The following is a 123,842-nucleotide window of genomic DNA, read 5'->3' as shown; positions in this document are numbered from 1 at the left end:
TAGTCAATTCTCTTTTTCAAAGAAAAATAAGTCCCATTTTAGTATTAATGAAAGATTAACTCAGGAAAGACATTTTAATACCAACATTCCAATAACTACTCCATTGAGTAGGGCTTATATGGAATTAAATTTTAAAAGAAATATTTATAAAGCAATAATAAATTACATCATTATTCATTACACAATTTTTTGGTAGATTTGCATTATAGCTCATGCTGATATAAACATGAATCTGCACTAATAAGTGAAAAAAATCTTATCAATTATGTTATTATATGCTGTTCTATATTTTCTTGGCATATGAGAGTGTATGTAATTACGTATTTATTCAACTCTGAGGTCTTGGATTCACCTCTGGACAGTCTTCTCTCTTTAGCTATTTGATTCTGATTCATTTCGCCAATTTGACCAAAATGGTACAGCACAATTTCGTGTACTACCCTGTCACCAGTGTACCCAAACACATTATGTCATGAACACCTCCATTTTCAATTTATTTTAACTGTGTCAATTTCAATATTTTTCAATGATCATCATCTTATCTAACCCACTTTTACCACAAACACTCCTAAGGTATTCAATACCCACTATATGTAGTCAAGTTTAGTGTAGTTATTTTCTGGAACACAATCATTTCTCATCCATGCAATAATAATAAGAATAATTTTAGCACACTACCACTTTTCTCATATTAGGAAAAAAATCATTTTTTATACATTCCTCATTATTCCAACAACCTTACTGCCAGCCTTCTTTTCTATTATCTATTAATCACTTCATCTATCCTATCATCTTTCACAAATATTCTTTCAAGGTATGCAAAACAATCCACTTGATCAATTTTTCTTCTGTTTTTACTCTCTTTGCAATCATTATTTTCTTTCTCCTTAAGAAATACAATTACTTTCATTTTGTTCCCTTTTATGCTTTATTTTCTTCTGTTGCTAAAGTTATCCATATCTCCTAGTCAGCCTACTTAACTCTCAGTCAGCAATGGGTGTACAGGTTGATGGGCATATCTATGCAAATGATCACCTGTTGAATCCATTTATCCATCTCTCTCACATATATTCATAAGCGCAGTTTACAGTATAGTGATGGTCTCTTACCCATGCTATGCTATCTTGATATAGCTTGAAAAAAACATAGTTATCAACCCAATGGTCAGTCTGATAGGCTAGGATAGAGTAAGTAGGTGGCCCACCTATTGCTAAGTAAATGAAGTCCACGCATCAGGATAGGGGGGCTACTTTTACTGTGCAGAGTATGGTTGCCAAGCAAGATCTGGTATCTGGAAAATTGTCCAGCTTGGGTAAAGTTGAGGGTGCTCAGAGAGATACTGGAGACTACTTTGTCCCCCCAAGTATAGCTTTAATAACATTCAATAACAGCTCATTCAGTTCATTTTCTCTAAAAACCATCCACAACCATCTTCTAATTACCCTATTATATGCCCTCTCCAAATCAACAAATCTCAGTGGACTATCTTTTTCACACCCATGTGTTTCCCAAGTATTTGCTGAAGCCTAAACAGATATACATACCTATTCTACCAGACATAAAACCAAAAGGCACTCTTCATATTTTGCTATGTTACCTTACCATTCTTTTTCAACCGACACATAATCAAATGCTTCTCTACCTACTCAGAAGATAATTACTATGTGATTATACAAGATACCAATTATTGCTTTGTCCTATTCATTATGTAAAATTAAGGTTTGCGGATATTAGCTGTGGGGTTTGCACAGAAGAGAAAGAATGACTGGCATCCGGATCTTTGATTGGGCTATATATGCCAATTATAGCAACAGATTTCCCATTCTTCTGGATTTTCACTGCTGTTAAAACCTCATTTTTACTAAATTCAACTTCCTTACATTCATCACCATCAGTGATGGATCACCACCTGATAATTTGGCTCAATTACATTATGCATATCATTTACAAATACTCTGAGGACCATGCTCCAAAAAGTTCCTCCTAAGAGCTTGAGGTCAACTTCCTCCTCTGATATCTTAAGAGGAGAGAAGGTGTTATTCCAACCAATACCTCATGCCCAATACAAGCTCAAAATTACTTCCTCCAATGGTCCATGTAAGCTTTCAGTTCAAGAGTTTGTTGTGTCAATGGCATAATCACATGCTGATTGGTATTTAAAAATATGTATAGTCATGAAGTAATGGATGACTGATATATTCTTTGTGCTTTTTCACATTTGTGTCACCTTAACAAAAATATTGGGCATTTTCATAAGTTTTTGCTTACTAAATAGAAGCCTGCATTGTTCTTCTTAATTCATTCAAGATAATTCATCTTTCATCATATCATTTTTTCCTAATTATGCTTTGAGGTTGAATTTAAAATGCCATTTATTTACTCTCATCTCCAAGGGGAAAGGTGATTATGAGAGAAAGAAATTTGCTCTTTTCCATAAATTTATTTGTAACTTACAACGAGCTTTAGTTCATTGAACTATTTTCAGGTACAAGTCTTGCAAATTAATTGTACGTTACAAATAAATCTTGGGAAAAGTGCAAATTTGTTGTTCTCATAATGGCGAACTTCCTCTACACCTTACCTGAATCTGTTCAATGTATTTGGAAGGTGTTTCTTGTTTTCATTGAGAAGAATCTCAACCTCATTGTTGAGTAGCATTTCAAAATACAACACTAGCCTTGCATCTTTCAGCTTCTTATTTCCTTCCAAATCACACAGCATTATTTCTGGTTTTGATATTTATACTCTTTCCTTACCTTTTTCTCAATATTTGACATAGTTTGTTTTGCTAAAAGATATTAAACAAATGCTATCTGCCAAGCTTACCTGCCTTTAGTTTAAAACAGTGTCTTATAAGCATATGTTATTGGGAGCACTCATGAAATATCATTTACACGTTCCACTAGAAATTGACCATCATCCTCCTAAGGTACACCTTTTCCACATACTACTTCCATTCTGCCTAATACAGCCTCAGACTATCCTCAATTCTGCATTCATTCTACATTCATTTAAGGTTCTCTACCTACTTAAATGTAAGTTATAGACAGTCTCTAATGGCTATTTACCTCTAAGTATCATAAGAACTTCATCTTTCTATAATATACATTGATGATTTCTACATTTCTTGGCTTTTGGCTTTATGCTGTCTAAAAAGCCAACTCCCTTCCTTCTTATACTTTGCTTAACAACATCCTCCCTTTGATCATGATCTTTAAAACCCCTAACTTTCAATGTTCCCTCCACCCTCTCTCCCTGCCTTTTTCATATTTCTCCAAGCAACTTCCTCTCTTTGCCCACCCTATTTAAAACTTCAGCATTTGCCTTCCTCTCTACCCAACTTATTTTTTTCATGCTTTACCACACTCATATCTCAAAAGCCTCCGATCTATGCACATCCTATCGCCTAAGAGATCAGGTCTCACATCTGTATAGCACTACACTCCATATTAAATTCTTTAAAAATCTTTCCTTAACATCTTTGTTCAGTGTAATTATAAATTCTCTTCTTCTTGCATTAATTACGTATATGCATATGTAATTAATGCAGTTCTTCTTGTAATGGTAGCACTGGTGTACTACTTTTCCTCTAATATACTTCATCCCAATATACATTAACTACTCCTCCTGATCTAGTTCATTCACTTCTGTTTTAGTATTTAACTTAGCCTTACTATTTCTGAAGAATCTCATTTATTTTGTTTTCCCATTAGTAATCCTCATAACCCTTTCCTCTTGCATTGTTTTGTAAAGCCCTCAATAATAACTGCCATCCATTTGCTGTCTAACTCACTATTGCTTACTAATCTTCAAACCTAACAGACATAGTCATCTGGCCATTCACTTTTATTCCCAACTCTTATCCCATTCCATGATACCCTTAATACTTTCAACCCTACCTTACTCCCCCGCCAGTCATTGATTGATCTTACTCCCCTGCCAGATCTTGGTTCTCCCTCTGCTGCATGTTCATGTACTGTCTTATTCAAGTATGAGTATTGAATAATTCATATAGCTCTCCAGTCTACTCCCACATTCCAAAATGTCTCAATCAACCAATTGATCTTACCTATTCTACAGAGCCGAACACTTTTGCGAAGTCCAGGAAGCAAACAAAGGTATTCTCAATGTGTGTATTAGATATTCCTGTATACTAATATTGTATCACTGCCATGGCATCATGCTTTCCTCTCTCTTTTCTAGAGCCACAAGTTTCCCTTAACTATTATCAGTAATTCTGTGGGAATATTATTTACTCCAACGCCTTTTTTTATTTCATTCTTTTATCATTTCCTATCTGGCTCTCTTGTATTCCTGGACCCAGGCTATCCTCATTTATTTTGCATTCCCTCTCTATATCTAAACTGGCTGGCCTAATATCTTTACCATATCTTCTTTATTTATTTTTTTGACCATTCAGGAAAATCTTCTGGCTCTGTTTATAATTTCCCTGTCATATCTCTAAATGTGGGTATAGCTTTTCCTTTTTACATCCTGAAAATTCCTTTACTTTCTAGTTTAGCACTTCTACTTTCCAATGTACATGGAATTCATTGCACTGATCTTTCCTCTGCAAATCTTGGCCCTATTGGTTTCTCACCTGAGTGTAACATTTAGCTCTCTGTGCACTCTTTTGTCAATTTCTGGGTTTACATTCTTCCATTTTCTTCTTTCATCCATCCTCTTTAGCATCATTCCCATGGCTTCTACTGTTCTCTGCTGTTGCCAATGTTTTGTTCACACATCCTTCTATCCTGTTCTTGTGCTTTGTCTTCCTTTCCCTAATCATTTTCATTCTCCTATCCTTGTTTAGATATGTCAAGTTTTCGTTGGTACTCTTTAATATTTCACTCCAATTAAACCTACAAGTGTCCACTTTGGCACTCTTCCATACATCCTAATCCTTTTAAATTTTAAATTTCATTTCATGACAACTAGATCATCATCCAAATCTGCATAATCATCCACAAAGCTGTACTAGTTGATGATTCTATTTCTAAATCTATGTGGCTACATGATGTAATCCAACCGATGCCTTTGCCTCCAAACATCTTCAAGGTGTACCTATACTCGTGATGATGATTCAAATGGGTGTTTTTTCAAACCCCTTCTGCTGCAGAAGTCAACTGCTTGCTCTCAATGAACATTTATAATTCCTAAACTGTACCATCCTATCTCTCTCCCACCTATCCCTCTGTCTATCACTGCATTCCAATCCCCCATTTCAATTGAGTTCTTCCTTCCTGGCATGCTCGCAAAATTTATTATCAATTATTTCTCCATGAAATGAAAATGCCATTTAAATTAATTTTTTGGTCTAAAGTGTTATGTTCACTCATAATGATGATAACTTTGGATGCATTCCAATTTAATACTGAAGCTGCCTCAGACCTGTACTATTCCTTATGATAAATTATGCATAATTTGGCAGGATTTCATGTCTAGCAACCAAGAAGCATAATATACTCATATCTCAGATCATTAAGAGAGATTATAATGTTGGAAATTCACAAATGTACAATGTGGGTAACATTCCCTGCAATGATTTGCCCAGGAAACTGCATTAATACATTTATTTCACAGCCATCATTACAAAAGCTGGCATAGAAATTAATGCTTCAACATTTCATACATACACATATACACACCAAACAAAAATTTATATGCATGATATATGCTTCATAAGTAACATTTTTCTCAGATTGATTATGCTCGGGGTAAACTTAACATTGTAATATTTAAGTGGTAGTGATTTTATGCTATATAAACAGGCCATTATCATTATTAGTCAGTAAAACCATCATTTGCTGCTTTCCTGGCAGATACAAGAAAGGGTTGAATAAAACAATTCTTCTTGCAGAAAAATGCTTATAGGAGGAGGTAGATATACAAATTGAATGAAGGAGTGCACAAGAATGAATAACAATTGCTTTGATACTTTCACATTAGCTTCTTCAGTCAGTTCTTAGTGCTCAACATTTAGTTCCAGAGAGTTGGAGCAAGGACTAAGATGATATCCTGCATTAAATATGTTTCTGCAAGTTGGTAGGGAGGCAAAAACAGTTTGCAACCTAATTCATTCAAAATTAAAAGGCAACAAGGGGCATGCCCTGAGGACCTTGGAGAGCAGGGAACTTTAGGAGTCCATGGGGAGGAAGAGTAATAGAACAAATTGTGTGCTGTGAAAGTCTTTGGAGCACAAATATTTTCACACTTGTGCCCAACTCTAATAATGAATGCATTTATTTCAAAGCGACATTCCCTTACTTTTCATCAGTGAACCAACTTATTTGATCGTACGAGTTGAATGCTTGTTAAGGCAAATGATGGAGCACACGGACAACAGTATTTGCAAAATTGTAAGGAGGATTTCTAAACAAAGGCAATTTATGAATAAACAACTTTTTTGATTAACCATAAAATCCTAAATTGAAGCCTGATGCTCAGGATTGTACTGCATGCTCCAAAATATTTTTACTCTAACATTTTGGCTTAAAAGTTGAAGAATAATCTTGCAAAGCTAATATCTACAAATAGCCAGTGGCTAATTAAGCGTAGATTATAACCTCATTTTAAAAAAATAATGAAACTAGACTAACTCCAACACTGACTCTTAATTTACTCAAGGCATTGGGTTAGTATTCACATTTAAATTGGTATATATAAAATTTCTTTAGGTTCAACCAAAAGTTATAAAATCACAGAGAGAATATGCAAATTCTAATAATTAACTACTGGTAAAACAAATTCCTGTCAGCAAAACATAATTTTTATTCATGGTGCCATATGGCAAAAACCAGGCACCAATTTAGGTCAGCTCGAGGAAAAATAAATAAATCCTTAATCCTAGCAGGAATTTCAGGCTTTAAATGCAACAAGTTACATCACATAAATGAACATCACTTTCAATGGTTACTGTTCAATCAGTTCTCTAGCAAAAAGTAACGCATAGATTAATAGAAATCAACCAGATGTCTGTCCTTTTTTGGATTCCAGTCGATACCTTTCAGCTGAGAGCTTTTCTAGTTGCTCACCATAAAATCCATTGAAGTCCAACCTAAAAATAAATAAAACAATAAATGTAATCCAGCTTTGGGTCAGGATAAAATGACAATTGTATTACAAAACCATACTATGGCAACATTAAAAAATATTATCCTACAAAATAATGGATATTCATCATCAATCTATTATTTATCACCAGGGATGAAAATTTCATCAAATGTTCCTGGGTAAATTCATAATTTCAATGGTTCACATGATAACAGAAAAGCATTGGAATGCATGAACAGAAATCAATGATTTTTGGGAGAATAAAATATATTGTATGTGATTCATTCAGCATTTAGTCTCATCATAGAACTGATACTGCAGAGGAAAAGAAACACATTGAAATACTTAGACAGAACTAAAAATAGAATATAAATAAGAAATTAATCACTCATACAAATATCTTTGTGTCTAAGGAATCTGGAATCTACAGAAACTAAGGATTTGTAAATGAATAGTAAACCAATGAATCATAAAACTGTTATACATGCATTTTTTACTTTGAAAAGTAATGAAGTTCAATTTGATGGTATCAGGTTCAACATGGTGAAATCAAATCTTGAGGAACTAGTAAAAACTTAAAAGATTTCACCAAAATTTATTCCGATTAGACTGCTACATCACCTATATGACAGCACATACTTGCACACTCGTAGATTTTTTTAATTCTTCAGTGGAAGCATTTCTAGTACAAACAGGACCTTTTAAACTCTCCGGAGAAGCATAATTTTAAAAGCATTTAATGACTTAGTGCAGATACAAAGGTTTAATGAATCATAATTACCAGTTGAAATGGAATATGCAACCTATTGGGTAAGTTAAATTGTGACGCACATATAGGAAGATAGTGGTACCTATCCATTTTAGGCAAAACCTTTGCAAATGAATGTATATAATTGGCATAAACAATATTAATTTACAGTGATTTTTATTTCATCCCTTCAACTGATTAAGTATAATTGCTATTCTTTACTCACTTTATTATTAATTAGCTATTTGTTTTTAACAATGAATTGAATAATAAATCTGAAATGATATCTCACCCACCATAAACTATAAAATTAACCAGAGGTCAATAATAGATGCTGAAGATGAAACGGTGCATGTCCTTTTTTTGCTGCAGGCTCATGTTGAATGGCCACATTATGTACAATCTTCTTGAAAACAAATAAAATATCTAAATCTTTTGAAATAGGCACATACAACTTAATGGCTGAGTAAAGCGTTATGGTAACAAGCATGACCATAACTTATCTTTTTCACCTGATTGCAATCTTGCCCTTTTCAAATATCTTAGGGATTTGGAATTGGCTTATTAAGTGGGAAAAGAGAAAGTATCTTGGCATAGAGCTACAATGAAATGAGTGGGGTCAAGCCTCTCAAAAACTCAGTCTCCCTTAGACCTCCATTGTATGTACATAGATAATCTCCATGAATGTCAAACCTCTTATTGCCTTCATTTGCTTGATTTTTTCTGTAATTTTCACAATGCATTACATAATTTTTGTAAAAATCAGTGAATTTGGGTACCATTTGATATGAAATGCAATCCCAAGGAACATGATTATGACGTATGTCTATAATCACTGTAAACACAAAATTTATAACTTCAGTTTTCAAATATCCCACACGAGAAACCTTCCCTGACACAGAGAGAATGTTCATGCATACATGGTCACACCTACACTTACATACAAACTTGTTAATGCTTATAAACTTGTGACTTTATTTAGTAAGATTTATTTCATAAACTGTAGAAATCTTTGTTATTTTCCAGTTTTTTCTTCACTAGGTGGCTCTGCCATCAGAGCAACAACTTTTCTATCCATGCATGCCATATCTCATTGACCACATTCACACAGCAACCATTAATCATTGTAAAAATGGATCAAAGACAATTGACGTAGTTATCAGGTTCCATTATGCTCACCTGTATAAGACATTGACAAGCTTTTCACTGTTGTTAATCCGCCCAAGCTCCGCTATTTTATCCAGAAGGCCAACCAGCATTCCAGTGAATTCCAAATCAAACCGGGAAATACTTTGCTCAAAGCTATCACTCTCGCCCACCACCCGTTCTGTGGCTGGGGAGTCTGGTGCAGCTGCTGAAGATGATGCATTCCGACTAGGGTGTGAATGCATCGAGGGCATGGATATCTGGATGGGAAAACAGTCATCGATTTCACAAATTACATTTCCATACAATCATTCGAAAATTAATTTTTATTCACCCAACAATGATACGCAAAAGCAAAATAACTGGCAGGCCACCAAGAGACATTTCACCCCAACATGCTGAACAAATTAACAAAGGAAAATTCATACTGAATATTAAATGTAAGCATCAATTTCATTGATGGCAGAATTTTTACTGCCATCAGTTTGGACTGATTTCATTCCTTTCATCAATAACCTTTTGAAATACCAATTGAACCTTTTAAAAAAATGTGAGCTATAAAATTGAAAACTAATGGCAAAAGTAGTTACCTCATCCCAAACATATATCCCATGATAGCACTTAAAAATAAGACAAAAATATTGGTATTCATTCAAATTTTCCTCTTATTTTCCTTGGTTCACATTCTATACCCTATTTAACCCCGGAGAATATGTAATGACTGCATTGACTAATTAGACAATATTATTTTACGGAGATTTATTATTCTCAGTGATTTCCTTGAGATGAATATATATGATTGAACAATGACACCATAGCATAGCCATGCAATCTTTTAATCGCAAATTTATCCAAATTATTTCAAATCAAAACAAATATCACGACTTAACGTTTATTATGACCACTCAATCAAACCAGAGTAGTGTTAAAATGCAACAATTTCAAAGTGTGAAAATCATTTGCCTTGACCAGGATTTGAACCCAGATCCCTTGATATCTTGCTGAGTGTTTTAGCCAGTTTAGCTACCGAGGCATGCTCTTACATTCAGAAAATTTGGAGACTTTTAAATGAACTACATCGTTGAAACTGTTGAATTATAACTCATATTATTGGATGACTCCATTAAGTTACTGTCGCAGTTCTTTGAATTAGAATAGTGTTAATTATGAATGGAAGAGCAAACATAATTACCAGGTACGTGTTAAGTGTTGCCACAAAAGGAGTCACCCACTCATATGATAGCACATATTATTGTCAAACAAACACCGATACATTCCAAGGTCATAAAATATTAGAACTGATTAAAGAATGAATTGATTTTTGCATCCCTTCCTAAAAAAGCTTTATTTTTAGGCTTAGTCAAACTCATGATACCCCTCCTGCATTTCTTTAATGGCTTAAATGTGATTAACTTTCTTTACTGTCAATATACTGTACTTTATACTGTCATTGAAGAAAATTAGGATATAGTATTTTTCTTGGTATTCATGACTCTTGGTCTAGCAAAAGAAATGCAGACAAATTCACTTCAAGAATTATATCCTGTTTATGAGTTGTTTGTTTTTGATATGATGATAACAAAGCTCCAAAAACTAGTGACTTATGTGGACAAAAGTTTTGCTGAGAACATATTTTCCACAAATTAAGCAGCAATAAAAAAATTCAGACACATTTTAATTAGAGTAAAACATACCAGTCAGTATGGTGCATAATATATGCACTTAAAACCCTGAAATTGTGAACTGTTATAATTATATGAATAAAACCTTGATTCAAATGTAAGTAAATACATAGCAAAATTTTCACTGAATAAAAAGATTAAAAAAATAAAATTTATATTAGAGCACAAAAATGTCTAAACCCCTAATAGAAATGAATAAAGGGCAAAAAAACCTAAAAATAACTATTCTAGATTCTATTATTGCTTTTTTAAACTGCTATCTATGTGCTGTGTAAATACTGACTCAAAGCACAATATTGCAGCAGACATATGCAACAGTAACTTCAAATATCATGCTGCTTAACAAGACAGTAAATATATTATTGGTAACCTAAAACATCTCTACAAATGTAATTCATGCCAAGGATTACAAAAGAAATTTCCAATTCTTCTCCTTACTTGATAAGTGAAAACTGACTTGGAATTAAATGCCTTGAGCCAGCAGCACCCCATACGTGAGTCTTCATTTAGGTGAGACTCACTTAATGTGATTCAAACCTATATTGATTATCAAATACGTACATATAAGCCATGTACATTAATTCATAAGAATAGATAAAAATCATGTATTTCATAAAATTTGAACTCTTGACTGCAAACTTTTTCAAGAGTAATAAAAAAATTCATAAGGATCACTCAGCATTTATTCCACTGTCAATCAAATTCTCAAGTCAGTTGGTGTTGCTTTACAGCTATTATGTTGCTAATAAGAGAACTTAAGTTCATTAATAAAATGAGCTTAGTTTCTCAGAGATTGAAAATGCATTGGCGAGGTCAAAGATTATCCTGAAAAATAGTCGCAGAAGTATACATAATTGGAGCTAATGGTCTATCAGAATACAAATAGCAAAAACATTCCCTGATAGATTAACCATAAATCTAAGGTTTAACTATGAGCTTGTTTCCTTATGAGTAATACTGTTGACCATTTCCACCTGAGACATCTGTGGAGGCAACAGTTATTAAAGCAGAAAAACAGTCACAAACTTGATTTAAGATGATGAAATATATCTTTCCACTTTTAGCACAAGATGCTAAGTATACACTTTTAATCAGCATTTTATCACAAATCCAAAAAGATATCCCTGACATATTTAAGATGCATAGGAAAAATATGTTTACGAAGTTACAATAAGCAAAACTTGATCTGTAGTAAATTACTTTGAGCAGAAAAAGAGGTATATTTTCCATAGTTTATTGTTGCAAAAAGCTGAAATTCAAAGGGAAACTAATAAATAAGACCTATTGCAGAAATAATGCTAAAATCGTCTAAATGTAAAACAGTTTGAATTTTTTAAAATTACCCTTTCACAGCTCTTTTACGATTTACAGAAATTGTTTTATTGTTTTCATTAAGTCGCCAAAATAGGACCAATTAATTCAATTCTCCAAACTGTAATGCCCAGGACACATTACAATTAGGCAATTCTCGTTTTCAGTTATTTCATGAAACTTTTATTCTTTTGTCAATTTCTATCGCACTGCCTTGTTTTTAGACACTCCTTTCACGTCTGTCACTTTCATACATATCTTCTGTGCCCCGAAAAAGGAGATGGCTGCAAATATTATAAATGGTATAGGTACTGCAAAGGCTGACCCCATCTTTCATCACTCATAAAAGTAAAAAACTGAAATTAAGTGCTGATGAATTTGACAGGTGTCAACCATCACATATGTTGCAAGTTGAAAAGGCTTGAAGAGCCGTCGCACACAGAGTGAAATAGCTCATATTTCAAAACACTGGCTTCATACTTGCAATTTTTGAGTGGGGTGGTATTTTAAATTATAAAGATTTTTTTGTTAGCCCGACTGTATACTAACATACTTGTTCATTCAAAATTATCTCTCCTTGTCACTTTACTCATTCATTTCCCTAAGTCATACATTGAAAAGTTCCAGTGTACCTAAAGTTATGGTAACTATGTCTTATTCTAATTTAAGCATACTGAAATGGACAAGAGAACAAAAAAGAGCTTAATGAGCAGGCAGCTAAATATTGTCCAAGACTCACATTTACATTTATAAAAAGTTAGAAATTCAATCATAATGATCATAAAAATGCTTGACCTCTGATCCAGTTTGCCAACATGAGTTTTAAATATTCGTCAGATTAATGATAATTCAATCCCATAATGAGAGTCTGATATCTGGAATGCTTACTACATGGTGAAACCCAGTAGATTCCAATCACAATTATGTACATTACAATACATAAGCTACGTTTCTAGCTGCTTAACTCATCACATCTCCCATCTCTCCAGATAAGGTTATTATCATGTTTAATAAGGTTATTATATGATGTATCAGTAATGTTTAAAACACAAATAAAAAGAAAAACCAAGGATTAAATGAAGAAAGGCTTAACCCATTTTACAATGATTCACTTAAATACCTTTTCCCAAAGCAAACATAATATGTAGCACCTCTTCATTCTATTTTTATTGCAGCTAGTTTGAACATGCAGCCACTGTGGTCACAGCTTTGGAACCTGGTCCTACGTCTAAACTAAAAACACACTGCTATCAATAGGCCCCCAGCTTTAGGCGAATTAAAGTAAAAAAATTGTAACAAAAGCAATCAAATTAAATGTTTGCCAGGAACTCTGGAAAAAATTGACCATAGAAAAAAAAGTAGATCTAAAATGCTTATCAATGAAGAAAAATCACTACAAAATGAGACTGATTAATGTCAGAAAGATAAAATTGGAGAACTTGTGAGATGTATGTACCTTACAGAAACAAAGGAAAGCCACAAACATGCAAGACAAAATGCCACCCTACATCATGAAGGACAACACAAAGCACAAACACACAAGGCAGACATTTAGTATCATAAGCAAGAAACTGAGACTTCTTTTGGACTACAATTTGCTTCTGGCAAGAGTAATACCTCCATGTCAACATCTGCACCAAGCATTGAAGTCAACTCAGCATCCACAAAATATGTCCTCATGTGCTACAGGGATTAAAAAAGGAGAAAAAAAGGAAGCAAGAATGTATTAAATACCACTCCTACAGAAACAAAGTTATGCTACAGAGTATACCACCAAAACCTAGCTTAAATTATAACCTCTGAAAATACAAGTATACAGGCCTGTATGTCACACTGTAAATATTGCAGAAAATTAATTTGTTAAACATTCAAATCAGTAACAACGAAAAAATATATGAACTTAATGGAAAAGCTCACTATGAGTGTGGGATTACATAATGCCGTGATATTTACTTGTAGAGAATCCATTTGGGGATCGGGATGAATTTTGTTCTTTAGATAGAGCAAACCGTTGTAACTCTACCTTACAAGAACTTGAAACTTGAAGAAATACGAGGGATATATATGTACCTAAAAGTACTTTAGTTTCTCCAACAGATAAACATGAAATCTGCAAAAATGAAAAGATTACTCTTTTACTGATTTTACATTCACGTATGCATTCCTTTTCATGGATATGCTTTAAACACAAAATTATAAGTTTAATTGTGATACTTAAAACTGTGGAAATTCTTACCAGAAAAAATCATTTCACTTTAATAAAATATGAAACTGGATCTTCAGATTGACAGCAAAGTGTGTTAACCAATTTCATGGTCATGTTAAAAATGCTTAGTGGTGCACATTGCATCCCAACTCAAGTGGTCTACCTTCATTCATAATTCCTACGTATTTTATTTGCCATGCGTTCAAAAAATGCTTAACATTAAAGATTTCAATTTTCAGCACACACCAATGAAATTATGACAACCTAACTCTTTAGCTTAGTATTATGAAGTTTGACTGGCAGGAGAATGCAGAAGTGACATCAATATCAAGTTTTTAATGAAATCGATAATATATTAAATTTTGCAAAAATCAAAGACTTAGAATGTGACTTGCAATTCCCACATGCCTAGACATCACATTCACATCAAATGCCTACAGAATGCAAGCAATATTCTGGACAAAACTAATAATCTTTCTTATCTGAAGTATAGCCGCTGCATTCACAGAGAAATTAATATTCCTTTGGCCTCGTTCAATGGACTCCACAGCACTCTATTCTTATTTAGGCAAATATTTCAATGACCCTAGGGGGCAACAATATCAAACACGTAACAATGGATCATGTAATATATTTTTGACAAGTGTGAATGAGTAGGCAAAGAATGGCTATCTGATTTCTTACTTGACTTGATGTGCCAAATAGAATGAGAATCGAAGTCTGAATTGGAAAACAAGCCAGCTGTGAATTAGAGGAAGACCAGGACAATGGTATGTGCACTACAACAGTGGCAACATAACTGTATTAGTTGCAAGCTGCTCTCCAAGACTCGCTCTCTTTTTGCCCAATCACAAAGGTTCGGTAATCCCACACTCATTCTCCCTGTATCTGCCCTTGCCATCGGCATTCAAAGGACTGAGTAAGAATGATCTGCAGGCGAAATTAGGAATTCCAAAAATGTACTCCATCAGACTTTAAAAAGCCCTTTCCATCAACACAAAAATATACTCTGGATTCCCTGAAAATGTAACTTCATCAATATTAACACATACAACAATTTTTAGCAACAAATTCAAGTTCATTAACATATACTAATTGAGAGAGTTCTCATTGGGTGAGATACATAACTGTCTACTTGACATTACAGCATGATTGGTAAAGAAATAATGGCTGTGCACAAGTAATGACAGTCACCCATTTTAATTACTTTTATAAATACACATTTTACTTATGTGGATCATCACAATACATACCATATAACGAACTCCTTAACCAAAGGAAACTGCTTTTATAGGTAAAACCTTTCCTGTTATAATCACACATCTTAGTTTTAAAACAATTAAAAGAAAACTCATTTCAAGTGACAATCAAATTTAACTTTTTTTTAAAACTTCACCTTACTGTGGAATGTGCATGCTCATAGATAATTTTTGCTAGAAAACATTTTGGAATGGTAAACAAGCCCACTCCAATTGTCCATAGTGGTTACAGCATATTTACAGCAAACAGTTTCCTTCATGAAATGGTCAAATTACTAATGGGTAATAGCATTAAAGAGGTCAAGATTTACAGGAAATATGCACAATACTACCTCCACCCAAAATAAAAATGAAGTGCTTAAACAGTGAGAAGAAATACACTAATAACATTTCTAAAAAAAATTATTTCAAATGTCCAAATCCCAAGGAAAATAAATGTACATAAACAAGAGGTTGATCATCTTCAATTCACACCAAAAAACCATACATAAAAATTATGATTTTCAGTTCACTGATCCCAGACTAAATTTTACTTCTAAGAGAAGGATAAAAGGGAATTTTAAGAATCAGCTGCAAAATATGCATCTGGAATATGACTGTGCAAGTCACATGAAGCAAATTTCTCTAAGTGTTAATTATTGGGACTATAAATACAGATTGAATACTGGTGTACTCCTAAATTTATAGTGGTGGTGTATAGGTAAAAGCATGCTGGCATATCATGGTGGTCCCCTCAGAAAGAATAGTGGTTTCCTTAGTGAAAGTGGGCCCGAGGGTTTATTTTTTCGCGTGGTAGACTGGTGAAAATGTGCCCAAATTTACTGGTAATGCTTTAACCATTAGCTGCATATGACACAGGAACAGCAAAGGTTGGGGTAAACCTTGCATCATCTATCCTTTTATATTTATAAAAGTAAAGGTCTCAGATAATGGAAGCCATGATAATTACCACTGGTCATAAAGTAAGTCATAATAATAGTAATTATTATTCATCATTGGCACAATTATGTAATTGATGTCGATTGGAACTATACAGCAGATGGGTGGATAGCAAAAGGATTGGCCCATTAAGAGAGGGACATGGAAAGGAGCAAGGTTTTGTTAATCAAATGATTTAGAATTGAAGGTGTGTACGCGAGTTAAAGCGATGGATGTGGTTCAAATTGATGAGATTGGTTTTGCATTTCGATCAGGATTTGACGATATTGTGCTTGATAGTCAGGGAGTACCCTTGATTCTAAATGAGAGGGATGAGATTAGTATCCTCTAGATTTCTCGGAATTGATGCAAAAGTTAACATTGCGCACCAATAGATTGCAACAGTGAATGATAATTCAAGAGAATTGCACTAGCTAAGAATTAGGATGCTCAGGAGATATGCAGTAAGGCAAGAACATGAATGACAGAAACAGAATGTCTTTGGTGGAAATAAGAAATTGTTTTGGGGATATGTAAACAAGGTAAAACGCAGAGACAGTTTGAGTATTTACATGACTGTAACTAAAATAGTGCGACTTATGTATGGGAGTCAAATGTAATAGTGAAAATGAATATAGGGAGATTAGTAAAGGAGGAAATGTAGTTGCCACAGAAGTGTGACAAGAGGAGAATGGGAAGCCTGCAAGTCTATATGGTGTGCGGAGTGAGGTGTTGAAGTAGAGGGACAAGTTGCTTTTCACTCTTCTGTATGAATTAATTATTTTGTGCTCTACTTTATTTTAACTTCGGTTATACCACATGATTTTTCGTGTGTTTCATAGTGAGGGTAAATGGAAAACATGATTGAACGAGTGGATGGTTTTGTATACCTAGGCAGAATTTATGTGAAAGATGGTAGCATAGTGAAAAGATTGAGAAGCGAGGGAATGCCAGGAGAAAGTGTGTGGCAGTGGAAAGAAATGTTGTTCTTTAGTCGTGTTGAAGAAGTGGATGACAGATTACCAAACAAATAAATGACAGTAAATTGAATGTTTTCAGAGGCAGAGGTTGAATTAAAAAGTCAAGGGAAAATGTAATTCATGTGGACATGAATAAGAGCCATAAACATTAAAATCATGCTCCATTTACATACCCATTCCAAAAGGAAATGGCATCAAAAGTTATGAATGTAAAAATGCACATTTAGTATATTGGTCATAAACTCAATTTTAATAGGATCAGTTGGATCAAACAGACTTAAAAGTTGACTGAAAATATGGACAGTAAAAAATGTATGTTTTGGCCTTTTTCCTCGAACTACTCTTGAATTAAAGAAGCTTACTTTCCATATATTCCAGCATATGGTATTTATATGAGACACTTAGCCAGTGAAACATACATACAAATCATACCCTCCGGTTCAGACAATGTTTGACCAAAAGTGATGGCTACTGAAACAGACGCAGAAAGAGGAACTCAAATAAAGAGCATAATTAATGAACATAACCATACTTCATCCTAAATTGGGAATCCCCCTCGATGAATATTCGTTTATTTGTAATTGTGGAATGAAAGCAAATATCTAAATAGTTTCAGAAAACATTTGAGATTCTGAAAGAATGCAATATCCTGGAAATTCGGCGATTAAAAAAATTATAGATTGTAAATATTGAAGCCGACCCCAGGGAAATTGTCTACAAATTCGCTTCATAAGGAATTTTCACGGTGAATGGTCATTCCCCCAAATTGCTAGCGTCCAACAACCCGTAAAACCAACAACAAGCGTGCTTAAATTGCGAATTTATTTTTCTTTTGTTGGGCGAACTTCGCACAACACGCCTCTTCTTTCAGATTCTGACAGCGATTTCTCCCATCCGATCCTCTTCAAACGATCGCATGAACGCCGAGAATATTGGTTAAGTCCTCGGCCAACCGAGTTGAGTTTTCAACCGAACGGCGAGAGTGAATAAAATTTCCGGTACAACTAGACCCTGAAATGCGAATACTGAAGTCATTCGAAAAAACGAAAAAAAATGTACATTGCTCGCGAGCATAGGAATAATGCTGATCTTACTATGCTAGTACAATTGGGCGAGATTTGGCACACCCCACTTGGGTCAAAGAGCGCGAGGACGCAAAAGTGGTGCATATTTCACCAATCTGTCGAACTCGAAACGGTGCCGACCCCCCAGCCCCACTTCGCAAGAGGGCACACCATGAGCGAACGTTCCCGAAAGAAAACTCTCGAGAGAATGAGTTGAAATTTACAACTGATTTCTTCCACTTGTGTCATTTTTATAAATTGTGGCTGCACTTCGGAGTATCCTCCGTAAAATAAATGTTTGATGACGCCATTTAATCTATTTCAATCCGAGAAATAAATATTTCCTTCTGCCCCTCCCTGGAGAGACACTTCCAAGCGTGGCGGGTTGCCAGGATCTACTTCGTTTTTAAGTCTAAAAGCGCTTGGCAAACATAAATTACATATAATTTAACATTATAAAATGAACACTTTACTTAATTAAAACTTGTAAATAATTACTGTGCGTTTTGGACACGGTGCTCTTTCGTATTCAGGCACTGCCGTCGATAGGCACGAGGTAATAGCACTTTTTCCGGCGAGGTGTTGACACATTGCTATTAATTTGTGGTTTTTGGATATATGTTCATGACTCAGGATTATAAAGTCCTCTCCACAAACTGAGAAACACCTCTTGGTAGAGCGCGATGAACTAATCTGATTGCATACAGTTCTTGGGCTACGACTGTGACGAGGGAAATTTAATTAGTGTAAAGGTTAAATCATCGATGGTCAATCGGTCTCTCCTTCCTCGAAAGTTTCCTTAGCTTAACGGCCAACCATCGGCAAACGCCCTCCGCGTCTAATATTAATCCTCAATTAGGCGCCATTTTCCCCAGTTTGTCTGCCTCCATCGTATTGCACTTCCGCGTCGGCTCCCGCTCTTATACTTGCTCCCGCGTCCACCTCCAATAAATATTCCATCCGTTAGTTCAATAGTTTCAGCCTCAACTTTGTGGAAGTTCATTTTAATAAATGAAAAAGAAACACTTTGTTCCAATCCACCACTTTATTACAGGTACGACTAGTTTCGACGCTACGGCGTCATCCTCAGTACCTGAGGATGACGCCGTAGCGTCGAAACTAGTCGTACCTGTAATAAAGTGGTGGATTGGAACAAAGTATTTCTTTTTCATTTATTCCATCCGCTGTCTTCGTCCAAGCTTTTCCAATTATTGCGGGGTATTATGTAGATTATTATCGGGAAAAAATAAACATCGAGGAGTGCACTTTGAAGCATATAGTCAAGACAGCCAAAAGCCAGTACATATTTATTATATCGGACGAACAATCGCCTTTATCGCGAAAACACCTTCGAGTAACTCGTTCGCTCATACCTTTCCGAGAGTATGTATGCATCATGCTAGGCATGTCTTAGGAGTACAAGCAGTGGAGGAGGAGGAGTTAAATGGGTGGCTGAAGCAGGATCGATTGTCTGATGAGACTCAAGGATGGCAAGCCGAAATTCATTTAATTACAGGATAAAAAACGCACGGAGGCGACGGAGTAGAAACCAAGAAGCAGTAGACCAAATCAAGATACCACGGTCTACTGTGAAAAATATATTTCATTTGAACTAATTTAAGAAGACGCCACAGAATTGTTCCTTATTACTGATATTATTGCATGCCCTTAAAACACCTAATTTGCTAACTTTGGCTGGAATATGTACTTAGTCCAGCAGCTTGTTACTTCTCTTGGAGAAAAAAACAATTGATACAGTATTCTGGAGAGGATTGCGATTATATACAACGAGTTTCCGTTGGTTATCTATTATCTGGAGCGAAATTGCACAGTTGGACGTACATCGTACCTACCGAAATGTGTGCATTTATCAGATTTATTCGGTAGTCTGCTGATCAGAGGTAGATTTTGGATTGATCGCGAAAACTACACGATGTAGTGGTTTTCTACATAGCCTGAATCGAATATTTTTAAAAACATTCTTCACCTGCACAAACTTTCTTCGTCCCTAAACGCCTCCTAAAATGCACAATACTTCCCTCATTCTGTCACAGCATTCAACATTTTCTAATTTCTTACGTCCACTTCTTTGATTCCATGACTATACTACACACTTTTTCGTTTACCTTCCTGTACGCCCATTTTCTCTCCACAAAGACCATGTTCCGGACCCATACAAGTCTTAAGTTCCGTATGTAAGTATTCTATGACATATTTTATTTAATATCTTTACATGACCCTATCATTAATTCCTTAATTTTGCCAATCTTTCAAATTAGCACAGTTCTCATATGATATTCTTACGATGGCTCTCATTTCTTTTGAAAAGGAGTTCTCATACGCTGTCCTTCCTGCTTTTTCTTCTTCTCGCCTTTTCCTCTCACCAGCTTCAATGCGGACCATCTCATCCCGAGAAGGCAAGAGGACTGCAGTCCTCTTGAGTGATTTTTTTATAAAATGTCGCTTTCTCGAATGTGCTGTTCCCCCCCCCCCCCCCCAAGAATACAAGTGATTAACGACCACTCAGGTCTTTTCCAAGTAGGCCTAAGGGAAAAATAAATACAAACTATATCGAATTCCCACTGCGGGGTGAGTGACGCCTTAACCGTCGCTCCATCGGTCCCCACCCGCACACCCTCAATGCACCATACGATTTCCCCCTCCGTGAAATGTTCATCAACACCAGTTTGATTACCAAGTACTAAAATGGTTAATTTATCTTTTCAACAGCCTCTTTCCTGAAGAACAAAACCAGTGTTTATTAAAACAGACATTTCAGTGCTTGAATAATTTAACTAATAACTCTCATACACAATTAGCCCAGAGCTTTAAGGCCATGGAAAAAAATGGCGATCTAAGCTTGGCAACCCGCCAGACTTGGAGCGGCTCTCGGAGCCGAAGCGAAAAATATTAATTGCTCCGTTAAACAGATAAAACTTCATCGCCAAAATTTCGATTTACAGAGTTTACTCTTAAAATAAAGAATTAATTAACAAAATAATAAATATTGAGGATGGCATTGAAAAATTAGGAATGTTTCGCAGAACATTCAGATTTTACAGCAATATTTTTGAACTTTTGACTGCTGCTGGGCTCTGACGACAAAGCTAAAATATTCCACAAGTCACTTTGACACGTAAAAGAACCAATTAATTATGTAGACAAAAATGTAAGCATATTAATTCTCCAGATCCGTCCCCTGTACTAAAACGAAACTTGCTTTTGGTATTTTCAAAAACAAAACTGGGCGGAAAAATATTTCATTTCTCAGTACCGAAACCAGTTTTCCAGGAATGTCTGCCGCCCAAAAAATCACAGCTTAAGTGAAGTTGGAGATGTTGGATGGCGATTAGAACCGAGGTCCTCCAGTACGTAGCCGAACACAATATCAACAACGCCACCATGCCATCTTCAGAAACAGCAGCCAGTGCGATTTGCACGGCGATTGCATCAGCACTTCATCTCCTAATGCCTTTTCGTTTCTCAGTACCATATTTTGAGCCAAAGGAAGAGTTCTACTGACATTTTGATTTTTTTAATCGGCTTATATTTAAGTATAAACGGTAAATTGGAATCATACGCTTGAAAGGTAAAATAGATGGGAGTAAAAGTTCCCGTTCAATCAAAATTCACTTGAAAGTTCTGTGCTCACTGAAAATAGAACACATATTGTTTTGCATTTACATTTTCTCCAGCTAGATAAAAGATATGGATAGAAAGATGATTGTCATTCCTTGCAAAGAAAAAATTAGCTCTGCACCAGAAGTACATGCAGAGGTAAAATTACCATACGCATGAAAATAAGGAACCTTTTCCTTTGAAGCAAAATTTCACGGAATGAGATTCATTAAATAAGCATTCAATTTGCACTAAAATTACTGAAAAGGGTACTAAAATAAATTCCTAAACGTAAAATACAAAGGACCACATTCAAATTTCCGAAGGATGTACAAGAAATCAGTTCCATATCAAAGAAACGAGTCCATTAACGTGTACAATATCAAAATATATTGAGGAGAGTGCAGCTGAAGTATTTCAAAGGATTTACCACCTTTGATTATACCGAATACGTCAAATCACGATGTCCTTTACAATACTTATCATTAATTAAATTAGTTCTGAAATACTCGTATCTCATTTTCCTTTTCCAATCAATGAACATCTCAAGAAGGAAACCGTGGAACAAACTTCCAACACTCCCGCTACACACTTCAATCAAAATTGTATTGAGGCTGGGGTCATGAGGGTAAATAAAAGGCACATGCATTATACCTTGATGAAATCTGCGAATTTCACACAAACACCCAGAAGCTTGTGCACAGTGGAGAGCAGCATAGAATTGGTCAGCATGCAGTCCTTGAGGCATGTGTCCAAGAAGTTTGAATGACACAGGAGGACATCATCCACGTTGTTCACCTGCAAGCAAGAAATGGCTAAATCACTCACCTGACTGATTAATTTTTACAATATAACTCCAGTTCAGATACCACACGATTTTTGGATCTCGGATTTGGAGTAATAAATGAAACTTTCAATATTTATTCAAGTCCATCAGTATGCATTACAGACAACAGCGGAAGAAGATTTACGGTCAACTACGTTATGTGATGATGGAGCAAACTAGTAGTAGTTTTTATGGGAGGCGACCGATAGCTGAGGTCATTTGCGCCATTAGGGATGGATGGGAAAGGAAGGGCAGAGAGAAACCCGGCGTCGGCCTACTCTTGTCGAAAGGCGCCAAGAGGTCCGCAGTTCAGCGTCCCATCCGACGGACGTGGTACTCACTCAAAGTGCTCTCCACCAAGCACCTCAAGTAGGGAACGGGATACCGCTGAAAAAATATTTGTCTCCAGGATTTGAACCCGGGCCCTCTCGGTGGGAAGCCTGTACGTTAGCCACCGCACCATTCCTACCCCCAAACCCATAAAACTAATAGCAAATATTAGGATATGATGAACTTTGTAAAAGATAATTTTTTATATTATACCGCAGCATTTATGAGGGAGTCGGTCGTAAAAAGTTTGTTGGGTATATATTAATCCTAAACTCAAATAAGAGGACTCCACACATGTAAGCTCAAATTCCCACGCTGCAAAGGCAGTAAAGAGATTTATCAATGAAAGTATGAATTATACGACAAATGACTACTAATTAAATGATAGTCGGGAAATGGAGAGGGAATGCAAAGTTATAAGGGTATTGAGAAAATTAATGCAAATTAACGTAGGACAGAGGAGACATCTTTTGAATCCTTAGCCGGAGGGTCGTGTAATCGAGTAAACAAAGATAATACAGGTTTAGACATACTGGAGTAAACTGGAGGGCTGGATATCAAATTTGAACGTAAATTAGACCTAATTTTAGGGCAAAGGATGGAGAATTTGGGCGGGTAGTGCTTGGGATGGGAGAAGGGCAGGGCTGTCCGTTTGCACCCGTGCTTCTTGGACGCCCAGGTAAAAGGATATTGAATGGACTGAGGGCCATCATCATCAGTATTTCAATCCTACGATTGGTTTAGTGCAGCCCTCCAGTCTACTATATTTAATGACAATGCCCTCAATCCTTGATATCCCCTCCGATTTAGGTACTTCTTAATTTGTCCTATATCTCTTGGTCTTTCTCTTGGGATCTTCCCTTCTATTTTTCCTTCAATTTTATTCCTTATGAATCTATTGCGCCTCAATGTATGTCCAATCTATCTATTTCTTCTTTGAGAGTTCTCCATCGAGGCGTAATATAAAACACGCAAAACTCCCTCAAATATAACAATATTTTCAGTTTGCCATTGAGGGCTTTGTACCTGTGGGCTCACCGACCAACACAAAGAGTATATAATGTTGGGTGGACGAGCGTTTTTGGAACGCTATCGACAAGACCGAGAAGACTTGGCCTTGCATCCAAAGACCGTATTCTCTTCTTACGCTTGAATTAGTGGCTTGATGGACAACGGTTTGAAGACGACGACGAACTCAAGACGGCCGTTGTGCACTGGCTCAATTACCAGGCGGCGGACTTCTATGCTGAGGGATCAAAGAAGCTAGCTGGTGCAGCGTAACGAAAATTGCTTTGAAGTGAACGGCGATTATGTATAAAAGTGAAGTTGGTTTGTAGGAAGCTAAAACCGTTAATAAAAACTTCTCTTAACGAATACACATATTTTAAGACCAACTTACTCTTCAAATATACAGCGTATCATAGGTTTGACTGTCGGCAGCAAGACACGCGTGCGCATTATAACTAATATCACGGTGACATTAACTACGACGTTTTATTACCGCAAAGCATTTCTCATAAAATATATCTGATACTACCAACTAAACTACACAGAAATTGAAATGTCCACAATCTCTACAAAAAACAACAAACATTAATTTTAGGGCGAAGGTATTGAACATAGTGGTCAGAAAATGAAGTTCCACACAATGCGAGACGTGACATTCCATCGTCCTGATTCCTCGCTTCGATTCCTATAATTCGTAACAAATTCTGAAGGTATTCGACCTATTGTTTTACACTGTCACCAACTAACTTCTATACAAAACTTTGAAAGAATGAAAACTGTCGGTATTAGCTAGCTGCTTTATAGTATTGATGTTCTGGAAACTAAAACCTATGTTAAAAAAACATTCCAATTGCAAAATTAACAGAGGACTGCGAACTAAAATTCTGGGAATGCAATTTCGAATTAATTAGCCTGCGCAAAACTTTACACTTCGCAGTATAACCAAGTTGAATGAAAACAGTCATTTATTGATAGTACGGAGAAAATATCTAATATGATTATGCATTACTACGTTGAAATGGTGTAAGAGGTACTCGTTAACTTAACCAACTGAAAGCATTTGGTCGGAAATCTAGGGATCCGGGTTCGATCCCCGGTCAAGGCGAATCATATATACACTTTGAAATGGTTGCATTGTAATGCAAATTTAGCGGATAACTCCGTTAAAAGCTAGTGCGCACTTCCTATACCTTATTCTTCCATTCCTTTCGCTAAATTTAATCCTGTTATCAGGATAGCAATATAAAGCATAAGCATGGCTTTATGGCTCACGAAGAAGCTGCCATGGAGAAATGAGGAGTTTCTTACAGAAATATGAAGCGGAAGCTCTCCTGAATATCGTGCAAAAGGCATCGCCTATGCCGATCACACACACTCATTGTCGTGCCCTGATGCGCGCACGTTTTCCATTCATTCGTGGCAACAGGAGAAAGTTTCACCGTGATCTTCACGCACCCCCTCCAATCAATGCTACGCCGTAGAACAGTACACATGAAATATCATACTTGGGAAAATTTAAAATTTTCATTCTTTCAGGATCCTTTCAGTATATTAAAAAGAGAATGCGACAACGACATTCGATCGAGCGTGCGGGTAACTTTAAAATATCATATTATACCGCACCAACGAAAACATTCTTATGAGTAAACTGAGCAGGAATAGAACCGATGTTTTCGGATTTTTTTTCTAGATTCTCATTCCTGCTTTCCCAATGAATACGCCATCTTTTTTCGCAATTTTTTACCTGCGTGTAAGGAATCTGATTTGGTCTTTTTTGTGGATCACCGCTTCACGTGTCACTAGTATCATCAAAATTGACCACGATATAATTTTTGCACTATCCTAGACACACACAATGGCTTACGGAATATACGGACGGACCTCACAATTAGTATTAGGAACATCTTTCTAACCGGGAATTCCCCATTCCAATACCATATTCCCGATTCGCAGAGCTAATCGATAAAAGAAGGCGCAGAGGACATATATATAGCAGCGCAATATAAATTCAATGGAATACTATGTGTCGAGCCGAAATGTGATTTGTCTGGCCTAAATATGCCTCGTATCAGTACACCTAACTTCCAACAGAAAAACTGCACTTGGCCTCCGGTTACTGCACTGGGTTATTCGCATTTACTTTTAGGGGCTAGCCTCGGTATACATGCAAAAGAATTCATTCATTTCTCAAACGACTTATAATTACAATCGTCGAGATTTTTCGGAATTTTAAATTTGAGAAAACCCGAACCGTCCAACACGAAACTCAAGTTCCAGATGGGATTCGAGCCTGCGGTTCCAGGGTAAGCAGGCGACTACTTTTTAATAAGCCACATCCTTCCAGTTCATATACATATATTTAATAAATAAGACGGTTTTTTATCCCTAATGTTGCAATGCAAGTGCTTACTTCAAACCATTAAAACCTACATTACAAATACAAAAAACGAAAGCATATTCGAGTTTCGGAGGTGCTGCGACGATTAAAAGCTAAAAATCGCAACGTTAATGTAATCCATGACGCTTTAGGACGACATCAAAGCCGTAAACAATGAATACCGAGACCAATTACCGGCCAGCGTGTTACCCACCGAATACACTACGTTGACGGCTCTAAAGTGGGATGTGAACTCACGATCTTCGCCATAGCTAATGCATGCACAGCCCAGTTAAAATTTACAACAAAAAATGAGCGACCAACCGAGAAAAAAAAGCATACGGAATGCAATCATCCTCCGGCGCAGTGTTCCAATATTGCATCTGCAAACGATTCAATTGGAAGTTTTTCGACAAAAACGAGAGAAGTACCGCTAACACTTTAGATAGCGTTTTATTTTTCGCTTTCGTCTGGCTTAGCCCATCGAAGCACGCCTTTTCGGCGGGGTTAGGGGCATGACGCGCGAGTATTCAAATCACGTATCATACATACTCAAGGAAGAAAAGATGCCGCTCGGTTTCTCTTCTTCATCGGAGACATGCCGCAATCACGCGGTGAACAAATTTATGCACCAGAATACGGCGAACGCAATCTTCTCTCCCTCCTCGCCGAGTTGAAAGCAATAAAAAAACCCCAACGTAAAATTCTAAAAACTAACAGTGGAGACCAAACCGATAAGAGGATAGGGGTACAAGGAGGCAAGTCTAGCATATTTGCACAACGGCAGCAGCGCTTGGAACGTCTTCCAGGATCGGGATGGGCAAACCACCACTTGATGACCGTAAGGGGGAAGCCATGGAGACGGGTCGAGTCCTTGGTTGTCAAGATGGAGTCGGAAGGTAAACGAAAGGACGCGAATTACAGAAGGGGGCCGAGACGTTCAGCGGGAAGGATTACCTCGGAAAGAGGGCAAAACTGCGGCCCCTATGTTGGAAGTATGGGACGGGGCAGAAAATGACAAAATGACTCGAAAAGAAAAAGGCCAGAGCCAATTCGAAGAGAGCCAGAGAAAGTACCAGCAAAATGAGCTACAGAAAAGGAAGGCATGATCAGCCGCTCCCCGATAACAAGTCCATTGACCTGATAGTTAAGGTTACTGAACCAACTTCGCCATACCCATACGCAGTTGGGCTTAGTAACAGACGAGCTTCACCCGCACCTAAACAACCAAACATCGGGTTGATACGTGTGGTGGTAAATCTCATGTGCACGCCCTTAATGCCCTGGGCCAGCGGGGTAGACCTCTACATGGCCTTATGACAAATTACACAGAAATTACAGTTGGCGGCGCCAGGAGTCATTCCTTAATCGAGTTAATTTCTCTGCGATCATAAAAATATAATAAGAATACTGATGTATCTGGGCAACAGATATATGACAATGCAAGTGGAGTGAGTGTTCATCCCGTGACAATGGCGACCGAGACTGGCGACCTTTTGGTCCATTGACTAAGGTCAGAGTCACTTACCCTGTCATTACGCATCGTATGAAGGTCGTATCCCTGCGTCTTCGCGTGGGATATGGACAACAATTTTAGAATACCCAGCGAGTCGAGCGGCTGCTTTGCGGGTAACTGGGGGATTGATTTAAATGGGTATTGGGAAAATATCGGAAAACAAGGTGAAAGGCCAGTCCAACGCTCTGATTTTTACCCCAGACTTTAATAAAGACAAGAACAACTGCATACAAACTTAAACCACACAAATTGGGCTTCCACGAGAGGGGCCCAGCCCAACTCTGTGTCGCTTGGTTGCGAGTCCCCGACTGCCTCTCCTCCGACCTGGTGTCTTCAGTTATCCGTAATCATCATCAAGATGCACGATAAATGAGTAGGTGACTCATGGGTCAAGGGTCCAGATTGGTCACCAACCTCGATCGCCACTGTCATGGGCAACCACTCACTCCACTTGCATCCTAATATGATGCGTAATGGCAGGGGAGGTGACTCTGACATTAGTCAATGGACCAAAAGGTCACCAGCCTCGGTCGCCATCGTCACGGGATGAACACTCACTCCACTTGCACCGTCATATGTCTATTGCCCAGATACAACAATATGCTCGATGGCAAAATGCCAGATATTTGTCTCGGAAGCAATATTTACCTTCATCCAATTACGGGATCGACGAACAACACTAGGTTAATCCAAATCAAATAACTCTACATAGTTCGATGCAGAGCATCACTAGAAGGCGTAAAGTGCTGTACTATTCGTTTGCCCATCCATTTATAACCTCCCAAGTATATTTCATCTTTCCTAAAACGAAAGAAGATTATACAAAACAATATATTTTCAAAGAGAAAATTATTTATTCGAAATTTCGCCAAGGCTCTGTCGTAAATGCGGTTTATATGGCTCGTTATTTCGGATTTTCAAGCCTTTTCGTCGAACTTTCGTAGTAATCATGACAAATGGCTAACTTATTTTTCACTTTGAAATGATTTTTATATAAAACTTTTATTTGTTTGAATATTCAATGAAACGAGTTAAATATTTCTAATCGAGAGCTCACAACCAAAAACTGATATAATTTCCCTGCGTTTCACCATGCTTCCATGAATGCTTGAATTTTCCGTGCAGCCGGATGATATTTCTTTAATCCGTGGACATTCGAAACCGTACACTGCTCGGAATGTATCGCAGCGCAGTGGAAACTTAACGCGAGAGCTGATTACAAAATGAAAACGGACGATAAAGGATTTTAATAACTGTATCTCACCGCCCTGGGGGGAAAAGTATATTCCTCATTTCATTCTAAGTAGCCTCGTGTGTTGTCATTCTTTCATCTAACCTCCTTCTTCTTACTATCAGCTTGTCTCGCACACGTGGATAAATATATCTAACTTAGATACCGCAGTGCATGCACCTTTAGCTGTAATTATCAACATTATTTTGAATTATTCTATATATACACAAATTGTAACTAAAAATAAAGAAATCATGATTTTTGAGATTTCATGCCTAGTGCGTGTAATCTGTCTGCCCCTTCAACAAGCCCTTACGGTGACCTAAACCATATAATGAGGGGAACAATTTAAAATCTACGTACAAAAGGCATCAATTTCGACTTTTGGTTCTCCAATAAGTGGCGGGGGTTTTCAGGAAAAGTAGATCGAAGTGGTGGGGAACTTTCTCTTAACTTAAGAGAATCGTGAAATTCGATTTTAGAGCCGAGAATTGCGATTCGCCCTGAATCGTCTAAGGGGTCCCGGGCGGGCGTCGTCCCGAATACGGCCTAGGAGGGGAGTGGCCATGCTCTCGGACGCAGCATCTCCACGAAATGGTGCGGCGCAGAAAATGCCATTCGTGCGCCAAGAAACAAACGGAGCGGAAAACGAAGCATTTCAACGATCTGTAAACGAGGTGGACGCTCTGTACGCGAGGGAAAGGAATGGGCGTCCAGTAGGTCGACTTCCCAAGAGGATGATGATTCGAGAGCCGAGCAATCGACGGCATGAAATGGATTCCATGCTGTTGACTACGCTCGGCGATTCGTATGGCATGCAACTTCGGTTCATTGGCAGAAGAAACATAGCAACTTCATCATGACTCAATTTATCCAGGGAAATATTCCCTTTAGTTCTTGAGGATATTCAATTGCGTTGCCTTTCGGTCAATCAGACGATGCTAAACAGAAACACGGTATAACCCTTACCGAACTTCAAGGCGATTCAGTTACATAGTGGTAATCACTAAAAATATTTAGAAGCTCGATCTACATGCACGCCTCTTTAGGATTACCTTCCACATTTTAAAAAGCTGGATGTTACAGATTTGCGCAACTTTATATTTGTCTCACAGTGGATTGACTTACTACTTTTCGATATTGTTAATATCACTGGTAATTCACCGGTTAAGGTAGGTTTCGGATGGACACAGCCTATACGACAGTAAAAAAATACATTTACTTATCTCTCCTAGCAAAAAGTCAACTTGACAACGGACACTACAGTAATCCCCTCTACATCTCCGTATACTTCCTTCATCCCTTCATTTCGTCCAACATCCCTATCCTATTTATGTCCCTTCCTCGTTTGCCCAACGTTCTACCCTCAATCACTGTCTCCTCCCCCAACATAACTAGCGCTTTCTGATTTGTTTTCCTTTCTGTCCACTTTATCTTCTCCATCCTTCTTCACCCCGCATTTCAAAAGCCTCCAATCTACACTGGTAATTCTCTTTCGATGGCCATGGTACCGCGCTGTACCAAACCACGCTCCATTTTAAAGTTTTGACGAGCCGTTTCTTGACCTCCATCCGCAACGTACCAGCCATAGATTCTCTCCTGGTGAAAGATTCTTTGCCAAATGCTATTCACTGGGCTATCCTCCAGTGGTACCTGCAGCCCCTGCCTCCCCCCCTATGAAAGCAGGGGCCGGGGGGGGGGGGGTGGGTATTAAATTCCTTCTTTCAAATCGTCTTTATTAATGTCTTACCGAATATCTCCGATAGCTTACAAAAACGCGCTGGCCAACCAATGCCTTAAATTGAAATCTATTATAGTGATAGAGAACGACCGCTGAATTAAGCCTCATAAATCCTCCGGGCCCGATGAAATAACCCATTGTATATATAAGGAACAAAAACCCGAAATTGCACCGTATCTAGAATCACATTTAATAAATTGCTAATAGATCACAAGGTTCCCAGTTATTGGAAAACGGGTAATTCATTACCAATATTTAAAAATGGAGACAAAGAGGAACCGAGGAATTACAGAACTATTTCCATTACATCCACTTCATGCAAGGTCATGAAACCTTTAGTTGCTAGTTCGATCGTGAGACACCTCGATAATCAGGAGTTATTAATGAAAAATCAGCCCGGCTTCCGTAAAGGTAGATAATGGGAGACAACTTGCGCTTTTTGCTCATAATATTCTTACTTCGGGAGAGAGGAATGCTCCAGTGGACGCGATTTTCCTATATTTTAAGAAAGCCTTCGACAAAGTCCCTCATAGTAAACTACTCACAAAGCTAGAAACATATGGCACAGATAAAAATATCCGGAGTTGGATCAAACTACTTTACGTTAACGACATTAACTCCGTAGTCACTAGTAAGATACGTTTATTTGTTGACGAAGCAGAGGTTTTATTCATTCATTTATGTACCCTGCCAACCACCGCTAGGGTGTGTGGCAGGGGGTGAATACACACCAGAATGCGGAAGGGGGGAAGCTGGCTGGAATGCGGGAGGAGGGAAGAAGTAAGGTGGCTGGAATGTTCTGTTTAGGGCAGCTTGTATGTTAGTCCTCAATATCTCTCTTAACCTCCCTGAGCAACACTGTCCAACCGAATGATTAATAAGCGAGTAAGAAGCCAATGTGGCGAAGGAAACAGGGTGGAAAGGCAGTAGGATGGTAGAGAAACAAGCGAACACACTATACAAGAAATTGAAAGGATTGTGATAGTATTCCCTGGCAATAGAAACTCCAATTATAAGCGGAAATCAAACAGGGTGGCCATTAAATAACCCGAAAGAGATACTGGAAGCTGAAAAAATACGTGGAAGAAATTAATGGTTAAGATTAAAGGCCAGTTAACATAATAAAGAAAGAGAACAAAGCATGGATGTAAACTGAGCTCCCGAATGTATCTTGAGTTCCAAATTAATATCTGAATAGATGAAAGGCTACGGAAAGTGAAGATGAAAAAATAATTGGAATAGGTTTCATGAAGAAATATATAGTCTTTAGAATATATGAAGAAGGAAACGAGAGTGAGCCAGCCGAAGGCATGATTGGTAGGAACTGTTTCCGAGGCATACGACCATGCACTTATCATGTATGAACAAGGCCTCTATTCAGTAGACCATCAATGAATGAGCTTACTCTTGCACGAGGATATTTGTAGGACACTGCTTGTGATCTTGCCTCACTGAAAGACAATACAAATGACTATCAGCTGGCAGAATGCATGGTTTTCCACCAAGTTTTACAATAAAAAGCATCTTAATCTATGAATACTTCAATTTCCACTTTTCCACGTTATTATAACCACCACGCCGAAGGTAGCTCATTCGATTTTCGTGAGGAAAGAGCATGGAGCTCTAATTGTCTGTAAGTCTATTGTGTTTTTAATACAGGCAAAAGTATAAATCGATTGGGGTCTTAGGCATTGATAATGATGCATTAAAAGGAGGAGGGATGGGGGAGATAATGAAGTGTTAGAAGAGTATCTCACATACCAACCGCATTTCGTATTCAGAATTAAACTATATCAAATAGCAAAAAAAAACCGAGGAAGTTTTTTTTATCGACATAAAATCGATCATATCGGAACCTCAGCAACACGCTGCAACTTTATATTCTCAACATTATTCCGAAAATGTGGCCATTTAAACATTTTTGTTTCTTTAACTTGCCCCACTTCGTGGGGGCGCGAGAAAGATGACTCCATGACGACCACGGACAGAATCAAGCGAACTTCAACTATCACACTGAGGCAAGGATTTTCTGCAACATTGCGTTATTAAGAGAGGCCGCCCACTCCTGACATTACTTCAGTTACACCCACAGTAATTATGATTATGGGTGTAACGCGAAGTCATTTCAGGAGGATCCGCTCTGTGTGCGACGGAGTGTGATAACGGAGGGAAGTGGGGGAGAGAGAAGGGGAGAGAGAGAGGGAGGGAGGGAGAGATGTAGGAGAGGTTTAAAAGAGCCAAAAACAGTGTGAGGTCATTTGTTTTCGACACCTTTTACCACAAAGTTTAGAAGCGAAGACGGTGTGACCTATTGGATATGAATATGTAAGGTGTAAATCCTATAGCCAATATGGAATATCAAAGAAAAAAGTTTAAAACTTGAGTTTAAAATTACGCAGGCTACAAAGAACAAATAAAAACACTTCTCCCCCACCTAGACCCACTTCCAGTCTTGCCTCCCCCCCTCCTTCCACTTGAATACATTCACTTGACCACGGGCAGTACTTCGATACTGTTGTTTCCCCGTTGTCCAATTTTCCACTCCAGCTGATGGTCACCCGGTTGACCGAAATATCGGTACGTAGTTTTTCTTAAATATTCAATATTGACTATGGGATTGACACATCACAACGTTTAGACTTCATTCGGAGTGGTCCATTAGGTAAAGATATGAATTCGATCGGCCCAGAGACTTAAGTTTTGATGCAAACCTGTGCCCCACATAACACCACAGTAAACACCTTAACACCATGCAATACAACCATTTTTCAACCCCACACACGTACTCTCTACCTCTTACTCAAGTCATCCAAAATGCCTCCTTTTTCCCTGCATGTTTCCTCTCACACCTTCCTCTCCTCTATTTCATTGACTCTTCTCACCTATCCAACCTTCGAATTTCTCTCAACAATCTTCTCTCTTCCCCTACCTATGCCTACTACTACTATTATTCCTTTGTTTTTTCTGTTTAGTTTACTTTCACCATTATTTTTCTGAACATATCCCAAAGCTTTTCCAATCCACCCTCATCTCATTTCCTCAATCTCCATACAGTCTCGGAATCATAAGACACCGCGCTTTAAAAGTATTCACTAATATTATCTTAATATCTTGGCTTACTTAAGACCCTTGGCATCAACTCTCTCCTTTTTGAAATAGTTTCTTTCATTATTGTAAAACTCTTCCCATTACTTTGCTCCTTTTTACCTAGAAAACTTCCTGAATAGTTGAAAAGTGCCCTACGTCTCCTACTGTATGCAATTGCTATTGTATGTATGCATTCCTTATTTTCTTATCCTCGTTCTAGCATGATCAATTCTCAACTCACATTGGATCTGCGATGCGCTCCAAAATTATCGAAATCCCATGGCAGACTGGCTAACTAAATTTCGACCATTGGCGAATATGGCTTGATCGACAGCCACCCTCAAGCCCTTCCCAATGCCCATCCTCAACATCCGTGGATGCGTTAAACAATTAGAGGTCATGACGGAAAGGAGGGAAGGGTTTGAACGACTCATTGAATCCCACAATGGAAACAAACACACGACGGTATTATATTTATTTCTCTCGATCATTTCATTAATGCACGAACACAATTGGTGATACAATAACCACACATGATAATTGCGTAACTCTCGGAATATATTCAATTGTCCTTCATATCCAATTATTTAGTTTAAATCAGTCACCTTTTTCACGTTGAGCAGAAGACAAGAGCAAGTTACTTTCAGGGGTTATGGCGCACAATAGAATATTCAAGCCCATAAAAGCTGTTAACATTAGCTCTTAACAATGATAATTTTTAGAGCTAATTCTTGAGAACAATTTGGCAAGAGAAAAGGTGGAGCCTTCCAGTTGATAGCGACTACTCATTGTCAACGACAGAGAAATCGATAAGGTTATGCACCCTTGTAATATCTTCCCTGAATATCAGAGCCCACATAGCTACGGTGGCGAAAAAAGCGGAAGCTGTACGGTAGAGAATTGAATAGTTTCAGATGATGAGCATAACACCACCGCACATTCAGTAACGCTCATGAGAAGACAGTTCAGCGTATGCCGAATGTGACAGTGAAATTGGGCGTGGTGAGGAATAAAAGCTAGCTATAAAAAATATCTCCATCTCTGGGAGAAAATAATATCTGCATCAAAAGGAGACTTCACTGGACGTTGAATTGAATCGCTCTATCAACGATATATTTTGAATACATCCACAACACTATGTATTACGACTGATATATTTTTAATTCGTCTGCAAAAATTAACAAAACCATCGACTCTATGAACCTAAATGAACGAACAGACATCTCGGGAAACAAATGAGCTGCACTTGCACAATGAATAAAGTACAATGTTAGAGGGCGAGGAGGGCTGTTTGATAAGCAAGACGCCACGCCTCCTAACAATCCCCCACAGTCCATGCATTGACGCATCGCTTTTCAATTAAAACTATTCATTTTGGCGTCTGAGCCTCCCAAAACAATGCCTATGGTATCCGTCATACTACTAGCACTTGCAGAAGTTTTAAGGAGGAATCATTTTGATTCAAATCCCAGACAAGGACGAGAGTACCAAGAAAATTTCGAAGAGTAATTATTGAAATACGCGGAAATTTGATTAATTAATCGGGTGGAATGAAGTAAACGCCCTGCATGGAATTAGGATGGTAACCTTCGTGCTGGCCGGCCGGTGCGATGGGCCCATCGGGGTCGCCACGAATCTTTTGCCCGAAAGGTCAAAATTGAAGCCCTTGGTGCAAAAGCACATCAAGCCAAAGAGTTAAATTGGGCAGAAAAATGAATAAACAAATCTCAAATAAACATTAATTGAGTCATGCGCTAGGTTTATACTACACATGAGCTTAGCGGTTTTATTTAAAAAAATTATTTATCTTACTGATGCAGCGGTATCTTCTCTTGGCCACACAAGCGAAAACGACACCATTATTAATGGTCATCAACCAGCTATGGTAGAATTAGGATGGGCACATAGGCTAACAACAGCTACCCTTCTAGATATCACCTAACACGAAAAACTCGCAACACCCAACGCTAAAATAAACCATCCTTCAATTCCACATATTTCCTTCCTCCCAACAATCCTTTTCCACCCTCTTCCTCATTGCGCTCTGCCCTTTATCACAGTCACACCGACACTCCGTCACCAATCAAAACACTGAGCATTCACTTTCCCTCACCGTGAGCGGCATACTCACTCCCTCATAAAAAATGAACTATACCGGTTTTTGCACCAAGCTCTTGCACGCAGGAAAGCACGAGAGCGGTGGGTGACACTGGTGATTTCAAGGGGCGAAATAGGCGCCACACCTCCTCGTTCCAACCTTTGGCGCCCTTCGCCAGCGGACGAAAACTTGAATGGAGGGCGGGGCGTGGCGCTGGGAAGGGGGATGATACAACGGGGGGGGAGCGTGTGTGTCACGGGGAGGAGGAGATCTGGCAACCGGGAAGGGAGCAGCGCAGCTCGCGGCGTAACAGCGAAAAGAAGCGGCAGGGCTGAAAGGATGGCCGCGAAGTGAGCAGAGTGGAGGCAGGGGAGGGGGGAAGAAGAGGAAAAGCAGCAAGTGGGGAGAGGGGGAGAGACACACGCAAGCATCACAGCTTTATTCATTTATTTTCTGTTTTCATTCCCCACTGTAGCTGACGGAGGAGAAATATGCGGGGTGGGGTGGGTAGGACGGCAAAAAGGGGCATTGGGAGGGGACCCGCCGGGAGTGAAGGGGGGGGAGGGGTTGAACCGGCTCTCTTAACGCAAGCAAGCGTTCGCCCATCTTCAGGGCCCCCTACCCTTTCGCTCTCCCATCCCATCCCCCGTTCACCCCCGTCGACGAGTCTCCCCCGCCCGGGCGCCGCTCCTCTTCCCCTCCCCCCATCATGCGGGGCCACATCCCACACTCAACAAGTGGCCCCCCTCCCTCGGGAAGGATGCGGGAGGAGAGAGAGCGCGCAAGCGGAGGCAGAGACGGGGCGGGGGGGGGGGGGCGCGGAGGCAGCCGCTTCAGTGACGAGAGGGCAGGGAGACCGGGCGGCAGTTCGTGATTCTGTGCGGTAGCCGGTGGTCAGCTTCTCCCTTCAGACCCCTCCGACCGAGTCCCTCCCAAAGGATACCCGCGTGAAAAGTGTTCTCGGCGACGAAGAAGGGCTCATTGGATTTAATCCGCAGGATCGTCGGGACCCGTCCGAAGGAGTCAAATGTCCTGAGGAGAGGTGAGAGAATCCGTTCGCGAGGTTCGAAGTCGGTCCGGTGAAAGCTGACGGAGTAGAAGTAGGGCGGTCCACGCGACCCGAGTGTGTGCCTATTGAGAGAAGGGTTGATTTCCTGCGGGAAATATTTCCGATCGCCTTCGTTGCTTCCGCCGAGTGCGATCGTATTCCATCTTGATTCACACCTATTCGCCCACTCGAGCGGATTTTTACGAACGACTGCAACTCAGTTGCTGTCCGACGTATTGTGTCGCGTGAAATATTTGTCGACATGTTTCAGTGCACAACTGACGACGCATGAAACGACTGATCCTTGTGCGGTTAAAACATTGACCGTGGTTCGTTACAGATTCCATGTGTGTGAGGAAAAAATAATTACGAATTTGGCGAAAGATGGATGTGCTAATAATTGTGTAGAATGTAATTAAAACTTTTCAAATTGCCACTGTTTACTCAAAATCGTCTCTCAACGTTGTTGCATAGAATAAATTCTTTCTACAACATTTCCAGTAAGTCGCCAAAGATGAGTGACCGGCTGAAACATCATCTCGTTTTTGTGCGACTGAAACACTCGGTGAAAGTTTACAATTATGGCCGACCTGTTCTTCAACATATGTTTTGTCTACATGTGAATACTTCTCCCTCATGAATCATTAAATTCACTCTTATTTAGAGGAAATACGGCAAATACATTCTCGGACGGCTTGCTTCCTTCAACTATTGAGGAAAACCCGACATAAATATGTGGTACGCCATTTTACTTAGAACTAACACATGGAAATTAAATGAAAAACTATTGCTACGCTCTTCTATATCAAATGTTGATTATAGACGGAAGTGAATCGGGCAAGGCGTAGTGATGAAGAAATGTACGTGTCAGTTTTATTAGTGATAGATTTTTTAACAGAAATGACGTGATCGTGAGACGTAAACCGGTTTCGCTACGTATCCATGTTCGGAAAATGATAAATAAAGTGAAACTGAAATTGTATCAACGCGACAGAATACGAATTCCATTATATCTGATCACCACAATCCATTACAAATTTACGGAAAAGTGCCATGGAAATGGTTGAGTGTCGAACGGTAATGTTCAAGACATCAGTACATTCCAACTCGAATCATCAAATGATCCGGCTCAATTATTAGTTTCGAGCAATTCGCTGAATTTAAAATGAAATAATTTACCTAATCTTAGTTTCCCTTCATTTTAAACGAGAATACAAAAAAAAACAACTGATTTAATTCCAATTTAACAAAATCTTAGAAAGCAAAATATCCATTTCATCAGCGTACACCAATGATCAATAAAAATCGAGTTAATTTTACAAAATATCTCAGCTTTCCCACCACATACATTTACATAGCAGTTTTCACACCGCATACGTGAGTCATTAGGCTGGAATTCCCATCTGATTACACACCCAACTGAAAATTCAAGTTTTTTAATGCAGAAGTTTCACTAACCAACGCAAAAACATTTCACTCAGAGTATGGATCTAGATGGATAACCTTCATGAAATCAGTGCCCTTCAAATCCATTCGAACTGCACAAAGCCGGGCATGGAAATTGAGTCACTGCGTAACAACGCAATGAGCTAAGCTGACAACGATAGGAACAACGCCTCGTTCATAACAGAAGTCGCAGACCTCAGCTCATCTGACGCTGTGCTTTTCCATCAGGGCTTCGCATATCTCACGGGAAATGCGTTAAGCTCAGCAAAGGAGATACCTCTGGAATCTGAATGACGAGCTCACATGCATCACTGGCGTACACTCACTTTTGTGACGCTTATATGTTCACTATAATAATGCAAAATTTTTTTTACGATAAATCGATTTTAAAATATCGTCTCAAATATATTAAATGATTCTGCAAATATAGCTAAAAACAAAAAGTCCAACATCGTAGAGAATATATGGTTGCATATCGCTAACGCAGTTACAGAAAACAACATGTACAGTTATAATGACGTATACTACATACTTAAGGGTCTATACACGGCAGTTTCCCTATTAAAACGTTTAAATAAGGACTGACAGAAATAGTACTCAAGTACTTCCTGACTTCGGCGTACGAGGAACTAAGGGGATGGTAACTTGAGGGAAAATTTTCTGTGCAAAAATCAAATCAAATAAATGCAAATGTAAAGGAAAGGCAATCTTACTAGCACATGCAACACCGCATTTACCCGCATGAATAAGTTTGAGCATATTTTTTATTCTAACCGTGATAATGTGTGAACTGACGTACCATATCTCCTCGATAACATTTGGTGCCCCGGATAGAGAAGCAAAGTGGAACCAACTGGAAATATTCCTCCACGTTACCAGAGCAGGAAAAAATAATATTAACGAAATCATGACGCCATGGACCAGTGAAAAAGTAGGCGATACGTCACTCCCACGGTCTCGATGACCAGTGTGTAGTTCGGCCCTTTCTAAACGCCCAAGGCTGCGAAAGATGGCAACTGAGTGACCATGACCACGAAACCCAAAAGAATCTTACCAGCACTTCCTTTGCCTATGAAACATTTAAAACAACTTCAATAAGGTGTTCGAGCATCTTAAAACTTCATTTGTAATCATTTTTATTCTCCGTGTGATGAGGGTTTTGAAAATTTCCGAAAAACAGCAACATCTGCTTTTAGTTAAAACTTGAAAAAATTTTCGATGATGAACCAGAAAGTCAGATAATTGAAAAGTGTGTACAGATCTCTTGACTTGGAACATCAATGAACTTTTTCCAGAATTTTTACTGAGCTCAAATGAGCACTTCCCAGCGTATTATGCGAATTAGTAAAATGCTCGCGAAAATTTTTAGCTGAGTTGTAATAAGAACGACCACTATGCAATTTAAATTTAAGGCTGCGCAATGGATTTATAACCAATCGAGACGACTGAGAAACCAGTCCTTCAGTTACAATAAGTGAATCAAAAACATTAGTACCTAAAATCGAAGTTAAAAAAAAAAATGCAGAAACATTTTTAAACTCCTAACACGTCAGAATAGTGCTGGGAAAAGCGATATATTTGTCACCAAATTTACAAAGAAAAACGAACCAAAAATCACTATGAATGTAAACCGTTCGTGAATCGGAGAATTCATGCGTCTGAAAACAAAATTATACACAACAGCTTGCGATAAATAAACTAAAGACGCGCTGAAATCCCTACTTAACGCAAATAAATGCTAAACTTTTACGTTGAAGGTAAGCATATTTTAAAGTAGGGTCACCAGGGTATTTAAACCAAAGATTATGGCTCGGCGGTGATAAGTTCGATTGGTTACGAGCCCACCAGTTAAACGAAAGTTCACACAGTTCCTGTCGGCTCGGGTATGGATATTGTGTGCGCTCTCTAATTTTAATGGGCGAGAAATCTGAAGACAGTCCTTACGTGGCTCCTCAGGATCACCGCAACACCGTTCGGACTTAAATTTCCAAATTCCTTACTCATTATTGTCGAGAGCAGCGGAAAATTTACTCACTACGTCACCATTTAAGTTGAGGCAAATAAATTATAAATAAAATAATGAATAACTCGTCATATTTAAACCAACTATTCGAAACGAAATCTTTTAGCTGTCAATTAAATCAATTAATCATCCTATGAGCTAAACTTTCCATCATTTACCGGTATTTCGTTGGTAAGTGCATATTTGTTTCCTTAAAAATTCATCCTTTATAAAAACATTCGATGCAATACTAATCATTATTAAAAATACTGTCTAATGGAGGTTATAATTAACATGAATGCTAAAATGGTATAACTATCTAATATAATCAACCAGCTTAACGAGTGACGACCAATGATGGAGCGAAGTAACCGACAGCTGCACACAATTAAAATTAGCTGGAAAATGAATCGTTTAATCATGCCCAATATGTCTCTCAAATCACAGCATTTCAAGTTCTTATTCGAGTCCCTAGTCTCTTTCTACACATTTTCGTTCGTCTCAATGGATTGTTAATTATAAAATGAGAAATATGCATAGATGAAGATCAAAACTGTACGGCGCTCTCAGGGCAATTAAATGCGGAGGACCCCCTTTAGTGAGGACTATGATATTACCATATTAAATTAAAGAATAACATTTTATGATTGATTCACTCTAAATATTGCATGAGGCATGTATGTGTGTATACGCTCGAGTTAAGCTATCATGTATTCAAATGCACGTATGAACAAATATTTTTTTACGTATAGCTTGTGTCCTAAAACCCTCCGACACACGCCCTTGTTGCGGGGCTGGCGGGGTATTGTGTTGATGTAGATTGCTACACTAGGCGGTATTATTTTCGTAAAGGCTGGAAATGGGGAAAATCTATGCCATGATGCGGCAATGTAGAGCGTGCGTAGTTAATCATTTAATGATAAAAGAGTGCAACGAAACAGGATAATACAAGTCCCTCAAATCACAGCTTGCGTCATTACATGGAATACGATTAGAGTTGACGTACTTTGAAACCAACTAGAGCATTTGAGGAAACATTTTCCCTAAATTTCAGAATTCCCTGCTCATTCACCATTGGCGGGATCGCAGGACTATTATCTATCAAGAGTACTTCAAAAGAGCGCAAATGAATAATAAAGAATTCTACCGATATCGAACGACACCGAAATACTACCTTGATCAAAAATTTCCCGGAATTTATTCAGAAAATTAAAAATACAAGTTTATTCATCTAAATCTATATTGTCCCCTTCAAAGTAATCCCCATCGACTGCAACACACTTATGCCAGCGCTTGATCCAATCCTCGAAACATTTTTTATATTCGGTTTTCGGTATGTCCATCAGTGCTTCCTGCGATTTTTCCATTACTTCCTCTCGGCTGCTAAAACGCGTTCCCCGTAATGGTTTTTTAACTCGATTGAACAGAAAGAAGTCACAGGGAGCCAAATCAGGTGAATTCGGTGGCTGTTGGATGGTATTTGTTGCATTTTTCGTCAAAAAATTACGAATAATGATAGCACTGTGCGACGGTGCGTTATCATGGTGCAAAATCCACGAGTTTTCTGCCCACATTTCTGGTCTCTTTCGGCGAATTGCTTCACGCAAACGTCTCATAACGCCCAAATAATACTCTTTGTTTACTGTCTGGCCTTCTGGCAAAAATTCATGATGCACTACACCGTTGTAATCCATGAAAACCGTCAGCATTGCCTTCTTTTTTGACTGAAAACGACGTGGTTTTTTTGGTCTCGGCTCATTTGGTGAACGCCATTCACTTGCCTGATGTCTGGATTGCGTGTCGTACTCATAAACCCACGTCTCGTCTCCAGTAATGATCCTTTTGATGAATGTGGGATCGGATTCAGCCTCGCAAATCATGTCTTTTGCGACGTCAACACGGTCTCTTTTTTGCATGAAATTGAGGTCTTTTGGCACCAACTTTGCTGCTACACGACGGAAACCCAAATCATTAGCCACAATGTCTTGGGCGGATCCATAGGCAATGTTCAAGTCCTCCGCTATTTCTCTGATGGTTAATTTGCGGTTATTGACCAACATTTCTTTTACTTTATCAATTTTTTCACCGACTTTCGATGTCGATGGTCTGCCACTGCGTTCATCATCTTCGATTGACTCACGACCACTTCTGAACCGCTCGTGCCACTGGTAAACGACCGTTTTTTTTAGAGAATCGTTGCCGAAACACTTTTCCAACATTTCCAACGTCCGTGCGCCACTAAATCCGTTTTTTACGCAAAATTTAATACAAGTTCGTTGTTGCAAATTTAAATCCATTTCTGCAATTGTAAAAAATCGCCAACACACACAGAGATAGATGTACTCTTGGCTACGTAACTTTTGCAAATGTCAAGTTATGACACTAAGATTTAAAGGGAATATCAACAACAGATGTACCAATTTAACAAAAAAAAACAGAACTCAAATCGGAACGATGGGAGCGCCACACGGTGGTTATTCCGGGAACTTTTTGATCAAGGTAGTAAATACCCCGCGATCCACCGAAAAGGTGTGTGTGGCTGGGGGTGAAAACACCAGGTGGGAAGGGTAGGTGATAAGGGATGATAAGGGAGAGGAAAGGGAAAAATATTTATTACAAATCAATCCAATAACGTACAAATGTTTACGCATGCTGGAGGAAGACTCAATTCAAAACAAGGGTTAATTCACCTAATAAATTAGTTATTTGTTGTACGAAAAAGGGGAATAAAAATGGATCACAACCATTAATACGACAGACGTCCATTATATCTACAAATATCGTCGCTAAATATCGGAAATCTCGGTAATTTTTGGCGCCAAGGTTAATGTCAGTCATTCATATTACATTTGTGCAGATTAAAATAATGCAGGCAAATACAAATATGCGATTGTCCTTCCGTACACCAATGGGTGCAACTCGGTCACGACTGACAAGGAGATTCTACGGACGAGAGAACGACCTCGTGACAGCCGACTGGTGTCAATAAACTCTCCATATGTAACGCCGAATTTCTACGGGTCTCCGCATTGAATTTCTCATTTAGACAACCTCAAATGTCATTGCCTTAACGGCGAAGCTTGATTAATTATTTTTTACATTTTCTCATGTTGAAAATGGGACAAAAATATCATCACAGGGTAAAAAAATCAAGCGTTTCCTTCACAATCTTGTACATTCTAAATACAATTCATCACTCGTTCAACACTTCGTTCAATTCCGTTCGATCGCTGCCGCGATGATACTTAATGAAAAGCTGAGTACGAACAACCCGTAAAGCACGGATTTTCCATGAAAGCGAATGTTCTGCTTCGATGATGCTTTTGGATGTTAGTATGAAAAAAGAATTTGCAAATGACTCGGCAATAACCAGAAACGCTACCAATTCTCCAAAAAGGTACTTAACGAAATCACCCACACCAATGAACCTTTATAACGACGATATGCTAAAATTTCCGTTCATACAGTAGCTAAACTTACCTCTTTAATTTCCGATAAACATCCTCTCCTCTAAAGTAATGACCAGAAAAATGAATATCACCATATCGTGGCCTTGTATTGCGATTTTATCATTTAAGGTTTGGGATAATATCTTTCCACCACGCGTGACAAAAGAGGGGATCTTCAGCCCGATGCGAGATTCTGCATTTGCTCCACCCGACTGACTGCCAAGGCTCCTTAATTGGCACTAATTTCCATTATTGCTTCACACTGGTGCAGGTGGCAGACGCCTCCTTTCGACGGCAGTTAAACGCTAATGGAAGGGCACTGGCTCACCTCGTGGCTCGTCACATAACCACCACCGACGTCCATGACATTAGCCAATTCAATTAGAGTTAAATGGAAGACTACTCTGGGAATTTAAGTCGAGGACACATGTGGCTTCAGTCAACCCCTGACAAGTTCTGACATCTTCAACTACTCCGTTATTTGGGAGAGGAAAAATGAAAATTATCCCCGGAATATCCCTCTGTTGAGTAAAAAAAGTCTAATCACCTTTCATCTGAAACTCTACGTAGTACAGCACACACCCTGGAGGCAAAGTGCGAATCAATCACCCGCACATCTTAATATTTCCCTCAGAGGAAGCTTCAAGTCCCGAAGCTCGTCCTTTAGCGAACGGGATGCGTTTCTCAAGAACCGGCAAAAGCTTTTGCTCTTGTTTACGAGCTCATTCGTGAAGACAAAGAGGGTCTTGGCGTTTTAATGAGGCATAAAAATATAAATATTATTCGCACGCACATGGCGCACAATTATGGACAATAAATCTAAATATATGAAGATGTAAACATTTTCGGCTTCAAACAGCGCAGTATAATAGCCGCATTACGTCAAAAATAGCAACATTAGGAAACCGGTGGTTAATAAAAAAATACAGTTAGGCTTGAAATGCCTACCAAGGCGTCTCTCACGCAAAAATTATATCCAAACTTAAACTTGGGCAAGAAATCTGTAACTATTGGTTCAGGTTTTATTATGTAAAAGACTTAAATACACTGGCAGTAATTACAAGTATAATAAATATCCCACAGTCAAGGCTAACCGAACACTCGGCCAACACAGTCCGATAAACGTAGAGTTTATTTATGACACCTACGACACCTTCAAAATATAAGCGAAAAAACATTAAACCTACATCAAGATGCTTGCATTTGGAAATATTACGTGAAAAGTTAACAAGCCGACGGTAGAGCCGAACTTGCACTGCCCTACGGTGTGTGAAAGCAACAGGTTAGGGGGCCAGTTACTTTCTCCATATAACCTGCAGTTACCCCAAAATATCTGTAACCCAGGCAACCACATAGCATTATTTTCTTTGAGAGTTACCTTAAGCATAACCTCAATTTGGACCATCCGGTTATTTGCAAAAAAACTCCAGCCAGTTAGCTAACAAAATAACCGATGAACCAATTATGTATGCAGTTAGAGTGGCTTGGAGATAATCGAAAGTGCCTTAGTTGCGGTCGGACACAATTGTCATATTTATGCTACTAGGATATCATGGCGGAAAAGGTACAGAAACGCAACCCAGCAGTTAAAATTTTTTTGCATTTGCATGTCCTCATAAATTGGCCTATAACATGAAATTCATGTTATTTGCCTTCCTGATTGATAGCTCGGCATTCGCGGAAGTGATATTTCAAATACAATTGATGACACTAATAACATCAATGGAATTCTTGAAAAAAATTTTTAATTGCCCTACCTCATAACAGAATTCAAATTTACGCGAAAAGAAGGCTGTGAACAATACTAAATGCAAAATGGTAATGTTTCACTTAAAAAAACTCACTGTCAACATATTTCTGTCATTATATAATTCCTAAACACCGGATATGGCTTTTTTATTCTAGATTCATCGTTTCATTAATAAACAAATTACTTTTTTTCATGAAATTATCTTCATAAATAAGCGATGTAATTCTTTTCCCTGAATATTGTGAGCTTATGTCCAATTAATGGCATACACACATAGGTTGTTGTGATTGCTCGATGGTTTCTGGACTCACTGCTAGAAATTGTGCATAGCCTTAATTTGAATAAATACACTTCGTAAAAATTAATTTGGTCGAAGCCTACTTTGGAACTTTCTTCATTTGGGAATAAGCACGAGACTGTCTACTATGAAATTAAAAGCGTTACCCTGATGGTATCTTCCCAATCGAACCTTTTATAGTAAGCTACGACTCATGCGATAACTAGGGTACTACAGATTACGATAAATCTATTTTTGGTGTTTACAGCACACGTTCTCCGTTCTAAAATGCTATTTGGTATGCCTATCATTTCATGCGCCGCGCCCCATTCTCCTTGGTAGATGTTTACTACTAAAGGGCAATGCTGTGAATAAATGGACGATGGCCAAATGATCGATCATGTAGCGAGTTAAGCAGTGGAAGAGAAAGCAAGATTACAGGCACAAATATACCGGATATTATCACAACAGCAGCATTAGGGTTTCATCAGGGATGTTAGCCTTGAGGAATAGATCCTTATTCTGGCGAAATACTAGCTAACAAAAACAATTACCCGGTATACAAGTATGTTCTCACAATGTGAGCAGCATTAAAGCACACTCGTATATTAAATTAAAGTTGACATTTTATCACAGCTGACATATTGAAGCGTCTACGTCAATACAAATTTCCCTGCGATGACAATAAAGGTTTGCGATTGCGATGAATCTTAAGGCTAACAACTAATAAAAGTACTTGCTAACAAATAAAACCTAACCCACATTTAGTTATTGAAAACATTCAAACGCATAAACTTCCAAAACTGCGTTGTTTACTTGCTTATATTAATTTTAATACCGCGAAAAACAATATTTCGTTCGCTATGGGCTGAAGGTATGGGTATTTTTATACTCGAAAGAATACCCTAAAAAAATTAAAAACCAGATTTAAAAATATTTTTAGCTTGTGTAGGCATGAAATTTCTCATATATACATCACATTTCCGGCAGCGACATAGATTTGGCTCGGCCCAATGAACTTTTATCCTTAATTAGCGGTCTATTCCAAAGAAACTGCGGGAGATGCCGCAACAGCGGTCTAGTTCAGAAATACCTAAAAAAAGGGGCGATCAAAAGGTAGGGGCAGAAAGATAAATAGGGAAAAAAGATAAAAAAAAGATCATAAAACCATCACCCATTATTAATTGATAGCTTACTTAGCCATCCCTCCAAATGAACTGCTATTTAATGATATAAAACACCCTAAATTTACCGACACTCGTAATTACTTAAGCGGAGATATGTCCAAATGCCGCAAAGTTACGTATTAAAAGAATTATTTTGGTAGACGTGGTGAACGACCTTTGTGCACACAAAAAAACCAATTTTTGTTGTGGCGTAATTAAATTGCATATTTTCACTCCTCATTTGCAACATAATTCAAAGAATGGTGGAAGTCGATTAATGACAACCCTGAGGAATAACAGAAAGAGGAACATTGCGAGTAAGAATTGGATAAATCCCAAATTCTAATAGTTAGAGAAAATCCAAGATGGCCTTACACCAAATTTAAGGATGAATATCTTGGATTGCCAATCTCGGCGTAGAGTGAAAGAGGACTTAGATGTTCTGTCACCAATTCCATTCGATAACTGTAAATCAAGAAACGAGGACTTCAATCATACTTAGAGGCAGGGCCACACTACAAGAGAGCTCTAACCATTTCTATTCGGCTTAGTCATGAGGAACTTCCGTCGATGGAATTCGAGGGGCACGATCGATAGTTGCCCCCTCGGTCCGCTACCACAAATCCCGGATGTCCTGCTACCACCCACAGCGGCCATCCTGGCTAATTCGGAAATTAAATAATGGCCGGACGGGACTGCATGTCCACAGCGAAGTACTTCGACTCGTGGGTGTATCTTACGATGCACTCAGGTTGTGAAGACCCAAAATTCACGACAATCCCTCAAGCTATTCATAAAACGGGGGCCACGCAATTGGACAAAGCTACACACATCCGTTGGAAGTAAAAAATGTTTTGAGTGACCAACTACGTCGATTTTGGAAGGCAATGTAGTCCGGGGGCACTTAGCAAAGCGATGACTAACATCAGATTAATGAGAATTATAAATACTGAAATGTGAGTGAAGGAATACTTTGTAGACAAGAATATTAAAACCTAGAACAAATTCATGGCGAATGTTGAAACGTGAAATTAATCTGGTAACAGCGAAGAAATATTCCCATACATCATCGGGTTTCCAATGGACAAACTCAAGGATTCGTATTCCCCAAGCAAAATTCACCATTCTTCAAAAAAAAAAAACAAAAGAAAATACGAACAATAGCATTGACCTATATGAAAAATAACATTCCATACTTCTATCCATGTTTCTCATAATCAGCATTACACTTGCGGATTCTGAGCGAACATTGGGTACAGTGAGACACTCGTCGAGGCTTGCTGACGAGCGTTTGTGTCGTCACGTGGGTGACGAATTTAAGTACGAAATCACATCATCAATGGGAGTACCAATATTCATTACAATATTTTGATTACACGCAAAAATATTTTCCGGCAAGATCAAAAGCAAAATATTTCGCGATATCATTTCGGATAAGGCACGGTGAGAGAGAATTCTCCCTGGGGAGTGACAATTAGAAGTGATGCGAGGGTGCAGGAATGCGAAGGTGGGGGAGAGGTGAGTTGAAGCAGGCGGGGAGGAGGAGGGATGGGTGAGGAAGAGGTGCTCTCGTTCGGCAGGGAAATAGGACAGGGGCCTTGAACAGTACAGCTCATACAACTCTCAACAGCTTCTCCGCGGTGCGGAAGGACGCACGTATGTCGCGCGCACTCCGAGAGCACGAAACAACCTCCGGAGGTCGCTCTGCATTGCCAGAAGTGTCACCAACAAGTTCAATTTAGAGAGAGAGAGTTGAGGTGAAGAATACGGCTGACAGCGAGGGCTTTAGAGTAAGGGATATCTGCATTTCCGCATCCGAGTTCAGAGTGACATTCATGTTATGCATAGTATCATAATTTTCAACCAAAAGTGACATTTTAACGACAACAAAGATTGGAAAGAAAATAAACACTAATTACACAACATGCAGTTGCAATGAAATATCTGAAAATAGTGACTACATCCCCCGAATCCCAATCCATCTTATCCCAACCACCGTTACCAGAACAATATTGCTCTCAACTGTTGGTCTTAACCTCATCAATCAACCCGTACATTGGTTTGATACGTGAGGTTAAGCTCATTTAATAAAAAGCCAAATAGGGCATGTGAAATTCACATATTCATGGGTAGGGGGCAGTTCCTTTCCCTGTACCAACTATGGTTTTCCTGGAAGATATAGCACCCGTTAAGCTTGGGTGAAGCTGAGGGTACCCAGAGGTGTCTCCAGAGATCGAACCCGAGCCCTCCGATCAGTAGCCCAACTACCACGGCTGCGAGAATACAATGGTTGAGGAGGACAACCTTTGCCGACACGAATAGATTAAACCTAGATTAAACTTAAAGGAAATTCTAAAGAGTGGAATTAATCTGGCAACATCGAGTACATAATTAAACAATGACAGGGTTCCTAACGGATGAAGTCAAAGATTCGTTTCTCTTCGTACAATTCGTTTTCCCACCTTGTTTGCCTCACGAACACATTAAGTCGCCAATATTTGATTCAATTTCATGCACATATTTCGGAAAATGCTTCAAAGGCGCAACGATATTTTTCTAAATTTGAGGAAGAAAGCAGTGTGATGGAGGAGTTATTCTGGGGTAGGGAAGGCTTAATGCTGTCTGTGCAAGGTAATGAAGGATGCTGAGCTCCCAGGGAAGAAGAAGGAAGAGGCATTTTGAGAGGGGATGGGAGCTGGCAGAAAGCAGTTAAGGAAGTAAAAAACACAGTCAACAGCCCAAAAGTTGGTTTACAGATGAGAGCAGAAGCTCACCTAACACTGATAAATACAGTACGAAATTCGCAAATTAGGGTGGGGGCGGGGGTAACCACGTCTCCCCCGGCGACATGTGCAGAGTCACTTGAGCGAATTCCTCAGCTGAGGACCTCACAAATGCGAGAATGTCCTCTCCGTGAAATTCTCACAAAATGCATCTGTTACGAAGAAATTCTTGGAAAGCCGACGATGTTTAATAGTTTTCACGATCCATGTAAAAACTAGCACTAATCGTTGGGCCACCGAATATCAATATTTTTTCCAGAATAGGAACTGAAAAATATACACGTAAAAAATGTACATAAATACGAAAAATAATTGCATACTTTCTTACCCTGCTGTTGACTATAAAAATAACTGACGCGAGAAAATACTAATTTGGATACCACTCTTTTTCAAATCGACGCAATATTCACCGTTATATTTGGGCACGGAGTGGGAAGTGGAAATACGTCACAGCAAAAAAAAGCTCTTACATGAAGATTGCAGTGAAACCGTTTACAAATTTGAGCACTTCAGTTAGCTCTGAACAAAGAATTTTCACTTCCACGCGTGAGGGCCCGTGCATATTGAATCACGCGGGGGTGGCTCGAGTGAAAAGGCCTTTATTTAAAGGGCGCACAGACCGTTTTCCCGTGACTGCGAAGCGGCCAAAGGCATCGGGCCCTCGGGCACGTACGTCCGCGAAGCCATCGCCGAGCCCCAAAGGTCTGGCCCAAACCAAACACGTTCGCGTGCACACGGGGGCGGGGGGAGGGGGGGTCAAGGGAGGCGAGGGAAGATTTGAGAGCTGGGAACCAAATAGCTCGACGATGCGGAGATGAGCGGTTAGCGAGGGCTTTTTTTTCGTCCAGATCCAATTTCCACTTCCCATTTCCCCTCCAACAACGTGAAATTCGAAGCATTTTCTTCCACGCTCAAAATCTACCGCGCTAGATTCCTGGAGCCGAGTAACGAAATGGCCAGACGTGGATGCTTCCATTTCGCCTCAAACGCTCGGAAAACAAAACTGAACAAATTGACTTCATGATGACGGTCCAACATGTCATTAAGGATACATTTTCCGCGAAACGTACTCTTCTACGCGTATTAATGCTCACACGGGCCCAAAAAAAATATGCAGCTCATAGCTAGGCTATCGACCGCGGCCAGAGATTAGACGGCAGCTATTTAAGTACTCCAGTGCATTGAATTTATGCTTATTAAGCCACAAAGTAATCTTCTTCAGCTTCAGTACTTCTTGAAAACCGATTAAAAAATTACTCTTCGAGTAATTATCTGGGAAGGTAACCCCAACATCTGACACTATTTGCGCTATTAGGGGATACGCGGAAAATTTGGCATACTGATAAGATTTGTACGAATTGGTAAGGGTATTCTTACTGAAAGGAGCCAAGGTTTCCACGTTCCATAAGATGTACGTCTCCTCATCATGCCAACCAAACAACAAGGTATTTGACATAGTCCTCCTACTGCTAGAGCATATCTGCCCGAACATTTAAATTGGAAAATAACAACAAGTTAACAACATAAATGTTGACTTTAAAAAATAATGATTAACTAGCCTAACCTTCCAATAAAATTTTTCTTATTCTGGGGAGAATAAAGAAATGGATATTATGTAAGTTTAACTGCTAGAAGTGGTGCTAGTTGATATTTTAGAGAAACAAAAACTTGGGATTACAATATAGGAACGGAAAATCAATAACCTGCAGTCATTGTTTAAATATGGATATCCAGACGGATGTGATACGCAAAGAGCAGTAATGATAAATAACTCTTGCCTTAACTTGAAAATCCCGACATTTTATTTCCGATGCGATAACCAACTAACACATGTTGCCCTCAATAATGACTCATTTACAGAAACCAATATTTGTCCAACATGAGCGCGCCACGGAGAAGAAACACTTCTGCCTTTCCGCCGTCCCGGGGCAAGTGTGGTCTGAACCGGTCCACACGGTGGACTTTGATAATGCAAAAGCGATTTGCAGCGAGAGCTGCTACTATCCTAGGTTAACCCAAGGGGTAATAAATCGAGATAACCAAAAACTCCGACAATTACAATGGAGAGGACGGTTATACGCTACGAAATAGCTGGGAGTGGTTATTCAGGATTGACGCCCAGCTAGATCAATCAGAGCCAACATTGGGCTTCCAGTCACCTTATATAAGACAGCCAAAATCGACGGTGGAATCCACTCATCGGAGTAGGAGGTCCAGTTCCTTTACCTTTCCCAAGGAAGATATGATACCCTATTAACCATCGAGGGTGCTATTAGGCGTCTCTACAAATCGAACCCTGATCCTTCGGTAACAAGCCCAGTGGATTCCATGCTCACAGGGTAAAAACCTTCAATCGCTTAAAGGTTATTCACCGATTGACCACACGCCATTCCGTCACCGCAACAGGGTTTACGGGAAACAGTTCTTAGGGCTGGACTCGTATGTTAAGGAACCCATATGTCTTTCAAGATGAGAAAGCCGGCCCGTTTAGCCGTGGGCGGGGGAGTGAGGCTGACTTGAGTGCTGACCCGAAGGTCGAGGTTTCGAAACCTTCAGGCGCCGTCGGCTATTGCGTCGCCGCGTGGAGAATATTTTCAGTGGAATATCCGCCATCGATTCGACCTTTAGAGCACATTATGAACCAAATTATCAAACAGAAATTGTCAAGAGTACTTTAATATCCAAGCTCTTACCCTTGATTACGAAAATTCCTCCTTAATTTATCCTACTTTGCGAATGCGGCCAGGATGATAACCCGTCATCCATAAACACAGCAGTCTCTCCTGCCTTCGGTTTCATCACCGATGTTTCAAGGAAGCATTGTGAATGTTCCAACCAATCCTCGCAATGTTTTTATTTTAATTTTCTTCTGTGATCATACTTCATAAAATAAATTCGGATTTGAATGGATGACGGACTAGATACCCCAAGAACACATCAATAAGAGACTGTTTCTGACAGATTTCCCAAGCCTTTGAAAAATTTTGTTTAAACCAATCCCTTAATAACATTGCGATCGCAAAAAAAAATTTGAATTTGAAAAACAAAATTTGTTAACATCCATAAAACAGATGGCTGAATGCAGAATTTCATATGCGCATATCTTATCTGCAATTTGCATGCAAGTGACGCAATTTTGAAATGGGTAATTGCTTAAATATTCGTAAATTACCACCAGTACAAGCAGATAGTGTTTCTCTAACTCGCCAGACAACTTCTCTGGGGGTGGAGAGAGCGAGAGGTGTGTCTCATACATGGATTAATCACACGATGACTAGATCGTCGAAGAATTTGATGGTTAAAGATTAAACGCAGCAATGCTCCGTAGGGTTTGAGGGTATCTCCCGATCACGGCCTCTCAATCTTTTGACACAAAAGAGAGACGAGGCGTGGCGCAAACCATGACAATGGCCTTTTCATCCACTGCCCTTCCATTCGCCAGTCCTTTAGGTCATATATCATCAATTCAAAATTCTCCAGCACTGGATGTAATGGATGTATAAACGTGGGCGGTATTTAGTGAGGGACGAAAATGTGGCAATTTGGAAATTACGGATTCGCTCTCCTCCATTTGCAATAATCTTCCTAAAAACCCTGGCGACGCACATTAAAAAAAATCTACTTGGATGAAGTCAAATCTTCACATGGTAAGCTAAAAGTCCACCCAGAAAAATCACACGTTTCTAGGTTCTTTAATACTATATAATTTTATTGTTTTCAACAAGCATCCACAAAGTGCCAGATAAGTGACAGGGAAATCGGAATGTTACGGTGGCTAAAGTGCAACCTTCCCACCATGAGGGTCCGGTTCGAATCCCGGAGGCGGCAGATTTTTTTTCAGCGATCCCTAATTGATGTGTTTTGTGGAGAGCACTTGGAGCGAGTACGCCGTCCGTCGGATGGGACGTTTAACTGCGGACCCCTTGGCGCCTTTCGACCAGAGTAGTAGGCTAATACCGACGCCGGATTTCTCTCCACCCTTCCTTTCCCAACCATCCCTAATGGTCTTAGCTGTCGGTCGCCTCCCCTTTAACTACTACTACTAGTGACAGTGACTACAACAGATTGTTTGATACGGAGCTCTAACAAAAGCGGATTTTAGTACTTTGAGAACTGAGGGAAGTACTGTGCCATTGATTCGAAGGGCGCCTCCGAGAGGTCATAATAAAACACACAAATGTGAGCGTTTTTCCTGAGTGAGTCTTACGAAAGTCTTTCCTCACGGCTAAAAAGAGGATCGTGCGCGAAAGTGGAAAATACCTCATCGCCGTGGTGAATATGAATGCATCCCTTCATGGAACTGGAACAATATGGTGTCGCGTAAATATTCTCTGCGTTTTATAGGGCGTGGACTATTTCTGGACGAGAAAGAATTTAATGGCTAGTTTGAATTCCTCGAGGCCGATTTTGCAGGATTCACCACGAATTCCTTATATTAGAATCATCTCAAAGGAAATAAAAATTGACCGTAATACGCACATCACCTCTTAGGCGCTAGATGGATAATGTGGGATAATTATGTGCTTCAGCCGTTCACATTTTCAATTCATGACAACTAATCCTGCACATACGACTTAGAGAAAGCAAAATCAATCTGTCTTTCCAAGACGAGGTAGAACAAAGGGACACTTTTTGCTGCAATTGCGCAGTCCTATCATTTTTAATGACGGCGGAAGTGGCAGGCAACCTCGCATTGCGCTGCTTCTCGGGGCGTAAAATACCCATTTGAATTTGAAATCGAGCGCCCGGGAGAAATATATTGGTAATGAAAAGAGTGAAGTAGGACGACCTTGTTTGAACCCGTATGCAATTCGTTAAACTTATTCCCACCTTGACCACTGAAGCTGTACTCACAGAAAGGAACGACCAAATTCAACTATCAACTCCTGGTTTGAAAAAAATCGTTGCTGTCGATTTCTAAAAAAATATTGCCAAACTTCGTTATCAAAAAATAATAAAATAGAAACAATCCGGCATATAATTCAAGTGTCTTGGTGGGTAATTTTCTCGATGACTTAACTCAAATTTCTCAATTTCGAATCTCACTTTCGGATCCGAGATTTCTACGAATAATGGGCAACGACAATTATCGCTATGATACTAAAATTATTCAAGAGCTGATGGTCAGATAAATACTTGTAGCGGTAACTCTCCGAGCGTCTAGTGTTTTCCTTGAATCACGCGGAATCTTTATTAGTAAAAGATAGAATCTACCCAGGTATTCCTTTCAAAGGGAATCCTCTCATTTTTTGTGGCTTATTGCTAATTCATCAGAGCAAAAGTTATGAGCAGAGGAATTAAACCGTGCCTATGGTCAAATATACTGCTCTCTCGGGGAGGTGGCTGGACGGGGATTAAATTCATTTACCCTCTGAAAAGAGACGATCAAGTTGTCTCCACTTCACTTGATTTCAAGGAAAGAAAATTCAAGACTTTTTCATAATTTTATTACAATTTTCAAACCAAAGGAAAAAGCTTATCGAATATAAAATTTACGAAAAAATGTCTCTATTTTATTTAGACAATCACTCCAGCAATATATTTGGCATTTCAATTCTTATCATGGAAGAATCGAATGGCTTCAAATCATTTCGGACTTGGGCACTTTACACCCTAAAAATTGGATTCATATCCTGGAGAATGACTTGCATAAAAAATTACTTCTCCGTTTTCAAGCGAGATGGATAGTGAAGGAATGGACACCCCTCTCGCCCATAACACCTCACCACTCCGAGGCATAGATAGGCCTGGAGGCTTCAAACTGGAAGGAAAACGGCGAGGGTAATGGGAGGGGAGGGCCGCCCATTTGATGAGAATGGCCCGTGTCACTCTTGAGGAGAATTGTACTTCTAGACGGCAAAAACTCGATGGAATACCTTTGACCGCGGAAAGAATAATCGGCAGAAGCTTCTAGAGAAAGGAGTTCGGGAACTATCCGAAAGTGAGGAATTCCATTGTCTCGCCGCGCAAGTCCCTATTGAAACCTATCTCGCCTTGTACAACTTCCTACGCGACCAAGGCACGAATATTTAATGTGAACATGTCGCCTACAAGAAAAAGGAAGAAGTGGGCGACATTCTTCTTATTGGGAACCGCCGAGAAGCAAAGGAAAATGAATAGTTCTTTCTCCACTACGTTAATAAATAAATCTTGAATAGACGATGAGAAAGGCGGTAAGACGATTTAAATTGCAAAAAAATGCCACGCATTTTATTTCACAAAAGAGCATTGATGAAAGTAATTTTAAACTTAAAAGATAAACAGTGATTTTATCACATTTGGTTGAACCCCTCCGTCAAAATTCATTAGAGGATTTAAATACTATGCATTAACTCATTGGGCGTGAAATTTTACATAATAATTTGTTCTTCGGACAACTCCCCGTGTTTCGAATGCGTCAGATCAATCCACAGATATCCTATCTATATTCTTAACAGAGCTAGTAATCAAAATATATTTGCTCGAGTGAGCCAATTTTCCATTGTCATGAAAAACCCGTCAAATAAAATGAATAAGCAAAAAAGGAATGGTGAAAATATTTACACTATCTCATATCAGAGAAACAACTAATTCAACAAATTGCCAAACAATTCACTGTTTCCCACTACGCGACAGAAATTAGAGTGGGGAGACTCAAGTATTTCGATTCATTGAGATTCCCTCGACCGGGTTCTCGTTTTCATAATTCCTATCAGTCTTTCGAACGCACATGCCATTTGAAGCATGGTTCGCGAGTACATAATACATGCACGAGAACGCCACTTTCATCGCAAGAACTCCTTCCAGAGTTGAGAGATGGAAAATACGACCACCTGAACTAGACGGAAGTAACAGATAAACAAACACTGTTCAACTTCCAAGGTGGCTGCACGATTTCTACTCTAAAAATAATAAGCCCCAGTATCCTCCACAAGGGTGCACGCCCAAACACTCCGCCAGTTCTTCACCAAATAAACTTCCCGTTGAATCCCAGCTGCAAAGTTTCTGTTGAGAGGCGTTTAGAAACACACTTAATCCAAAGACGTCGACGAGGTATTTCGAATGTTTTGTCCTTTTGAAGGGAATTGATGGCCGCGCAATGACAAAATTACAACTTTGGAATTTTGGGTGGAAAATATTCTTTGAACTTTTCGGAAGAAAACATATTATTATACGTTTAATACATGATATTACTATTATTATATTATATGATCAAGTCCATTTCCCTTAGCGTGCGGGGAAAATGCAATCCATTTACATTGGAGCAATGCACGGGGTATTCTGATTTTTAGATAATTTTTACTACATTCTAAGGCATCAGACAGATGAGTGACCGTTGTCTTATTTAGTGAACTTAACCGCTGCATACTCCGCCGTGATAAAGCACTAGGGTCGTATGAAAGAAAAGTGGCAACAGAGGTGGAGGGCGAAAAATACACGTACCAGAGCCACCAGCCCTGGCCAAGCGAATAAACTATTCAGAAAAGCTTGGATATGAGGAAGTCCACCACATGGGGGAAAGCGAGTGAAGACAGCTTGAAAGCTGCGAATGATTATGGAGCGATTTCCGAAAGATATTTGACTCCAATTACTGAAAAGTAAATTGGAAAGTATAGGCGCGTCTCCAAATGTACGATACTCATCCGGCGTGCCCACACGAATCTCACGGGTGAAGGCCTCCGAAGTGGGACGCGGAATTCCGAGAATATTTTTTCAGAAGCACGCAGGAAGAGAGCCTTCAACTGAAGATGCTATCCTCGAAAGATTTCGGATGAACTTCCGAATCCCAAAAGCCGTACAACTTTATGTTCAGATTCATCGGAAACCTATAAAACGCTTTTCTTCGGTTGATACAAAATAAATTCCGGACCCAAGTCGTCACGCATTTGAATTCATTCGCTCGGCGCAGAACTAGAGCAAAATATATTCCTTAAACCGAAAATCGTATCCGATTCTGAGAAACTTCGTGCGATACATATTTTATTGCGATTCTCGTGATAAGTACAAACGAAACAATTTAATGATCAAGCAGAGAAAATGGATAAGAGATGAATTATCACACAGAAATCTGAGGGCAGAGCAAATGTTTTGAGAAGGGTTATATGATGAGAAAATCGTGGGAAGAAGTGAATCTCTCAAGAAAAAGGAATATTTGATATCTCTAGAACAGGAGAGCATGGGTGAAAATGCGTACATGCATAAATGGTTAAAGAAGTATGTACGTATGTGAAGGGTCACATGGAAGGAATTATCCAAAGCAAACCTAAACCTATTTGAACCTAAAATCGGGATTTTTTGATTGTGCCTATCCTGAAAGATTGAATGTGTTCGGGTGAATGTGTTCACGTATGACATAGCTTTCTTTCTCAAAAGCTCGCCTCGGCTCCGAGAGCATTCGGTAGGCATAGAGGTCGATTGGTGCCGAATGCATTTGAAACGAAATTTTCCACGGGTGGAACAGATTACAAATTAAGCGATCCTGTCTGTCGCCTTAAGTAGCGGAACTGAGTGCCGGGTCGACGCTACTGAGTGTCGGGCCGTATCGAATGAAAGCATTCATACGTCATTAATGTAAAAAAAAGACTCGGGGAACGAAGCATTAATTAAAAGAGACCACTGAAAACGATGTCAAGAATACCGGCGAATGTGGTTTTAAGTTTCCCGAGGGACATTCGGCCCTGTCCAAATTAGTACAAAAGTGTAAGATATCATCAGAAAACATCTGCGTCGTAAAATTTACCCTAAAATAACCAACAATGATGAGAAAATGAATCCATGAGGTGGTCTAAATAAAATGACATACATAATATTTGACAATTTTAAGCGCTAAAATACCGTTAAAAATCAATGCAAAAAAGAAGCGAAGACGACTCGACAAAAGCTTGCATATTCGTTAACTTTTGGCACTAGGAGAGATTAAGAAATTCGTTTTTGATGATGGTAGGGCGGGGAAGGTCGTCTTTTAGTACTGTATTACATGGAACCATGGCAATCAAGTGGCCACGGAGGAGCGTAAGGTAATTGGGATTAGAGCTGTTCATTGTTGCTGATATTATTGATCACATTCGCGAAAAGGGAAAAACACTGAATTGTCGCATGACTGTAGAAAATGCTTCCTCTTTCCAGTTAAGCCTTTTTACGTGATTGCACCGCCAGTGACAGCTTGTACAAATCACTTTAATTCACTCTGTAAAAAGTGGTGTACCTAACCTAATCTCCTTCACAGAGAAGGATAATAAATTTATACACGGCGTTTTAATGAAGGAAATATTTCTCAATATCCTAGTCAACAAATACTGGCACTCTCCAAATTTCATATAATTAATTTAAAAAAACAAATTCGATGAAAACCCGACCCATGCTTAGTGAGTCAGCAGCTAATTTAAGCCACTAGAAAAATAAACGCGAATTTGGATACAGTTGGAAAAGGGTTCCATATAATTAACTCCTGCATTCTAAGTGTGACTCACGGAATTGAAAGGGAAATGAAAAAAATGGCAAAAAAACATGAAAATACAGAGGCATTACTCCCACGCCACTTCCATAAACATGAATGACACAATCAATTAAAATGGTTAGCGCGATTCCGACATGACTCCCTTATTCCGAAAGGAAATCCTCTTAACCCAGTCTACGCCATCCACAGACTTCGAAGGACGAGGCAATTGGTACCAAGAGGCACTCACTCGCCTGCGGGTCGCCGTCAATCGCACTCCCCCCCCTCCCCCGAGGCGCTCTCCTCTCGCTCGCGCTGGCTTCGTTCCCTTGTTCTGCACAAGTGGAAGAGAGAAAAGCAGTCCGTCGGACGAGGAAGCACAGCACCCATTGGCAGACTTCCTTACGATTACCAAATAAAGGGAATAACGAAGTTTAAATTCACCGGTACCCGAGTATTATCTTCCAGAGCATAAGTTACGAATTTCAAAGAACAACCCATTTAGTCCATCTTTAGAGGAACCCTCACAATACCACTGGGTTTCTTTCGATAATTTTCTTCCTTTACGTACGCCAACAGAAGAGGGGGAAGTGGAGTCAGGAGAGGGTAACTGTCTTACGAGTAATTTGCGATTCGTTTTTAGCATCATCGACGCCATCAATGCTTAAGAATAATAGGATTAGTTTTATATAGGTGTCTACTCAGTTATCTTACTGGCATAAGTCTTCTTATTCAAACGCTTTCATGTCTTTCTTCTCTTCTCTGTTTCTACTCTCTCGTCTGAGGCCCTCCATAAATCTTCCCGTCCCCCACACCTTAACGTTTCCATTGTTGCAGTTTTCTTTGAAAAACTTTCAGTAGGAATGAATTCCACAAGGTGAAGTGAAAACAATTGCGTGTTCAACAACCGGCTGCAATGGAATGATGCATTGGTAACAACTAAATCATCTCAGTAACTTTTGAAATCATATCACAGTGCCATAATGGGATCGTGACACTACGAAAGATGAGAGATACCACGTCTATCGAATTAAAACAAGAAAATTAATTTAAATCGATCCCACAACATGAAAAGAAATTAAAAGAGATGAAAATGAAATAACGATCTATTGGTTCACCAGAAATTGTAATAGAGAAATTGAGGAAAGGATTAACGGAGACAATAGGATGAAACCCCCCTCCATTCATAATAGTAATAATTTTTACGCTGGGGAGTAATCCGACTTTCAACCAAATATGAACAGGGAGTGTTACACTCCAAAGTGGATGATATTATGCATACACAAACGGAGGAAAATTTTCATCGATCCATTAAAATTAAATCCAAAGAACAGAATTCCGCCAAAACTTGTATTGCCCTTGACACGAGCACAAAGCCTCTCCTAAATATCTATTAGAAATAATTAAACTCAGAATTCATGAGCATTTTTCAAACTAATTAATCACAAATTGAAAGTGATAAAACGATTCTGAACAGTTACTCACGCACACTTTAAAGTAATATAGGTATATGACGAAACCATTGCATTTTTATCTTTTCCCCCACGGATACTTCCTTAAACGCTGTCCTTATGTTTTTTAAATTCACTACATTTACGTAAATGCATAACAATGAATAGATACATTCCGCACAAGGTAGGCTAGGGGGTTAGAATAACGTTCCGTTTAGTTGAACAAGAATGGCGCTCGTCCGGAGAGTGGTCCACCGGCAGGAAAACGAGATAGCAATGCTTTGATGGAGTCCTCAGACCGGAAGCGAGGGAAGAATGAGAGTACGCTCGCCCTTCCATGATTAGGCATGCAGACGAAAGAAGCGGTCACCCACGTTTCGAACGGAACGTTTCAACCCGTAACTTTCTAAACGCGCAGTCGGGCTCAATCGCCAAGTTTTCGTTCCATTGAAATATTTTGTTAGTAAACATGAACGGGTATTTCTTCTTCCAAACATCACTTTCAAACTTAAGGGTCCAACACGTACAAAATGAACGATATCACAAGGGAAGATTGAAATTATTGTATTTTCTACTAGGATCACACCATAGCCCCGAATACACTTTCGACGAAGCTTCCTGCATATTCTGGTACAATCCCGTGGTCTATTCCAACAGACTTGAAGTGGACAACAGGGCAATTACAATAACCGTGCATTATTATTTCATTAAAATATCAACATAGTGGAATAATCTGAAAATTATTTAGTTATTATATTTCTACCCATTAATCTGCGAACTATCAATGGGGTGAGTACAAAGGGCTTACTGCACACAACCCATTTGAGAATAAGGCTCAAGCATCAAAACAATTATAACCACGAAAGTAGCACGGAATCATGTGTACAAAGAGCATTACCAAACTTCAGAACAGAAAAAACTAAAAATTTCTTACTTTGTCCCCATCTTTTTCTTCTAGTTCTGTATTGTTTTAAAGTAAATATATCCCTGACGGGATATTGTTCGTTCGCCCCTCATTTTCCCGTTATTTGCTAGAGGTTAGTGGTTGTGATGGAGTCTATCACGTAACATGAGGCATCACAATGCTCGAGTCGTATTCAATCGGACCCGGTGTCGTGCAATAGCTCAGAGAGCACCAAACTTTCTTTTGGATTCGGTATCAAGTCGGACGCATCCCTGTTATTTTTTCGGTGCCGTAATTTTTTTCGTAGACAGTAGTCCGGTCGGCCATTCAACCACTATTAAGTCGCATTTCCGCCCGACACGGTGAGGGGCTCATTTTTTTCCGGCAGCAAAATCGCCTGTGCGCAGCCTCTTTTCACTTGGCGAGTGACACCAAAAAAGGCTCGGAAAAGGAGGAGCGCTTACTTCGTCGAGTGCGCCCCAGAAAACACGTGACAGATGGACGAAAATTTGGTAGAAGGCACCGAACGCAAAATATTTTTTATGCGAAAGGCACAATTCACATTCACGTCCATCGACCCAGCACTAATCAGAATATTGGCGTCGAGAAATTAATTCCCTCAAAAAAACTTTCAATGAAACATCACGTCAAAATCTGATTCGATGCTTGAAACCGTGGTTCTCGTATTATCGACGAGTTTATAAAAGAAGCCGCCAAATTTATTTATTTATTATTTACACAATTACGTTGCAATTAGGCAAATTTCCTGGTGACAACGGTCAGGTTAGGTCAAAGATAACCCTACAACGAAAATTACATACGAACACATAAAAACAGAAGAGATAAAATATTTTTACATAATGACACTTCCACATCACATACAAACAAACTTCCACATCACATACAATATGCCGTCCACATCACATACAAACAATATTTTCATGACTACAATGAAGTTTATTACCCAGTGGCTTCTTTACATTTCAACTTAAAACTTCTAAAATTGGATGGAAAGGGCTCAAACAAACCTCCAGGCAGCTGGTTCCAATCAATTATGGTTCTATTTAAAAAAGAGTATTTTTTCTTATTTGTTTTTTGAGTCCTTATTTTTATTTTGAGGCTATGGTCGTTTTTTCCCTTAAAGTTAGGCTTTTCTATCCCTTTCCATAAATCTTCCCACGCTTCGTCCTTTTTAACAATTCTATACATCGCGCCTAACCTACTCCTTTTTCTTCTATTTTTCAAACTCTCCCATTTCAGTATATCTAACATTTCTGTTACACTATCATTTACAAGCAGGGGACATTATAGTCGATATCAGACGAGCAAATTATGGCTAATAGAAACCCAATTCAAGACTTCATGTCCGTACAATAACTACGTGTAAAGGTTTTGAAACTAAAACTCTTTCGTTAAAGAATCCCAAATGTTATAACAAGAAATTATAGTCAATTTGATTTGTAACTTTCTTCAACGCAAATTCTCTCATGATTAAAATATGATTTGAAACAAAATATCAAAGCTATAACTGTGAATGAGAATCTACATGCCACCGAATATCAACGAAATAAATACATTTTTATTTGTATGCTGTTTGCTTCGGGCATTTGGATACAAACCTCCCACAAACGGCTGCTGGGGAATATATTCAATTTCGTTCATGCTCATTTACTGCATGTTGAGTTTGTCCTTTTATAATAATGACACTCTTTGCCTGAAAACGACGGATATTTACTTCGCCCGGGAAGTAACTTCCGTGGGCTACACTTGTCTATTTCAACTCAGGTTTCCCTCGACAGTTGGCTTTCAAATCAACTTTCACCGTACGGTGTATGCCTATTCACGCTTGAAATTAAATTCGAAAAGATTCATCAGCGTAGAGTCATTAATAAATCTCGGCATTCGAAACCAATTATTCATACCGTCACGCCTCCAAATTCCAAACCCAGATTTTATCGTCTGCGCGAGAGAAATTAATAAAACACAAATATTTTGACTACAGCTAATAGCGGATTCCTTCGTCAGATATTACATACATCTCATATAGTACTCGAGGGATATATCACATACGAGATCGAACTCTTAATTTGATTTTAAAGGAAGTCGTTACATATCCTTTCTCCAAATCGAAATGATATTTTTTGGTGCAATTAGGTTGGTTAACAGTGTAAAGAAGATTTCTCCACTCCCTGTTGGTAACATTTAGTTGGTCTAATATTGCCGATGAAAATGTGCAAAAAAACCAGAGCAATCAACCTAATCGTTAGTTTGATAGACGAGGGGAGAGCTCAGCGTGGAAATGGCATGTGAAACGTAGACTCTCTTGAGGGCCAGTTTCCCTCCCTGTGCCTTTTGTGGTTTCCCATGAGGATCTAATACTCAAAAAATCACACAGCCTTGGATTAAGCAAAGGGTGACCAGAGGTGTTAACCTGAATCGAAGTCAGGTCCCGCGGGCGGTCATTGACCCAGAACTTAACCACGCCACTCTTAAGTAAAAAGGTATATCAACGAAGTAGAGAAGTAGCGATTAAAAACAGTACTGAGCATGCCATCGTGTCCCAAACTTTCGTTTATTAGCATCGGCTGAAACCCACGCCCGATAAATACCAAGGCACCACCGGGGTATTTACATTTTCAATATCGACGAAATGCAGCACGCGAATGGGAAATGCCGAGAGGAGGTGAGATCGCAGCCAAGGCCATGTCTTTGATTTGGAATACACTCAGTGCTTTCCTCAAGCTCTTCGTGATGAATGTGATTTGAACGTGGGTGGTAGAGGCACAGATGAATTGAGCTATTTCAAATGCATACTTCTGGAGAGTAATGAGAAAAGTAAAGTGGAATGTACTTCAAATGAGACGAGTCAGAAAAAAATATAACATTCAATTTGCATGATTATTTTTTTACACCCAGAGTACAACGAGGAAGATATCAGAGGCAATATCAGAAAAAGAATAAAAAAAAGCAACGGCACCTTTGGTCGCTCCGAACCGATAACAAAACTGAAGCAAAAGCATCACACCACAACAAAACTATATTAATGACTATGCTGGAGTCGGCATTCGACATTCGTAATGGCCGGAGTAAGCACCCAGGCAAAATTAGGCCTGGTGCCTACTTTTCGATCCCTCTCAACGATGTCTATCCGAATCCGAATTTAAACACCAAGCCGTTATGGCGCCGCAGAGGGCTCCTCCACTTCCGGATAATCCTGGGTGTTCCTTCCGACGCGTATTTACTTTTAACTCAAACTTCTCCCACTACCAAAGGACTTGGAATGTTACGTGACCGTTCGCTAGTGCTCAGGATTATGATCCTGTCTCGACGAATCATTTCTTCCAAATGTAGGGCTGGAGACGCGACGAGGAAGGTGCGTGCTTGTTCAGAATATTTAGCATCACACGCGAACCCCAATACAAAAAGATCCGCGGTCAACGCTGCATATCCCACAATCATTCGTTAGTCGCACATGAATTATAATTCCACACCATAAGTCTCAAGGTGAATTTTCTAATGGTCCACGGTTTTTATCCATAAGAGTACCGTATTTCTACGAATTGGTAGACTTGCTGTAGGGGGGAAGAAATAGAGTCGGAGGGTAAAGCTTATATTCGCCGGAACAATGGAGGGAGGACAACGAATGTTGTATACGATGTCAGATTTTTTTCTCACCCTCCTCTCCGATGCAGTAATCGGTGTCAAAAGCATTTTAAATAGGACAAAATGACTCCAATGGCTGGCCGAAGTAACTTCACCTATTATATGCTGTACATACCTGTATGTGCTATATATTCAGCAAATATACAAACATTTTCTCTATAAACCCAATAATATCATTACTAGCTAAATTTCCACTTGAATTATTATATGCATAATTGACTACAAGCAGGGTTTTATAAGATTTGAAAATAATCAAATATCACCGTGTCTTTCAAAAGTACAGCATTTAGCATACTTCCCTACAGTAATTCCTTATGCACCTCCTCATGGCAGACATCTGGCAAACATGTGACCAAAATGAAAATTATCATCCTCTCTTCCCAGCTTTCCTAATATGCTTATACTTCCTTCCTCAGCTGTCAACAGCCCACAAACTCTCAATTCAAGTCTCATCATTCACTTTTTATCTCTTTCACTTTTTCCCAACAAATTTCTTTCCTCATTTACAATGACTAATCCTTTGTTTCCTTCCTCTCTGACCACCTTTTTTTAATTATTATCCATAGTCACACTACCAAAGTCTGCACTCGTACATTCTCTTCACTGATCATGTTTCAGAACTATAACATGTAGTATTTCACATGAATTTCTTCATTAATCATTTCTTTATGCATTTAATTATAGTCTCTCCTAACAATCCTTCAGCCCACACATAATTTGGATGCATATCCTTAGCAAATCTGCACTATTAATGGATATTCCTTTGTCGCACAAAAATATTTTATGCGCATGACTCATTGTATATGTACAAAATGTAAATTACGAAATAATCTTACATGGATTTTATAGCTGATAGCATCACTCACAGTGAGGTGCCTACACAATTGTCATCTGGGAAGTTGAAATTCCTTTTCAAATTTGGAGCTCAAACTATCTATTGCCACAAGTATCTTTGCTCAAGTTGGAGAGGAATTGCTGAATCCAATTTTTGTTATTTGTGTTTACTGCAGTACCCTGAAGATTGTAAATCAGTTTGGACTGGGAAACTTATCAAAAGTTTCTTTGAAATCTAAGAATATCACATTAACATTTTGTCCACCTCTCCTAAAATAAAAATTAAATGTACAACCTAGGCCTTCAATGATCAATTATCTTGAAAGTCCAGCTATTTTATGAAGTTTGTTCTAGTTAAAGCAATACATAAATCCAATAGATCTTCGCAGGTCTAGGAAAAAATCCAACATCTCTAATGATGCTTGTTTCTGCACTTACAGGTTCTCCACCGATTGTTTCGTGTGACTTGTTAATGATGGCATGTTTTTAAGGTTAACACAACAAAGAGAGAGATAGCTTGTAACACCCTGGTGAATATTATTTTACTTCGAAAGATAGAAAAATTACAGTATCTATCTCCTGGTTAAGAAACTACATCTTCCTGATATCACTTCATGTACATGTATTCAAGGAACAATGTGACATTGTGAAGAATTAAAATGCTTACTTTTTGATTTAAATCTCTATTTACCCTAGACATCCTTAAGAAATTTACTGGCAAATATATGATATATTTACATAATTTCTAATAAGTAGTTAGCCTAATTGAGGTAAATTTCTTACTGCACCAGTAAACTGTGAAGCAAAATATGGGAAAAAAACTCCTATTGGAGCAGGAAATAATGTAATGAGTGTACAGTCTGCACACATAACATCTCTGTTAAACTTAAAAGCAGATTAATGCTCACTTAGAATTCTCTTGGTTTTCTTTGGCTGAGAAAGGACTTATTCCAGCTTTTTATAGTTATTTTTGGAATTACATCTTCATACTACTGGAATTTAATGTAGTACATTGATTACATTTTCTAAATTTCCAAAGTTATGATTTGGTTTATGTCAGTGATTGTATGCTAGAATCTGATTTTCTCCCATGACGGCTATCTATATCTTTGAGAGTTCCAGCTTCTTTCTATGCCACAAATGGCTTCTCAAAAATCCATTTTCAAATTTACTTTTACTTATCTTTACCTATCGTCAATGCCGGTAAGGTCACTGACGATAAGCAATGTTGGGCTTGGAAGGGGAATGGATGAGTGGCATCCATAGTGCTAATGTCCCTAGTCTACACACATTTGGCAGGCAGATAAAATGTGAGTGGCTCCTGTAAAAGGTCTCTAACCCCAAGTATCTCTAACTATCTAAGTCAGTTAATTTTGAGAATTTGGATATTTGTTATGAAGATGATTTTTTTAACATTTTAAGCTTTGACAACATACAACCATACAATGTAGGAGAGAGAGAAAAAATGTTTTCAACAACTCTAATTTATCGAGAATGTTTCCGTGTTCCAATCTAATTGCATGCACCGGACAAAGAATCACGCCAATGTCTAAAGTTAAAAAAAAACTATGATGCTATGATGGAACAATAAATAATTTGAAATATGCAATAATTACAAAGTAGTGCCACCATAAAAAGTGCCCAAGTACCCATGTTACATATTTGTATTTGCCATCATACCAAGTTTTCTACTAATCATGAAATAACTTTATTTAAATAGTCCCATAGGGACACAATGGATATTTAGAATTTAGAATGCACTTTTTCGATTTGAGCAGCTGAAAGCAACAAAAGGAATGATGAGTAGTCAAAAATAAAAAATATCCTTTTTGTTTGAACTTTCATGGAGGAAACAAACTGAAGGGAGATATGACATTGAATACATAAGAAGCAGTATTTTTATATATTAAGCCATAATTCATACCATCTTCAGGGGTAAGCTTTTCTGGGATTGGCTTTATAAAAATTTAAGTAACTCTTGTCATAATGCGATGCCTGTTTTCTCAATAGCTTTACTAATGGCTATCATATTTTGACTTTCCAAATTACTCTTTATTTTGTATAACGCTAATAATTTCCTGCATTTATTTATTTTGACAGATTTGGCACACCTGATCTCAGCATGGAGCTACAGACAAGAGATGACTCAGAAAACTATAACGCTTCTGCTCAGGCAGATCTTTTAGTTGCCATTACAAAGAACTCAGTCGAAGATGTTGAGCAATGCATTGGGAATGCAAATCCGGAGTATGTGTATGGCAAACCCCATTTCGGTTCATGCCTCTACATAGCAGCAACTAAGGTAAGCAGTTCCAAGTGGATTTCAGCAAGGAACATACTTTAAACATAGGCACATTTACAATAGCAATCACCATAGGAACAGAGTGGGGATATCATGCATGAAGTGAGGATATCATTCCACAAATTGTTTTTACATACATTAGTATTAGTTTGCCAACTGTTTACAAAACACTATTAAGAGATTTGTTGTGAGGACTTCATCGTAATATTTGCTGTTGTGATAGCTTATATTATATTTTTCATAAATTAATATTTTAAAACATTGATTATGGTATTTAACAGGCAAAGCAATTCATAATAATGAAATTTAAAAACAAGAATTAGGACTTCAGTTCAAGAACAGTAATGGCTGTTTTACAACAGTTATTCTGTTCCTAATAAAGCCACAAGGCCACAGATGCCTTATTTTAGGTGGGATTCCAAATACTGCAAAATAGATTTAAAGTGAATCAAGAAAATGGTTCCGAAGTTCACACACAGTTTTACCACATCTCTATCTCCTCCAGTTTCTGAGATTTGTGGAACAATCAAAAAAAAATCAATGGAGCATATTACAGCACAATATTATTAGCTGCCTAACTGAGTTTTAAATGGCAACAAAAGTAAGTTTCATTTCCCTACTAACAAACCTCTCACTAAGGTTGGCCTAAAATTCTTAAGAGACATACAGGCCTCTTGCATGAAGAACTACATGCCTAAAAATGTGCATGCATTGCAAATTATGTACAGATATGGTTATATATATAAATATAAATGTATAATATATATATATATATATATATAACTCAAAAGAGAATGGAGAGAAATTAACTAAGATATGATGGGGAGGAAAATGGGGAAGCCATATTTCAAAAGCCTAATTCTTACCAACTATGTATGCATTCACAAATAGGAATTTTGCAAATTCAACTAGCATTATTTACAATTGGTTTTGATGTTCATTTACAAACTAGGGCTGAGGATTTTGTGTATGAGAGGTAGGCAATGGGAGGAAATCATGTTAGAGCAGGTTTTAATGAATGAAACAGAAGTAAGGGATATGAGGTGCATAGTTGCCATCTCTGGACCTAGCCAATATTGGATTTTAGATTTCCCCAACTTTTAATTTACGAATCTCTTCTTCAACCAATGAACTCTTCTCTACTTTTTCTATTAAAAAGGTCTTAACCTGGAAAGAACCTCACTTGAAAATGATCTAGTACATCCAATCCAGAGGCAAATAAAACGAGACCAAAAGAATTCTGCAGCTTTTACCATAACCATCTGACTTGGTGAAACTAAATCTGTTTTTTGCATTTGTTCTGTTAAATTTCCATTTGGCCCTTTATCAATCTATTGAAAAAACCCTTGAACCCCCAACCATTGAAAAAATTAAATGAAAAAAATACACACAAAGAAGATTATTCAATACAATTTCCACCTATGATTATTTCCTCTATTCCCACTTGATCATCAACGGAAAAATATGGGGTTGAGTGTATGAGTGAATGATCATTCGCAATGCAATGGAACATTCAGCCACCTTGTTTTGCATTGAATTGATTGAACTCTTTAGTTTTTAGTTCAACCCCTCAAAGCCCAAGTCTAAGAGTTATCAAAGCAATGGTTGGCATGATTACAAAAATATATCCTGCTAAAGAAATACCACGGCACCAGACAGAAATTAACACTCTATTAAATGAGTAAAAGGACAAGTAAAAGACTACTTATAAATGAGCTCACTTAATTTCAATATAAATCTAAGGTTTCCTTCTGTGACATAAATATTTAATCATTCTCAATAAAGTAATAATTCTTTCTTTCACAGGGATTCACCGAGGTAGCCAAAGTCTTGATAGACCATGGTGCCAACACAAATGGATACAACACAGTCCGCAAGAAGACCCCACTCCATGTGGCTAGTGAGATGGGACATGCTGATATGGTGAAAATGCTGATTAAGCACGGAGCAGATATTGCTGCCCTGGATGACTACAAGAGGATTCCCCTACACTTAGCCACTAATGGAGTTTCTGGAGTGAAGTACCATGAACGCTACGTGGAAGCCTTGCGAGCACTGCTTGATGCTGGATCTTCTATCAATGAACAAGACAGATCAGGAGCCACCCCCCTTCGCCTTGCGCTGATCAGGGATCATAAAAGCGCAGCTCAGCTACTCATATCATATGGAGCCAATCCAGATATAGATTCCGGCATTGGGAAGACAGTCCGCTCTCTTATTGAGGAAAAATTGCCAGAGATATTTGAGAAATTGCCACCGCCAGATATGTATGATCAAGCCGAAGAGGATGATGTTGACAAACTTCTTTTCAAATACCAGCACGAGCAAAACTTGAGTAAATTCAAAAACTTACTACCCACTGCCGTGAGCAAAGGGGTAGATTTAGGCCGCATTCACGATGGTAAATATACTCTTTTACAGTATGCGTGTGAACATGATGGCTTAGAGGAATTCATCATAGCCCTCCTCAGTTGCTCAGGTGTAGACCCAAACGCAACTTGTCCTGGCACACAATGGAAACCTATACTGATAGCAGCTTACCAAGGTAATAGTAATGCACTCCGTCTCTTGGTTTCGCATAAAATGACTGACATTACTGTCAGTGATGATTCCAGGAAAGAAACAGCATTACACAAAGTGGCAAGAATGGAAAAAAGTGGAATCCCTGGTAGGGATTACAAGGAATGCATGGGGATTCTTACTAAAGCCATCCATGACATAGATAATCGAACCCCAAACAGCAAAAGGTTAAACGTGAATGCAGTTGATGCACTGGGAAATACGGCTTTACATTATGCAGCTCAAAACCTTGACGGGGGTGGTAGACAGGTTGAAGAGATGGTGTCGGTCCTACTTCGTGCTGGGTCTTACGTGGGGATTCGAAACAAAATGGGAGAGCCAGCAATATCAAGGGTAACTCCTTCAATAATTGAGGAGTTTATGGATGACTGCATTGGAACAAATGGAGAAGCACCTTGTGAAGAAGACTATGAGATAACATTTGATTACACTATGATTGTCCCACCCTCCAACTCATCAAATAACTGTACTGCTATATCAGAAGATGGGGATGAATTTTGTCCACCAGCTAGGGAAACTGAGCCCTTGACATACTTTTGCAACTCAAAGGAGCACCAAAGATTACTCAAACATCCCATTATCAGTAGCTTTTTGTTTCTCAAATGGCACCGCATTCGATGGATTTTTTATGGAAATCTTACGTTTTATTCATTGTTTGTTGCCTTTCTCACCGCCTACATACTTGGAAAATATGGCACAGAACTATCAGTAGATGAAAATAGCGGTGAAATGGAGTGGACCGATGTATGTTATGTAGTATCTTCGATTTTGCTTGTAGTACTTGCCATACGAGAGTTTTTCCAATTGGTGATATCACCTCTGAAATATGTGAAAAATTTAGAAAACCTCCTGGAAGTCCTCTTGATTGTTCTAACTATGATAATGCTCTTCAGTAATTTGGAGCACCACATCAAGCAGCACCTGGCAGCCGTCTCCATTCTCCTGCTGTGGATCGAGCTTGTTCTCCTAGTTGGTCGGCATCCTGGTCTCTCCACTTACATCACAATGTTCACAACTGTTTCCCGCAACTTCATCATCTTCCTCACCTGGTACTCACTGCTGATCGTTGCATTTGCCCTCAGCTTCTTTATACTATTTCACAAGGGGGAGCCAGAAGATGAAGAAGAACCCAAAAAAGGCGATGAGGAAGAAAAGAATTTCTTTGCAGATCCTGGCAGATCTGTGCTCAAAACTGCAGTCATGCTCACTGGGGAGCTGGACTTTGGTGACCTCCCCCTGGATGCATTTCAGGTCACAAGCCACCTTGTGTTTCTGCTCTTCCTCTTCCTCATTACGGTAGTGCTCCTTAATCTCCTCAATGGTCTTGCAGTAAGTGACACGCAGGCTGTACAGGACAAGGCAGAATTGGTGGGCTATTTATCACGTGTGGCTCTCGTAACACACGTGGAATCCATGATGTTAGGAAAACCAACTGAGGTCCTTAACAAGTTGCAGAGGTGCATTTGCAATAAGCATGACAATCATAAGAAACTTGCTGGGAATCCTGAAAAGTACGGGAACGGACTCGGAGAAAAGATCCTTCTCTTCCCTGAACTGTACAGCATTCAGGTTTTGGTGAATCGGGGAGGGAAAATACAACCAAGATGCTGTTCCAAGAGGAATGCATGCAATCACACGTGTACCATGGACCGAAAAGTAATACAGGCGGCCAGAAGTATCATAGCAAAACGAAAACAGCGCTCTGAGATGGATGAAATAAGAGAGAGATTAAATGGAATTGAGGATCTGTTACAAAAGCTAGCTCTGAAACTTTTGACCAATGACCATCAAAAGAATGAACCCATGTGAAAAATGAATTAATCAAAGTGCTGACCTTTTGTTGTGATTTCACATATTTTTAAGAATAATTTGGCTCTAAGGCAGCTGATGTTGCCATTGTTAAGACAACTAAATGAATGCTAAGGTTAGCTGATAATGTTATTTAACATGCCTTCACTGTTTTTAAGTTTTTGGACACCAACAGTATTTTATTTTAATGCAATTTTTATAATTATATAAGCTTTTTATAATAAATGGGAAACTACGAAAAAATAACAGATTTTCTAAGTGATTTTTTTTTTTCCTGTGCTCCATTTTTCTGCATTATAAATCAATTTACATGTTTTCTAAAACCCATTTTAAGCATAATATGGCACTTCCTAAATCATATGCTGTGAAATGTAGACAAGTGATAACTTTACAGCATGAATCCTATTAGAAGTTAGTTAATGCCTGACACAGTTAATTACTACAAGGCTTATTAAGAACCATGCCCCTGCTCTCTAACAATGCCCTTCCAAGCCCCGAATGACACAGCTGCTTACTCTTAATTTGCAATACATTTCAAGCTTGTTTAAAATGGAATGTAGCACTGCAAGGATCCGAAAATTGATCTTTGAGGCAAGAGGATGGATAAACCAGTTTAATGCCCTTTGAGAAGAGGGAATGAATAAGAATTACTAGGGAAGTTGAGGGGATAAGAAGACTAAGAATGAAGTTTTAAATATGGTGTCATGAGAGAGGAAGTTGCTGCGAGAAACCTGAAGAAAGCAACAAGCTTGTAGATTTCTACAAATGTAGAAGTAAAGAAAAAATTAAGAGATGAAGAAAATTCAATATTCTGTTATTGGAGAGTGTCTGGAAGGAAAATCTATTGATAGGTATGGATCAGAAAAAGGAACAAAATATGGAAAGGCTATTAGAATACTGCACACAACACAAATTAATATGAGAAAATATCATGTAAAACTCCCCCTGATTAATAAATACATAAAAATCATGGGTAAAAGAAGAATATTAAAAATTTCTTACAATTGAGTAGTGATGGCTCAACATACTAGGGAGAGAGTGTAGAGACAATATAAAAAGGAACAGATAGAGGAAATATAAAAATAATCTGAAGTATTTGAATCACAACATAGTAAACAAAAAAAATCACATGCGACCTTATCACGGACAAGAGAATGGATAAATTCTAAAAAAAAAAACAATTATTTAAGATTGATTGCCGGACTGAACTCATGCCCTCTCCTAAGTCTCCACAGTTCAATTATCTATTGCTAGACCAATTTAGCTTCTGAAATTGTAAGGAAGAAAGTTAGATACTTTGCACACAAAGTTTCTGTTGAAAGCCAATAATCTAATTACCCCAAACTTCCAACCTCTAAGCCTTAACTTTATATGATGAAGATTGATAAAGATTTACTGTGAATTAATAAGATATTTCTACTGACTCAAACTTTGAAACGGTAGTGATTCTCTCTGGCATGCTTGCCATAAGATTTAATCTGGATACAGTTGCAGCAGTATCAATTGTTGTCCTCAAACTGTACCAACCAAACTTGGCAATGAAGCTTAATCTTTGAAAGTAATTGATGAATTAAAGCCAAAGTGAAGATTTAATGTAATTATAATCGCCGGTTGTCATGAAATACTCCGCCTATGCAAGAATTGAATCACCAAGTCTAGAAATGACAAAAAAACTTTCATTTTTTCCCAGACCTTTGCAAGCAACTGTACATGATTCAAGTTGAACAGGTTGATATCTATACTGTCATATGACCATAATCACAAACATTGTGGGTGTTTAATTCATTAATATGAACTCACTAATGAGATAGAAAACTATCATGCATACCCGAGCTAGCAAACATTACTGGTCCCTGATTTCTTTTCAGAAATTATTATTTTATTTTAATAGAAAAGGAAATATGATCTCATTTGATTCTCTGATGAGAGAATTCATCAAACTGATTGCATCAACTAGCACCTCTACAGAAGAACAAAGTCGCGAGTAGATGAGTAGATATAATGGGAAGAGTCCACCCCAGCCGTACTCTTATAAATGGGGCCGTAGTTATCGTTCGCTTTGTACAGATGAGTAGATGATGAAAGATTGAAAACATGCCAGAGATCTACTAAATCTTTCCCTCACTCCTCAAAATCAATGATTGTTAGGAAATATTTTAGTCTCTTGCCAATCGATAGAATGAATAGAAAAAAACGAGTAAATGTTGACATTGATAAAGTTAATATTTGCTGGTTTCAATTGGTTCTGTTGGTTACAGTTGGTTCTGTCAACCATCCTTGAAGACAGATAATCCAAATGACACTAACACAGGGATCGAGATGGTGCTGTGGCTATCCTGCTGGCTTCCCACACAGAAGGCCCGGTCAAATCCTGGCGGTGTTGAATATTTTTCGGTGGTATCTCAACCCCTAGTTGACGTGCTTTGTGGAGGGTACTTAGAGTGAGTATGCCGTCCATCGGATGGGACAGTAAGCTGCGGACCCCTTGGCGCCTTTCGTAAAGAGTAGGCTAATGCCGACACTGGGTTTCTCTCCACCCTTCATCCTTTCCTGTCCATTCCTAATGGCACAAATGACCTAAGCTGTCGGTCGCCTCCCCTAAATACTACTATGACACTAACACTACTGCATAAGTGATAAATGAATCTTTTTAAAATAATTGCCAGTTTTAGGATAAATATTATATTTCTTTAACAATTTTCAAATGGTGACATGTCATTTGGTATAAATAGAAGGAAGCAGTTAATATTCTTGATTTACCTTCAAAATGTAAGTTCTAGAATCTTTGCTTAGATAGACAGCCATTAGATAATTTGCGATTCAAATTGGAAAATTTACTTGAAGTATAAACGCTTGCATTATTAATGAATGGGAGAACAAGTGTACCCCAGTTTGGAGCATGGCATCTGGATGTTGAAGCTTTAAAAGGTAAACGCGAGAGAAGAATAAAACCGAGGGTGGAGAATTGTGCAATTGGAGAAAATGAACACAGCAAGGGGGCAAAGTAATTATGAAGCACTGAAAGCAGTTGTTGAAAAGAGATGCCTTTTTAAGACTATAGAGAAAATAAAAATCAAATTCATAGGGCCACTGGTAAAACAAGATTTCTTTAAAATTTTTTTTTGTCAATTGCCAGTTAATAGACCCACAGGATAATAATATCCTATTTAAGAAGAATCATGGAAAAAATGGATTTCCATTCCTATAATAAAACTGCTTCTGACAGGAGGATATAGTTGCAGTAACCAGGCAGGCCCTTTAATAGAAGACTACGTCTTCATATTCAGGGCTACAACATTACCATAGGCAACATTTGAAAGAAAAAAGTTTAACCCAGAAGTTTCCACTAACATAAATTTAGACTTGGCCCAGTAAAAAAAATAATTTCAAATATTATTATTATTTCAACTGTGGTTAACATGGAAGATAATTGTTATAGAAAGAGAGAACTCTGAAATAAGACAAACACCCGAGACACATTTAGGTAAGTAATAATGATTTGGTACTCACCTTCTCCATATTTCCTAGGAATTCATGCCAATTGGGTTCAATAACTTCAAACATCATGTAATACTCCAAATTCTGCACACAATTCAGCATCCTCTGTTGCAGAGCAAAGGCAGGTCCATACGTCTGAGATGCAGTCAATGGAAATGACTTGGCAACTTTATTTGAAAGCCAAACACTGGAAAACATTACAATTCAAATTTATCAATCTTTGTACCACAAAATGATTCTAGATATGAAAAGGAAGTTTTGAAATAAGAAACACTATTGGCAGTTGTATTTTGCTCTTAGGTTGACCTTATAACTGACAACATACCTACAAAGCAATCTTTCTACATGCTTGCAGTAGAATAGATGTCGGAAAATCATTTGGTAGCAGGCCAATGCTTTCCTGTTCAAAACCAAGGACACAGGCCACTTGACATTGTAGCCAAAAGAAAATGATTCCAATCCTAAGAGGTTGAAATTTTGGGATTGGACACGGTACTCTGTAAAGTAAAATCATTCACCTTAGTTAATTTGCATTAATTACTAAAATAAGATAACCAAAAGACTATTTTGTCAATCAAATTATAAAATTCACACATAAGACTCCTCTATGAAATGTTTGATGCATGACTGAAAAAACCTGTACAGTAATTACAATTCTTATATAAATATTAAGATCAGATTTAGAAAATTAAACTCAGTTAAGTCAAATGTAATGTATTTTTATTCTGAGTTAAGTTAAAAGTTAAAACTTAATAAAATTATTATCAGTTAAGGCAAAGCAGAATTAACTTTGAAGCTCCTCATGCTAATTTTAGTAAAATATTTTAATTCCTATAAAATTTCATGCAAAACAAATTTGCTCACATCTCAAAGAGAAAACTTAATATTAAAGAAGCTGATGAAGAGATTTGCACTATCATCTTAATAAAGGTAAATGTGCCCTATTGAACTTATCTTGCCCTCTTTCCTTTTTCCTTGAATTTTTATCAATACGAATTAATTCTTACGAGGCTCACCTAGTTTTGGGTGAACTAACTTTTAATGTGTCCAGTGAAGTTGTATGATGATTGATGGTGACTAGGAATAGATTATGTTCCCTTTTAAGAGTTTGGTTTTATTTATGTCAAGTTATTTAAATTTAAATTGTTCACAAGCACTTTGTTTTTTACCGTCACTCAATGTGCAACGATTTTTGGTGTGAAATTGTATTCATGGAGTTAATTTGACAAATTTTATGATCATGAAGAGCTCACCCACTTCTATTGGACACCAAGGCCCACTCAAACATGTGGTAAAATTTCAACCCAAATATATTCCTGGGCAGGAGTTATGCTACAATTTGCACATACCACTTTTCCATTTCGGGTCCACTTTGAGTTTTATTAGGCATATGTGTTTACAGAGGTTTGATTGGATGAGGAAGGATTGGTTACTTTGCTTAACAGAAGGCCAATGAAATGAATTTTTCCACCAGTGCTGTTGAGTTCAAAAGTGGAGGGTTTCTGAGCAGTTAAAAGAGGTTATTGTTTTTGTCGCTCTAGGGTTTTGCTATTTTCTCAATAATTTGTCTATTAGGTTAGAGTTTAAGGCATTTTTGGTGGCAAGTTTCTTAGCATTCATAATTAGATTTCCTCCGGGGTATTTTTTTGAGTCCACTCATGTTGTTCTTTCAGTTTTTACTCAAATTAAATGTTGAAAGATCTAAATTGTTCAAAAAAATATTTCAGAAATTAGCAAAGGAAGATGGGAGCCATGACCAAGTCCTCTGGTTGTGTTAGAGATATGTTCACTGAAGGTCACCAAGACATGATTTCAACCCCATCACACACCTTCTGGGATGGTGCTGCTAAACAACCTTCCACACCCTCCTGAGAACCGACCATCGTTAAACATTCTTTTATTAAAATTCCACTCTGCAAAGCTTTCCTCTGTATGCTCCCCCCAGCACCAGCATTAAAGGGAATCCCTATCCTGCTGGCATTCTCACTATGCCTGTGCCCTTCCCCTCAGAACCTCTCCATCCCAAAGGACATTCCTGCATGATTGCATCACATTACCCTCCCCTCCCCTACTCACCTCAGTATTTAAACACAACTGTATCCAAAAATCACCCACTGTTAGGGATATATCAACTGTAAGGGATATATCAACTTCAAGTCAGTCAATTGAATATTTTTTTTGTGGAGACACTCAAAAACTCCCCCTTGAGTAATGAAGTGGTCGTTTGAAGAGTAGGTGAAGAGCCTATGAAGGGGATACTTACAAAAAGAGGAAACTTACTAGAATACATCCCAAAGCGCAAGAGTTTACAGATGACAGAGGCAGAAGACAGTAAAGGAAAGAGAGAAGGGAGGAATTTCAGTTTCTCAAGAGACGCACAAACAAAAACATACTACCTTGATCAAAAAGTTCCCGGAATAACCACCGTGTGGCGCTCCCATTGTTCCGATTTGAGTTCTGTTTTTTTTGTTAAATTGGTACATCTGTTGTTGATATTCCCTTTAAATCTTAGTGTCATAACTTGACATTTGCAAAAGTTACGTAGCCAAGAGTACATCTATCTCTGTGTGTGTTGGCGATTTTTTACAATTGCAGAAATGGATTTAAATTTGCAACAACAAACTTGTATTAAATTTTGCGTAAAAAACGGATTTAGTGGCGCACGGACGTTGGAAATGTTGGAAAAGTGTTTCGGCAATGATTCTCTAAAAAAAACGGTCGTTTACCAGTGGCACGAGCGGTTCAGAAGTGGTCGTGAGTCAATCGAAGATGATGAACGCAGTGGCAGACCATCGACATCGAAAGTCGGTGAAAAAATTGATAAAGTAAAAGAAATGTTGGTCAATAACCGCCAATTAACCATCAGAGAAATAGCAGAGGACTTGAACATTGCCTATGGATCCGCCCAAGACATTGTGGTTAATGATTTGGGTTTCCGTCGTGTAGCAGCAAAGTTGGTTCCAAAAGACCTCAATTTCATGCAAAAAAGAGACCGTGTTGACGTCGCAAAAGACATGATTTGCGAGGCTGAATCCGATCCCACATTCATCAAAAGGATCATTACTGGAGACGAGACGTGGGTTTATGAGTACGACACGCAATCCAGACATCAGGCAAGTGAATGGCGTTCACCAAATGAGCCGAGACCAAAAATACCACGTCGTTTTCAGTCAAAAAAGAAGGCAATGCTGACGGTTTTCATGGATTACAACGGTGTAGTGCATCATGAATTTTTGCCAGAAGGCCAGACAGTAAACAAAGAGTATTATTTGGGCGTTATGAGACGTTTGCGTGAAGCAATTCGCCGAAAGAGACCAGAAATGTGGGCAGAAAACTCGTGGATTTTGCACCATGATAACGCACCGTCGCACAGTGCTATCATTATTCGTAATTTTTTGACGAAAAATGCAGCAAATACCATCCAACAGCCACCGAATTCACCTGATTTGGCTCCCTGTGACTTCTTTCTGTTCAATCGAGTTAAAAAAACCATTACGGGGAACGCGTTTTAGCAGCCGAGAGGAAGTAATGGAAAAATCGCAGGAAGCACTGATGGACATACCGAAAACCGAATATAAAAAATGTTTCGAGGATTGGATCAAGCGCTGGCATAAGTGTGTTGCAGTCGATGGGGATTACTTTGAAGGGGACAATATAGATTTAGATGAATAAACTTGTATTTTTAATTTTCTGAATAAATTCCGGGAAATTTTTGATCAAGGTAGTAGATGATTCCATATGGATCAATTTCTTGCAAAAAGGACAAATGATCAATGGAAAGTATCATGCATCATTATTGTACCATTTGGGCCAAGAAGTTAAGAAAATGTTCTCATTTAGCAAAGAAACAAATTCTCTTCTATCAACACAGACAACACTCAGGTGCACAACTGCACAGTTTCATTGGCGAACATCATGAAACTTAAGTTAAAACTACTACAACATCCAACATATTCACCAGATTTGGCCCCCAGTGACTTTTTTTTACTTCGAAACTTGAAAAAAATGGCTCAGCTGAAAACGATTCACACCAAACGAGAAGGTCATCACCAACACAGACGCCTACTTTGAGGACCTTCAGAAATCCTACTTTATGGATAGCTTAAAAAAGTTGGAGAAACATCAGGAAAAGTGTTTTGTACCAGAGGATATTATGTTGAAAAATAAAAAAAAGAGTGCACCCAAAATGATTTGTTTTACCATTATTATGTGTAATATAGGCAAAGCAAAAAGGCCTAAAAAAATAAAACATCCGATCAGTGCTACATACCTTCCTCCTCAGTGGTTTCAATAGTGAGAATTTTAAACATCTGGAACATTAAGTCATACGGCAACAGTTCTGCACATATATCATCTTTGAATGGATCATTATTTGCAGCTGACGTTCGAAGAGCTAACTCCAGCAATGATTCCAATCGAGTTGGCACAATTTCATCTATCTCCTTCTGCAACTCCTCTTCACATAAATCCATAAACTGTACAATAAAGTCACCTTGATCAAGCAAGAAATAATGCTTCACCGACCTAAAACGAAATGGTAGTAACAATAAATATATCTAAGCACTCTCTCTTTAAGCACTAAATATTATTTCATTATCAAAAATGAAATGTATTTAAATGACAAAAAATGACTTTTCAATAAGCTAATGAATATTTCCTCAATTTATCATTAAAGCATTAAGCTGAACTACGTTTAGACTTAAATAACTTTATTTTTACACATCTTCAAATGATGGTAAATGCTAAATTTTTCAAAGGCCATAATTTGATAGCAAGCACTCACCTAAGCCTCTTCATTAAATTATTTTCAGTCATTAAAAGTTCCAACAATGTCTTGCTAGCAAATAAATATGCTCGCTCAATGGCCTCTACATACTGACGCTGTTTGATAGTGTACACTATTTCTTCTGCCTGAGGTGATTTAAAGACTTTTCCTGAAACAAAATGAGAAACATTAGTAATCTAGAAACAATAGTACATTTGACAGGCTAAGTGTATGTTCTATAGACATCTAAACCATATCAATGAAAATCCAATTTGGCACATTAAATTGGCAACTAAATGTTGTTTCTACATTTACTTCTTCTCTTAGCTGCCATGTAATGCAATTCATTTTTGCACTGAAAGACTCAATGTTAAATTTATTACTTAAGCAAAAACCAAACTCTCAAAGATGTGGTAGGAAAATATGATCAAAATTTTCTCTTCCTGAGCTATCACAAATTTCACTCCTCTTTTGAACCATACAAACTCCAAAGGTATTTCACACACCAAGTCACAATTTTGTCTATTCCCATAACATCATGTAACCCATAAAAATTAGGTCATCTTTTTCTGTAATAATAATGGTGGCATTTATAATTCAGTTAATTCTAGAAATTGGATAATTTGGATTGTGATTAATTCCCCTGAAATAACCATACTTCACATCAGTAATTAAACACAATTCACTCCACTTGTACTCATTCATACATTGAAGAATTATGGAGATTTTGCAGAATATAAATCAAATAAAGTGAAAACGACTGAAAAAAATCCAAACATAACATTTTATATATGATCCTGTTTTTAATCTAGGAGTATGTTCTGGTATCTTTCCTTGACATCACAATCATGAAATATTTTGTTTGGAAAATACAGTTCATCAGACAGCAGGAAAAAATTAATATTGAAAATGGATTAAGTTTGTTCTTTTTTAATTCTGCTCTAAATGTTCATCCAATTTGAAGGTTTCATTTAAATTGTATGCATTAATAATTTTCATAATTTGTAAGCTTCATTCATGGATGCCATTCCCTCTGAGAACTAACTCAAACTTCAAGTCACTCATACAGATTACAGCTTTGAAGGGGAAACTGATTGCTCACAGAATTCATGACTCCAGTTCAATAAAATGCTTACCACAATATGAAGAGTAAAACTTACCACACTGGCGAATCACATTTAAATACTTTCCAGTCCTCAGGATGACATCAGCCACTTTTTCAAGAAAGGAGGGAATTCTCTCTCTCCTGACAGTATACCGTTTTTCCCAGTAGTCATCACTGTAGTCTAAAGGTAATTCCTCCATTTCTATCACTTCATTATCTTCAACGAGAAACTGTAAGAAAGTAAGTGCATATGTCCTTGTTAGCGAGCAAGCTCTCATGCAGAACCAAAACACTACTAAAAGAAATGAATCCCTTATCTCAAATCCCTTGGCTGAATCATGCTACCAAATGTTCGCTGGAAAATTATGATATCACAAACTATGATATCAAAATCCAGAGATCCTAGTCACCTCCAAGTTGTGCCATTAACCAAAGTGTTATGATAGATGACAAAATGTCCTCAAGATGTTACGCTGCAATGAAACCTAGGTCACAATAAAAAAAATTCTGCGTGGAAAAGCAAGGGTCTTCTTTCATCACCGATACATGACAAGTTGAAACCTCTCTCTTAACTATAACCTTTGAGTGACCACTCTTCAGATGACTGCACATTTAGGTTTTGCTATCCTAACTCAAATCCAGATCTAAGGAATTTTGATACCCGGGAGAAGGTAACATTAGATGCCCTAGAGCAACTAATCTTTCTATCACCTAATTCAATATATGAGGGAGGGACCCAAAAATAACAGGAATGCTGTTATAGATTCTTTAGTTCTCAATGTGTTTACATTAAATTTTGTTCACCTTCAAAGTATTCCCCATTGACCACAATGCACTTCTCCAAACGATGATTCCATTGTTCAAAACATTTCTGAAATTCATTTATTGGGATGTCCTTTAGGCCTTCAAGCGATTTTTGTTTTACCTCCTCCACAGTGTCAAAATGCTTTCCTTTCATGTCCCTTTTGAGTCTGGGGAGCAAAAAGAAGTCATAGGGAGCTAAATCTGGTGAGAAGGGGGGGAGGATAATCGATGTCATGCCGTTTTTTGTCAAAAACTGCATCACAGAAAGGGCGGTATGAGCCACCATAGGGTTGGGACAAATTTGGCTGCAATCCTTTTCATATGTAAATCTTCAGATAGAATCCTCTGAATTGAACTCCATGACACTCCAGACATCTCACATACTTGATCAATGGTTCTGCGACGGTCCTCACAAATGAGGGCATTGATTTTGTTGATGTTATCCTCAGTTCTTGATGCTGAAGGGCGGCCTAAAACGTGTTAACCACTCGTAGACTCTGGTTTTGCTTAGGGCAGCTTCCCCATAAGCAGTTTTGAGCGTGACAATAGTTTCCACAGCTGATTTCAGCAATAGAAAACAAAATTTCACTGCAGCACGTTGCTCTTGATACCTACCATCACATTTTTCGCCAAAATGAAAAAAGTTGTTTCACTGAAACAGCTCTCAAGAACGGACCGATCCAGTCACAGCAACAGCGCTGTGCATACTGACGCAGGAGGTGTAGGCCTGATGTACGATCGGCCAAACAAAGGCTTCCCCCACTCTCGCTTCCCACTGCGGCCCAATTCCCGTTACTCTTGTGTCCCCCCTTGTATTCTTTTAAGACTTGTTGGAGCCAGAATGAACAATTGTGTGCCTAGTTGATATCCAGAGTTACTTCCTCTTTGTCATTGGAATTTTGCAGAGGGGACGATATAGTATTAGGAAATTAATAAGCAAACCATAGGTCAGCCAATCCCCCAGGAGCTACGACTTCTTTGGCACCTAGACCACAGATCCCATTTTGCCCAACCTTTGATACAGCACTAACACCAGTAGTGTACAATTACTCAAATATTCGAAATCGCTAAATGTTTTTTTCATAAAATATGTGCACCAGCACCCATATCAACAACTCCTGAATCCTCAAAAATAACTCTCACCCATATCAATAATTATAATTTTAAGAAAAAAAATCCCCCTGTAATTTTTAAAAAATGGAATGTAAAACACATTAATACCTCCTCATAAGGGTCATTGATGACACCTTTATACACCCACTTTTCCAATATCTCCATGTATGGCACACATGCAGCTTGTGTAAGGTAAAGGCACAGCTCCTGGCTGCCATGCTCACCAGTGGCACCTGTTGTCTGCTCATGCAAATAACTTAACACTTTTCCACCTCGTGCATCGGCCTGCAGTGAAAAAAAATTATTAAAGCCGAATATCAACAATAAGAGTGCCTTAAAAATTTTATTACACTTGCACAATTACTTTGAATAGCAAAATTAAGCATTAAAGATGAAAATAAAAGATGGATCCATACCATTTTAGCCCAACACTTAATACCAAGTATGATAATATGTACAAGGTATTTCTGATACTACATAATATCATAATGTTATTCCAAATTATAAATTAAAAATGCCTTACATATTTTCCCAGTACCTAGATAATGCTGCAAAGCAACACATTTTACAAATTTGGGCAAATCCCACAGTGAGTTTTTTATTAGAGTGCTCTGAAATATCATTAAAAACATATAAGTATTTCTATTAGATATCAGCATTTATTTTTCTAACCCTGAAGAAATATTAAAAATATAATCATACGTCTTTTAATTATTCTAACTTAAAATAACGGTGTAATATATACATTCTTGAATTTTTAAGAACCTCTATTTTCGTAGTTTTGTTGCAACAGAAAATTTGTGGTAAACCTTAAAATAAATTATAAGTATACCAAAATGCAACTTAGTGACCCCCTTCTTTTTCATTTATAACAATAAAACCTGTATATTAAAAATAAATTGGAGAATACATTCCAAAGGCCTATATTTATTTTTTTAATTAATCACTAAGTATGGAGTGAAAGTCATACACAGATAGTGTCATACGATGCACATCATCCAATTCCCAACTCTGTGAATAAAAGTTCCAAATCCTTTTTAGTGATTGACAGTGAAGCACGGAGGCAATTAAAGGAGGTAGAACAACATAGCAGTCTAAAGTTACAATGCGTGCTTTCAGCCTAAATTGTGTCACCAAAGAATACCAATTGAAATGAACCCATCTTCTATCCTTTAAAATTCAATAGTTCTTAACAAGGGATCAAATTGATCCCTGTGGACATTAATGGCAATGTATACTTCTATACCAACTAGAGGGTTCTCCTCCTATGCCCAGTAATTACTACTACATAATGAAAAGTCAATAGGGGTTGCTATCTCCTGTTATCAAATGGTATACATCTCAAATACAAAAAGATTCAAATTGAACCCATTGGCTATTCAAACCCCCAAAATTTTGGAATGTAAGAGGACGCCTTGGTAGCTGAACTGGCTCAAGCAAATGGCCAGCCATCGAGGGATTTGGGTTCGAATCCCAGTCAGGGCTTTACACTTTGAAATTGTTGCATTGTAATGCCCATTAGTGGATGACTCCAATATAAGTTACTGTTAGGGCACCTACTGCAGTTTCTTTGAATTTTTCAAAGGTAAACACCCAAATATTGAGATCCTCTTATTTAAGTTATCACTCACTAAAACTAAAAACTGCATACCCTTGGACTATAACACTTTTCTATTACATCCAAAAACAACAACTAATGAATAAATATGAAATACTAGAGAGATTTATGCAAATAATTCTACAGTTAATACACATAACGATTTACAGCAAACCAGAGCAGAGGCCATGTAATGCCTAGAAAACACTTTTTGGTTTCGAGTATAACTGGCTTTTGTGCATTGTTCACCCATGCCAGGCCTTCCCAATTCCAACTTATATGCATGCTGCAGAGGAGATTTTTCTATCTTAAATGACAGAACACGGAATGTATAACATGTAAGTGCATTACACAAAGAATTAGGAAGCCCATCGTATTATGATCTACTTTTTTGTTCTTATTTTAGAAGTGTGTACTTTTCATGGCAAGGTAACATCTTCCATGGAATGGGCAAGATGATGGAAAACCTTCTGGATAAAAATGGACGTAGGAACTTCAATGTGAATTTTCCCCAGCTGTGCTGGACAGGCAGTTAACAGGCACCCAAGGAGTTAGGAGATACAAGATACTGTGTGACTAGTTGCAAGAAGCTGAAGTGTCCAAGTAATCATATTAAGTGAGTCAAGAAGATATTTAAAATTCATTTAATTTTTGACAATGACTCCTCACCAGTTTGTGATTAAATACGCAGTTTACAAATTAAGTTGTTTATGTATTAAGCAAATAATCATTTTAAGTGAATTAATAAAAATAAATGTTCCAATGCCTCCACTTCACAATATTTTTGCACTAAAATTAGGTAATTATATTCTTTGGCCCAGTAGAATATTTCTATCAAGATATCAAGCATTCAATCCATAGTGAAAGCCATTAACATTACAAAGATAAGATAACAAGGAATCACTTTAATCAACAAACAAAATCACATTAATTAAATATCAGAGATTAAAATAAACATTCGCTGTGAATAAATGCCACTACATGAAGTGATACTTTTGTGGATGCTTCTTGATATCATACATTAAAATATTAACAGGCCAGAGTAGAGAGATTAGTACACTTAGCATAACTGTGACCACAATTTTGTCACAAACACTATTCTAATTTCCCATGATTGAAAATTATCTTGAAAATTAAAAATACCTTATTGATTGTGTCTGCAATATTTGAGAGTATCTCCATCGTCCTCATGCTAGGCTGAATGTAAAACCACATCTTATGAAGAGTCAATGTGCCTTTTCGATGTTCTGTCTCCAACTGAGCTACAAAGACCTGAAAAGATTTGCAAATCAAACTAGAATCATTAAAATTAAATAAAGAGTATAAGATGAAGCATGAAACTAAAATATCCTATAATATGATAAAATAGAGTTTAATGCCAAACGACACATCAATATATTACTAGCTTCATCTACGGTCTTAGTAATCCAACAGCAAAATATTAACCACACAACACATCAGCATCATTCATCAGCAGTGGACCGAAAATGAGGAAGGAAATTGAGGAGGATTCCAGATTAATGGTATCCCACTGGTTACTGTATGCTTTAAGAGGACAAAAGAGACTAATCAATGCTAAACTTATAGGCTTCAAAACCTTCATCTAGCATTAGACTAAAAATCATATCACCCAACACTGCAGAAATCCATTCTTCAACTCTGCGCACTCCATGCCAATCATCTGTTGGTCTACTTCAAATTTTTTCCCTACTTAACCTCATTTAATCAAAAATCTCCCTCAATCAATCATCAGAACAATAAATTCAATAACCTTCACAATAATTATCACATTTATGTATTTCCAGGAACCAGATAAAATGATGTTAAAATCGAAGTTTATGCAAATATGATTCTCGCAAAAAAAATTACTTTAATGCCACCACCCACATGTTGTCAACAGAAAATTATCCCATGGCATTATGTGTTCATGAGGGGTGTGTCCGTGGAATCCGCCCAGAGAAATCATGATTATTTGGCAAAAAAATGTGAAGTGTGATCCTCATTCTCCTGGTACTTCAAACCAAGCCTCGTGTGACTTTTTCCTTTACCCCAATTTAAACACCCTTGAGGAAAGCATTTTTCATCATCAGAAACAGGCAAAATGTACATGTTTCAAACTGAAATGGCTGCCACTGATGCAACACTGGAGTCAAATCAATGAAACTTGTAGTGTATATAAATTACACATCAAGTTAACAATATAACCAAATCAAACTGTGCATGATAAATTATTTGAACGTAAATTTTATGATGGGAAACGTATTGCACAGCGCACATAATTAAGCCTCATGTATTGGCCTGAAGATACGTATTCAAGTTTTCCACTTGAGAGAGGTTGAAAAAGGTAAATGGTAGCGGTGAAGTGGGTAGAGCACAAGGCTGCTGACCAGTGGGCCTTGGTTTGAATCTGGGTGATATCTCTGGGCACCCTCAGCTTTGCCCAAGCTGTGTGATTTTTCGAGTACCAGAACTTCAAGGGAAAACATAAGCGACATAGGGAAAGGAAATGACCCTGATGTATGAATTTTACTTGTTGATGGGCTTAGTATGGAGTAAACCAAACCTTCACCCATCAAACCAACGTACAATTTTGTTACTGGGGTTTTATTTACGGGTGTGAAAATTATGAAAGATCTAATTTTTTTAGCCCAAAGAAAGTCAATATTGGAATGCAAGTAACATATCACCATTGTGTTGCTCATTTACTTATCATACACACTCATGCATTCAAACTAAATTCAACCATAATAATAATTGAAAACCATATTTATGCAGGCAAGATGTAGCTTAATGACTAGTTCCACTCGGCCATTATATCACTGGCGATAAGTCGGTGCGAGTGTGATATCACTCCACCCATGACCACCCCACCGATTCTGTAACCTGGAAAGATAATCTTTCTCATCAAAAACAGGGTGATAGGGAATCATCATATCAGAGATCTCTTCTCTAGAGCAGCAGCCACAGAGAAAGTCATTGTGATTTTCAGACTGATGTCACGATCATGGAAAAGTGGCTAAAATGCAATTCACCACCTCAATTATCCCAGAAGATTTGCCTCAACATTTCAAGTTTCCAAGGTTTATGATAGGGATGAGTGTTACCGATGGATGAATTTTCCCCTAGGAAACAACAAGTGTCATCTTTGCCTTCTCTGATATATTCATAATGTTACTGTCTTATCTGTACACCAGCTTTGGAAAAATGGAATATGAAAATAAATGCAAAGAAAACCAAAGCTATGATACTTTCTAGAAACAGGACAGAACACCCAGTAAATTTAAGGATAGAGGAATCAATGATAAGCCAAGTAGAAGAATTCTGCTACCTTGAGAGTGTAATTACAAGAGACAACAGATGCACCTCTGCCATGAAAAGAAGGATAGCCTTAGAGAAGAAGGCTTATGAAAATAAAAAGAACCTTCTAGGAAACAAACACAAGAAATTACACATAAGAAAATTTTTGCAATAACGTTTATCTGGAGTACATTATTATGTGGAAGCAAAACTTGGACATTAGGAAATTGGCTTGGTTGGAAGCAATGGAAATGTGGATTTGGAGGAGGATAACAAGAGAAAGATGAACGGACAAGAAAAGCAATGTAGAAGTATTGAGAGAAATTAAAGAGGAAAGGAATTTAATAAAAGAGATGAGGGAAAGGAAAATTAAATTTGTTAGACATATTCTGAGACATAACAACTTCCTGGAAAATATAATGGAGGGAAAAATAATACGAAAAACTGAAGAGGAAGGCCTAGAAAGAAATTTATAGATGATATAAAAAGTGCAGTGGGAGTGGCAAAGTACAACAAACTGAAGAAAGCGGCAATGGAGAGAGACAAATGGCTGCAAAGACAAGGCTCTGCCTTTAGAAAATGATGATGATGATGACTGTCTTATCCTGCTGTTTTCATTACAGCTTCATTACCATTTTAGATGCATTAATTTAGCAGGATAGTATAAGGTTAATAGTGCATTTTAATATTAAATAAAGTGAATTATTTATAAAAAATCTTTCTTCATTGTTTCCTTACCATTTCTCCCATCAAAATGTTTTTACAATGAAATCGCATCTTAAAAACCCAAGCAGTCAAGACGGTGCCATCTTAAATTCAAATCAATATGATATTTAACATCCTAACACAGGCTACAACCTTGATGTGGTGGAAGGGCTTGCATGTTCTGAAGACCCCTAGAGATGTGCTGGCAGGAGCAATAATCAATGCTCCTGCAAGGGTGACCCATTCCAGATAGGTTGAAGAATAAGGGTCAAGTAAAAGGTAGTCCTACCCATCTGAACCTCAGTGAGGAGGCCGAAAAATGTGTCTGACCTCAGTGAGATGGCCATTTGAGTGATGGTAAGACATGAGAACACTATTAAGAAAGGCAATGTGAAGCTACTTCAATTATTTATTTCACAAAACAAAGAGAGACTTGAGTATGAATCCTAGCAGCTACAGGACTTAGTCACTGGGCAATGCATAATACTCAGAACCAGGAGAGGCAAGGCTTCTCACAATCATCTCACAAAATCAATAGCAGCAGCACCGAAGAGGATCAAATCAATGAGAATAGGACTGTTAGAACAATGATGAGGGCAGGTAAATTACAAAATATACAGCAGAAATTGGAGAGATGAAATATAGATAATTTAGACCTCTGTAAGGACAGGGATATGAAAGCATGTATTATTGAAATAATAATTAGGGACTCATGGTAAGGGTGAAATGGATAGAAATGAAAACCAATCAGGAAGTGCTAAGCATGATGAGGGCAGTGAGAGGATTGTAAGCAGGAAAGGTGGATGCAAAGCATTTTGGTTGCTGATAGTATGTTAAAGACTGTGACAAAGGGGAAAATGTTAGGCAGATGAGGAAGGGGTAAGAAAGGGATAGGCATGTTGGATGGAATGAAGAGAGGAAGGAAGTATGTAAAAATGAAGAAGGGTTTATTGTAATGTAGGATGCCAGATTGTGTTTTGCTATGATAGGCAGAGAAATTTATCAATGCTCACTCTTGGTCCGAAAAATTACAATTGCACATGCTATAATATACGCTAATTTTGACGGATATGGATAATGAGCAGGAAAAAGGAAACATCACAACATTGTTTCAGATCCATTATGCGTAGAAACATTGATATCTATTAATGAGTTTCCAACTTTTCTATTTTCTGAAGGATCTGGTTTAACTCTGGAGTGCCAAAAAGTATAAGTTTTTCAGTATTCTAGCTGAGATTCCTACCTGGGGCTTTGTTTGGTTTTATATTTTGGAGATGTTCTTCTATTCCTCCCTGGGACAGTAATATCTCACTCATGACCTCAACTGAATTATTGCTAACTTATTGGATATAATAAACATACTGAATTAATTTTAATTTCTTACCAGATAATCTTTCAAAAGAGACTGCATAGCAGCTGAAAGAGCATGATTGACAACACCGTACTCAAACCTTGATTTTTCTTCTATGAACCTGGCCACCATTGAGTAATGTGAAGCAAGTGGAAGTATTCTATTCACAAGCTCTTTCAGAGGCAAGTCTAAAAAAAGGATAATGAAACATATTTGAAAAAAATAGTAGAAAAATTCTTCCTTAACATTCTCTAATTTTTATACACATACGAACTAACAGGCATACTAGCAAAATAAAGCTACCACAAGAAATTCTAATATAAAGTTTTTAGATATATATTCTGTTTATGCTAATTTAGAGATGTAACAAATCAAATAATATTGCTAACATTTATTGGCTCAATTATTTATTTGCATTGAAATAATCCCTAAATCAATCCCTGATTCTGAAAACAGGACAATAAAAGATACTTGGATGGAGTGAACATTTCAGCAAAATGACATAAAAATAAAATATATATAAAAACAATTATTTCTGTTTATATTTAATATATTTTTAGTTCACCTCAAAATGTGGCGGGATATATAAATAAATGGCAAATCATTCACAACTTATTTTATATTAACTACTGAGATTCTCTCAGTTATTACAAGGAACTCCTCTGTGCAACATAATAATTGCTATATTATAATTCTGTCTATGAATTATTAAAAAAAAATTTATTTTCCTCCATTAGAATTTTAGATCCCAGCTGAACCTCTTTGGTCAAGGTGACAAGATGTTCCATCAACTTTCAATTAATTTTTTAAACGTTTCCTTAATAATTTTGAAATAAATCACACAATACATTAATATTAGAATATGAAAAGGGTCTATCCTTATTTAGCTGGTTATCTGTTTGAAATACTTGTAACAAAATAGAGATTTAATCAAATATCTTATACCCTTCATTTCAAATGGGAATCAAATATGTAATACTTAAGAAAAGCAGTCATACCGATGGCATCAGTTGTAAAAAACGTTCTACTCCCATGAGTATCTTTAATATTATGCGGAGCAATATGATTTCCTGTAATTCCAGACAAGCAGTAGAGTAGGTCTTCCAAAAGATAACTTTCCTGGGAGGTTGAAGGTATGCCCGCTAAAATGCATAATGAGATCAAGAATTAATAATAGTATCATTGAGTAATAATTCACTTTTATAAGTAAAAATATAATAAATCATTACTCCCATAAATATAACAGGAAGAGGGGTTTAACTCTACCTTCAATTTTTATCAATTGAAGAAGGATTTGAATGAAACAATCTGAAAACTTTTTACGATTAGGATAAGAAAAGAAAGACCAAATACTTAAGAAAAATCAAATACCTTTTCTTGGTGCATTGGAAATATTATTTTTCAGACAATATGAAACAGAAATAGAAATGAAACTATATCATACCAGTTTTCAATATATTTAAATTCTTAAGTAAACTGCTCACGACACAAACAAGGGCAGTGGTCAACTCAAAGAAAAAAAACAACTCATAGTAGTTGTGTACATTTTCATACAATGCCCACAGAAAGTTAATGAGGAAAGGCAAAAATATTTCAGAATGAAAATATTACCAACCACTTGGGGATATTCTGTTGGAAGTGGGAATGAAAATGGGGAGACTAACATAAAACTGTCAACATTCTATGAATTTGAAAACTTATATGAACATACATATGAATTAGGTCGTGAAACCATGGAAAACGAAAAAGTTAAGACTGTAAACTTGATTGGCACTGGTTTTGTTTGAGTGGGGGAGGTAAAAAAATGGTGACAAGTTAAATTAAAATGGAAAACACACGCTTGGCCACTTGGGTGTGTTTGGGAAACAGTGAACCCTTGCGTACTTCAATCACGCAAAAACAATGCAAAAATAAATAAAGAAATAGACTTACAACCACTCCATCACCAGGGTGTGTTAAGGTGCCCTAGGTGCAATGCACAAATATTTAGGAAGGTCTACTTTAGGGTCTTAGAGGCCACAAACTGGAAATGCACACTTACTAGGGATGAGTTCCAGTTTTGAAATTTAGCTTATTGTTTGTGGATATACCACAATCGTTTAAGTTGGGACCCCATAAGACTCTGTCAAAAGCAATGCCATTTCCAGACAAAGAAAGCCAATTGCCTGTTGGCAGATCACTTTCGGGAAAGATCAGTAGTGTATTGGAAAAAAAATTGGTCTGCAATAAAATAGTGTAGTTGAAGCACATTGAATTTTATACCGTGAATCCATTCATGAGTATTCATGAATATTTGATTTTTCTCAAGCATTTCCGATTTTAAAGGTTCAAATTCAGGGGAGGAAATGCACTGCAAAATGAAAAAATTTATTTTTCCACACATGAAATGTAAGTGGTCTTTCAGATCGTGGTATAATCAAATGAATACTGAGATTACTCACAATTTGAGGCAAGCAAGAACCCAAATTCCATGAGTGAACTAATCATGATCCATTCCACCATGTATTCACTGTAAACCACAAGTTAGGACATTTTTTTAGAATTGGTGAACCAGATCTACCAGCGATGATATCTTACCCAATGGAGAGAGATTAGGTGACAAATCTTCCACAAAATCCATCGTCATGTAAGTCCTCTCAGACCACCAATTTGGTACACTAGGTAACGGGCGATTGGGTGGTCTATTTTTTGAGATAGATTCTATACTCTTTTGAAATGGGCTAATTTTTTTTGTCTCCGTAGATGTCACAACTTTCTTCAAACGATTGCGCACCTTTAAAGGGAAAAAAGATTTTTTTATATCATTCATACTCATCAAGATCTTAAGTCAACATATAACTATGGATAGCTCAATAAAACATGAACTCTAAAGTACTGATCAACAAATAAATTATAAAATATTTCTCACTGCCCAAAATTTTGTCAAATCTTAAATAAAACTCAAATTTATCATTTACCAACCGCATAGTTGGTTTTATAGGCATGTTAGAGCTTGTCTAGATAAGCCCAAAGGCGTGTGAAATTCACATATCAGGACAGGGGGGTCAGATCCTTGCCCTGTGCCTCATACAGTTTCCCAAGAAGATCTGGCACCAAAAAATTCACACAGCTGAGGTGAAGCTGTGGGTGCCCAGTGAGGCATGCTTGGGAATCAAGCCTGTGCCCTCAGATGAGTAACACAATGCTCAACCCACTGGACTACCATGCCCCCAAGCTCACTTGCATGCACTCTATAATAATTATGAAAATAAATGCCTTAAAAACAAGAAGTAAGACAATTTACTCACAAGTGCATAGTCTTCAACCAATTTCATAGAACTCTGATCATCAAATGAAGCTGTGGAAGTCATCTCCGATGAAGGTTCAGAAACAGATGCGGCAATATTCGCTGCATGTCTTTCTAGAGCACTTTTCAAGCGCTTATCTTCAGTTATACGAGCCAGTAAATTCAAAAATGAACCTAATTGGTCCACACTACAAGTTAAATTTAAAAAAAAGTAAAATTAAAAAAAGTAAATTTACAAATGTAATTTAAGAGGTTTTAAAATTCTTTGATCATTTGTATTAAACTATTTACTTCAATGGTGATAGGGAAACTTTCTCATAAGCCAATAATGCTATTGCTATAACCACAATATTGGGGTTATTCTACCATAAACATGTTTATTGTGTTAACCCATATTAGCTGATAAGCAATTCTGCTAAAATACCATTGATAGTGTCTGAATCAGGAAATTAATAAAAAAAAAGGATGTCTTGAGGACTGTAGAAGAAAAAATATATGAAATGCTATCCAACTCTTACTTAAAATAGATGAATGACCACCTTACTATTGAGAAGATATTTTAGAAAATATACTCTACTTTTCAATTGAGAAAATAAATGGTAAGCAATTATTGCATTTCTGAAGGACACAATATATAAATCATCCCTAAATAAAATTGGTGATTTTGCGAAAGTAGAGTTAGCTCAAAACAAAAAACCAAATACATTAAAGTGTTTAAACTTGGAAAATGTAACTAATCTAAGAGAACTGACGGCAATTTCCATCGATTTTGGGTAAACATACATAGGAGGTGCCAAAGGTAAATAAGCAATATTAATTCTAAGAAATATATTTTTCAACTAAAGAAAATTCTATGCCCAACATCCATCTACAACAAAGATGAGTGAGATGAGGCAATTCTTCTATTTCGTTACAATATTGGTGGATTTGAATCTCTTGTAAAGATGCAGATTATTAGATGATTAAGGAATCAAAATAATTTGAGATGGTTAATTTAATAAGCATATATAATGCTATAATAAAATATATTTAATAAGCAAATATAATTTAATAAGTTTGGTTACAATGTACACATTTTTTCCAATGAAAGACTGAAATGATCATGCTTTCATTGCAAACTTCTACATTCTTGAAATTAGATAAATGAATTGTAACATTACTTCACAGGAATCAAAATTAAATATCTATTGATCTGAAATATACCTAACCAATCCTCTATTCTCTGATGGCACTGCTGATACATTTTGCTATATTTCAAAGGGACAGTCGCAATAACTGCGATGCTTTACTGTGAGAGTATCTAAAGTAATCACCAAATGCTGATTTATCGTAATGCACAATACTGACTGTTTGTAATTTGCTTATTAACTGCTTGATCCCTTGACTCTTAATGGGCAAAGTGAAAGGCCAAGAATCTTTTTAAACGAGATGAGCACCTCCTGTGCTGATGGAGAAAGAAAAAGGGGAATTAAATAAGGCAGTAGTACCCGCAAAATGGCATATAAATATTAATCTATTGGATTAGTCTTGTGGTAACGCGCTCGTGTGCTACCCCGAATGTCTGGTGTGAGTGCTGTATAAAATCTAGTTGGTTTGGCCATTGGGAAACCTGATGACAAACCTAAGTGATTTCGGGATCTCAATGAACACAGGGCCCATCAGAGACGCCCAAAACATTTTTCAAAACCGCAGATTATTGAGTGAAGTTCCTGAGACCAACCAAGACATACTTTTCATACACTTGCAACTCCGATTGTTGCGGAGAATGGAACAACAATAAAAATCTATGCACTATACATACCCACGAATTCCCTCAACAACCACAAAAATTCATTTGAAGGTACTAATTAAAATTCAGCCTAGGTCGTGAAAACTCACTTCTTTGATTTAAGATCTTCGTATTTGGATAAAAATGATGCCGTATTCGGGCTATGCTGGGAAATATTCCGTAGAGTAGTCTGTGACGCAGGATGTGATGAGTATGGAGAAGAATTCTTTTGGATTATTTCTACACATTTCTCTGGAGATGCAGAAGATCTATAGAAGACGGTAGGAGTCACAAGATACAGAAAATTATTCCAAATAATAATACATACATACGATGCGACAATAAAACATAAGCTTACCCTAAAACTTCCACAAGCTCCTTCACCAAGCGGTGAATTTTAAAGTCACTCATTTTAAAATCGTGGGAATAGTAACGGCAACAACTCCGAAAACAGTAGGATCAATTTTGTCATCGGGTCGGCTGTTACCACAACAAATAACATATTCTAACTATAAGAAAACACACGTTAACATCGACCATGGTTCTGACATTTAACAATATGTTTTATATAGCGATCGATAATGCGTAATTTTGGAAGTACATATAATAAAGGGAGATAAACAGTAAAATTATAAAACTCTCACAACAACCATCAATTCAATTTTCTTCTTTGGAGTAACAATTGAAAGCGTAAACTCAATTCGCCCGCTCGGATTGTGTTTTGGCGGAAAGCGCGGAGAGGCATGGTTTGAATTAATAAGGAATTTTCAATGATTAATACCCGACGATTGATTAATAATATTCGCCGATGGGAAAATAAGTAAGTACGTCTGGAGGAATTTTAAGTTTTAATGCTTTAGAAATTCAAACTTTGAAGTCGGCACAGCTGATTTTGCTTATGAAAAATTTTGATGACGGATATCCCTGATGTAGTGAAACGAAACACGGGTATGGTTCCGTCTTATAAATATTTCTTAGCGATTTGAGGAAAAACCGCCCCAGTTTATATCCATTTATATCATTCATCAGCATCGTAGGACAATTGTTACTTTCTTTCAATCGCAATGAGTCTATTTCACAATATATGAAAGTATTATATACTTTAACTCAGGAGATTCAATGGTAGATGTAGTTCATCATACTACCTTGATCAAAAATTTCCCGGAATTTATTCAGAAAATTAAAAATACAAGTTTATTCATCTAAATCTATATTGTCCCCTTCAAAGTAATCCCCATCGACTGCAACACACTTATGCCAGCGCTTGATCCAATCCTCGAAATATTTTTTATATTCGGTTTTCGGTATGTCCATCAGTGCTTCCTGCGATTTTTCCATTACTTCCTCTCGGCTGCTAAAACGCGTTCCCCGTAATGGTTTTTTAACTCGATTGAACAGAAAGAAGTCACAGGGAGCCAAATCAGGTGAATTCGGTGGCTGTTGGATGGTATTTGTTGCATTTTTCGTCAAAAAATTACGAATAATGATAGCACTGTGCGACGGTGCGTTATCATGGTGCAAAATCCACGAGTTTTCTGCCCACATTTCTGGTCTCTTTCGGCGAATTGCTTCACGCAAACGTCTCATAACGCCCAAATAATACTCTTTGTTTACTGTCTGGCCTTCTGGCAAAAATTCATGATGCACTACACCGTTGTAATCCATGATAACCGTCAGCATTGCCTTCTTTTTTGACTGAAAACGACGTGGTTTTTTTGGTCTCGGCTCATTTGGTGAACGCCATTCACTTGCCTGATGTCTGGATTGCGTGTCGTACTCATAAACCCACGTCTCGTCTCCAGTAATGATCCTTTTGATGAATGTGGGATCGGATTCAGCCTCGCAAATCATGTCTTTTGCGACGTCAACACGGTCTCTTTTTTGCATGAAATTGAGGTCTTTTGGCACCAACTTTGCTGCTACACGACGGAAACCCAAATCATTAACCACAATGTCTTGGGCGGATCCATAGGCAATGTTCATGTCCTCCGCTATTTCTCTGATGGTTAATTTGCGGTTATTGACCAACATTTCTTTTACTTTATCAATTTTTTCACCGACTTTCGATGTCGATGGTCTGCCACTGCGTTCATCATCTTCGATTGACTCACGACCACTTCTGAACCGCTCGTGCCACTGGTAAACGACCGTTTTTTTTAGAGAATCGTTGCCGAAACACTTTTCCAACATTTCCAACGTCCGTGCGCCGCTAAATCCGTTTTTTACGCAAAATTTAATACAAGTTCGTTGTTGCAAATTTAAATCCATTTCTGCAATTGTAAAAAATCGCCAACACACACAGAGATAGATGTACTCTTGGCTACGTAACTTTTGCAAATGTCAAGTTATGACACTAAGATTTAAAGGGAATATCAACAACAGATGTACCAATTTAACAAAAAAAACAGAACTCAAATCGGAACGATGGGAGCGCCACACGGTGGCTATTCCGGGAACTTTTTGATCAAGGTAGTATTTCACAGATTTCATTCTTCTTTATTTACCCACAAAAATCAAAAGTAGTGTTTAATGATGCCCTACAGTTGGGGCATTTTAGCACCTATAAGATCGTTTGCGGTTCATTACATCCAACTCTATGGTAAACTTAGAATACCAAATTATCATTAAGTCCAAAAGGTAGAGGTAGTTACCATTACAAATTACCAAGTTTCCCCTCACAGCTGTTACATTTCTTTTTTATCATTGCTGGAGATTAATCATACTGTGTCCAAAAGGATTTTGCATATTAGAACAGACGTTAATTTTCACCAACTTGTTTTATTGCGACCTTGAGAAAATCACAAGATTTTGAAATTATTTAATCCTCTTTCGAACCTTTGGGAACATTTGAATAACTTTCTTACTCATCCTCAGAAATATAAATTCCGCATTTTGTCTTTCCGTTGGGTACCTTTAAAGCTTGCACTATGAGGACTGTTTACTTTGAAATTTTATAAGGTGAACGTGGTCTTTCGAAATAGCAGCAATAGCACTTTTATAGATATAGTGTTGTCCCTCCAGCTCCAATAGAATTCCTTTCTTCAATGACAGAATCCCTTTGACTTCAATGACAAAATATTGAAAAATAACATGTGCTGATAATTTTCTTTTTCAAATGTTTTGGTTCTGCCCTACCATTACTAATTTGCTAGCCATGTATATTAATTCTCCTGGTGGAACATTCATTTTCCTTCTTCATTTTTTTATTGTTTCAATAGTTTTGCCAATTTTTTATCCAATGGTGTGTTTAGCCATGACCTATGTTTATGTTATTGGTTTATCAGGAAATTACATTTTTCATCTGTCAGGATTGTCGGAGAAAATGCCACATTTTCCCTAAAACCTGAATTAATATTCTTGAAAAAATTATCTTCATTGACACAAAGCACTCCACTTCAAAACTCTGAAAAAAAAGCCTTTTTTTGTGTACTGACAATGCTCTTCCTTTGTGAATTTTTCCAGTTATAAAGGACTATGCCCCAAGATCTCTATAAAGAGGCATTGAATGCCACATTCAGTGGTTGTAATAAGTGTGTGGACTGTGTAGGAACCCAAATAAATTAAATATGAGCATCTTTAGTCAAATTCAAGACTCCCTGAAAAATGGCTTCTGAGATCACCATTGGCAAAAAGGTTACCTGTCTAGGTTTGAAACAGAATGATTTGAGAGTTTTCTCAAACCATTCAGCGAAGGTGTTAGCATCAAACCATTCACTTTTGCTTTTGTTTTGAGGTTTTTTCCTTTATGTTCTCCTTTCATCCATTTTTCATACAAACACTTGACTTTATACACCACATGTGGTGGCTGCATTATTCCGTCTGCACGCACAGCATGCTTAATGGAAGTGAAAATTTTGCTATTGTTCTGATTTTTCTGTGGATACTTTACTCCCCATTTTGAAAATACCTGGATCAGATTTGTTTCATCATAATTTATTATATTTGATGGTAGTATGTCATTTCCATTTGCCAGTCTTCAGAGTTTCCTTTAAATTTTAAAAATATTCAGACAACCTGCTGTAATGGACCACACCTCTAGTTAACTTAATGTTGTGGTTCAAATGCACAGTCTGCTGATCTGCTTGTCTCTGCTGGAAACTCCTGTACAAAATGTAATCCTATCTTTATTTGTGGGTTTGTTCGGATTTATTTTCACAATCCCTCTCAGCTAGTCTAAATAAATCACAAAAAAATCTTGCATCTATTTTGTCAAAAGGGACCCCCCCCCCCCCTCCACACACTGAAAAACCTGGAAAATGTTATTTACAAATGCATTTCCTTTTTACACTTAGAAGACAGTAAGAAGTTCCACTCGGCATGTGGGCTCTTCAAATTAGAGAGAGCACCAACTGGTATCTGATGATGATGTGAAGCTTCCTTCAAGAAAAATACTCTTGGCTCTTATTTTCTTTAATGCTTTTATCATAACTTCATCTGTGCTAGCTTTACACCTCAGAGCTCCAAATTTTCTCACTTTCAATAGAGGTTGTTGAATACCTAAGAGGAAAATTACATTTTAATAAATGGTTTATTAGATAGTCACATAAACAAGAACGTTGGAGTAACTTTCTATGCTGTTCAATGTAGCTTCATCATGAATACCAGCCAAGGGATATAAGTTTTCAACAGTAAAAAAAAGGGTTATTTCATGTTCTATTTTTTTTAATGTATTGAAGAAGTTAACTACATGCCAAGTGTGATAATAAACAAGTATTGTAGTTTCTGAAAAAATTGTATACAAATTTGGCATCAGAAAATTATAAGCATTCATACATGTATGTGTACAATCTAATACGGTGGTGCATGATATAAATGTAAATAATGGTGCTTAGTATAAATCTGAATATAATGCTTATATTGGTATTGTATTTCTGTGGAATAGAGTATCTGCATGCAAGTAATCTACCTATCGATTCCTCTTTGATGGTTTCGAAGAACTATAACTCTTTAAAATGCAAAAAAGAGCAGTGAGGCTAATAACTAATTCCCATTATCTTGCCCCTTGTAAACCCATTTTTTGAAAGCTAGGCCTGTTACCTTTTCCTTGTAAATATATTTTATATGTGTTATTGTATACTTACAATAATTTTACCAAATTTTATAAAAACAGTGTTGTACACAGCCACTTCACAAGAAGTTCTAATGACCTTCATATCCCATATTTATGCACTGCAAGTTCTTTGTGTGGTCCAAACTCAATGGCTTTAAAACTTTACAATGTATTACCCAATGAGTTAAAGAGTATCAATAGTTTTTCCGTTTTTAAATCCAAAATTAAAGCAATGTTACTCCAGAAAATGTATTACAAGGTTGTGGATTTCATTAATGATTGAGTGTAGTATTGCTATAATGTGCTCTGTTCTAGTAATTTGTATATTATTCTACTATCTTCTGACTTGTCCTATATCATGTACTTGATCACTGGACCAATAAAATTATTATTATTATTCTACGTGTACACGTATCATGAGAACTTCCTTTTTCTGTCCTACATCATTTCCTTCTTTATTTATTCAATACCTCTTGCTGTTTTAAAGAAATGTTGGCTAAATATGTTACTCAAAATCATTTTAAATTATAAAAATTGTAAAAAAACTGTGTAATTTATGTGAGGGCATTGCCAAGTAAATTTCATCTTCAATTTTGACGTAGAATTTTTTTCCCTTCCTTTCTTCAGTTGAAGATGGAAGAATGTAAAAATTTTGGAGCTCAGATTTTGCATTAGCCATTGTACAGGTATTTTGCACAGTTACAGATGTATTTGACTGATGGATTCTGGACCACTCGCAAAGGCTGCCAAGTGTCATAAGAAATAGATCAAATGTTTTCACATCTCGGCTATATTCTTTGGCTGTTGATAGACACCATAAGAATGTTTATACAGTTTTCACAATGGGCCGATCTACTATTCATATTTTAGGACCAGCTTTGAAGTTACTATCATGCAATATTCAGAATTCTTTTACAGCAGCATTATCCTCTATCATTGACTCTTACCTTTTTGTCTTTGTTGGCTATCAAACCGAATTATAATGTCTGGGTGGCTTAAAACGTTATATGACTTGATCTAAGAAATCTTTCTAGGTCTCTTCAAGAAGTCATGAACACTTAATCAGTTGCCACAAATATCTTGAGCCCTTGATATAATTGATGGTTTCTGGCGTAACTTAATGGAATCAATTCATATTGGAAAAGAAAAAATAGTAACTTTGTGATTCCACTCAAAATTTATTATGATGATTTTCAATCCATGATTCACAGGTTAGTGAACATTCCCATGTCACAAACCAATTTTGAAAAAGAATTAGCTACAGTAAAAACAATAGCTAGAAACAATGGATATAATGAGCAGCTCATTAATAAATTGTAATTTAAAAAAATTAAATCAACTGGCAGTCAGAGACATTTATAAATCCCTACTGCGACAAGACTCTACTGCCAAATGGCATAGAATCTAATATCTGGATCACATTACTAGGAGAATTTGCAAAAAACTACCACAAGATAAGTTTAATTAGCCTATTATAATAAATCAAACCTCAGGAACCTATTTTCTTACACAAAAAACAAAATTCCAAAAAGTGAAAAATGTGGAGTGCATAGGTTAAGATGTGAGTGTGACACAGTGTATATTGGACAAACCGGCCGAAAATTTCAAGAACGGGTGAAGGAGCAACAAGTCTGTATGAAGAACAAAAATTCAACGTCACATTTCGCAAAACATTCATTGGAATATAGCCATGATAGTGACTTTAAATGTTACATGTGGAAAAGAAAGGGCTAAGACTAGACGCTTTAGAGCAGCTTGACATTTTAAAAAGTGTACGCTCCAAAGAGAATATTGTTAAGGACCTTTTGTACACCTCCCCCCTCCTAAACTTACCGCTTCTCGATACCTGTGCTTATGAGGGTAAGAACCCCTCTACTTCCCTCACACCCTCCCTTGACCTCAGATATATGTAAAAGATTTTTGAATTTATGTCTGTGAACCATTGAAACCCACCCACTTTCCTCCGCCATTAGGAGGAATGCTCCTCATAGGGGGCCTCACCCTTCCCTGAAACTATCATTGCACATTTCCCTCCTCCCCCACCCACCCTCTGGCCTTCTCACCTCCCCGCCCCTAACTGAGTCTAGTAATATATAGATGGATGTCTGCAAGAGTTGTCATCTGAAGATGACATTGAACGTCGAAACCCGGGTCACATTGTAATAAATTTTCAGTAGAATCACTAAGTACTATTTTTTCATTTCCAATCTTGAGCCCTAATGGCTTGTAGGGCCATGCTTCACTATTAATCAGGCTGGGCATTTTGTTGCAGAGGAAGGGTGAAATTGGTGCACTATACAAGAAGGATAAAACACTATTGGGAAGTAAGAAAGGAAAGTCTGTGTTAACAGTTAGAGATAAGTCTGGTAAAATAATAGAGGAAACAAAAAATATCAAAGAGAGATGAAAGCAATTTAAAGGAGAACTGTATGGTAAAGAACTTCTGTCAGACCGGTAGAAAGAGTATATAAGGTATAGAAAGAGAATATGATGTAGATGAAGTTAGCTTAGGTCCAAGCTTACTCTATGTTGAGATAGAAAGGGCATTTAGGGAAATGAAATCAAATAAGGCCATGGGGATGGATAACATTCATGTGGAACTACTTAAAGAAATAGGAATGTGTGGGAGGAAGAGTATATGTACTAATTAGTAGCATTTATGAGGGAAGAATTTGGCCACAAGAGCCAGTATTAGTTCCTTTTGAGAGAGCAGTATTAGTTCCTATTCCATAAAAGGTGAAGGCTCATCGTGTGCAGACTATAGAACAATAAGTTTGATTTTGCACACATCTTAAGTGATTCTAAGGATCTTCAATAAGATGATGGTAAGTAGGGCCAATGATTGCTTTAGGGATGATCAGTTTAGTTTCAGTAATGGGATAGGCACGTTTGATGCCATTGCATTAATGAGATTACTAACATAGAGAAACAGAATATAATCAGGACTTATTGGCCTGTTTCATAGATTTTGAAAAGGCATTTAATAGAGGGAATCGGGTAAAAATAATGAATATTTTGCAGAAAATAGGAATAGGTTGGAGGGATAGGAGGCTAATCCACAACCTGAACATATCTCAGACTGCTCAGGTGAGAGTGGGGGATGGAGTCCAGATGGGCAGTGTTCGGAAGAGATATAAGGCAGGGTTGTCCATTATCACCGGTGCTGTTCAATGTATATGTGGAGGAAATAATTAAAGAGGTATAGGAAGAACCGGAAGTAATAATAACTATGTTTTTACTAGAAGTTTTATATCAATGTTCAGCGTTCTATAAGTAAGCGTCCATTGCAGACTTATTTTATCCATAAATTCACTCGCTACACAAATAACTGGTGCTTGAATTATGTTTCTATTTGTGAAACGACTACAAGCCGAAGACGAAATTTATTACGTTTTTAAGGCGGCTATAAGTTTATACAATTACCGAACATTTTATCCGCTGGTAGAAATTGCATTTCCCTTTGACGAATATATAAAATATTGTTATGAATATGTCATTCCTTAACTTTAAATTATTTGGTTCGCCATTTAACAGGCTTGTACCATGCATACAGTAGCCGTCATTTAGACATGACCGCGAAATAAGTAACGTCGATCTCACGTTTGTGGCTTGTCCAAATTGATCTTCAATGGATGCAATGATCCACTGACTCATAGTCAGCTAGTTTTCTTTTTTTTTCTCTGCCTATCATTTTACTTGTGCCGTCGGGGATCGCCATATTAATCGCCTTCTCTGTGGGACGTAGTGATAGTAAAGCGCGCATTTTTCATGCGGATGTCCTTAAACACTGGAAAAAGTTTAGATGGTAAACATTTTTTTTCGATTATTATTCATGGAATTTTTTCTCACTCTAGCAGGTATCCCAAAACGTTTATGACTCTACTATCCATGGACAATATAAACTGATATATTACTTATTTCAGGTAAACTTTCTCTGCCAACATGGAATTTTTTTTAAAGTAATCCACCGGTTAAGGTAGGTTTTGGATGGACACAACTACCAAATAAATATTTTGTTTCTTCTAATTTAACACAACCCAACAGCCTACGCTACAAGTCCCTCTTCATCTCTGTGTACACATTTCATCCCTATCCTGTTCCTGCCCTGTCCTTGTTTGCCTAACTTGTATTATGGCTGTGTATATTCCCTCTTAATACATAAGTACTTATTTACATAATCTTTTACATGAATTAAGCACTGGTTAATCCGGAATTATTCATTCGCAACGGCTAAATAAAGAATCAAGTACTAAAAATAACGAAAGTATTAAATCCTAGCGCAATACTTTACTCGAAACGGTTCCCTGGTTTGGTAAGAGATCGTACGCTATCACTAACTCGGGGTGCTGATGAGGTGGTTTCCGGCTACCATCAACGCGACAATGCGTGAAATGAGTTGGTGCAAAGGCCTCTCTCCACATTCCCGCGAATACCTGAAAAGAGGGTAGCAACTCAGCCCGTGGACTGCTGGAAAGTTAAGACATCTTCGTATACTTAGACTATCTTACCTTGGGATTGACGATACCCGCTCCGTGTGATGTCCCCTGTTGCCCAAGAATTCATCCAGTACACCGGTTTATGACCTAAGCAGCTAACATTATACACGTGCGCACATGGTGCCCTGCAAGCCACGGCTAGGGCGTGTGGCAGGGGGTGATTATACACCAGACTACTTTTGGCACAAAATACTTGAAATATAAAAACCACGATATGGTACGGAACCCAGAGGTCCTAATAGGTAGCTTTAAGCACATCTGAGAGAAAAAATAAACTTAACTTGTTGAATTGTTTTATTGATTCTTTGTGATGATGGTAATATAGCACAATCAAATTCGCAATTTTTTCATTGAGAGTTCAACTCTTAGAGATGCTTAAGTGACAGCTCTGCCTAGCCGTGGGATCTAGGCGAAGGATTTGTGATTATTGAATATTTCCTTATAAACTTAATCAATAACATTATTTCCGGGACAATTAATATGAATACTTACTTTCCATTAAAATGGCCGTGAAGCTCATTTCATTTTCTTTGAACGATATAATTTTCACGCATTATTATCTATTATTCCATTACCTTGCTGAATTCCATTACCTCCCTAGAGGGCTGACGATGATAATGGTCAGCCCCGATCGATATCCTCATGACCTGCACATTTTTTTTGCAATTCGCGGCGATATTGAAAATGAAATACAGTATTTCCCAAATTTGCAACTCGGGATTTCGGCAGCCGTTGTCACGTGATCACATCGTGATTGTTTATTGAACTGTATGACGATCGTGATGTCTCAAACATTTCTAACTGCCCATTAAACGACCAACTAAATTTTCTCCGGTTGAAAAGTCCAGGCTGTTTGAACTAACCGAGGATCGCAGGTCTGTTATTGAAAGCTAGGACCATTAGCGTTTCGGTTAAAGATAGGGCGTGGAATGAGATAAGCAAGTCATTCAATACCACTCAAAGAAACGCTGATCATCGAAGCAATTAAAAAAGTTGTTATGAGAGTTTGAATCGTCGGACGAAGAAGAAAGATGACAAGTTTGGCACGTTAAGAGGGTGTTAAAAGTAGTTCTTCTGTGCCATTTATTCACGAGTCTGACGTAATAGGTGGAACAGTACAAGACTCGCAGAGGTCCAGCGTTATCTAAGCGGTCCCGGATTGAAGAAAGACAGGGATATTAACGAAGCAATGCCATCCGTTAACAAATCCTTCAGATAGTGATGCAATTACCATAAAATAATGTCAAAGGAATGTGAAGTTTTTGAAGAAAATATTTGAAATCCAAGGAGGTCATAAATCAGAAAAATATTTAAGTCCAATGTCAACAATCTTTTTTTGATCGGCGATCACTTGACCGGCATTATATTTTCGATCGGAGATCAAATTCATCCCACCCATAATTGATCGATACTCATAAGATCGCTAACTGTTGATTTTAAATATAATTATAGTTTTGGAAGCCAGCTTCAATTGGTTGTTGACGGTCATCGTCAGTGATCATAATACAATTTTTTATTCGGAACGATCAATGCGATCAGATTAGACACCTCATTACTGCTATGGCATCACACGTACCCATCCCCTTTCTAAATCCAAACTCATATTTGCCTAATTACTCATTTGCTCTAATCTCCATACTTTTGTTAATGATTCTAAGTACTACATTTGCAGACTCAGAGACCTCACATTTTGTTTGTTTTCTTTATTTGTGATTATATCAATCTTACTTAGATTCAACTCATCTTGCAAAGCCTTCCGGCCATATTCCACCCGCATAAATGCTAGGAATGAGGCCACAAAAAAGTTTTTCCAAGTTTTATTTAATTCTCGTGTAATTCTGCAGGAATGTCATCTACAAGGAGTCCTGGTCATAGTTTCCTTATCGATATAATATTACCTATGAACATACAAACTCACTGGGCAAATATTTTACTGCATAATTTCTCTATATATCCTATCCACCTTGTCAGCCCTTGTTATTCTTCAATTGATATTTTCTTGTTGTATGCCTCCTAATAACTTAAACGTATTTTCCTTCCTCAAACCCTGACGGTCACTTTGCCTACCGGTGTAGCTCGCTCTTTTTGCCTTTACGTAAACTCTCCGTATCCTCGCAATACTCTTTCCATCAAGTTTCAAAAAAGTTTCTCGTCTCAGTCTCCTATTTAGCTGTTCCTTATTTCTCCACCTTAATTCTGTGTTCAGGTTTTCCCAGATTCTTCTCTCATCTATCTACCTTGTCCTATCTTCTAGTAATGACTATATGATAATACCATTTTCTCGGAGTACGGGTATTTCACAACACTCACGGATGCCGATGTTATTAGACATTTTTCCTCCTGTTCTCCCTTCTCCGCCGATCTGTTTAGCCGGTATATAATCCGTAGTGCTACACCACCAAAAATCAGTCGTCAGCTGTGCTTTGCCTGTTGCGTTGCCGTCAAAGTTTACTTGATTAGCACACCACCATGTTCGGACCCAGGGTGAGTTAATGCCTCCACTTTTCCCAGCAATTTATACTAGTCTAAGCGACCAATATTACTACAGGTATCAACCCGAAGGCTAGTTTGCTAGTTGAGGTTAAAGCTCAATTTTCACTGTGCTCAACGGTGTGTGAAATTCACACGTTAAAAGGGCAATAAAGGGGGGGCGCAGAAACTTTCTCTGGCCCCCCGAATGTTTCCCAGGAAATTATAGTGTCCATAAAATCACATAGCTCGGGTCAAGCTGAGGGTGACAAAAGGTGCCCCCGGGACTCGAACCCTGGCCCTCCGGTCAGTAGTCCTACGCCCTTCCCCCGTGAACTACAAGTTCCCCTTTCTAAGAGGATAAGGGATTCGGAATAGTAGTATACTGTCAAAATCCAAAATATCAAGTTATGCAAATAACGCACGTAAAGCCAAGAACAAATTATGGAATTTTTATGTAAGATTTTTTATGTAATTCAATAAAGTGCTCATTTCTAACAAATTTCGCAAAATTTTATAAGATTACAACTCGAAGATGTTTAGCAAAGTTAAAAAGAATATTCTGTAGATTCCAATGCTGAAAAAAACTTATTCCCCCCTTATACTTCTGACTGGCGTCTACTCTTCACGTATTTAGGAAGTACGAACCCGTATATGCTTTATCAATTACTGATGCACATAGGGTTAACAAAATTCACGTAGAGTGATGGAATAAAAACATTGGGACACTCCTTTCTCAACTAAGAAAATCGCATGCGTTGCTTATCAATCTAATCTTTCGGCCCACATTTTGCATTGACCTACATTTACGAAATTCAAGATTGGTGTCCTGCCACCCGTTTCAACGCACCCTCGAGGCAGAGTACGATGGATTGTATTGTTCAATCTAAGTCCTTCCCCCATGCACCCCAGTTGTTTTCGAATATTCTTCCTGACTGATACATGTCTTCCGAGAGATTTATGACGAAAAACAAAAGTAATGATGCACCGCAGGGCTAAGTCGTCGATTACTTTATCCCGACCCTCTATTGTAACAATAGGAATATTTTAGCGTTCCTTAGCAGCACTTGAATGCGAATTCGGGTCGAGTGGAAAGGAAACACGACTGTGGGGGCGCAGGCTATCGGGGGATCAAGGCAGTGGGATTTTTTTTCAACCTTCGGTCGTTTGAAAATAAATGCGTTTCGGAAACTGTAAGCCTTTGGGGATGGGGGCAGGCGTGGAAAGGGGGTGGTATGAATGTGGGGGGGGGGAGAATGATGAGACGAGGAAGAGACCGAAGGAGAGAGATTTTTCCTTTGATTTAAATTCAGAGCGGACAGTGCTGGAGGAACGAATCCCAAAGCAAAGTTCTCATCATACTCTCTAATGGCCAAACATAAAATATAAAATAATACTCCGCGGAGTAAGATGAATTATTTATCATCATTATCGGAAGTTAATATTCAGCGGGTCCGCTTCAGTTCTTTTCAAAGTTCGCTACGAATCCTTTTGCCGCCTTCTTGACTCCCTGCACCTCCGTTTTTCTCGACGCTGTTTCCTGTACCATTTTTATCGAATACCACTACTCTACAGAGCGCTTGTTTAACATGCCTTCATCAATCTCTTCCTTTAATTATACATATGTTAGGTAAATTTATCAGGAAAAATGATCCCGAAAACACAGGCATTCATAGTAATATCACGAATATACACGTATGGGTCATCATTGGCTTTCGAATCGAGGGTTGGTTTTTAGTCGCCCGCCAAGGTTCCCAATTTCCCACCAATCGCAAAATGTCTTCTCTGCTGTTTCGAACGTTTTTTTCATCAATTTGTCTCCTATTTCGTCCATGGTCTTCCTCGGTAGTTCTTCCTCGCAACAGTTTTTCCGACTGAAAAATTCAGAAAACGTTTTTCCTCAACATTTTGTCCAATCAGTTTTCCTCCAGTTCTCGTCAGCGACGTAAATAAATTCCTTTCATGACAATGATGCCAGTATCCAGTAGAAGCTCAGAAGTTACGAACGCTTTCACGCATCAGCAGTTACAAACGGGTCAATGCCGCACAGACAAAACGCTGCACCACTCGTAAATTCCTTCAAATTATAGTAACGATAGTACTGGGAAATCAAAAAAGAAGGCTGGCATATAATACATACTATCAGAAATACTATCGATCGTAGATATTTGAATACTACTCTGAAATTAACGGAGTAGTAAAATTATTATTACCCGCAAGTCATCAAGTTGAATGTTCCTAAAATTTCCTTTAATATATCAATAAATGAATACACACAAATTTCTGAGACGCCCCTCAAACATGCTATAAAATCAATGATGCATTTTAACGTGTAATGTAAGCTTGGCATCCAAATCAGACTTTCTTCAATCATTGCACCTTTTCCAAATATAGCGAAGTAATAGTAGTCTAGCAAATGGAGAGTAGTTCGTGGAACACAAAGATTTGCAAAGTTCAGATGTTCGTCCATGTTTCCCGAGGAACTTATAATCTTTTTTTTTAACCACCCTTCTCTCCTTCCTTCTCCCCTCCAATAATCGGCAGGCTCTGACCTTCTTCCTCCTGCTCGTGGTCGTGGTGGCCATGGCCTACGCGGACCTCGAGACTGCAGAGCAGCACTACCGCGGAGGATACTATGGTGGCGGTGGTCACCACGGTGGCGGCGGACACCACGGCGGAGGTGGACACCACGGCGGCGGAGGACACCACTATGGTTAAGGGTCCCTTCTCGAAACAGCTACGTCATTGGTGGGCACCATTTTTTTTCTCCACGAAAATATTCAAACAGCACGATGGGGAGTGTTCCTGATGACGTGATTGGTTGTTTTGAGATCAAGTATTGTCAAGATATTCCAATGCGTACTTGAGCAAATAAAAATATGTGAAAAAATTTTTATTTTTCCTTAAGTTATTTCGAAAAAACCAACGATTAGATCTACAACAAAACTACACAAACAGCAGAGTTAAAACTCTTGACACAGACAAGCGGAGGAGGGGCGACCGATTGGCACACTCGTGCCAAAATTGTAATCACCCTCAGCCATTCCCAAGTCTTACCGTACGAAACTTTCCCCTTTTCCACTTCAACCACGCCACCTTATACTTCGGCCAACCGTCTCCTTGTCGACTGAATACGTAGACATTTCAACTATTGAATAATATTGATAATGGGAATATTCACTCCATCAATATTTACTTCAATGTGCCATGAAATATATTTTCCTGTTCCATCGGAGCAGCATGATTTCGTCACTTTCTAAGGAATAGGTCCCAGGGCCGACCTAGGAGGTACGTTGAAGCGATTGGCAGCACGTGAGAGTGTGGATCTGGAGTTTGACAAAATACGCAGTCCGAAGGAGCTCTGCCAGTAGTTCAAAAGGGGTAGTATAGGAGGATTTTATATTCGTATGCCCCGAAAGAAAAAGTAGAAAAAATATGAGCGTCCTGGCCGAGAGTTTTCCCTATGTTCTCCCTGAACCGCGATTCGAGTTGTCAAACGATTGCCTGAGGGACTGATTCAACTAAAAATCCATTCCAACTTGGAGGAGGAAAAAACAGCACGAATGAAGGAGACATTGGGAAATCCATTTGACCATTAGCTCTCCAATCTCTCCCGATCAGTGACAAGAAGTTTTTGCGGCCATTGATTATTAAAAATTCGAAAGAGTTCCTCTCCATCTACATCATAACAAATACTCAATAATGAACCCTATGGTTGATCTTAAAAATGCTGATCGAGCTAAGCACCCACTACGAGGTGTCTTCAAGTTGTCCTCTTGGTGTATTCTCTATATAGCACCCTAGTAGGGAAACCGCTGGGGAACGAACCAGGGCTCTCCGGGTGGAAAGGCAGTGCAATAGTCACCACACTAATTCAATCCTCGTATATTATAGATTAGAAATGCTCTTCATCCGAAGATCACCCAATGGTCACGACGTTCGTGGCACCAATAAGTCCCGCATCCTTCCCATCGTGGTATAATGGGTGCATCTATAAAGGTAACTAATTACTCGCTCTATTTCCATCGACGAATTAATCAAGAACACCTCACGCCTCTGAGTCCCGGGCGACAATTCTGAAGGACGCCTCTCGTCACGGTTTCATCACCGGGCGGCGACGTGGGTTGAAGAGATCGAACGGGCGACCCAAGGCATTCTTGGACGACGGTCATGGCCTAAGACAACACGTTTCCCTACGACATAGGGGGCTCTTAAGAAGTTTAAGAGTAGAGAGAAGAACTCACGTCGAAGCACACCAAATCGGGCATGGCAGAAGATTGATAGGTTAACCTGTTAAGGGAGAGGTTCATGAACTGGTGACCCTGCATCTACGATAAATGTATTCACGCCGCTAATGCCAAAGTTGAAATTCAAAGAAGGCAGTGGAAATGAATACAGTATATATTAGTGTAAATAGACTGTTGAAGATTGAGGTAGAGAGTAGAATGTTGGGTAGACGAGATAGACGCAAGAAAATAACAGTTATAATAAGGCGGAATGGAGGGATACAGGAAATTTGTGGATTTGAAGAATGTCTTGTTGTAATGCAAATTTTAGAGCATTTTTTAAATATTATTGCATATGAATTTTAGCAGAGGTTAGGTTTTTGAGTAATCGGAAACCTTACTTGACCAATAGATCACTCTTCATAATAATTAAATGCCGAGTTAAATGTTTAATGTAAACTGAATTCAGTAATCACGAATTTCTCCCCTAATTCCAGGTGATTAAATATATTTACTGATCTTTTCATCCTCCAGATCAAGCCACATTAGGCATGAGCGCTAAAATGATGAGGAAATGTCCTTTCCGCATGTTGATAAAAAATATTGAAGTTTATTCTACGATAATATTTGTATAACACCCACCAGTTGTTTGCCACAGGAATCGTCTCGTGTGGCCGTATATTTTGCAAGGTTGAAAATTATTCGGGGGACTTTTTGAAAGTTAATTCACAATTCTTCGAACGCTGCTGCCGGTTTCTGCTTGCTTCCTGATACTTCAGACAGGTTCAAATTCCTCTCTTTGTGCAAAGAGAGGTGGATAGGAAATGTAAAAAATGGAAATAACACCAAATGCTTCATATCGTCCAGCATCCTTCGGTAACCATGCGCGATAACCAAGGAACATCGTCAATAACTGCGTTGAATTGAAAATCATCATGGAAAAGACTAAATCAAAGCAGGGAACGAAATGAAAGTTGTGCCCAAGAATTAAATGCATTATATTAATTTTAAAAACAATTCGCACGTTAATCATATCCCAAGATCAACGGTGACGGACAATGGCATTCATTCTTGAACGTCTTCTCCGTCGACGGTGTCAAGACCTGGAATTGCATACTATCCATTGCTCTCGTCCTTGGTGTAATGCAAATCCACAGCTTCTGAGGAGTCAGCGTGGCCCTGCTTCACTCAGTACCACAGGCGCCAGACGCAACGGTCTGAGGTTGCGGCAGCGCACTCACTCTTACGGGGACGGGACTTCGGTAGGGGAGGGGGACTACTGCGGGTGGAAGGAGGCTGAATCCGGGGTAGGAAGTGAGGGGAGTGAAAGGGGAGGATGTGGAAAGGTAACTGGAGGGGTGAAGGAGGAAAGTTGAAGCGAGGGAATGACTGGGAAGTCGGCAATCGCTTGAAATACACTTTTTCCTTATCTGGATACAAGTTGACACGTACAACAGCAAGTTAATAGTTATATGCTCGATTAAAGTAATGAAAAACCATACCATAATAAAGACGGAGCTTTAGGCTGCATACGGACAAATGAGGCCGATACATTTAAGCTCTTAGTCTTTGGTACAATATTGAGAAACAAGTACCTTAATTTTAGCATGTGCGTTTGGGACTTGGGGGAAAAACAGGAACAAAACGATTTAGCACCAAAAATGAAACACAAAAAGGTGTCCAATTGAGCATAAATGCATAGAAAAACGTTAGCGGGAGAGGTGTACGTAGGAAAAACGAGTTGACATTATCTCCATTGTTCGAATGAACTTTGTAGTTTCGTCGACTTGAATTTGTGGAACTTATCCGGTACGGAAAGAAAAAAACAGCCAAGTTAATTCCGCATAATTAAGTGGAATTAACATAGCTACTTTTTTTCTTTCTATCATTCGAAGTATTGTAAACCTTGATGTGGCTAATAATTGAGCAAACTTTAACTTTTGCAGCAGCATGCCTCGAGTTGAATCAGCCCTTGCCACACACCCTAGCGGTCGCTTGTAGGGTACAATAGAGAACAGGATGGAACGACGATTCCTAGAAGCAAATCTGCAGGAGAAATGAGACACACTCCTAGTAGATCACCAATTCTGCGTATACCTTCAGACGGTGAGGAGACAGGTAAAACAATCGTCGCAAGCGTGCGTGCCCTAGTTGGTCGGCTCTTAAAGGCGTCTGACCCCAGTGGAACAGCAATTTGAGCAATGGTGTCACGTTAAAAACGGTATTGAGGAAGGCTAAAAGCTGAAATCACCTCAATCATTCTTAGCATGAAACGTAATGGACAAAAAGTACTAGGAATTCCACCTCAGGTGGGCCAATTTTTCCAATGACCTTTGGCAATTGAGACCATTTCGCTCCAATTGTATGCATCGAATGCCACAATCTCCTAGGCATTCAGAAAACGTTTTGAGGAAGTCACAGACGTAACTGATTGCCATAGTTACCACTTACTCCAATTGGTTTCCGCCTAAACAAATTGAATCAGTTAAGACCCCGCCAAAACTCAGGAAATATGATGGATTGGTTAAGTAATTAAATTCCTAAATTATAGCGAACTCTATGCGTACATTTCTTTTTGGCTGCATTCAGAAAACTTGCAATAAAAAATAGCAATTAATAAAATTGGCCTCTCTATTTTTTCTCCATTTTATTTAATTTTGAATATTCTACCAAAATGAAGAAGTATGTTTTGGATTTTATACTCAAAGGTGGGACTTTATACAATTAGAATACTTAAAAAATAAGGGATCCTCGAAGAAAGTGGCGGTAATAAGAAGGGACGTGCCCTATGTCTGAAAAATATTCGATTATAATAAATTATTTGTCATCCGAGTCTATGCATGTGTCGAAAAACAGGTATAGAGAGGAGATCAAGGAATAAATGAAGGGGGCGAAATTGAAAATTGTAGCGACACAGGATCGGTCGATGAAAAATGGTAATATGTTTGAAGATAAGTTTGTTGGAGGACTCGAAAGATACTGTAGATCTAAGGCAATCTGTTGCAGCATGGGTCTCCGACGCAATAACTGACCTTGTAGAAATTAGACGAAATAAAAGGCACATTCAAAGACTGTGGAAGGGAAAAAACATTGCAAAAAGTACCAAAAAAATAAAACCATCGAAAGGGGAAAAAAGCAAGAGCAGCAAAGATGAAGAACCTTCTTCAAGGCTATACTACACTTCTCCTGTCGCCGGAAGTCAGCACTGTTGTGTTGTGGGAACAGGTTCTAAAGATGTAATTTTTCTCTATTCCTTTTGCTCAGACTTCTGAGGTAAAGAGAAGAAATAAAATTGAAAATTATGTGAAACTAGCTTATACCCCTTGCTATTCAACGGGTGGTATTACTGGTACGGAATAGTTATAAAAAATGTACTCGTGACTACAATTCCTTCTTCTAAAAGAGAAAATGCGAATGTAGTGGAACAATATTTTAAACTTTTTAATGTCAAATATCCAGAGATAAACATAGGGACTTCATGTGTTGCTTTTCAGATATTCACTCTCTAAACAGACCTTAAATACATTTACACAGATAAACAAGTGCTAAACCACATTTATAAACCCTAAGGTTGGTTTTACTGGTGGGGGTAAGGCTCACCTAGTATTTACCAAGTTCGACGGCGTGTGGAATTCACAATTCAGGGTGGGGTGGGTTACTTTCCTTGTGCCGAGTATGGTTTCTTAGGAGTATCTGGTACCGACAAAATATCACAGGGCTTAGGTGGAGATGAGGGTTATCCAGAGTCGTCTTCTGATATCAATCCCAATCCTCCAGTCCAGCCCATCGCTCTACCCACTGGCCCTGAAAAAGATTTCACTGGTTATATATATATATATATATATATATATATATATATATATATATATATATATATATATATATATATATATACCTTGACGTGGTGGAAGGGCTTGTGCGTTCCGATGACCCCTAGAGCTGTACTGGCGGGAGTAATAAAAATTGCTCCTGGTAGGGTCACCCATGCCAGATAGGTCGAAGGTTAGGAGCCAGACGAAAGGTAGTCCACGCAGCGTCTGTTCCTCAGTGAGGCGGCTGCAATGGCGTCTGACCCCAGTGGGGCGGCCAGTAAGTGATGGTGTCACGTTAAAAACACTATTGAGGAAGGCAACGGGAAACCACCTCAATTATCATTCCCAAGAACAATGTGATGGACAATAGAGATATTTTGAGTCCTGGCAACCACGGGGCTCGGCCCAATCGGCCGTGTGTCGTGCCCGGCAGCGGGGGAGGCAAGGCTTCCGCGGTCGTCATCCCACGAAACCCTTGCAAGGGAAAACCAGCAGCAGCAGGACAGAAGACGCAGGAGAAGAAGACCAAATTAGTTAGAATAGGAACGTGGAATGTTAGGACAATGATGAGGACGGGGAAATTGGAGAATGTTAAGCGAGAGATGGAAAGGGGAAATATAGATATTTTAGGTCTATGCGAGGTGAGATGGAAAGATAGCGGGGATTACTGGAGTGATAAGTATAGAATAATATACAGCGGTGGGGACGAGAGCCAACGAGGGGTTGCCATAGTATTAAATGAAGAGGTAGGAAGAAGCGTAGTCAACATAGAGCAGGTAAATGATAGAATACTACTAGTGGAGATAAAAGCAGAACCGACGAACTTAGTTATTATCCAGGTATACATGCCACCGAGCAACCATAAGGAAGAAGAGGTCGATAGGATATACGATCAGTTAGAGGACATGATTGCATGTGTTCCTGCAGGGAAACATTTGATAGTGATGGGGGATTGGAATGCGACAGTAGGCGAAGGAAGAGATGGTGATGAGGTGGGGGACTACGGTTTAGGCACGAGGAATGACCGCGGGGAGAAAGCAGTTGAGTTCTGCAGGAGACAGGGGTTAGTTATCACCAACACTTGGTTCAGACACCACAAAAGACGCAGGTATACATGGAAAATGCCAGGTGACTCGGGAAGATATCAGCTAGATTATATCCTGGTTAGACACAGGTTTAGGAACAGTGTGATAAATTCCCACAGCTTCCCGGGAGCGGATGCGGACTCAGACCACAATTTAGTTGTTATGAAATGTAGCGTACGTTTTAAAAAGATAAGGCAGGGGCGGCGAGTTAGAAAATGGAATGTAGAAGCATTAAATGGGTTGAAAAGAAAGGAATACAAACAGGCGGTAGAGAAAATCATGGAGGACGGTAAAGAGCTAAGTACTATTGAAGAAAAATGGGAATGTATCAAAAAAGGGTTGTCTAAAGCGGCAAAAGACACTATTGGAACCGTTAACGCTAAAAGGACTCGTAAACCATGGATCACGGATGAGATGATTACAAAAATGGATGAGCGGCGAAAATGGAAGAATATAAATACAGAATTAGGCAAAATGAAGTACAAAGAATTGAACAATAAATTGAGGCGGGCAACAAATAAAGCAAAGGAAGCATGGTGGAAGACGCAGTGCGAGAATATGGAAAGTCTGCAGAGGAAGGGGGAAATAGGTGCGCTTTACAGCATAGTTAAATCTTTATCGGGAAGTAAGAAAGGGAGATCAACGATAGCAGTTAGAGATAAGGCCGGTAAGGTAATAGTTGACGCAGGAAAGATCCAAGAGAGATGGAAGGAATATGTAGAAGAACTGTATAGTAAAGAGCTTAGACCAACAAAGTTAGACATTGAAAAGGAACATGACGTAGAGGAAGATAGCTTAGGTCCAGGCATACTAGACAATGAGATAGAAAGGGCATTAAGGGAGATGAAACTAAATAAGGCCGTGGGGGTAGATAACATTCCCGTGGAACTTTTGAAATGCTTGGGAAAATGTGGGAGGAAGAGGCTATATGGGCTGATCCGTAATATTTATGAGGAGGGAATCTGGCCGGAAGACTTTGTGAGATCAGTTTTAGTTCCTATTCCGAAAAAGGTAAAGGCCACGTCATGTGAGGACTATAGGACAATTAGTTTGATATCCCACGCAGCTAAGGTTGTTCTCAGGATCATAAACAAAAGGATAGAGAGTAGGGCAAATGATTACTTAGGGGATGATCAGTTTGGGTTTAGCAAGGGGAGAGGTACGCGTGATGCCATTGCAGTAATGAGATTATTAATCGAGAGGAATATAGAACACAACCAGGAGGTATTTGCCTGTTTCGTAGATTTCGAAAAAGCGTTTGATAGAGTAAATTGGGAAAAACTAATGAGTATATTGCAGAAAATAGGAATAGATTGGAGGGAAAGGAGGCTAATCCGCAACCTGTACATGTCTCAGACTGCTCAGGTGAGGGTGGGAAACGGGGAGTCAGGATGGGCAGTGTTAGGAAGGGGTGTAAGGCAGGGTTGCCCATTATCACCGTTGCTGTTCAACCTGTACGCAGAAGAAATGATCAAAGAGGCATGGGAAGAACTCGAGGTAGGAATGAAAGTGGGCGGGGAATTCGTAAAATCAGTTAGGTTTGCTGATGACCAAGCTTTAGTTTGTCAGTCAGCCAAGGGGCTGCAAGCATTGCTTAGTGAATTGGAAATTCAGTGCGACAGGTATGGGATGAGAATCAATATTAATAAAACAAAGGTTATGCGATTTTCTAGAAAGAAAAAGGCCAAGCTTAACATTAAAATAGGAGGGCAAAAGCTAGAGCAGGTAGAACAGTTTACGTATCTCGGTAGTGTTTTGGACCAACACGGTCAAAGTAGTAGGGACGTAAGGAGAAGAATTGCGCTAGGCAAAGAGGCTTTCACAAGGAGGAGGGAGTTGATGACAGGGACTTTGAGTAAGGATGTTAAGAAAAGACTCGTAAAAACTTTGATATGGAACGTAGCTATGTACGGAGCGGAAACGTGGTCATTGAAGCAGGAGGATAGACGTAGATTGGAGGCTTTTGAAATGTGGGTGTGGAGAAGAATGGAGAAGGTGAAATGGACAGAGAAGAAAACAAATGAGGAAGTACTTGGTATGGTGGGCGAAGAGAGGGGTTTGTTGGGAGCAATCCTATGGAGGCAGGAAAAGTGGATGAAGGGGGTGCTGACCGGCAGTGGGATGTTGAAGACTGTGATAGAGGGTAGAATGTTGGGCAAAAGAGGAAAGGGAAGGAACAGGATAGGGTTGTTGGACGGGATGAAGGGAGGAAGGAAGTACTCAGAGATGAAGAGGGACCTGATATAGAGTAGGATGATTGATTTTGTGTTTTGTTAGGAGTAATAAAATATTTGTTTGGTAGTTGTGTCAGTCCAAAAACCTACCTTAACCGGTAGATTACTTAAAAAAAATATATATATATATATATATATATATATATATATATATATATATATATATCAGATTCTGATGACGACGGTCGTGCCGTCGAAACGTTAAAACTACGTGTGAGTGTCCTTTCTTTGTGTTTCTATGTTTTCAAGATCTGCATCTGTGTTTAAATATATATATATATATATATATATATATATATATATATATATATATATATATATGTGTGTGTGTGTGTGTGTACAGGTATATGTGTGTATATATATATATATATATATATATGTGTGTGTGTGTACGTGAGATACATTATTTAATTACTTCTATTGTTTTATCTCTAGAAGCTGCCATCGTTTTTATTTTCCCTACACAAATTCGCTGAATTTTTTTCCTACCTACGAATTTCTCTTTCAACCTAATTTAACGAGCCTGATCGTTTCTTGCCTGAGTGTGCTATTTAGCTCTCTAATAACCTCATTTTTCTTTGCCTTCTCTTTTCCTTGTTCTTAAACGTCCCTTCTCCATGTCATGATTTTGCTATTTAACACCGCGTGCCTCTTGATCTATTCCTATTTATTTATTTGTTTATTTATTTACCTCCTCCATCTATTACTACTTTTTAATAGATATTTTCTCGTAGGTCATTTTTTGAGTTCTCGTAGGTGGAGTTTGTTTTTTAACTCCTACTCAAACATTCTAATCTTTTGATTGCTCGTTCGCCTCAATTCCATTTTACCTTTAAATCATGACTGTATGCTAATGTTAAACCAATATTAGATACCATATGCCAAGATATCCTGAGCAAAAACATTTATATTTTTGACACACATGCATAATTTAGCTCCGCGGGCCATCTGAAACCATCATAGTGAAGGAGAGTGGGAATGGATTTAGGCCATCCTAATGAAAGCGTAAAATATTCTAAACAGTTCTAACTATTAACATAAAAATCACCCATGCCTTCGATTATGAAATTGATATTAATTTCCTAAAGAAATATACCAAAAACCTCGCAGAGACTTAAAATTTACCAAAAAATGTTTTAAGGCACTCAATGATCGCCGTTGCCAATCCATTACGTACTAATTCGTTGTAGGAAATAATATTTACATACAAGTATGTAAATTTGTAAGTGTCCATAGGGACCAATCTTGAGGAAGTGAATGTAAAATCGTTGAAAATTCATGTTTGAATACAATATCTTCCAAAATCCGAACTAGATACGAAAATGAGAATTATAAAATGTCGACCCGTATAATTAAAAATCACGCTGATGTGGATCATTAAAAAATATAATACCATGCATTACTCTAGAATAAAACTTGATAAGTTTATGCTTTTCTTCTCAACTTTCATTTGAAATAAATAAAATCAATTATAAAAAAATTACGAAACGCTTTTATTGCATACACTAGCGTTTAAGTAATCCTGGTAATACCCTTTTCCAGATCATCTTCATCGGAGGAATCATCTCCGAAAAGCCCAAATGACAAATTATACGAACATTATGCCCCGCATCATGGCAAGTTGTCCGAGCGTTCGCGCCGATTGAGTCGTAATTCCCGACTACTGCTCCCGCTTATAAAGTTCCCGACGGAGCAAGCGCCGCAAACTATACGTTTCTCTGGTTTAGGGATTTTTACGTAACTGAATAAAATGGATACTTGAGCTTTAATCAATATTTGCAACCAAAGTAGCTTTAATGCTTCCTAAAACATAAAGCATTATCTTAAATCGGCGGCAGACATCGTAAATACTGCCCCTCTGCTACTTTCCGTCGTCAGTTCACGTCTGATGCTTAACTATATGGCTATTCTGTAGCTAATAGTTGTTGAAATGACTATTGCTTACTGAAAGAGTTTCCCTTCTCACATCATGATATGCAAGGTCTGAAATTCTTCCACCACAGGCTAAGACCTAAGGCTTAGAGCTAAACATTAATGGTATTTTATATCTGGCCGAACTGTATTATTGGTAAGTAGTAGTAAAACTGAGTTCATTCCATGGTGCAATCATTGAGTAATTTTAGCAATCATGGAGGTGCGCAAGCTAGAACTTTATGAACGATCAATCTTTCTGAGACCTAATTCGCTCAACTTATTCGAACTTTCTTAATTAAATTAAAATATAAATAATAATATTCATAGTACGGCGTGTAAGACTTTTTTCACACGCGTACAGCGAAACATTAAGATTCAATATGTCAGAATTCGTATGATGGGACGCGATGAGTCACAGACGTTAAAGAATTTTAGTAATCACAACAATAAAAATTGTTATATTTTGTAAAGAGACACATTTGAGTATGGCACATCTTCAGTAAAGAAAAATTAAAGAAAGGTAAATTTAAAAATGGCACTAAATTAATAGATAAAAATGAATTGTCATTCTTTTGAGAACACCAAATCAAGACCAAGCAAGAAACAATGGAAATGGAAATAATAATAATGGAAATATAGATACTGGCGAAATCTGACTTACGATTATAAAGCGGATGTATACAATGAGTATTATAAAGAGAGTACTATTAGTAATGAGAACAGTAATAGTAAATGTTTGATTGAATATAAGCAGTAATATTTGAGGAAAGGGATTGTTTGTCAACTACGTCCAGTGTTCGGAAAATTATGCAAAACATGACCAGGCAATTGGAAGGAACAGAATTTGAGGCGTAAAGCGATATACTTTTGCAATACAAACTCGGCATTTCCTTAAACTTCCCTACTATAAAACGTGAAGGACGGATAGTGAGCACCAGTAACCGCAAACCCTAGAACACCTGCAGAAGACGGCCAAAAATTAAATATATCATGCAATAAATTTAAATTACTATAGTTGCAAAAAATACTTTTTAAAAAGATTAAATTTGCAACTTTCAGTCAAAATTTGAAAGAAATCAAACACAACTTCTTAGATGAACAAAACTATTGCGATGATGACATTTCTCTGTGGAATTTTGATGTTTCGTTAAACAGTTAAAATTTAAGAAATTTCCATGATGAATTGGAAAGGAAGAGAGACGATCGTTAACTGGCTGCAGATTAAAATGTCCCCTACGCTGTGTGCAAATGCTGAGATACCATGACAGACGTTGATTTGAAAGACTATCCATCGAAGACGTACGCAATCAAAAAGATGTCACTGGTACATGCACTGACTCGGACAATGGTGACCTATTGTCACCAGTCTCGGGCCTTGGCCGCAGCCGAAGACTTTAAGGCAGTGCGAATGGGTGCCCTGGGGTGATCTGATAGAAACCTCAGGAGTGGAAATGATTTGTTGCCCCGTGATAGGTCGCCCTCCATAACAGACAGGAGAGGTTCAGGGACGGGGTGGGGTCAGAATGTATGGCCGCGTGATCGCAAATGGTATGCGATCATTAAGCCCATCCACTGGGATGCAAGGATTTAAAGAGACGCGGGTATAACCGGTATATAAGAATACCTGTTTCGCGGAGACGGGGATTTCAGCACACACTCGGATGCTGAGGTCAATAGCCATTTTTCCTCCTCCTCCTCCTCCTGCTGCTGCTCTTCCTCCTCTCCCGATCTGCTTCGCTGGTATATAATCCGCTGTGCTACACCCCCAAGGATCAGTCGTCAACTGAAGTTTACCTCGACTAGTACTCCACCATGTTCGGACGCAGGGTGAGTATATACCCTCCGCTTTTCCCACTAAAACCTATAATTCTGCTAGCTTAAGATAATTGCCAATATGATATTAACAGTCGCATGCCGTCGTATCCAATGTAGAAAATATCAAGTCATGGGAAAGAACAGGAAAAGACGCAAAATACCTCAGACTATGGAATTTAATATTTATAATATATTTCCCTTCAGAGTTATATTTCTTTGCACCTAAAACACGAGGATGCTATGAATGGGTATATTATGGCCAAATGGGTGTTGTTGATTCTAAATTATACAGAAACTCTTTATTTTATTGTTAAACTATTTATTCCGACTGCGACTAAGACTTTTTTTGGCATATATGACATATGCCAGGTGCG

The 123,842-nt window shown here is 38.2% G+C and overlaps 3 protein-coding genes across 4 annotated transcripts in view; 2 read left to right on the top strand and 1 right to left on the bottom strand.

Moving 5' to 3' along the window:
• Window positions 1-5,584: 5,584 nt before the first annotated feature.
• On the bottom strand, window positions 5,585-97,028 carry LOC139698102 (gamma-tubulin complex component 2-like). 2 transcript variants are annotated; one of them, XM_071597016.1, is made up of 17 exons: window positions 96,726-97,028; window positions 96,478-96,636; window positions 94,601-94,787; window positions 93,891-94,086; window positions 92,312-92,455; window positions 91,347-91,501; window positions 87,104-87,232; window positions 84,472-84,648; window positions 82,502-82,676; window positions 81,360-81,510; window positions 80,847-81,100; window positions 76,902-77,073; window positions 76,589-76,763; window positions 22,640-22,783; window positions 13,558-13,623; window positions 8,981-9,207; window positions 5,585-7,057 (listed from the first exon to the last, which is right to left on the bottom strand). In XM_071597016.1, exons 1-17 carry the CDS (start codon window positions 96,776-96,778, stop codon window positions 6,964-6,966), a joined length of 2,658 nt encoding a protein of 885 aa, XP_071453117.1. In that variant the 5' UTR covers window positions 96,779-97,028; the 3' UTR covers window positions 5,585-6,963. The 2 variants fall into 2 exon arrangements, with proteins under 2 accessions (XP_071453117.1, XP_071453118.1); XM_071597017.1 differs by lacking the exon at window positions 13,558-13,623.
• pain (transient receptor potential cation channel family member painless) lies at window positions 37,047-73,324 on the top strand. The gene is made up of 3 exons (XM_071597015.1): window positions 37,047-37,241; window positions 68,488-68,689; window positions 70,496-73,324. Exons 2-3 carry the CDS (start codon window positions 68,510-68,512, stop codon window positions 73,076-73,078), a joined length of 2,763 nt encoding a protein of 920 aa, XP_071453116.1. The 5' UTR covers window positions 37,047-37,241; window positions 68,488-68,509; the 3' UTR covers window positions 73,079-73,324.
• Window positions 97,029-123,433: 26,405 nt separating the features above from the next.
• Window positions 123,434-123,842, top strand: part of LOC139697884 (uncharacterized) — a 7,318-nt gene continuing 6,909 nt past the window's right edge. Inside the window, exon 1 of the mRNA XM_071596748.1 lies at window positions 123,434-123,480. Within this exon, the coding sequence (XP_071452849.1) occupies window positions 123,466-123,480 (15 nt within the window). The 5' untranslated portion in view covers window positions 123,434-123,465. The remainder of the gene's footprint in view (window positions 123,481-123,842) is intronic.

Source organism: Hetaerina americana, unplaced genomic scaffold, assembly GCF_022747635.1.
Source record: "Hetaerina americana unplaced genomic scaffold, ioHetAmer1.1.p SCAF_8, whole genome shotgun sequence".
NCBI lineage: Eukaryota > Metazoa > Arthropoda > Insecta > Odonata > Calopterygidae > Hetaerina > Hetaerina americana.
The sequence above is the reverse complement of the archived record's forward strand: the minus strand, read 5'-3'. Positions and strand labels throughout refer to the sequence as shown.

Coding starts and splice junctions, on each gene's coding strand:
- LOC139698102 (XM_071597016.1), bottom strand. CDS start 96,778: ATGAGTGACTTTAAAATTCACCGCTTGGTGAAGGAGCTTGTGGAAGTT. Junction 94,788..96,477: donor GAAGATCTTAAATCAAAGAA/GTGAGTTTTCAC, acceptor TTTAACTTGTAG/TGTGGACCAATTAGGTTCAT. Junction 84,649..87,103: donor TTGCAGACACAATCAATAAG/GTATTTTTAATT, acceptor TTTTCACTGCAG/GCCGATGCACGAGGTGGAAA.
- pain (XM_071597015.1), top strand. CDS start 68,510: ATGGAGCTACAGACAAGAGATGACTCAGAAAACTATAACGCTTCTGCT. Junction 68,690..70,495: donor TCTACATAGCAGCAACTAAG/GTAAGCAGTTCC, acceptor TTTCTTTCACAG/GGATTCACCGAGGTAGCCAA.